This window comes from Bombina bombina, chromosome 8, assembly GCF_027579735.1.
Source record: "Bombina bombina isolate aBomBom1 chromosome 8, aBomBom1.pri, whole genome shotgun sequence".
Lineage (NCBI taxonomy): Eukaryota > Metazoa > Chordata > Amphibia > Anura > Bombinatoridae > Bombina > Bombina bombina.
Genome location: NC_069506.1, coordinates 229,142,327 through 229,281,035, shown reverse-complemented (window position 1 = coordinate 229,281,035; position 138,709 = coordinate 229,142,327). Strand labels below are relative to the sequence as shown.

Genomic DNA, 138,709 nt, shown 5'->3' with positions numbered 1-138,709 from the left:
TGGTAGCCGAATTCAGGTCAGATGCTCATCAGCATGTAGATACATGTAAGGAAAAGAATAAAATAAAAATATTTATGCACAAAGAAAGGTACTTTGTAAAGTCGAGGATATAGAATTATTAGCGTTTAAACATTAAACATTTCCCTCCTTCCAGTCTCTCAGTGGAGATTGTGGCCAATGGCAGTACGTATATTATTGTTTATCTACCTGGGAGCAATACTTATCTTACCTAAATTTTACATATTTAGATATAAGGTGAGGATAAGACAACAAATGGTTAAAGTAAGGAATCCCAGATAGCTTTTGCACTGGCTCAGTGATTAACCAATGAGGATGTAGCACAGGGTATTTATTTTTTAACAAAGGTGTTTTAAAATATCTATGATTAAGGCTACGGCCGAAACATGTAAGATTTTGACCGTGTGCTATGTTTGTGAGCTGCAACTTTAGCAGCCATATCGTTTTAAATTGTTAAATGAATTTGGACTTTTTAATGGAAGTTTTGTGCTGGCTGAATTTATAAATTGTTGCATATATATATATATATATATATATATATAGAGAGAGAGAGAGAGAGAGAGAGAGAGAGGGGGAGGAATATCTATTTGTAAATAGATAAAACATATTCTGCTATGTGAAGATGTGAACAATGGAATGTGAAATATTTACAGTAAATACACAGTTTAACATTTCATTAAATGTGAATATTGCATAAATATGATTTTACATGTTTTCATATATATGTATGTGTGTGTGTAACACATATAAATACATATGTACACATATATAGACATATACATATACATATTTAGACATTTATATGTATGCATCTCTATGTTAAAGCCCTTTGTCTGCCTTTTTTTTCTAACACCTGAGACCTCATATCTTTGAGCCTTTATAATTTTTGTGCGCAATATTTTTTTTTTAATATTTTTTAATAGATGGTGTTGTTATGAGTGTAACTGTACTATGTAATGTATTTTTGATGTGTTTTGTAAGACTTTTTTGTTTGTGAAACAGTAAACCAGAGCTCTGAGGACGCGGTAATCATTCAAGCATAAATCGCCGTTTTGCTCAAGCCATCACGTTTATTTTCAACTTGTAATATGAGTGATAAATCCCCTTCCCCTTGCACGTAACTGTTAACGTGCCATTGTAATCTGGCCCACTGTTGCAAACACTGATGGCACAGAGTGCTAAAGAGACGTGCGCAAACTGCTGAGCTCCTAAGAGCTTACCTAGGTTTGCTTTTCAGCAGGAACTTACAAAAGTGATACAGTGGATCAATAAAATGCAGTGAGACAGTTGCAGTGAATACAAGAAATGTGGAAGAGTACTTGGGTCAGGTAAAAAGCATGTGAGGGCCTTAAACTTTAGATTTTTTTTGTAACAAAAACAAATAAACAGTTGTCACTTTTTCTCATATCAATCTTATTTAATATGTATATATACATGGTGTTTACTCAGTTATTGAGCATAGAATGATACTTAAATAACCACACAAAACAGTTCTGGATTTTACCATTAGATGGCGGTATTTAGCAACATGTAAATCTGTGATGGAGTGTACATCATATGCTTTCATTTGCTTTTTGTAGGAGTAAGTTTGTGGAGTAAGGAATCATGGGTTAATATGGTTGCATATAGCATGATTACCTGTGCATGTATGAAACTGTGAACTTTTTATTGTACGACAGAAGCTTCACACTAACGTGGGAACATCCACTGCTCTCTCTTAAGGGCCAATGATACAAAGCTCTGCCATTGAGGGGCGAGATTACATATGCAGCACAAATTTCTGGAGTCGCCATTGACTTACTGCACTTTAGAAACTGCTGGCGCCAAAGAAAAAAAAATCAAATCTCCCGTAAAAGTCTAACCAGCCTACCAAAAATAAACCCGACACGTAAAAACCCCTATATCTGCAATCCCCCCACATTGCAACTAATAATAAAAGTATTAACCCCTAAACAGACAACCCCCCACAACACAATACGTCTAATTAAACTATTAACCCCTAATCCGCCATTCACCCACATCGCAATCTACCTAGTAAAAGTATTAACCCCTAAATTCGCCAACCCCAACATCACAAACTACCTAATAAATGTATTAACCCCTAATCCGCCATTAACCCACATCGCAATGTACCTATTAAAACTATTAACCCCTAATCCGCCATTAACCCACATCGCAACAAACCTTATAAATTTATAAACCCCTAATCCACCAAACCCACACAATGCAATAATCCTAATAAAACGATTACCCCTAATCCTCCAAACCCCCCACAACGCAAGTACCATAATTAACCTATTAACCCCTAATCCACCAAACGCCCACAACGCAAATAACTAATTTAATTAATAAGCACCCTAACCTAACACCCACTAAATTAACCCCAAATTACATGAAATAATAAAATACTAAATTACAATTAAAATAAAAATACTAATAGTACTTTGAAAAATAAACCTAAGATTAAATTAAAATAAATTAATCTAAAATTACCAAAAATAAAAGTCTAACATTACAGAAAATAATAATAAAAAATATCCAAAATAAAAAAATTAAACCTAATCCCTATGAAAATAAAAAAGCCCCCCCAAAATCAAAAAAACATAATCTAATGCTAAACTACCAGTAGCCCTTAAAAGGGCCCTTTGTAGGGCATTGCCCTAAATTAAACAGCTCTTTTACCTTAAAAAAAAGCTAAGCCCCACTCTAACAGTGAAACCCACCACCCAAAAAACCCTTCAAAATAAAAAAAACTAAGACAAAAAAATCCTAAACTACCCACTGCCCCTAAAGGGGCATTTGTATGGGCAGTGCCCTTAAAAGGGCATTCAGCTCATTTACTGCTCTTAAAATTCAGCTCTTTTAAGAGTGCCCAATAAATCCCTAACCAAAAAAAAAAAAAATCCTAACTCTAACCCCAAACAGGTACTCACTGTTCCTGAAGTCCAGCGGAGAAGGTCCTGATCCAGGTGTTTAAGTCTTCTTCCAAGCGGCCGACATCTTCTTCAAAACAGGGACCCCTTCCTTCTTCATCCAGGACCAAGCCGGCACAGAGATGAGCACAGAGCAAGACCGTGACCGCGGAGCCATGGAGCGTGGAGGATCCTCTTCGTACGATCGCCGCCGTACACTGAATAGTGAATTCAAGGTACGCCTTTAAATAAAAAAATTGATTCTTCAAATTCAAATCAGCCAATAGGATGAGAGCTACTGAAATACTATTGGCTGTTCAAATCATTTTATTTTTGGTAATTTTAGATTAATTTATTTTTCTTAGTACTGTTAGGATTTTTTATTTTAATTGTAATTTAGCATTTTATTATTTTATGTAATTTTGGGTTAATTTAGTGGGTGTTCGGTTAGGGGGCTTAGTAATTAAATTAGTTATTTGCGTTGTGGGGTTTGGCGGATTAGGGATTAATAGGTTCATTAGGGTATTTGCGTTGTGGGGGTTTGGCAGATTAGGGGTTAATACATTTATTAGGATTATTGCTTTGTGGGTTAATGGTGGATTAGGGGTTAATACATTTATTAGGTTTATTGCGATGTGGTTTAATGGCGGATTAGGGGATAATACATTTATTAGGTTTATTGCGATGTGGGTTAATGGCGGATTAGGGAATAATACATTTATAAGGTTTACTGCAATGTGGGTTAATGGCAGATTAGGGGTTAATATACTTTATTAGTTATTGCGGTGGGGGATTGCGGTTGACAGGTAGATAGATATTGCGCATGTGTCAGGTGTTTGTTAATATTTTCAGGCAGTTACGGTGTTCATATACTCAGCGCAAGACTTGCTGCGCCTGCCTATGTGTGGCGAGGTGAAAATGGAGTAAAATGTCTCCATTTTCGCTGCGTAAGTCCTTGCGTTAAACATGTGATACCGATTTGCGACGCGGTCCTATGTTAGTTTATGGGAGTAAAAATTGCAGGCAACGGGTGAAATATACGCACCGCATTTATATGCAGCGCAGTATATGTGATACCAAAACGGCGAAAAAACGGCGTCGCCGGCTTTTGCGGGCGACGCTGCATATGTAATCTTGCCCCATGGTGCGAAAAGCTCATTTTAGCTTGAGAACGGTGTAGCTAGCTTTATATGGTTCTGGGTGTGAAGGAGAGACACATTTCAATTTAACACTCAAGCATTTTGAGAGATTTCTCTCTGCGTCGGCGATCATCAGGCTCACAGTGAGTATGTTCTTGCCGGAAACAATATGGGCATGTAATTTTCCACACTGATCAAAAAATCACTGTGCAGTATGTATGTAACTAATCAAGGATCTAAAGTCTGTGGGGTACACTTCAGGCTCTCTGGGGGATGGTGCAAAAAAGACCACAATTTTCAGAGAAATGTTACAGGAAAAGCAGGCAAAGTAAATAATGAAATTCTATGACAAAAATGTTTTTTACTAAACATAATTATATTGTTATAGGTAATTACAATTTAAGATAAAGGGACATTAATTTACAAAAACAAAATACTGTTAGCGAGCTTTATCATTGCACTGTTGCTTGCAGAAAATACTGGGGCTGATCACAGTTTTGCTCTTGTTTCCGGTAGATACCGATTTGTGACCTTCAGTGGTTATTGTCAGTGTATTTTTTTTCAGTGGTCACAATCCTAAAATGATTTTGCTGTTAATATTCCTAAAGCACAAAACCCTTATCTCACAAAATAATTATCTGCTGATTTTGTAAACCAAAAACCAAATGCATAGGATTATTGACAAACAAAATGTTGCTTTAGAGATTACATCCCTTATAATAGTGGGTAGTGATGATAATAAATGATGTGTACAATTAAAGGGACATAAAACCCAAATTCTTTCTTTCATGATTCAGACAGAACATGTTATTTTAAACAACTTTCCAGTTTACTTCTATTACCTAATTTGTTTAGTTGTCTTGGTATCCCTTGAAGTAAAGGATACCTAGGTAGCCTCAGTAGCTGCCGATTGGTGGCTGCACATATAGGGGGCATATCTATCAAGCTCCGAATGGAGCTTGTGGGCCTGTGTTTCTGGCGAGTCTTCAGACTCGCCATTAACACCAGTTATGAAGCAGTGGTCTAAAGTCTGCTGCTCCATAACCCTGTCCGCCTGCGCCTGTTGATTGACACCCCCGAATCTGCAGGGGGCGGCGTTGCACCAGTAGCTCACAAGAGCTGCTGGTGCAATGCTGAATATGGAGCGCGTATTGCTCTCTGCATTCAGCGATGTCTGTCGGACCTGATCCGCACTGTCGGATCAGGTCCGACAGACATATGATAAATAGGCCTCATAGGCTTCATGTTATGGTTATTGTGTTAACTTCTCAATAGCGCATTGCTACTTTTTCAACAAAGAATACCAAGAGAATAGAGCAAATTAGATAAGAGAAGTAAATTGGAGAGTTTTTTTAAATTGTATCCTGTATCTGAATAAAGAAAATTTGGGGGTTTAATGTCCCTTTAAAAGGCCATGAAACCTAAAATGTTTTTTTCATTATTTAAATAAGGCAACAGTTTTGCAAGAATGGTTTTAAACACTAGATGACAGCAGTGCTTGTAAACTGTATAAAAGCATTCTTGCAAAACTGCTGCCCTGTGGCTCTTCAGAGACGTGCACATTCCTGAGCCTCTCTACTTGCTTCTCAGCAAAAGGATAGCAAAAGAACTAAGTAAATTTGAAAACTAAAGTAAATTGGGGAAAAAAAATTTGTAAGCTCCGTCTTAATTAGAAAAGTAAAATGTTCTAAAATATCATAGAGATATTTGCTTATGCATTTTTAAGGGATGTGAACAGGGTCATTATCGGTTTAGTGGCTGTCTCTGTTGCGTTATTTTTATATATTGGGCTAGTTTACGTGGGTGATATTAGACTTTTCAGCGTTTACAAGTTGAAAGCAAACACGTTCGGTTGAGCGCAGTAAAATGTATTGTGGCTTTAGTGCTCTCGTTAACTGTTATGTAAGACTAAAACGTGACATAAAACACATCACAAATACATTTAAAAGTACAGTTACACTCATATTAACACTGTCTGCTAAAAAATATTTAAAGAAAAATTTGCATTAAAAGTTATAAGGGCTCAAAGATTTGAGGTGTCAGAAGAAAAAAAGGCCAACAACACATAAATATACACCTAGATTACGAGTTTAGCGCCAAACAGGGGGCAAAAATAACGCCCAAAAAATTGTGTTTTTGCACTTTCCATAGTGCTGCCATTATGAGTTACTGAAAAGTCTCCTTGTGCTGTGCGTTAGGGTGCGATAAGCTCCATACCGCACAAAAGCCAAGGGCTGAGTTTACATGCTCGTGCACGCTTTCCCCCATAGACATCAATGGAGAAAAAGTGTTACAAAAAAACACCTGAAGTGTGGAATGGCGATCACTGTAACGCAACCCCATTGATGTCTATGGGGAAAAGAAAATTACATTTAAACCTAACACCAAACATAAACCCCTAGTCTAAACACCCCTAATCCGCCGCTCCCCGACACACTAAATACAGTTATTAGCCCCTAATCTTCCACTCCCCGACTTCACCACCACTACTAAAAGCTATTAACTCCTAATCTTCTGCTCCCCGACATCGCCGCCACTAAATAAAGTTGTTAACCCCTAATCCACTGCTCCCCAACATCGCCACCACTAAATACAGTTATTAACCCCTAATCCACCTCTCCCTGACATCGCTGACACCTAATTAAACCTATTAACTCCTAAACTGCCGGGGGCCCCACATCGCAAAACACTAAGGCCTAGATTTAGAGTTGGGCGGTAGCTGTCAAAACCAGCGTTAGAGGCTCCTAACGCTGGTTTTGGGCTACCGCCGGTATTTAGAGTCAGTCATTAAAGGGTCTAACGCTCACTTTCCAGCCGCGACTTTTCCATACCGCAGATCCCCTTACGTCATTTGCGTATCCTATCTTTTCAATGGGATCTTTCTAACGCCGGTATTTAGAGTCGTGTCTGAAGTGAGCGTTAGAAATCTAACGACAAAACTCCAGCCGCAGAAAAAAGTCAGTAGTTAAGAGCTTTCTGGGCTAACGCCAGTTTATAAAGCTCTTAACTACTGTGCTCTAAAGTACACTAACACCCATAAACTACCTATGTACCCCTAAACCGAGGCCCCCCCACATCGCCGCCACTCGATTAAATTTTTTTAACCCCTAATCTGCCGACCGCCACCTACGTTATACTTATGTACCCCTAATCTGCTGCCCCTAACACCGCCGACCCCTATATTATATTTATTAACCCCTAACCTGCCCCCCACAACGTCGCCGCCAGCTACCTACAATAATTAACCCCTAATCTGCCGCCCGCAAAGCGCCGCCACCTATGTTATCCTTATGTACCCCTAATCTGCTGCCCCTAACACCGCCGACCTCTATATTATATTTATTAACCCCTAATCTGCCCCCCTCAACGTCGCCTCCACCTGCCTACACTTATTAACCCCTAATCTGCCGAGCGGACCGCACCGCTACTATAATAAAGTTATTAACCCCTAATCCGCCTCACTCCCGCCTCAATAACCCTATAATAAATAGTATTAACCCCTAATCTGCCCTCCCTAACATCGCCGACACCTAACTTCAATTATTAACCCCTAATCTGCCGACCGAATCTCGCCGCTACTGTAATAAATGGATTAACCCCTAAAGCTAAGTCTAACCCTAACACTAACACCCCCCTAAGTTAAATATAATTTAAATCTAACTAAATAAATTAACTCTTATTAAATAAATTATTCCTATTTAAAGCTAAATACTTACCTCTAAAATAAACCCTAATATAGCTACAATATAAATTATAAATATATTATAGCTATTTTAGGATTTATATTTATTTTACAGGTAACTTTGTATTTATTTTAACCAGGTACAATAGCTATTAAATAGTTAAGAATTATTTAATAGCTAAAATAGTTAAAATAATTACAAAATTACCTGTAAAATAAATCCTAACCTAAGTTACAATTAAACCTAACACTACACTATCAATAAATAAATTAAATAAAATACCTCCAATTACCTACAATTAAACCTAACACTACACTATCAATACATTAATTAAATACAATACCTACAAATAACTACAATTAAATAAACTAACTAAAGTGCAAAAAATAAAAAAGAACTAAGTTACAAAAAATAATAAAACATTTACAAACATTAGAAAAATATTACAACAATTTTAAACTAATTACACCTACTCTAAACCCCCTAATAAAATAACAAAGACCCCCAAAATAAAAAAATGCCCTACCCTATTTTAAATTAAAAAAGTTCAAAGCTCTTTTACCTTACCAGCCCTTAAAAGGACCTTTTGTGGGGCATGCCCCAAAGAATTCAGCTCTTTTGCCTGTAAAAAAAAACACATACAATACCCCCCCCAACATTACAACCCACCACCCACATACCCCTAATCTAACCCAAACCCCCCTTAAATAAACCTAACACTAAGCCCCTGAAGATCTTCCTACCTTATCTTCACCTCGCCGGGTATCACACCGATCCGTCCTGGCTCCAAAATCTTCATCCAAGCCCAAGCGGGGGCTAGACATCCATCATCTGACGGCTGAAGAAGTCCAGAAGAGGGTCAAAAGTCTTCATCCTATCCGGGAAGAAGAGTAGGTCCGGACCGGCAACCATCTTCTTCCAAGCGGCATCTTCTATCTTCATCCAATGAGGACCGGCTCCATCTTGAAGACCTCCACCGCGGATCCATCTTCTTCTTCCGACGACTTCCCGACGAATGATGGTTCCTTTAAGGGACGTCATCCAAGATGGTGTCCCTCGAATTCCGATTGGCTGATAGGATTCTATCAGCCAATCGGAATTAAGGTAGGAAATTTCTGATTGGCTGATGGAATCAGCCAATCAGAATCAAGTTCAATCCGATTGGCTGATTCAATCAGCCAATCAGATTGAGCTCGCATTCTATTGGCTGTTCCGATCAGCCAATAGAATGCAAGCTCAATCTGATTGGAATTCGAGGGACGCCATCTTGGATGACGTCCCTTAAAGGAACCATCATTCGTCGGGAAGTCGTCGGAAGAAGAAGATGGGTCCGCGGTGGAGGTCTTCAAGATGGAGCCGGTCCTCATCGGATGAAGATAGAAGATGCCGCTTGGAAGAAGATGGTTGCCACTCCAGATCTACTCTTCTTCCCGGATAGGATGAAGACTTTGGACCCTCTTCTGGACTTCTTCAGCCGTCGGATGATGGATGTCTAGCCCCCGCTTGGGCTTGGATGAAGATTTTGGAGCCAGGACGGATCGGTGTGATACCCGGCGAGGTGAAGATAAGGTAGGAAGATCTTCAGGGGCTTAGTGTTAGGTTTATTTAAGGGGGTTTGGGTTAGATTAGGGGTATGTGGGTGGTGGGTTGTAATGTTGGGGGGGTATTGTATGTTTTTTTTTACAGGCAAAAGAGCTGAATTCTTTGGGGCATGCCCCACAAAAGGTCCTTTTAAGGGCTGGTAAGGTAAAAGAGCTTTGAACTTTTTTAATTTAGAATAGGGTAGGGCATTTTTTTATTTTGGGGGTCTTTGTTATTTTATTAGGGGGCTTAGAGTAGGTGTAATTAGTTTAAAATTGTTGTAATATTTTTCCAATGTTTGTAAATATTTTATTATTTTTTGTAACTTAGTTCTTTTTTATTTTTTGTACTTTAGTTAGTTTATTTAATTGTAGTTATTTGTAGGTATTGTATTTAATTAATGTATTAATAGTGTAGTGTTAGGTTTAATTGTAGATAATTGGAGGTATTTTATTTAATTTATTTATTGATAGTGTAGTGTTAGGTTTAATTGTAACTTAGGTTAGGATTTATTTTACAGGTAATTTTGTAATTATTTTAACTATTTTAGCTATTAAATAGTTCTTAACTATTTAATAGCTATTGTACCTGGTTAAAATAAATACAAAGTTACCTGTAAAATAAATATAAATCCTAAAATAGCTATAATATAATTATAATTTATATTGTAGCTATATTAGGGTTTATTTTACAGGTAAGTATTTAGCTTTAAATAGGAATAATTTATTTAATAAGAGTTAATTTATTTCGTTAGATTTAAATTATATTTAACTTAGCGGGGTGTTAGTGTTAGGGTTAGACTTAGCTTTAGGGGTTAATCCATTTATTACAGTAGCGGCGAGATTCGGTCGGCAGATTAGGGGTTAATAATTGAACTTAGGTGTCGGCGATGTTAGGGAGGGCAGATTAGGGGTTAATACTCTTTATTATAGGGTTATTGAGGTGGGAGTGAGGCGGATTAGGGGTTAATAACTTTATTATAGTAGCGGTGCGGTCCGCTCGGCAGATTAGGGGTTTATAAGTGTAGGCAGGTGGAGGCGACGTTGAGGGGGGCAGATTAGGGGTTAATAAATATAATATAGGGGTCGGCGGTGTTAGGGGCAGCAGATTAGGGGTACATAGCTATAATGTAGGTGGCGGTGGTGTACGGAGCGGCAGATTAGGGGTTAATAAGTGTAAGGTTAGGGGTGTTTAGACTCGGGGTACATGTTAGAGTGTTAGGTGCAGACGTAGGAAGTGTTTCCCCATAGAAAACAATGGGGCTGCGTTAGGAGCTGAACGCTGCTTTTTTGCAGGTTTTTTTTCAGCTCAAAATGCCCCATTGTTTTCTATGGGGATATCGTGCACGAGAACATTTTTTAAGCTGGCCGCGTCCGTAAGCACCGCTGGTATAGAGAGTTCCAGTGGCGTTAAATTATGCTCTACGCTCCCTTTTTGGAGCCTAACGCACTGAAAACCCAGCCATTCTGTGAACTCTAAATACCAGCGGTATTTAAAAGGTGCGGGGGGGAAAAAGCATGCGTAGCTAACGCACCCCTTTGGCCGCAGAACTCTAAATCTAGGCGTAAATTAAACTATTAACCCCTAAACCTAACACCCCCTAACTTTAAATTAAAATTACAATATAACTATCTTAAAATAAATAAGAACTTACCTGTGAAATAAAAGTACAACAAAGTTTAAACAATAAATGAACCTAACATTACTATTCTAATAAAATTAAAAAACTACCAATTAAAACATTTAAATTACAAATTTAAAAAAACCTAACACTACTAAAAAAATTAAAAAATCTAAAATTACAAAAAAAAATAAACACTAAATTACAAAAAATAAAAAACACTAAGATTACAAAAAATAATAAACGAAATTATCAAAACAATTGCACCTAATCTAATAGCCCTATAAAAATAAAATGGCCCCCCAAAATAAAAACACCCCCTAACCTACAATAAACTACCAATAGCCCTTAAAAGGGCCTTTTGTAGGGCATTGCCATAAGTTAAACAGCTCTTTTACCTGTAAAAAAAATACAAAGTCCCCCCCAACATTAAAACCCACCACCCAACCAACCGCCAAAATAAAAAACTTAACTCTAAAAAAAAACCCTAAGATACCCAATGCCCCTAAAGGGGCATTTGTATGGGCATTGCCCTTAAAAGGGTATATTCAGCTCTTTTTCACTGCCCTTAACCCTTTGAGTGCTAATGACGGCTCTGAGCCGTCACAGAGTTTCCCACTCTGGTGCTAATGACGGCTCAGTGCCGTCACTAGCACTCTCCCACCTTGAGGGAGATCTGGGGGGTCCCACCCGCTCCTACCCCGGCAATCGTGCCTGTAGAGTGACAGGCATCGCCAGGGCTTCCCGTTTTGCGTGGTGATGTCACACGCAATAACGTGATGATGTCACCACGCAACTTTATTTATACTTAACAATGTTAAGTATAGGAGCAGAGGGCATGCTGCTTAGAAGCCTGAATCTCAGGCATCTAAGCAGCTACAGACCCCCAAGACCCACCATTGGAAAGGTAATCGCCTTGGGGGTCTGAAAGAAAAAGTTAAAAAAAAAATTGTTCAAAAAATAAAAAATAAATTTAACAAAAATCTTAGCACCCAGGTGGGAAAGTGCTTAGCACTCAAAGGGTTAAAAGGGCATTCAACTCTTTTACAATTTGCCCAAAGCCCTAATCTGAAAAAAAAATAACACTAACCCCAGAATATCTACTCACGGTTCCTGAAGTCTGAACATCCATCTCCATCCAGGTGGCGAGAAGTCTTCATCCAGGCGGTGACATCTTCATCCATCACGGGGGCGTTTTCTATATTTATCCCGGTGGCGCAGAGCCATCCTGGATGGCTAGAATAGTAATGTTAGGTTTATTTTTATTTCACATGTAAGTTTTATTTATTTAAATATAGTTATATTGTAATATTAATTTAAAATTAGGTGGTGTTAGGTTTAGGGCTTAATAGTTTAATTTAGTGTTTTTTGCGATGTATGGGCTGGAGGTTTAGGTGTTAATAGGTTTATTTAGTTGTGGCGATGTGGGAGGCTGGAGGTTTAGGGGTTAATAGGTTTATTTAGTGGCGGCGATGTGGGAGGCCTGAGGTTTAGGGGTTAATAGGTTTATTTATTGGCGGCGATGTTGGAGGCCGGAGGTTTAGGGGTTAATAGGTTTATTTAGTGGCGGCGATGTGGGAGGCCAGAGGTTTAGGGGTTAATAGGTTTATTTAGTTGCAGCGATGTGGGAGGCTGGAGGTTTAGGGGTTAATAGGTTTATTTAGTGGCGGCGATGTGGGAGGCCGGAGGTTTAGAGGTTAATAACTTTATATAGTTTCAGCGATGTCAGGAGCGGAAGTTTAGGGGTTAATATATTTAAATAGTGTTGGCGATATGGGTGGGTGGCAAATTAGGGGTTAATAGGTAGTTTATGGGTTTTAGTGTACTTTGTAACATTTTAGTTATGAGTTTTGTGAAACATTTTTGTTACACAAAATTCATAACTACTGCTCTCAGATGGCGGTATGGATCGTGTCGGTATAGGCTGAAACGCAAGCATTTTAGCCTGAACACACAACCTGTAATACCGGTGCTATGAAAATTCCGCACTTGTCTTTTTTTTGAGTGCGGAATGGACGTTGCGTTACAGGCTAAAATGCTTGTGTTTACAGCTATACCGCCGCAACTCGTAATATGCATTCCTGGCCATTCCATGCGCAATGGCCAATTTTTCAGCATTATAGCTGTACCGCAAAACTTGTTATCTAGCCTATATATATATATATATATATATATATATATATATATATATATATATATATATATATATATATATACTGTATACATATATACAGCTATACAGTTGTATGCAAAAGTTTAGGCAACCCTGACCATTTGTATGATTTTCATTTATAAATAATTGGGTGTTTGGATCAGCAATTTCATTTTGATCTATCAAATAACTGAAGGACACAGTAATATTTCAGTAGTGAAATGAGGTTTATTGAATTAACAGAAAATTTGCAATATGCATCAAAACGAAATTAGACAGGTGCATAAATGTGGGCACCCTTGTCATTTTGTTGATTTGAATACCTGTAACTACCTAGCACTGATTAATTGGAACACACAATTGGTTTGGTGAACCCATTAAGCCTTGAACTTTATAGACAGGTGCATCCAATCATGAGAAAAGGTATTTAAGGTGGCCAATTGCAAGTTGTTGTTCTGTTTGACTCTCCTCTGAAGAGTGGCAACATGGGGGCCTCAAAACAACTCTCAAATTACCTGAAAACAAAGATTGTTCAACATTATGGTGTAGGGAAGGCTACAAAAACCTATAGCAGAGATTTAAAGTGAATGTCAATTTTGATGCTAAAGTGCCCGGTTTTTAAAAATTCGATTAAAAACAGAGGCACTTTAATTCATCAAAATTTACATTTCACTCCTATTGTGAAAAAAAAACTTACCTTTTAAACTTGACAGCAGCTCCAGCTTCCTCCGGTCGTTGCAAGCCATTTCCGACGTCAGAAATGATGGATAGGTCATCCTCCAATCACGGCTTCCCCCCGGGGGAATCAGTGTCTGATTCAACGCCTTGATTGGAGGAAGCCAGATTCCTAATTTTAGACCAAGGAAGAGGCTTTGCGATGGGTGGAGGAAGCTGGAGCGTCTGTCAAGTTTAAAAGTTTTTTTCACAACAGGAGTGAAATGTAAATTTTGATGAATTAAAGTGCCCCTGTTTTTAATCAAATTTTTAAAAACCAGGCACTTTAGCATCAAAATTGACATTCACTTTAAGCTGCCAGTATCCACTGTGAGGAACATAGCGAGGAAATGGAAGACCACAGGCATAGTTCTTGTTAAGGCCAGAAGTAAAATATCGGAGAGGCAAAGGATGGTGAGAACGGTCAAAAACAGCCCACAGACCACTCCAAAGACCTACAACATCATCTTGCTGCAGATGGTGTCACTGTGCATCGTTCAACAATTCAGCGTATGGGAGAGTGATGCTGAAGAAGCCTTTTCTACACACACGCCACAAACAGAGTCGCTTGAGGTATGCAAACGCACATTTGGACAAGCCAGCTTCATTTTGGAAGAAGGTGCTGTGGACAGATGAAACAAAAATTGAGTTACTTGGTCATAACAAGGAGCGTTATGCATAGGGGCAAAAGAACACAGCATTCCAAGACAAACACTTGCTACCCACAGTAAAATTTGGTGGATGTTCCATTATACTGTGGGGCTGTGAGGCCAGTGCCGGTACTGGGAATCTTGTTAAAGTTGAGGGTTGCATGGATTCCACTCAATATCAGCAGATACTTGAGAATAATGTTGAGGAATCAGTCACAAAGTTGAAGTTACGCCAGAGCTGGATATTTCAAAATGCCAATGACCCAAAACACTGCTCAAAATCTACTCTGGCATTTATGCACAGGAACAAGTACAATGTTCTGGAATGCCAGTCCCCAGACCTGAATATCATTGAAAATCTGTGGGGTGATTTGAAGCGGGCTGTCCATGCTTCGCAACCATCAAACCTAACTGAACTGGAGATGTTTTGCAAGGGGGAATGGTCCAACATACCTTCATCCAGAATCCAGACACTCATTACAGGCTATAGGAAGCGTCTAGAGGCTGTTATTTCTGCTAAAGGAGGCTCTACTAAATATTGATGCAATATTTCTGTTGGGGTGCCCAAATGTATGCACCTGTCTAATTTTGTTTTGATACATATTGCATATTTTGGGGTTCATTTATCAAGCTCCGAACGGAGCTTGTGGGCCCGTGTTTCTAAAGACCGCTGCTCCATAACCCTGTCCGCCTGCTCTGATGAGGCGGACAGGAATTGCCGGAAATCAAACCGATCGAGTACGATCGGGTTGATTGACACTTCCCTGTTGGCGGCCCATTGGCCGTGAGTCAGCAGGGGGTGGCGTTGCACCAGCAGCTCTTGTGACCTGATCCACACTGTCGGATCAGGTCTGCAAGACCTTTGATAAATAGGCCCCTTTCTGTTAATCCAATAATCCTCATTTCACTACTGAAATATTACTGTGTCCTTCAGTTATTTGATAGATCAAAATTAAATTGCTGATCCAAACACCCAATTATTTATAAATGAAAATCATGGAAATTGTCAGGGGTGCCTAAACTTTTGCATACGACCGTATATATGTGTTTACATTGGGGAACTTATTTTTATTATTTTTATTCACAATTAATATTTAATTAAATATGTTTAACTGTGTATGTAAGCCTAAGAGCACAGTCCAAGTGGTACAGCACAAAGATAAGTAGGTGGTGCAGGCTGTAGGGGTACCACACAAAACCCCTAAACTTGTAATATAGTCCAAAGAAGACAGCAGCACTCACCAATTTATGCAAGAGATTCCATCTTTATTGGGATGTTCAAAGAATAGAAGACAACGTTTCGGACCTCTAGTCCTTAGTCATGTCAATACATAAATGCAGGTAACACACCTTAATATAGGGATGGGGGTTAAGAAACCACACCTACTAATTAACTATTTAACTGTGAATACACAAACATTCTTACAGTGTAACCTGACTTGAAAGAGGATGCGCCATCTAGTGACAAGCATACAATAGTGCATATATATATTAAAAATATCTATTATACATTGTTGCAAAAATAACATTGCAGAATATTAGATACAGAAACGAATCTTATACAGTTTAAAGAAAAACAGATAGGTCATATTCTTTATTCATTCCAATAGGAGACATAGTTTCCAATTTGTTAATCCAAAATACCTCCTTCTGTTTTAAAAAAAGTTCTCTATTTCCTCCCCTTCTTGGTATACTAATGTGGTCAATGATTTGAAATCTAAGTTGACATATACTATGGCCTGCCTCAATAAAGTGTTCTGCTACTGGATTTTTTATTTTACTATTTCTGATGTCAGACCTATGTTCACATATTCTCTCACGGACCATCCTAGTGGTCTCTCCAATATAGCTCCACCCACATGGGCATTTAATCATGTAAATGGCAAAAGTAGTATTGCATGTAAATAAACCCCTGATGTTATATTTTTTACCAGTGCGTGGATGATAGAAGAATTTACCTTTTACCATACTGTTACAGCTTGCACAGCCTAAACATGGGTAGCACCCCATATTTTTTTCTGAGATGTAACTCTGTACTTTAGTTTTTGAAGTACCTATATCAGCCTTAATCAACCTATCTCTAAGATTCTTACTTCTCTTGTAGGCCGGCATAAAACCTGACTCAGTCACATGGGGATTACATTTGCTCAGTATGTGCCAGTGCCTCCTAAGAATAGAATTAATGTTGTTACTTAATGCATTACATTTTGTAACAAAAACAACACGATCCTGCTTTAACTTCATCTTAACTTTAGGTTTTGATGTCTCAAGCAAACTGTTGCGTGACACTGCTGCCACTTCTTCAATCTCTTTGTTAACTAATTCTGTGGGATAACCCCTCACTTTAAATTTATCACCCATCTGGTTCAATCTCTGTCTACCAGTTTGTCATCTGATACAATCCTCCTCACTCTCAGGAGTTGACTACGAGGTAATGACCTCTTAAGTGATTCAGGGTGAAAGCTATCAAAATGAAGCAGGCTATTTTTATCTGTAGACTTAGTATAAAGATCTGTTCCAAAACGATTGCCTAATTTGTAAACTTTAGTGTCCAGAAACTCAATACTTTCCTCACTGTGCTTTAATGAAAATGTAATGTGTGTAGTTGCACTGTTTAGTTGATTGACAAAATCCCATAGGGATCCAATGTCGCCCAACCACACACCAAATATATTGTCTATGTAGCGCCACCAAGTGGCGCCACATAGAATGAAGAGATCGTTCTCAAAGACAAATCTCTCCTCAAAGATGTTCATAAATATATTTGCGTATGTTGGGGCGACATTGGATCCCATGGCCGTACCCTGTCTTTGAATATAAAATTCATCTTGAAATAAAAAGTAGTTGCACCTAAGCACAATTTCAAGAAGTTCCAGAACAAAATCTATTTGACAGCTATTAAACGTACTGAATTGCTGCAAAACTATTTTTACTGCTCCTATGCCAGATGCATGTATTATGGAGGTGTATAGGCTTGATACATGATGAATGTGAGACCAACTCTTATGCTTAACAATACAGAATACTGCGAGAAATTTGAATATATCTTGAACAAATGTTCGTTTGACCTGATGTTCCTAACTGTGGATTGTCTACAAAAAGAGATTGATACACAGCAGTCTGAACTGTTAAAGCTGGAGACAGAGTTAAAGGCAAGCCTAAAGACAGATGACCTAAACAAATTGGTGGAGACGACAAATAAGGCTGTGACTGAACTTCGCTCCGTGCTGGAAGCACGCAAACGTAATAAGTTCCTTCACGATGAGGAGGACTATTCACTGGGGACAGTGTATCGCTGGAGATCAGAACAGACCGGAAATGACGTCAGAGGAACTTCCGGTTATCGGAGACGGTGGTACAACAGACGCCGCTATGGCGGAACACCTAATACGATCTGGGGTCCTCAACGGGGGATTCAGAGACAGACACAAGGTTTGACGTGGGGGCCGGAGACACAGGCGTAGCACCATGCAGAAGCAACCGGAACAGACGGGGAGCAAGGGTGAATCATTAGTTTTAAATTTATCGCAGATACAGATCACAGAAACTGAATCGTCACTATTACAACGTGGACTTTCCTTTTGCCCTTTTTCCAAATGTGATTTTTTTGAGCTAGAGAAAGATCTATTTAAATTTTTCAGATCACTTAAACTGAGATCTATGTTTTCTAATGATTGTTATATTGATAAACCTGATAATTGTGCAGTAAATTCGAGTGAGTTACATCTTAAAAATCTGGGTCTTAAGGTTAAAAGTAAATATATGCCATCAAATTATGATCATAGTATTGATATTTTCTCAAAATTGGTATTAGATGACGTTAAAAATCTACAGCATAAAGTACAAAAAAAGATAAAGACAAACAAACATGTAGATTTGTATGGTCATAATAGGTGTCATTTAGATAATGGGTCTATAAGAGCTCTAAAATCTTTACAAACAAATAAAAATGTCGTTTTGAAATCTGCAGACGAGGGCGGAGCAACAGTTCTTCTTGACAAAGATTATTATGTGAAAGAGATCAAGTCGCAATTATCTGATAACGAGGTTTACCAATATTTAACATATAATCCTATTTTTAACATTGAAAAGGAAATTAATAATAAGGATTTGTATGCCTTTAAAAATGGTATCATTGGTAAAAAGGAAATTATGTTCCTATCTCGTGAATATGCACAAACACCTGTATTATATACCTTACCTAAGGTTCATAAAAAATCTACAGGCCCCTCCGGGTCGTCCTATTATCTCTAGTATGAATTCTGTATGCTCTAATATTTCAATTTATCTTGATCATATTTTAAGACCTTTTGTAGAACTATCTAGCTCTTATATTAAAGATACAAGCATTTTTTCTGGTTAAACTGAATGATTTAAATATTGCCACTGAGAAAAGTATTCTATACACCCTAGATGTATCAAGCCTATACACCTCCATAATACATGCATTTGGCATAGGAGCAGTAAAAAATGTTTTGCAGCAATTCAGTACGTTTAATAGCTGTCAAATAGATTTTGTTCTGGAACTTCTTGAAATTGTGCTTAGGTGCAACTACTTTTTATTTCAAGATTAATTTTATATTCAAAGACAGGGTACGGCCATGGGATCCAATGTCGCCCCAACATACGCAAATATATTTATGAACATCTTTGAGGAGAGATTCGTCTTTGAGAACGATCTCTTCATTCTATGTGGCGCCACTTGGTGGCGCTACATAGACGATATATTTGGTGTGTGGTTGGGCGACATTGGATCCCTATGGGATTTTGTCAATCAACTAAACAGTGCAACTACACACATTACATTTTCATTAAAGCACAGTGAGGAAAATATTGAGTTTCTGGACACTAAAGTTTACAAATTAGGCAATCGTTTTGGAACAGATCTTTATACTAAGTCTACAGATAAAAATAGCCTGCTTCATTTTGATAGCTTTCACCCTGAATCACTTAAGAGGTCATTACCTTGTAGTCAACTCCTGAGAGTGAGGAGAATTGTATCAGATGACAATTCAAACTGGTTAGACAGAGATTGAACCAGATGGGTGATACATTTAAAGTGAGGGGTTATCCCACAGAATTAGTTAACAAAGAGATTGAAGAAGTGGCAGCAGTGTCACGCAACAGTTTGCTTGAGACATCAAAACCTAAAGTTAAGATGAAGTTAAAGCAGGATCGTGTTGTTTTTGTTACAAAATGTAATGCATTAAGTAACAACATTAATTCTATTCTTAGGAGGCACTGGCACATACTGAGCAAATGTAATCCCCATGTGACTGAATTTCAGTCAGGTTTTATGCCGGCCTACAAGAGAAGTAAGAATCTTAGAGATAGGTTGATTAAGGCTGATATAGGTACTTCAAAAACTAAAGTACAGAGTTACATCTCAGAAAAAAATATGGGGTGCTACCCATGTTTAGGCTGTGCAAGCTGTAACAGTATGGTAAAAGGTAAATTCTTCTATCATCCACGCACTGGTAAAAAATATAACATCAGGGGTTTATTTACATGCAATACTACTTTTGCCATTTACATGATTAAATGCCCATGTGGGCTGAGCTATATCGGAGAGATCACTAGGATGGTCCGTGAGAGAATATGTGAACATAGGTCTGACATCAGAAATAGTAAAATAAAAAATCCAGTAGCAGAACACTTTATTCAGGCAGGCCATAGTATATGTCAACTTAGATTTCAAATCATTGACCACATTAGTATACCAAGAAGGGGAGGAAATAGAGAACTTTTTTAAAACAGAAGGAGGTATTTTGGATTAACAAATTGGAAACTATGTCTCCTATTGGAATGAATAAAGAATATGACCTATCTGTTTTTCTTTAAACTGTATAAGATTCGTTTCTGTATCTAATATTCTGCAATGTTGTTATTTTTGCAACAATGTATAATAGATATTTTTAATATATATATGCACTATTGTATGCTTGTCACTAGATGGCGCAACCTCTTTCAAGTCAGGTTACACTGTAAGAATGTTTGTGTATTCACAGTTAAATAGTTAATTGGTAGGTGTGGTTTCTTAACCCCCATCCCTATATTAAGGTGTGCTACCTGCATTTATGTATTGACATGACTAAGGACTAGAGGTCCGAAACGTTGTCTTCTATTCTTTGAACATCCCAATAAAGATGGAATCTCTTGCATAAATTGGTGAGTGCTGCTGTTTTCTTTGGACTATATGTAAGCCTAAGAGCCCAGCTGTTTGTAGATCACCTTCTTAGGAGCTGAATACAACAGTGCAACTCTTGGCAGGGCCCTCTACCCACTTGATCCCTATAATTGTTTTGTTGTACTCCCCCTTTGTTTATAGCACTGAGGAATCTGTTGGCACTCTACAAATAACCGATAATAATAAAATAATAATAATAATAATATGTAGTGTAAATATTGTACATTCCAATGTTAGTCACATAGGGGAATATGTTAATTTTATATTCCTATATATATCTGTATATACCTATATCTGTATATAATCTTGCCCCCGCCGCTGCACGAATATTTGTGGCTTTAAAAAAAAAAGTTTATTTTGACAGACGGCTTACCGCCGAGCAGTCACGTGACCGGCTTTTCTCCGAGGTCATGTGACGTTTTATACCAGCCGCCTTCCTGTCTGTTGGGGCATACATGACTTCAGGGAGTCACGCACGTGTGCACGTGATCTCCCAGGCCAGGCGGCGGTTAGGTGAGTTTGTAACAGGGAGACAAGACTCACTGATCAGTGCGGTCATGGTGGAGACGACGGAGTGGAGCAGCCAGCGGGGCGTAAGGGAGTCAGCGGAGTGGACTGTGCAGTCTGGGACTCCGACCTCACGACTCAACTCAGGTAGGGGCAGGGCAGGGCACTGACATAGCCATCAGCAGGGCGCCACTGAAATATTGCTGAATGTTAGAGTCAGACTCAGTACTGTAAAGCTACCTGAAGCAAAGATTAGACACTTTTTTAATAATATAGTATTTTTTTCCACTGCAGATAGAATAGGTCTAGGCAGCGATTAGCTAGACCTATCCTATCTGTAGTAGAAAAAAATACTATGTATTAAAAATATGTATAATTGAGTGTGAAAACTTTTTGAATTGACATCCTTTCACAATTGCTTTTCAATAAATGGCCAATCTCCTCTCTCTCACTGCTTGCCTATTTTCCAATCTGGAATTGATAAGGTTGTTTGCCACTGTCATTTTGAGTTTTATGATTATGAAACAGGTTTAGGCATGGATGTGGATATAGACTCAAATCGCAGAACTTGAAAATCCACAATGCCAGAATAATTAAATTACTAGAAAAGGGGGCAAAATGTAATGTGTGGGACTGGGAAAGAAACAGGCACAGATATGTTTGAATGCTTCTCTTTGTTGTGCTATAAAATGAGCATTTCTTGAATTAGAAAGTATGCATTTTTTTCCCTTCATGAGAAGCCAGATCTTTTATTAGAGAAGTTGGCTTTCATGTTGCTTGAACTATATCATGGAAAAAGTCACATTACTCCCTGACCAAAAAAATGATATGGTCTAAATCCGGGGGGTGGGGGGGGGGATTCTGAGTGCCTAGGGCAGCACAAAACCTAAATACGCCACTGTATATATACATACATATAAATAGGTATAGATATATATTTTACAAAAAAAAACATCATATATGTATAGAAATATTTATTTAAGAATAAATAGAATATATTCTTCTATGTGAAGAGCATTGGAACGTTAAAAATATTCATAACTCATGACGTCTTTAGCACACTTGAATAAAGGGTGGTAGGTTTTTTTCAGTTTTTGCGCTCCATTGAAGTCCAAGGGGGAATACGTTAACATAGTCGCAATATTCTAAATTCCACTTTTTTCACGCGTCTGGTTTTCGCTCACATGCTAACTTTTTGCTTTCCACGCATAATACAACGACAACCCCTCCATTTAGCGAAGTTAACGCGCTAGCTGCAGATCTAAATTGTGTTCCACTCGTAATCTAGCTCACTGTGGGGATAATTGCAGTGGGTTTTGCCCATGAGCAAAACCAGGGTTACATTAGAACAGACTTTATGGTACTTAGTAATAGATCAAAAAGTGTTGTCTGGGGTTTACAAAGTTCTTTTAGCTGTGGAATTTAATATGTGAAAAATGACCCTGTAAATGTGTTGTTAAGTATCAAGAATTTGGATTGTGATCAGAAAACCTGGTCTGGCAAATGTTAAAGGAACACTGAAGTCAAAATCAAACATTTATGATTGAGATAAAGCATTTTAAACAACTTTCCAGTTCACTTCCATTATCATTATGTACACATTCTTTTTATACAAACACTTTCTGAGGCAACAGGTCCTACTGAGCATGTTCAAGAATACGTAGAATATGCATATGCAGTTCGTGATTGGCTGATGGCCGTCACATGATGATGACATTTTTTTGAATAACATCAACTACTTATTTGAAATTTTGCATTATTGTTTTATTTTAGATTGGTTAATTATGCAATTCTTCCTTTATTTAATGGTCCTTTAATTATAGGACCATTTTTCACAGAAAAAAATAATGAAAAAGTGCTGATGCTAAACAAGGAAAATGGGTTGATTGCATTTACACAGAAAAACAACTCTTTGGAATCTGTCTACAAATAAATAATTATCAATTGTTAGTTTGTGATCCACCCCTATGTGTTTAACAGTTGTAAAGCAGTTGCATTGCAAAGGATACCAAGAAGAAACTGAATGAAATCTGATAATAGAAGTCATTTAAAAAACCTCTTAAAATTGCATGTTCTGTCTGAACCATGGACGCTTCTTTTTGACTTCCAAATGACTTTAAATATCTCTTTAAGATACTGTGAGATAATATTACAAAAAAGGCAAATTGTAGTGTATTGTGTTAACCCTTTATTCTGTTTTGGACAATAAAATAATCTATTAAACGCATCAATATTTATCATTGACCAGCTGTAACTTAGTAGCTTCTCTTAAGGTAAAATGTTGTTGCAATATTAAAAGGAAACTTTCATTATAATCAAGTTATATAAAATGTCAAAATATCCATTTACTAAATATGGTTTGATCATTTTAAATTACAAAATGAAATCATTCTAGAAGCAACTTAGGAGTTGTAATAAATAGCTTGCTATCAAAGATTAATACTGGATTTTGAAGTAAAATACGGTGCTTCTCGAAGCTAATTATCTGTTATCCGTATGTGGGGGTGCTTTTTTGTGGGGTGCTGCTGTTGGCATGGTTACAGAGTGAGTCGGTGCAGCATGCTGTCCTTTTCCATCCTGGGATTTGAAAGGCAGGGTACAGACCTTCGCAGAACGACTTAGTGGCACATCCGCTCATTACAATGTCCTCTGACGTCTCACCTACAGGAAAAGGGAGAGTTAAGCAGAGGGGAAAACCCCATGCAAAACAGATCTCTGCCAGAGACTGTGAAAGCTGACAGACTTAAAGGGACATAATACTCACATGCTAAATCACTTGAAACTGATGCACTATAACTGTAAAAAGCTGACAGGAAAATATCACCTGAGCAACTCTAGGTAAAAAAGGAAGATATTTTACCTCACAATTTCCCCAGCTCAGCAGAGTAAGTTCTGTGTAAAAACTTATACTCAGCTGCTGCTCAGCTGCAGGTAAAACAAAATGAAGAAATGAACAGCAGCCAATCAGCATCAACAGTGCTGAGGTCATGAACTCTTTTACTGTGATCTCATGAGATTTGACTTAACTCTCATGAGATTTCATTGTAAACTTCCTTAAGCTGAATAGGGAAATAAGATGAGAGTGCACGTAAGCTCGCTCCTTCCGCTGTCCCGGGACAGACATACTGATTTGTTGCTTAGAAGTCCTTTACAATGGGATGTGGCTACTGAGAAACTTTTGAGGTAAAATATCTTTTTTACATAGAGATGTTCTTGTGATATTTTATAGTCAGCTTTTTACAGCTATACTGCATTACTTTCAAGTGTTTAAACATTTGGGTATTATGGCCCTTTAAAGAGACATGTTGTCCAAATGTTGACTCACTTCATAGTGATACAGTATATCTGTAAAACTGACTAGAAAATATCACATGAACATCTTTATGTAAAAAAGGAAGCTATTTTACCTTACCGTAACCACATATCATTGCAGAGAGAAGACAAGTATCCAATCAGGATGCTTGTCTGAGGTCTAGCAAGGAAGCGTGCATCTGGCATGTGCATGCAGGCACAGTCCCTTTATTTCCCTCTATCGTTTAGAGAAGTTTACTATGAAATCTTCTGAGATTTGTTTGAAATACTATGAGATCATAGTAAAGCAAACTGTGAAATCAGCAGTGATGATGCTGATTGGCTGTTTTTACCACCATGTAATAGCTATATTTCACATAGGACTTACTCTGGTGAGCTGAAGGAATTTTGAGATATAAAATATCTTCATTTTTTACATAGAGACATTCATGCAATATTCTTTAGTCATCTTTATACAATTATGCTGCATCATTTACAAGTGATTTGGCATTTGGGTATCATCTCCCATTAACACATAACTGCAAGAAACCACACAGATTACTAAAGTTACTAAAGTGATCACATTACTGCAGAGCTATGAGATTGAGAGAAGGATGATACAGATATACAGCTGTGCAAATACCAAATTAGCAGACAAAAATACAGATATGGAGATCCCTGACAGAATACAGAGTGATTCAGAGTTCTAATTAAGACATTAGTGTGACCCAATCACATGGTACTAGTAGTAGTGCAAACAGCTAAAGGGCTGACCACACTATAAGTATACGGTCAAGCAAGAAACATTGTGAGAATAGCTTTAACATCCTTAATGTTATTCTCACAGAGAAACCAAAGGACAAAATACACTGGAGCAGCATAAAACTAAACAAGCCTGCAGTTTTATCTCTTGGTTTATTTCCCTTTTCTGGAGATATCCTCTGACTGATGCTAAGTTATGTGCTTTACAGCCAGGGTTTTTGTATACCATAATCACATTTAAACAATTACTTACTCTAGATTTGTCAATCCTATGTATAATTTATGCTAGAGATCAATGTAATGCTACTATATATATATAAAACCAAATTCATTAAAATTATGGGGGAGATAAAAAACTGAAATTAAAATCCTCCATGTCTCAAAATTAAATCAATATAAATATTTGCATAGGAAATTATCACATCTAGGCAAGATTCCCTGCTTGCTTTTTCCCAGAAATACTTCATATACAATGTTACCAATGCACAAGAGAATTCTGGGTAAGATATGCAAATTAGATATGCAAATTCTAATTTTTTTTGCTTCAAGTACTGTTCTAACACAACGATCCTTTGTGGCAATAATCCTGTTAAAAGAATCGCTGTGTTGAAACAGTACTTGAAGCAAAAAAACTGAGAATTTGCATATCTAATTTACATATCTTACCCAGAATTCTCTTGTGCATTGGTAACATTGTATATGAAGTATTTCTGGGAAAAAGCAAGCGGGGAATCTTGCCTAGATGTGATAATTTCCTATGCAAATATATATATATATATATATATATATATATATATATATATATATATATATATATATATATATATATATATATATATATATACATACGGTAATGTAATACAGTAGTGACTCCCATTACTTCAGTGTAATGTAATTTTATCTCACATATCGCAGTGTAATGTAATGTTACCTCGCATACTACAGTGTAATGTAATGCTGCTTCACATACTGCAGTGTAATGTAATGTTACCTCACATACTACAGTGTAATGTAATGTTACCTCACATACTACAGTGTAATGTAATGCTGCTTCACATACTGCAGTGTAATGTAATGCTATTTCACATCCTGCAGTGTACTGTAATGCTGCCTCACATACTGCAGTGCAATGTAATGCTGCCTCACATACTGCAGTGTACTGTAATGCTGCCTCACATACTGCAGTGTACTGTAATGCTGCCTCACATACTGCAGTGTAATGCAATGCTGCCTCACATACTCCAGTGTAATGTAATGTTATGTCACATACTGCAGTGTAATGTAATGCTGCCTCACATACTGCAGTTTAATGTAATGTTACCGCACATACTGCAGTGTAATGTAATGCTGTTTAACATACAGGGAGTGCAGAATTATTAGGCAAATGAGTATTTTGACCACATCATCCTCTTTATGCATGTTGTCTTACTCCAAGCTGTATAGGCTCGAAAGCCTACTACCAATTAAGCATATTAGGTGATGTGCATCTCTGTAATGAGAAGGGGTGTGGTCTAATGACATCAACACCCTATATCAGGTGTGCATAATTATTAGGCAACTTCCTTTCCTTTGGCAAAATGGGTCAAAAGAAGGACTTGACAGGCTCAGAAAAGTCAAAAATAGTGAGATATCTTGCAGAGGGATGCAGCACTCTTAAAATTGCAAAGCTTCTGAAGCGTGATCATCGAACAATCAAGCGTTTCATTCAAAATAGTCAACAGGGTCGCAAGAAGCGTGTGGAAAAACCAAGGCGCAAAATAACTGCCCATGAACTGAGAAAAGTCAAGCGTGCAGCTGCCAAGATGCCACTTGCCACCAGTTTGGCCATATTTCAGAGCTGCAACATCACTGGAGTGCCCAAAAGCACAAGGTGTGCAATACTCAGAGACATGGCCAAGGTAAGAAAGGCTGAAAGACGACCACCACTGAACAAGACACACAAGCTGAAACGTCAAGACTGGGCCAAGAAATATCTCAAGACTGATTTTTCTAAGGTTTTATGGACTGATGAAATGAGATTGAGTCTTGATGGGCCAGATGGATGGGCCCGTGGCTGGATTGGTAAAGGGCAGAGAGCTCCAGTCCGACTCAGACGCCAGCAAGGTGGAGGTGGAGTACTGGTTTGGGCTGGTATCATCAAAGATGAGCTTGTGGGGCCTTTTCGGGTTGAGGATGGAGTCAAGCTCAACTCCCAGTCCTACTGCCAGTTTCTGGAAGACACCTTCTTCAAGCAGTGGTACAGGAAGAAGTCTGCATCCTTCAAGAAAAACATGATTTTCATGCAGGACAATGCTCCATCACACGCGTCCAAGTACTCCACAGCGTGGCTGGCAAGAAAGGGTATAAAAGAAGAAAATCTAATGACATGGCCTCCTTGTTCACCTGATCTGAACCCCATTGAGAACCTGTGGTCCATCATCAAATGTGAGATTTACAAGGAGGGAAAACAGTACACCTCTCTGAACAGTGTCTGGGAGGCTGTGGTTGCTGCTGCACGCAATGTTGATGGTGAACAGATCAAAACACTGACAGAATCCATGGATGGCAGGCTTTTGAGTGTCCTTGCAAAGAAAGGTGGCTATATTGGTCACTGATTTGTTTTTGTTTTGTTTTTGAATGTCAGAAATGTATATTTGTGAATGTTGAGATGTTATATTGGTTTCACTGGTAAAAATAAATAATTGAAATGGGTATATATTTGTTTTTTGTTAAGTTGCCTAATAATTATGCACAGTAATAGTTACCTGCACACACAGATATCCCCCTAAAATAGCTAAAACTAAAAACAACTTAAAAACTACTTCCAAAAATATTCAGCTTTGATATTAATGAGTTTTTTGGGTTCATTGAGAACATGGTTGTTGTTCAATAATAAAATTAATCCTCAAAAATACAACTTGCCTAATAATTCTGCACTCCCTGTATTGTAGTGTAATGTAATGCTGCCTCACATACTGCAGTGTAATGTAATGCTATCTCACATCCTGTAGTGTAATGTAATGTTACCTCACATACTGCAGTGTAATGTAATGCTGTTTAACATATTGTAGTGTAATGTAATGCTGCCTCACATACTGCAGTGTAATGTAATGCTGCCTCATATACTGCACTGTAATGTAATGGTGCCTCACATACTGCAGTGTAATGTAATGTTACCTCACATACTGCAGTGTAATGTAATGTTACCTCACATACTGCACTGTAATGTAATGGTGCCTCACATACTGCAGTGTAATGTAATGGTGCCTCACATACTGCAGTGTAATGTAATGTTACCTCACATACTGCAGTGTAATGTAATGTTACCTCACATACTGCACTGTAATGTAATGGTGCCTCACATACTGCAGTGTAATGTAATGGTGCCTCACATACTGCAATGTAATGTAATGGTGCCTCACATACTGCAGTGTAAAGTAATGTTACCTCACATACTGCAGTGTAAAGTAATGTTATCTCACATACTGCAGTGTAATGTAATGCTGCCTCACATACTTAATGCATACATACATAACGCATCATTTTCCCTAACGCAGCCATTACAAGTCTTGTCAGTATAGGTGCACCGCAAGCCTTTTAGCCTGTACCACAACAACAGTACTGCACTCGTAAAAATGACGTTTTTTCATGGTATTCTCATAGTGCTGGTATTACGAGTTTTGCTGTGAGGCTAAAAAGCGAGCGTTACAGCCTAAAATGACAAGATCTGTACCACCATCTAAAGTCAGTAGTTATGAGTTTTACGTTACAAAGCTCTAACATAAAACTCATAACTAATGAATTAAAAAGTAAACTAACACCCATAAACTACCTATTAACCCCTAAACCGAGGCCCTCCCGCATCGCAAACACTAAATAAATTTATTAACCCCTAATCTGGCGCTCCCGATATTGCCACCACTTTAAAAAAATATTAACCCCTATTCCGCCGCTCCCTGACATCCTCACCACTATAATAAACTTATTAACCCCTAAACCGCTGCCCTCCCGCATCGCAAACACTATTTGAATATTCATAAATAAAAAGAGAGAAACCTGGGAACGAACAATAGCATAATAGCTTGTTCTATGGCTAGTTACCACCCAAGAAGCAGCCTCTTTTTGCTCAACATGTGCCTTTCACAGAGAAGAACTTTCCTGAAGCATATCAGTTTGATCCTAAATTCACAGTGCAGTTCAGCCCCAAAATACCAGGCAATCCCTCTCTGAACGAGAGAAACAGCAAAACCTCAGACGTACGTTTCGGCCTATTGTGAGCCTCGTCAGTGAGGTGCAGCTATATCCCTCTAGGCACACTGAGCAACAAGTCCACGTCTGGATTCCTGCATCACACTTAGGGAGACTTCCCTAAGTGTCATAATTTGCATAAATAAAAAGAGAGAAGCACTCACCTGGGAACGAACAATAGCATACTAGCTTGTTCGATGGCTAGTTACCACCCAAGAAGCAGCGTCTTTTTGCTCAGCATGTGCCTTTCACAGAGAAGAACTTTCCTCAAGCAGAAGCATATCAGTCTGATCCTGACTTCACAGTACAGTCCAGCCACGAAATACCAGGCAATCTCTCTCTGAATGAGAGAAACAGCAAAAACCCCAGACGTACGTGAAGTCAGGATCAGATTGATATGCTTCAGGAAATTTCTTCTCTGTGAAAGGCACATGGTGAGCAAAAAGAGGCTGCTTTTTGGGTGGTAACTAGCCATAGAACAAGCTATTATGCTATTGTTCGTTCCCAGGTTGAGCACTTCTCTCTTTTTATTTATGCTAATTATGACACTTAGGGAAGTCTCCATAAGTGTGATGCGGGAATCCAGAATCCGTTGCTCAGTGTGCCTAGAGGGATATGGGTGCACCTCACTGATGAGGCCCACAATAAGCCCAAACGTATGTCTGGGGTTTTGCTGTTTCTCTCGTTCAGAGAGGGATTGCCTGGTATTTCGGGGCTGGACTGTACTGTTAAGTCAGGATCAGACTGATATGCTTCAGGAAAGTTCTTCTCTGTGAAAGACACATGTTGAGCAAAAAGAGGCTGCTTCTTGGGTGGTAACTAGCCATAGAACAAGCTATTATGCTATTGTTCACACCCAGGTTGAGCGCTTCTCTCTTTTTTATTCTAACAAACCCCTAATCTGCCGTCTGCCCACATCGCCCCCACTATACTAAAGTTATTAAGCCCTACACCGCCGCCCCTATACTAAACCTATTAACCCCTAAACCGAAAGCCCCCCACAACGAAATAAACTAAATTAAACTATTTACCCATGAACCTAACAACCCCCTAACTTTTTATTAAAATTACAATTTACCTAGCTTAAATTAAATTTAAACTTACCTGTCAAATTAAAAAAAAACAATTAAACTAACTACCAATTAAATTAAACTAAACTACACATTAAAAAAACACACTACTCTAAAAATTACAAAGTATCTGAATACAAAAAAAAACAAAAAAACTAAAGTTACAAAAAATAACAAACACTAAATTACATTCTATTGGCTGATGCATCATCCAATATAATTAGAGCTGCTTAAATCCTATTGGCTGATTTGAACTGCCAATAGGATTTTAGCAGCACTAATTCCTATTGGCTGATTCAAATTTTTCAGCCAATAGGAATGCAAGGGACGCCATCTTGGATCACGTCCCTTGCATTGAAGATTCAGTGTACGGCGGCGACCGTATGAAGAGGGTGCTCCGCGCCAGATGTCTTCAGGATGGACCCGCTCCGTGCCTCCGGGATCAAGATCAAGATAGAAGATGCCGCCTGGATGAAGATTGAAGAGGCCGTCTGGATAAAGACTTCTCACCGCTTGGATCAGGAATTCGCCGCCGGGATAAAGATTGAAGAGGCCGCCTGGATGAAGACTTCTCGCCACCTGGATCAGGACTTCAACTCCGGGATGAAGATCGTTCAAGCGGGACTTCAAAAACTGTAAGTGGATTGTCTTAGGGTTAGTGTTCGGCTTTTTTAAGGGTTTTTTGGGTGGGGTTTTTTTTTAGTTTAGGGTCTGGGCTAAATGCGCTTTTCAGGGCAATGGGTAGCTTAGGTTTTTTAGATAGTCTTTTTATTTTGTGAGTTTGGGGGGGTTTGTAATGTTAATGGGTATTTGTATTTTTTTATTTTTTTTTCAGAAAAAGAGCTGGTATCTTTAGGGGAACGCCCTACAAAAGGCCCTTTTAAGGGCCATTGGTATTTTATTCTAGATTATGTATTTTTTTTATGGGTATTCGAATAGGAATAATTTTATTTTTGATCATTTGTTTGTTATTTTGTGTAATGTATATTTTTATTTATTTTTTAGCAAAAGAACTGTTTAACTTAGGGCAATGCCCTACAAAAGGCCCTTTTAAGGCCCCCCCAAAAGGGCCCTTGGTATTTTATTCTAGATTAGTCTTTTTTATTTTGGGGTGTTTTTTTTATTTTTTTAAAGGGTATTAGAATAGGCATAATCTTTATTTTTTGGATAATTTCATTTTGTTTTTTTTGTAATAGTAGGTTTTTTTATTATTTGTGATTTTAGTGTTTATTTTTTGTAATGGTAGGTTTTATTGTAAGGTAGCTTAGGTTTTATTTCACAGGTAAGTTTGTATTTATTTTAACTAGGTAGTTAGTAAATAGTTAATAATTAATTACTAACTAGTCTACCTAGTTAAAATAAATACAAACTTACCTGTGAAATAAAAATAAAACCTAAGCTAGCTAGAATATAACTATTGGTTATACTGTAGCTAGCTTAGGCTTTATTTCACAGGTAAGTATGTATTATTTAGTTAATAATAGTAATTTTAATTTAGATATAATTTCATTATGTTAAAGTTAGGGGGTGTTAGGGTTACGTTAGGGTTAGGTTCAAGGGTTAATATAGTTTAATTTAGGTTGTTGCTATGTGGGGGCTGGCAGTTTAGGGGTTAATAGGTTTATTTAGCTAATAATTGTAAGTTTAATTTAGACCTATTTTAATTATGTTAAAGTTAGGGGGTGTTAGGGTTAAGGTTACGTTAGGGGTTTTTAGTTTAATTTAGGTTGTTGCGATGTGGGGTTTATTTAGAGGTAGTGATGTGGGGGGCCAGAGGTTTAGGAGTTAATAGGTTTATTTAGGTGGCGGCGATATTGGGAGCGGCGGAATAGGGGTTAATAACTTTAATATAGTTGCGGCGATGTTGGGTGTGCGGCGGATAAGGGGTTAATAACTTTAATATAGTGGCAACGATATCGGGAGCGGCAGAATAGGGGTTAATAACTGTAGGCAGGCGTCGGCGATGTCGGGGGCAGTAGATTAGGGGTGTTTAGATTCAGGGTTTATGTTAGGTTTAAACAGTCTTTGATTGTCCCCAATAGACATCAATGGGGCTGCGTTACGGAGCTTTTGTTTCCGCAATCGCAGGTGTTAGACTTTTTTTTTGCCAGCTCTCCTCATTGATGTCTATGGGGAAAGTGTGCACAAGCACGTCAAAACACTGCTTGTTTTGGGTGCGATATGGAGCTCAAAATCTCCATATCGACCGCACAAGCCAGGTTTTTTTAAATTTGTAATGGCAGCGGTATAGTTAGTTCTTTACTTTCCCTATAGCGCTCAAAACTCGTAATCTAAGTGATAATTTAGTGTAATGTTACCTCAAATACTGCAGTGTAATGTAATGTTACCTAACATACTGCAGTATAATGAAATGCTGCCTCACATACAGCAGTGTAATGTAAAGCTGCCTCACATACAGCAGTGTTATGTAATGCTGCCTCACATACAGTAGTGTAATGTAATACTGCCTCACATACTGCAGTGTAATGTAATGCTATCTCACATCTCTGCTCAACTCTCCCTTTTCCTCTAGGTGAGATGCCAAAGGAGATTGTGATGAGCGGATGTGCCACTAAGTCATTCTGCGAAGGTCTGTAACCTGAAATGCTGCCTCACATACAGCAGTATAATGTAATGCTGCCTCACATACAGCAGTATAATGTAATGCTGCCTCACAAACAGCAGTATAATGTAATGCTGCCTCACATCGTGCAGTGTAATGTAATGTTCCCTTACATACTGCAGTGTAATGTAATGCTGCCTCACATACTGCAGTGTAATATAATGCTGCATCACATACTGCAGTGTAATGTAATGCTGCCTCCCATATTGCAGTGTAATGCAATGCTGCCTCACATACTGCAGTGTAATGTAATGCTGCCTCACATACTGCAGTGTAATGTAATGGTGCCTCACGTACTGCAGTGTAATGTAATGGTGCCTCACATACAGTTGTGTATAATATGCTGCATCACATACTGCAATGTAATATAATGCTGCCTCACATACAGTAGCGTATAATAATGCTGCCTCACATATTATAGTGTAATGTAATGCTGCTTCACATACAGTAGTGTATAATATTGCTGCTTAACATACTGCAGTGTAATGTAATGCTGCCTCCCATACTGCAGTGTAATGTAATGCTGCCTCTCATACTGCAGAGTAATGTAATGCTGCCTCACATACTGCAGTGTAATGTAATGCTGCCTCTCATACTGCAGTGTAATGTAATGGTACCTCACATACTGCAGTGTAATGTAATGATGCCTCCCATACTGCAGTGTAATGTAATGCTGCCTCACATACTGCAGTGTAATGTAATGCTGCCTCGCATACAGTAGCGTATAATAATGCTGCCTCACATATTATAGTGTAATGCAATGCTGCCCCTCATACTGCAGTGTAATGTAATGCTGCCTCACATGCTGCAGTGTAATGTAATGCTGCCTCTCCTACTGCAGTGTAATTTAAGTCTGCCTCTCATACTGCAATGTAATGTAATGCTGCCTCACATACTACAGTTTAATAAAATACTGCATCTCATACTCCAATGTAATATAATGCTGCCTCTCATACTACAATACTGCATCTCATACTGCAGTGTAATATAATACTGCATCTCATACTCCAGTGTGATATAATGCTGCATCAAATACTGCAGTGTGATATAATGCTGCATCACATACTGCAGTGTGATATAATGCTGCATCATATACTGCAGTGTGATATAATGCTGCATCACATACTGCAGTGTAATATAATGCTGCATCACATGCTGCAGTGTGATATAATGCTGCATCACATACTGCAGTGTGATATAATGCTGCATCACATACTGCAGTGTAATATAATGCTGCATCACATACTGCAGTGTAATATAATGCTGCATCACATACTACAGTGTAATATAATACTGCATCTCATACTGCAATGTAATATAATGCTTCATCACATACTGCAGTGTAATATAATGCTGCATCACATACTGAAATGTAATATAATGCTGCATCACATACTACAGTGTAATAAAATACTGCATCTCATACTGCAGTGTAATATAATTCTGCATCTCATACTGCAGTGTAATATAATGCTGACTCTAATAATACAGTGTAATGTAATGTTGCCCTCATACTGCAGTGAAATACTTCTTCATACAGCACCGCAAAGTAATATTGTCTAAGATACTACAAAGTAATGTAGCAGTGCCAAAAGTTGCCTCCCATAATGTGTGGTAAAATACTGAAAAAGCCCAGCATACTGCAAAGATTGTAATGAATATACTGGGCATCTCTAGGGCCTAGATTTGGAGTTCGGCGGTAGCCGTCAAAACCAGCGTTAGAGGCTCCTAACGCTGGTTTTGGGCGCCCGCTGGTATTTGGAGTCAGTGATTAAAGGGTCTAACGCTCACTTTTCAGCCGCGACTTTTCCATACCGCAGATCCCCCTACGCCATTTGCGTAGCCTATATTTTCAATGGGATCTTTCTAACGCTGGTATTTAGAGTCGTTTCTGAAGTGAGCGTTAGAGCTCTAACGACAAAACTCCAGCCGCCTGAAAATAGCAGGAGTTAAGAGCTTTCTGGCTAACGCCGGTTTATAAAGCTCTTAACTACTGTACCCTAAAGTACACTAACACCCATAAACTACCTATGTACCCCTAAACCGAGGTCCCCCCACACCGCCGCCACTCGATGAAAATTTTTAACCCCTAATCTGCCGACCGCCACCTACGTTATACTTATGTACCCCTAATCTGCTGCCCCTAACCCCGCCGACCCCTGTATTACATTTATTAACCCCTAACCTGCCCCCCACAACGTCGCCGCCAGCTACTTAAAATAATTAACCCCTAATCTTCCGACCGCAAATCGCCGCCACCTACGTTATCCCTATGTACCCCTAATCTGCTGCCCTAACATCGCCGACCCCTATTTTATATTTATTAACCCCTAATCTGCCCCCCTCAACGTCGCCGACACCTGCCAACACTTATTAACCCCTAATCTGCCGAGCGGACCTGAGCGCTACTATAATAAATGTATTAACCCCTAATCCGCCTCACTAACCCTATCATAAATAGTATTAACCCCTAATCTGCCCTCCCTAACATCGCCGACACCTAACTTCAATTATTAACCCCTAATCTGCCGACCGGAGCTCACCGCTATTCTAATAAATGTATTAACCCCTAAAGCTAAGTCTAACCCTAACACTAACACCCCCCTAAGTTAAATATAATTTACATCTAACGAAATAAATTAACTCTTATTAAATAACTTATTTCTATTTAAAGCTAAATACTTACCTGTAAAATAAACCCTAATATAGTTACAATATAAATAATAATTATATTATAGCTATTTTAGGATTAATATTTATTTTACAGGCAACTTTGTAATTATTTTAACCAGGTACAATAGCTATTAAATAGTTAAGAACTATTTAATAGTTACCTAGTTAAAATAATAACAAATTTACCTGTAAAATAAATCCTAACCTAAGATATAATTAAACCTAACACTACCCTATCAATAAAATAATTAAATAAAATACCTACAATTACCTACAATTAACCTAACACTACACTATCAATAAATTAATTAAACACAATTCCTACAAATAACTACAATTAAATAAACTAGCTAAAGTACAAAAAATAAAAAAGAACTAAGTTACAAAAAATAAAAAAATATTTACAAACATAAGAAAAATATTACAACAATTTTAAACTAATTACACCTACTCTAAGCCCCCTAATAAAATAACAAAGCCCCCCAAAATAAAAAATTCCCTACCCTATTCTAAATTAAAAAAGTTACAAGCTCTTTTACCTTACCAGCCCTGAACAGGGCCCTTTGCGGGGCATGCCCCAAGAATTTCAGCTCTTTTGCCTGTAAAAAAAAACATACAATACCCCCCCCCCAACATTACAACCCACCACCCACATACCCCTAATCTAACCCAAACCCCCCTTAAATAAACCTAACACTAAGCCCCTGAAGATCTTCCTACCTTGTCTTCACCATCCAGGTATCACCGATCCGTCCTGGCTCCAAGATCTTCATTCAACCCAAGCGGGGGTTGGCGATCCATAATCCGGTCCAGAAGAGGCTCCAAAGTCTTCCTCCTATCCGGCAAGAAGAGGACATCCGGACCGGCAAACATCTTCTCCAAGCGGCATCTTCGATCTTCTTCCATCCGGAGCGAAGCGGCAGGATCCTGAAGACATCCAGCGCGGAACATCCATCCGGACCGACGACTGAACGACGAATGACTGTTCCTTTAAGGGACGTCATCCAAGTTTATTTAATTATTTTATTGATAGGGTAGTGTTAGGTTTAATTATATCTTAGGTTAGGATTTATTTTACAGGTAAATTTGTTATTATTTTAACTAGGTAACTATTAAATAGTTCTTAACTATTTAATAGTTATTGTACCTGGTTAAAATAATTACAAAGTTGCCTGTAAAATAAATATTAATCCTAAAATAGCTATAATATAATTATAATTTATATTGTAGCTATATTAGGATTTATTTTACAGGTAAGTAATTAGCTTTAAATAGGAATAAGTTATTTAATAAGAGTTAATTTATTTCGTTAGATGTAAATTATATTTAACTTAGGGGGGTGTTAGTGTTAGGGTTAGACTTAGCTTTAGGGGTTAATACATTTATTAGAATAGCGGTGAGCTCCGATCGGAAGATTAGGGGTTAATAATTGAAGGTAGGTGTCGGCGATGTTAGGGAGGGCAGATTAGGGGTTAATACTATTTATGATAGGGTTAGTGAGGCGGATTAGGGGTTAATAACTTTATTATAGTAGCGCTCAGGTCCGCTCGGCAGATTAGGGGTTAATAAGTGTAGGCAGGTGTCGGCGACGTTGTGGGGGGCAGATTAGGGGTTAATAAATATAATATAGGGGTCGGCGATGTTAGGGCAGCAGATTAGGGGTACATAGGGATAACGTAGGTGGCGGCGGTTTACGGAGCGGCAGATTAGGGGTTAAACAAAATATGCAGGGGTCAGCGATAGCGGGGGCGGCAGATTAGGGGTTAATAAGTGTAAGGTTAGGGGTGTTTAGACTCGGGGTACATATTAGGGTGTTAGGTGCAGACGAAGGAAGTGTTTCCCCATAGGAAACAATGGGGCTGCGTTAGGAGCTGAACGCTGCTTTTTTGCAGGTGTTAGGTTTTTTTTCAGCTCAAACAGTCCCATTGTTTCCTATGGGAGAATCGTGCACGAGCACGTTTTTGAGGCCGGCCGCGTCCGTAAGCAACTCTGGTATCGAGAGTTGCATTTGCGGTAAAAATGCTCTACGCTCCTTTTTTGGAGCCTAACGCAGCATTTGTTTGAACTCTCGATACCAGAGTTAATTTTATGGTGCGGCCAGAAAAAAGCCCGCGGAGCGTTAACAGCCCTTTTACCGCCGAACTCCAAATCTAGGCCTAGGAATGTATAATAACACATTTTACTCTCTTCACTGCAAAAACAAAAGACTCAGAAGACTCTAAACTCCTTTATGCACTGACACTCAGATTTTGGTCACTTTTAACAACTTCACTGCCATTCTCAATAACATGACATTCTATGGTAACTCTGCTCTCTCTGACAACTTGATGTTGGGCTCTGTAACCCCTCACCTACCTATCAAGTCGATACAGTATGTCATTGCTCCACGGCACTTCATTGTGCTGATGGTATTTGGGGATGAGCGGCTGTTACACTGCAAACCATTCTCTGCTCCAGGGTCTGTGACTGGGGAAAATGCAAAAAAACAGTGTAAGAAATGAGTATTTGTAATACTGGTGTGTGTATTTACTACAATGTGTACCTTACACTGTATGTTGCATTAGGTGTTACTCTGAATCGGTTAGACAGTGTTTGAAGCTAAGTATTTTTAAGGACTGTGTGTTTGTGTGTCATTTTGACCTTAGAAGTTACAGTGTGTTGTGCTATATTGTGAGTTAATGCATTACTGTATAATGCTGTTAGTGTTATAATGTTTTGTTACTTTGTGTGTGTTACTGAGCTGTGAATTGGTCATATTTGGCTATAAATTGTGTTGTTACCCGGTGTATTACTGTCCTATGAATAGGCATTGTTGATATAAATTGTGTTGTTTCACTGTGTGTGTTAATGGTCAGTGAATTGTCCATGTTACTATAAATTGTGTTGTTTCATCGTGTGTGTTACTGGCCTATGAACTGGCACATGTTATTATAGTTGTTGTTGTTACACCGTGTGTATTACTGGTCAGTGAATTGGCACATGTTGCTATAAATGTTGCTGCTACACTGTGTGTGATACTGATTTGTGAATTGAGCAGTGTTGCTATAAATTGTGTTGTTATACAGTGTGTGTTACTGGCTTGTGAATTGGCTGGTTTTGTTATAAATTGTTTTGTTACACTGAGTGTGTTACTGACCTGTGAATTGACCATTATTGCAGTGTGACACGTTACAGCACTGGTGATTGGATGCGTAAGATACAGGTTTTTGACCATTACTAAATGCAGCGAGCCCTGGACAGACAGTGGTATTACTGCAACTCTTTATCATGGATTGATGTGTGTCTGTGGGAGAAGGAACGAAAAAGGAGCCTCAGAATAGCTGTACATACTAGAACCATCGCCATCCCACCTTTTATATATATATATATATATATATATATATATATATATATATATATATATATATATATATATATATATATATATATATTATAGAATGTACAATCGGTATCCGCATCCCTCTGTACATACATACTGTCAGATTAATAGAATCAAAAAATTTCTAAAGTAGAACCCAAAATAAAATCTAATGGTGCTTAAGTGGGTTTGCCCCTCCTCCTTGCCTATTTTTCCTTAGTAATTACATCTTTTTAGATTATTAACAAGGATGTAATCCCACCTTCAGTTGGCTGTTATTAAATAATGGATTTACACTGATACATTGAACATGAATGTGTAATTGCATGATTCTCAAACACACACCCAGCATTTTGATATTGTAATCTGGGACTGGAAGGCTAGGGGTGGAGTAAACATGGTCTGGAGGATATGACTGGGCAGTAAACAGCAAAGATGGTGCAGTCAAAGTCTGTGGTTGAGGTCAGTAAAGATTGTGTACATGCTTAGGTTGTTCGTGGGCAGGGTAAGACAATCCATGTGTGTGATTGGCTCATCTAAAGGTTGAATTCAGGACAGTGTGTGTATGGCTGGGTTGTTCAGGGTTGAAGTTAGGTAATTCATGAGTGCGTGATTGACCAGTCTGTGGGTGAATTCAGGACAGTATGTGTACATGGCTGGTTTTTCAGAGGTGGTATCAAGCAATCATGTTTGTGGTTGGCCAGTCTGAGGGTGAAGACAAGGCATTTTATGTGCATGTCTGGCTTCTTCAGGGGTAGAATCATGTAATCCATGTGTGTGGTTAGCCAGTCTTAGGGTCCTGTCAGGGCTGTTTGTAGGCATTGCTGAGCCGTTTAGGGACAAAGTTGAGCAGTTCATTTGTTTGTTTTTTAGGGGTATGCTTGTTTGTTACTTTTCTCGGTGTTCTTAGATTATTATCAGATTTGCTTTATGACATAAGTAAAGTTAAGAAGTGATGAAAGGATAGCTATTCCATACTGTGCATAACATGTTCAAACTAGAAAGCCATAAATGGATGGCGTATAAGTAAAGCCCTGAGGACATTAAAGGCACATTTTACCCCAAAATGTTCTCCCCTTTAATTTGCTCCCAATGGTGCACTTTAACTGCTGGAGAGTAGCTCGTTTACACTTATTTCAGCATTTGAAATAGCTGATTAAGCTTGTGCAATCCCCACCTACACTGAAATTTGCTATACTGGAGTCTAGGCTATTGATAAGCCTAAGCAAACACGTCCAGCAGAAAAAATTACACTGCCAGTGGGGTGCAGCATAGTTGAGTAATACAATGTTATTTTTCCATCAATTTCTTGAAGTAATAAGCTTTGGTTTACAAATAGATATAAAATAAGGAACCATGTATGTGTACACAAAGTGATAACATAATGAGATCTGATATTACATGCAAGCTCAACACATTTCAGTAGGCTGTGGTTTAAAAGCACAAAACCAGCCAATTCATATACACCAATTTCTTATACATTTTATACTCTGCAGCTGGTATAACAGGTCATTGAAAATACATTAAAGGAAAAACTATTTTACAGTATACTGTCCCTTTAAGGGTTATACTGGAGAACACTTTGGGCTTCAAACCCAGTAGCACCATCAGCATTGTCCTGTTTGCTCATTATATTGTTTTATGGAATACACAAATTGTACACAGCCTCAACCACAGTGTTCCTCTCCTCTGTTGTCCCATATTTTTGCAAGCAGCCACTTACCCTCACTGAGTGCTGTGGTAATTGACACTTGAATGCAGTTTGTCTTGGATGAAGCACATCTCAGATTAGGAAGACTACCGTGTCCGCAAGCTGAAGGGGGGCCATTACATGCCAGACACTCTCTTACCCACGGATCAGAACCATCTTCTAAAACTGCAAAAGAAAACACATTTAAACAGACTTGTGTAGCATTCTCTCTACTCACCTGTAACTGAGTTTGTGTATAATTTAATATTTGTGTTTTAATATTTATATAATTATATGCTGCTTTTCATTGAATACTTGAAGATTAAAGGTTCAAAACTGAATTCCCCAGAAATTAACTAATGAATAAAAATGAAACAACATTGGATTGGGTGTTTATTGTTGGTTTTACTTGATTTTGCTGTAAATGCTATGATTTTACTGTAAAAATTGTTTATGTCCTGGTGGAACACTAACAAATACATGCAGCGGATGTGGACAATGTCTCTTTTTTCGACAGATCTTATAAAATTTGGTTACTCAAAATATAGTTTAGAGACAGTCAAGTAGATTACAAGTTATGCGTGCTATAGGGAATTCAAAAGTTGCGTTATTTAACCCTCTATAGCGCAGCCATTACAAATTTTGAAACAGCTGGCTTGTGTGTGCGATATGGTGGTTTTAACCTCCATACCACACAAAATACAAGCGCTGTTTTGACATGCTCGTGCACGTTTTCCCCATAGACATCAATGGGGAGAGCGGGTCAGAAAAAAACGTAACACCTGCGATAGCGGAATGAAAAGCTCCGTAACGCAGCCCCATTGATGTCTAACACCCTAACATACACCCCACGTCTAAACACCACTAATCTGCTGCCCCCGACATCGCCAACACGTACATAATGTTATTAACCCCTAATTTGCCACTCCCGATATCGCTGCCACCAAAATAAATATATTAACCCCTAATCTGCCGCACCCGATATCGCCGCCACTATACTAAAGTTATTAACCCCTATTCCCCGCACCCCAACTACGCCCACACTATAATAAATCTATTAACCCCTATTCCGCTGCTCCCCGACAATGCTGCAACTAAATAAAGCTATTAACCCCTAAACCTCTGGCCTCCCACATCACTTCCACTAAATAAACCTATTAACCCCTAAACCGCAAACCCCCCACATCGCAACAACCTAAATTAAACTATATTACCCTAAATCTAACCGTAACCCTAACACCCCTTAACTTTAACATAATTAAAATAGATCTAAATTAAAGTTACAATTATTAACTAAACAATACCATCATTTAAAACTAAATACAAACTTACCTGTAAAATAAAACCTAAGCTAGCTACAATATAACTAATAGTTATATTTTAGCTAGCTTAGGTTTTATTTTTATTTCACGGGTAAGTTTGTATTAATTTTAACTAGGTAGACTAGTTAGTAAATAGTTATTAACTATTTACTAACCACCTAGTTAAAATAAATACAAATTTACCTGTCAAATAAAACCTAAGCTGCCTTACACTAAAACCTAACATTACACAAAATAAAAAAACCTACCATTACAAAAAATAACAGTGTATCAAGAACAATACAGTAGAAAGTAGAGCTGATAAAATAACATTGATAACAAATTATCAAAATTAATAGCAATTATTCCTATTCTAATACCCTGTTAAAAAAAAAACACCCCAAAATAAAAAACCTAATCTATAATAAACTACCAATAGCCCTTAAAAGGGCCTTTGGTAGGGCATTAATCTAAGTTAAACAGCTATTTTACCCGAAAAAAAAATTACAAAGACCCACTAACATTACAAGCCCCCCCCCCCCCAAACCCACAAAATAAAAATAAAAAACTATCTAAAAAAACTAATCTACCCATTGCCCTGAAAAGGGCATTTGTATGGGCATTGCCCTTAAAAGGGCATTCAGCTCTTTTGCATTGCTCTGAACCCTAAACTAAAAATAAAACCCACCCAAAAGGTTTAAAAAAATCCTAACACTAACTCCCGAAGATCCACTTACAGTTGCTGAAGTCCCGCTTGAAGGATTTTCATCCAGGCGGCGTCTTCTATCTTCATCCCGGCGGCGCGAGCGGGTCCATCCGGAAGATATCCAGCCCGGAAAATCCTCTTCAGACGGTCGCCGTCGTATACTGAATCTTCAATGCAAGGTACGCAATTCAAAATGGCGTCCCTTGAATTCTATTGGCTGATTTGATTTTGGAAATTCAAATCAGCCAATAGGAGAGAACTACTGAAATCTTATTGGCTGTTCAAATCAGCCAATAGGATGAGAGCAACTGACATTCTAGTGGCTGATTTGAATAGCCAATAGAATTTCAGTAGCTCTCATCCTATTGGCTGATTTGAACAGCCAATAGGATTTCAGTAGCTCTCATCAAATAGGAATGCAATGGACGCCATTTTGAATCGCGTACCTTGCATTGAAGATTCAGTATACGGCAGCGACGGTATGAAGAGGATGCTCCGTGCCTAATGTCTTAAGGATGTACCGCTCCTCGCCGCTGGGATGAAGATAGAAGATGCCACCTGGATGAAGATGGAGCCGTCGGGATGAAGATCCTTCAAGGGCAATGCCCATACAAATGCCCTTTTCAGGGCAATGAGTAGATTAGGTTTTTGTTAGAGTTAGGTTTTTTTATTTTGGGGTGTTGATTGGGTGGTGGGTTTTACTGTTCGGGGGGTCTTTGTATTTTTTTTACAGGTAAAAGAGCTGTTTAACTTAGGGCAATGCCCTACATTTGTAGGCTAGGTTTTTTATTTTATTTTGGGTGGGCTTTTTTATTTTTATAGTGCTATTAGATTAGGTGTAATTCTTTTTTGTTTTTGATAATTTTGTTTGTTATTGTTCGTAATTTAGTGTTTGTTATTTTTTGTAATTTAGTATTTTTTATTTTTTGTAATTAGATGGTTTGTAATTTTTATAGTAGTGTTAGGATTTTTTTAATGTGTAATATAGTTTATTTAATTGGTAGTTAGTTTAATTTTAGTTTAATAGTTATATTAGTTTAATTGTTAGTTTAAACTTAGTGTTTTTAATTTGACAGGTAAGTTTTAATTTAATATAAGATAGGGAAATTGTAATTTTAATATAAAGTTAGGGGGGCGTTAGGTTTAGGGGTCACTAGTTTAAATTAGTTTATTGAGATGACGATGGCTTTCGGTTTAGGGGTTAATAGTTTAATTTAGTATATTTCATTGTGGGGGGCTTGCGGTTTAGTGGTTAATAGGTTTATTATAGTGGCGGCGTTGTAGGGCTTAATAACGTTAGTATAGTGGGGGCGATGTGGGCGGATTAAGGCTTAATTATATTTAAATAGTGTTTGCGATGCGGGAGGGAGGCGGTTTAGGAGTTAATAACTTTATTATTGTGGTGACGATGCCGGCGAGCGGCGGAATAGGGGTTAAAAATTTTTATTAGTGGTGGCGATATCGGGAGCAGCAGATTAGGGGTTAATAACTTTAATATAGTATTTGCGATGCAGGAGGGCTTCAGTTTAGGGGTTAATAGGTAGTTTATGGGTGTTAGTGTACTTTTTAACACTTTAGTTATGAGTTTTATGTAACAGTTTTGTTGCGTAAAACTCATAAATACTGCTCTCAGATGTCGGAATGGATCTTGTCATTATAGGGTGTAATGCAAGCTTTTTAGCCTCACCGCAAAACTTGTAATACCAGCGCTATGGAAAAAACATTTTTAAGAGTGCAGGACTGACGTTGCATTACAGGCTAAAAGACTTGCGGTACAGCTATACCGAGAAGACTCGTAATGGCTGCGGTGCTGTTTTAACGCTGAAATTACAATTTTTTCAGCGTTAAAACCCAAACGCAAAACTTGTAATCTAGGTGAGTTTTGCTTAATTTACTAATGTATTGTGGTTATAGTCATTAAGTTTAACGAAAGAGTAAACTGGCTTATGTAATACAATATTCTTGTAAATATGGTCATTGAATAAAGCTGGTCCTAAAAAAAAAAGAAAGAGAAGAAAAATTGTGCATGTCCCACACACCTCGGAGAGGATAGGTTTGTGCAGTGCTCTAAACAATCACTGTGTAGCATTTAAAGCTGGGTAAGGCAATATGCAGAATGCCTAAGTACAGAATCTGAGCTCTAGCATCTTTAGAGAGACTGGAACAAGCAAAAATATGTTTTTTACAGCAAAAGCAAGCAAAACAAATAACCCATGTATAGTGCAATGCTGTTTCATTTTCATGAAATAATTCATTTATAGTGAATTCCGTCTTTAGTTTAATGCTAATTTAATAGAGCTAAAAGTCAATCCCTGATAACTATTGTTGAATTCAGCATGCGATTTTCATTCTATTGTTGCTAAACAGAAAGCTAAACATGCTGTGGATTTACCAGTTGTGTGTAGAGATGTGCATTCGGGTTTCAGACAAATGCAAATTCATCAGCATTTTGCTGCTTTGTCAAGTCACTACATGAACAGATAAATAAATTATTGAACTAAGTTTATTCATTCTTCCTGTTTGGCCCCAAAAGAGGTACAGGAAAGGGGGAGGGGCTTGTTTGGTAATGATGTACAGAGGGTCTTACCATTCGTGTGTCCCTCATCCCCTGTCCAGTCCTGCCATAGAATTACTAATAACTGATGTTAGGGTCAGCCAGCCAGGCACTAAAAATTTGATTTTAGTAATACAGGCTTGTCCAATCAAGCCTTCACCTAGCATAGGGAGGTGGGAGACTAGAGGAGGCTCAGATATTTTTAATGACTTTGACAGGAACTATTGAAAAAGCAGTTGTATGACGTCTGTGTCATTGACTCAAATTCAATTAGAGAGTTGTATGTTCTTTTAACATTAAAATATATGTTCTATTAATTGTTAGAATCCTATAGTGTAAGCTTTTTTTGTTATAATTTGTCCATATTTGCTGTTAACATTGAAAATAATGATAACAAATCCGCATCCAAAATTAATCCAAGCTCATTGCACACATGGAGCGCAATTCGGCCGAATTGAACGTTTGGAAAAATCCTAAACAAATCTTTCAGACAAAATAAATGTTTTGGTCCGTGCACGTCTAGCTGTGTGTTTGTAGTGTAGTCATCTTCTGGTATTATAAGTACATATTTTAACATATATTTTGTGTGGAAAAAACCCCGGAAAAAAAAACATATTAATGCTGGCATTTTTACTTCTCAGAAAATACCTCAGTTTAAGTTTTTCTATTAAGGGACATACAAATGAAACATCTAAGGCTATTTAACCTCAGAATAATAGCAGGAATAAAGGTGTCATTTAATATTAAATCAAAATTGTACCTCCTTATGTGCCTTGGTAGGCAACACTTTTGAAAGGAAAAATGATGTATTAAAATGAAACTGTATTCCTGCTGTTATGCTAGTTCTGTTTTCTTCATGTACATGGGATGTCATTGGAGTATTGCTTTGTATTGGAGTAGTGCTTTGTATTGGAGTAGTGCTTTGTATTGGAGTATTGCTTTGTATTTGTATTGGAGTAGTGCTTTGTATTGGAGTATTGCTTTGTATTTGTATTGGAGTAGTGCTTTGTATTGGAGTAGTGCTTTGTATTGGAGTAGTGCTTTGTATTGGAGTAGTGCTTTATATTGGAGTAGTGCTTTGTATTGGAGTAGTGCTTTGTATTGGAGTATTGCTTTGTATTGGAGTAGTGCTTTGTATTGGAGTATTGCTTTGTATTTGTATTGGAGTAGTGCTTTGTATGGGTGCTATGGAAGACTAGTAATAGCAAGTGTGAAATTTAGGAATATGGTTCCTCTTACCTCCCCTTGCCCCTTTCATGAAGTGCATATTAGATCCTCACCTGGTGTCAAATGCTGATTACACAGATCTGTGTTACAGCATACCATGCTCTGGTTATACCGTATATGTTGCAGGGTTATGGTGAGAGTCTTGTTACAATAGTTATCCAAATCTTGAGTGCAGCCTTTAGCCAGGTAAGAATAACCGCTCAACAGGCCTAAAGGGCAGAAAAAAATACTGTTACTCTTCTTAATGAACAGCAAATTGTTATACTCCCTTTATGAAGTAATGACTAAATATGCTGCAAATCCTTACAGTCTGTGAAAACGTGCTTTTAACTATTGAGAAAAACTACAAAAGCTATGCCCTTTTCAACGTCTCAGTAATCACTTGTCCACAATACAGGATAATTTTATTGCCATTTGTTTATATTTATACATTTTTTATATTTTTAATTTTTTTTATAAATTTCTAAAAGGCATCTTGAAGTTTGCAGCAGTTGAAGCATATACTAGGAGTGCTAATTACTTCCAGCAGTTCACCATGTAGTCCGTCCCGTAGTTTTTCTTAAAATCAGAGTAAACATTTTACAGAATAATTATATATAGTCGCCCCCTTTTTAAATTCCAGCTCAAGCTACATGTTTTAAAGCTCAGCAGGGTGCAAGTTCCTGTTTGTTCTAACTACCAAGGGCTAGATTACAAGTGGAGCGCTATATATACATTGCTTTCATAAAAGCAATATTATCGCTCCATTTTGTAATACCAGCGCACGATAATGTGCGCTGGTATTACAAGTTCACAGCAAGGTGAATGCAACCTAATGTTTGCATCTCTGGGAAGCATTGCGCTCACAAGAGCGTGCTTCTATACACTCCTATGGGAGCCTCATTCTGATGCCGTCAGGGACGGCATCAGAACGAAGCATTGCGCTCACAAGAGCGTGCTTCTATACACTCCTATGGGAGTCTCATTCTGATGCCGTCAGGGACGACATCAGAATTTCAGCACCAGTTAAGGGGTAAGTCGCGCAGGAATGGCTCCCATATATATATATATATATACACTATTAACACATAAATATATATGTCTATAAGCATATGCATATATTTCCTGGGAACACACAGTTCCCATAGACTGCAATATAAAGGCACTTTTCAGTGCCGTTTTTTTCTAACACCCCACTCCCACCCCCAAAATTCTGCCTAGTGCAGTAAATTTATTAAAAAAATAAATATGCTGCCATATTTATTTTTTAATGAGCTACACTAGACAGTATTTTGGGGCTATTTGGGGCGCATTTATAAAATTAACCAGAGATCCGATCCAGCCACTTGTAATGACTAGTTAATTATTGCACTCCCGCAAATGGGCAAATTTTCCCGTATGGGGGAGCGCAATACTTTAGCGCTCCACTTGTAATCTAGCCCCAAGCCTTTTCTGTGTGTCTGAGGTTTGTGCATGTATTATAATAAACAGTAGCAAAATGAAACATATTGAGATTACAAATTGCTATCTATCATGCTGTGAAGTGGGATTTGCAGCAGGTCTGGCTACAGCACTACTGTACCTTATGAAAGGCAATCAGGAAGCAAGGCCAGAGATGGCTGCCCAGATTGCTTAAAGGGCCACAAAAAAATGTCATGCTCTAATTCGTTAGAGCATATCATTTTAAGACTATTGACCCTGCACTGCTTTATTTTTACCCCCCACAAAGGGGTTAGTAGAAGTACCACTCTATACCTGTAGAGCACTAGTCATGCAACTAGTGCTGCTGATTGGATCAGCAGGGTTTTCTGTTCAGGACCTACAGTGCTCTGTGGGTCCAGAGTGGCACTTCTACTGTGTGTTTAACCCCTTTGCAGGGGTTGAACACATAGTCGTGCAGGGTCAATAGTTTTGAAATCACATACTCTAACGAATTAGAGCATGTCCTTTTTTCGATTATTATGGCCCTTTAAAGGTATCAGACCCTGGCAAAGTTTCTGGATTGTCTCTAGTGTATCCCATAGGTGCAGCTCTTCACTTAGGCCCAGATATTCAAAGGTTCTCCAGCTTGGAGAGAAATTGTAGATTAGACTTCACAAAGGCTGAACTCATTGAACTTTAAAAAGAAAAAGGAACGGAACTCTCCAGCACGACGAGATCTATCTAATTTATTTTTAAGCTTTGTATTTACATTAAGCCACTAATCAGAAACCTCTTAATAAATTAATTTGTAATGTATAATTTATGTATATTATTATGAGGTTTTATGCCACAGGGTAAGAGCAAGAAGAACACAATTATCAAGTAATTGTAGGAAAGCATACGACTAAAAAAAGATTGTTCTTCGCTGTGTAGTGAGTAATATGATACTGCTTTAAAAAAGTGTCAGCAGAGATAGTATGTTACAGCTATATAATTTCATTCATACTTAATCTTTATTTGTTTACAAAGACATTCATTCATACAAACAACGTTGGCTAAGATTAAAAACACTTAAACCAGAAAGATTAGCCAATATGCGATTATCTTAAGCGAGTAAATAAAATGACTACTGCAAAAGACAGAAGAAGAAACAAATTATCTGCTAAACCCCTTCAATCCAGGGGCTACTTTAATATTACACTTGTAATCTGAAATGCTGAGAGTCAAATGATACTAATATTGGATATAAATGAAATCATTACTGTAAGTTAAGCTAATTAAAAGTAGGAGAGACAGAGCTTCCCCTGGTGATCCCTGATGCACGTTTCACAAGAACGCTTCCTCAGAGGGAGTGCGGACCGCCGCTGTGTCAAAGTATTTACACGTATGCAAATCCCACCCCCAATTTCAATTGGTGCTATGCTGAAGACTCCTCCATTTGGATTGGTGACAGATTGCTGTCATTCTATGTTACTGGCCAATCATATTAGTGGTTTGTATTACAAGACAACGTCAAAGTGATCAAAGTTTGTGAGCCTATCCTGGCTCAATGATGTATGTCAGTCTCAAATGATTGGGCGATCAATATTTACATGTCAAATACGAGTTGATACAATTTTCAGATGCTAGATGGTATTATTAAAGATACACATAAATGGATACATTATTCCAAATACTGCTTTTATTATGAGGCTATGTTTATAACCATTATGCAAGTTATCTGAATTGAATGGTACTGTGTCATCATTAGAATAGAAACAAGTTTGTCACATTACAAAAAAATTTAGATTTAGAAAAATGATTGCTATAAAGACAATTGTGTGTGTGATCTGCAGACAGCTTAGGATGTTAAGTCGCTGTTATCACAGCAGCCAGTCACCTCTTCATATAGAATCTGATCAATGTGATGCACATCATTACATATGCTGGTCGATCTTGTACTAATTTCATGGGTTGAATACTGATAAATGGGCCATATATATGATCAAGTTATATTAATTAATCTATAATAACTAAATTAAAATGAAAAATAATAAAAATAAAATTAAAAGACAAGTGATAAAAAGGTCCATATAAGAAATAATGGTTATAATAATGTGCATAAATGCTAATATTATTATATGTAAGAGGGAATAGGAATGAGGTGTCATGTAAAAATGACACCAAGTAGTGAGTGAATATTGAGTGAAAATAAAAGAAAGATGTGAAAACATGGGGTAATATGAGTGTGTGAGAGTAAGTACACATATAAGGTGAAAAAATAATGTGAAATGCTGAATTATCACTGTTTATTCTAAATTTGATGTCACAAATAAGTTATTAACCTTTTAAAGCCGTTATGCCGTTCCATTCCGTCATAATTAGACTGGGCTTTAAAGCCGTTATGACGGAATGGAACGTCATAACTAACGGCTGTCCTGAAGCCTTCTGTGCTTCAGGGATTTAATCGCGGTCTGGAGGGCGTTCCTAGGATTGTAGGGACGCCCCCCAGATGCGATCCAATAATTGAAATCTCGCGATCGTATGCACGATCGCGTAGTTTCAATTTGTCTACATCGGAACAGTTGTTTCGATGTAGGCACTTTAACCCTGTCACGAAAGGGTTAAAATAAAAGAGTAGGGATTATAAATAAACAAAAAAGTTATTATAGACATTCATACCATGTGGTTTTACAGAATTCAGTAAATAAATCCATTTGCACTCCATTTTCAGCAGTGATTTTTCCACATTGCCCCCTCTAATGCCAAGGGAGGCCTTTTTGATGACTGTGGATTTTAGGCATATTATACTACTATTGTGATGTTGCTGAAAGTGTTTGACAACAGATGTCAGTTTTTTGCCATTTAGTTCATGTCTATTGGCATTTTTTTTTTGTGTTTAAATAATTTTTATTAGAATAGGGTTCACTAGGTTACAACAAATCAAAATGTAAATTCTTGACATATTAGACAAATAAGCAATAATACAGTATTATCAGAATAAGCATTGTCAAACAACAGTAAACCAGTGGCCCAGCTTTTTTGTGGGTGGCGAGGGGGGGGGGGGAGGTAGGATAAATGAGGGATAAACAAAAAAGGGAAGTATAAAGACTGTTAGGAGAGGAATGGAGAGAAAGGGGAGACATTCTGAATTCAATGAGTTGAGTTAGTACTGCACAGCTCGGTGATTTGCTCAAGGTGGCTTATGGGGATCGGAATGTGCGCTCAAGGGAGCCAGGGGTCTGGGGTAGGGGAGGGGAGAAAATCAGGTCATACACTGACAGGTTTGTACATGTAGAGTTGATAGCTTAAAGTGATGGTTTTATGTTCTTAACTAACAGCCAATAGTTGGTATGTTTGCTTTTTTAATGTTTAATTTTTAGTACTTAGTTTTTAAACCCAGTAAACGATTCAGAGTGTTCTTCTATTGGTTCCTAAACTGCTTTAAGGGGTACTATGAGGTCTTTGCTCCCAGATAAATTGTACATTAGTTATCATCTCTTGTTTACCTAGGTAGCAGTAGTGCATTTTTTCTAGCAGTATCACATGATTAACCTCAGCTATCCATTGGGCTATTGTGGGAGTTTCTGTTGATTTCCATAGCCTGGGGATTAATCTCTTGGCACATGTCAGCATTTTTAAGAAAAGCTTTTTTCTATAGGCGCAATGGAGTTTTGGAGTATGGTTAAGGAGAATGATGTGAGGGTTTAGTGTGATTTCTATGTTTAGCGTTTCGCTCATCAGTTTAGCCACTTGTTGCCAAAATATGGTTAGACTCGAGCAGGACCACCAGACATGTGCCATGGTGCCCGTCTCGCCACACCTTCTCCAACAGCTAGAAGAGGCCGTCGGGTAGATAACCCGCAGGCGGTGTGGGGTCAGATACCAGCGGGCCATGATTTTATAATTTAGTTCTGATAACAAGAGGGAGGTTGAGGAGGCGTGTGTGTTACGGAAACAACGTTTTAAATCTTCATCGTCTAGGTCATACGGTATTTCCTCAGACCACCTATCTAGGTAGGAAGGGCGTGTCTCAGGAAATTTATTCCTAAGGATTTTATATGCTATGGACAGGTGTGCTCTCGTGATAACAGGATTGGTACATAGTTGCTCAAATGCGGTTAGTGGTCTAAGGATATCTCTCTTGTATGGGTTGTTATGTATAGCGTGCCTAATTTGCAGGTATGCATACCAGCTATGAAAGGGGGGCCCTAGTTCTTCTTCTAGTACAGTTCTGTCTTTTATGCCCATTGGGCCTACAAAAAGGTATAGAGGAAGGTTCTGCAAGTGTCTTACTGGGTTAGTGTGAGTAAATCTACTGTGTTGTAGAAACAAATGATTGTGAAGTAGTGGGGTAAGTGGAGAAATTACAGTCGATACACCTTTGGTATGCAATATGACATAATCCCACACTTCGAGTGTAGCTCTAATGTATTCATTACGCTGTGTCAAATGTGGTCTAGTGGCTTTAGGGAGCCAGGGTAAATCTCTCATGTGTCTGGTCTGTGTTAAGTGTCCCTCTATCTGTACCCATAATTTTGCTGGAAGTGCGTGATTCCAAGAAATGATCCTTGCTAAATGTGCTGCTCTGATGTAGTTGGTGATATTAGGAACATTGAGACCCCCGTCCTCTTTGCTAAGGTATAATGTGTTCTGTGCCACTCTTGGGCGTTTGTACGACCAGATGAATGAATTAATTAGCTTTTGTTGTGTCTTGAGGTATGAGTTTGGGAGAGCCAGTGGAAGTGTTTGGAAGATATATAGGTATTTAGGAATGATCATCATTTTAACTGTGTTAATTCTTCCAAACCAGGACAAATGTCCCTGTGAGTGCCACTTTTCCAGTAAGCTCTTGGTGCGCGATTGGAGTGCGAGGAAATTGTCTGTAAAAAGCTTGTCAGTATCATATGATATAGCTAATCCTAAGTATTGAAGTTTATCAGTTATGCTAAACCTTCCTATGTGCGCTAAATTTTCAACTTCTTGTGATGCTAAGTTGATCGGCATAAGGCCAGACTTATCCATATTAATAGAAAAGTTAGAGACTTGTTTATAGTTCTCCAACGTATCGAGAAGTGCTGGAAGTGTGGTCGACGGTGATTTTAAAGTGAAAATCACATCGTCCGCGAACAAGAGGCATTTCTGGTCTATGTCGCCTAATTTTATGCCTTGGATATGTGGGTTATTCCTCACTTGTATTGCTAAAATCTCTACTGTTAATGCAAATAGCAAGGGTAGAGTGGGCACCCTTGCCTTGTGCCATTCGATATAGGGAACGATTGGGAGGTGACATCATTAATCTTAACTCTAGCGCTTGGGTTATGATATAGGGCCTGTATTCTCTTAATGCAGTGATTTTTAACCTTTTTTTTGCCGTGGCACACTTTTTTACATTAAAAAATCCTGTGGCACACCACCAACCCAAAATTTAAAAAAAATCACACATTGTAGCCTAATACAGCATATATATATACACATACACACAAACACACACATACTGTATGTATTGTGCTGTTATGCCATGCCTCCTACAAACTACCCCTGCACTGGGAGTAAAAGACAAGCAAAGTTTAAAAAATATGTCACACTGTTGTCAGTCTGCCGTGGCACACCTGAGGATCTCTCACGGCACACTAGTGTGCCATGGCACACTGGTTGAAAAACACTGTCTTAATGAACGTTTCGGAGAAGCCAAACTTCGACAGGGTGGCCCACATGAATTGCCAGTCCACCCTGTCGAAAGCTTTCTCCGCGTCAGTGGATAGTAGGAACATCGGAGTATGGTTGTCACGGGCAAATTGCAAAGTATGGAGCAGTCTTATAGAGTTATCTTTGGCCTCCCGTCCTCTAATGAAGCCCACCTGGTCCGGATGAACTATTTTAGGCAGAACTGTATTTATGCGGTTCGCTAGGATTTTGGCGTATAGTTTCACATCTATATTAATGAGTGATATTGGCCTATAGTTGCCTACAATATCTGTAGCTTTATTTGGTTTCGGGATCACAGTTATTAATGCCTCTAATAAAGTGCTAGGGAAAACTTTACCTCGGTCTATGTCTGAGAAGAGTGAACAGAGATGAGGGCTTACTTGCTCTTGGAGGAGTTGGTATAGTTTTGCGGTAATGCCATCCGGACAAGGGGACTTCCCACCAGGTAGTGATTTAATTACCAGGACAACTTCTTTTAATGTAATAGGGGAATCTAATATTTGCCTGTCGTCTTCTGTAAGGGCGGGCGTAGGAATGTCCGCTAAGAAGGAGTTCAGCTTGTGTTGTGCATCCAGCGCTGGGTCTTTTGTTATATTGTATAGGTTTGTGTAGTAGGAAATAAACTGGTTTGTGATCTCCTCAATTTTAGATGTGTGTTTATCTGATGCTACTTTAAGAGATTTAATAAAAGTAGAGTATTTCTGCTTTTTAAGTGACCTGGCTAGCATTCGACCTGCCTTGTTGCTGTCCGCAAAGAATCTAGATTTAGTTGTGAGGGCTCTCATATGCGCTCTTTGTGTTAGAAATTTGTTTAGGTTTTCTCTTGCTTCATTTAAGTCAGCGAGCTTAGCGGTGGACTTTGGATCAGCTTTATGCAAAGTTTCTTGCACGGTCAATGCAGAGGTTAACTCAGAGAATTGAGTCGTATATAATTTTTTCTGCTTGGCGTTGTGTTTTATTAGGATGCCACGTATGTAGCATTTATATGCCTCCCAGTTGTTCGCGGACGACGTGTCCTCTGGTTTGTTCAGGGAGAAGAACTCCTCTGATGACGCTCTGAGCTCATCTACTACCTCCTGGCTAGTAAGCAAGGAGTCATTAAGTTTCCAATTTAATGTGTTGCGAGTCCTACCTGTCCATTGGAATGTTGTAGTAACCATACTATGGTCGGACCAAGTTGTGTGGGTTATTTTGGAGTGTATCATGTTCGAAAGGAGAGCTTGACTGCTCAGGATGTAATCTAATCGAGAGTATGAGTGTTGCGGGTGGGAAAAAAAGGTATAGTCCCTCTTAGTTGGGTGTGCTATTTTCCAGGTATCAAAGAGGTTTATGGATTGTAGGGCCATATAATTATTCCTTAGGGTGTTTTTACGTAAGTATGATCTTCCTGTTGAGGTGTCTAATGCAAGTTGCATGGGGAAGTTGAAGTCTCCTCCAAGTATAATCGGGCCTTTAGCATTGTCTATAAGAATGTTAATTACTGATTTATAAAAGTGAATGGTAGGTTTGTTTGGGGCGTATATGTTGGCAAAAGTTGCCGGGGTTCCGTAGCAAAGTCCAACTAGGACAAGTATCCTGCCTTCCTTATCTACGTACCTCTGCAAGAGTTCAAAGGGAGTATTGCGTCTAAATGAGATGCACACTCCATTTTTTCTATTTGGACCTGAGTTACAATAGTGCTGGTCAAAGTATCTCTTGGATAAGGTGGGTTCTTTGTGTCTAGTGAAATGGGTTTCCTGGGTCATTACTACGTCTATTTTCCTCTTGTAGAAGTCATGGAAGGCTATGGAGCGTTTCTCAGCCGAGAGGAACCCCTTAACATTTTGAGTTGCAATTTGGAGTGTGCCCGCTCTGTTGTTAAGCTTTTGGGCCATAGTGTGGTAAAAACGATGTACTATGATACTGAAAAAGAGCTAATCTAGTCTAGTCAGTGTACTGGCTTGAGTTAGAGCAATGAAGGTGCAGTGTATAGGAGTGTGGGTATTGGTAAAAGGGTGTAAGGGGGGAGACAGCTGTGGGAGAGTTAGGGATTGAAATAAAAATAAAAATGAGGGGAATCTATGGGGTGGAAATGCTGGGGTAGAATCTGCAGTTCAGAGTCCGCAATCTGAGCTCCAAAGTGCAGGGACTAACAATTAAGGTCTGTGGTTGTAAGTTCTAAGTTGGGGGCTTTTTTACAGACCGGGTGTCTAGGTGCTTTTGTTAAAGTTCGGTAATGCGGCTATTGTTTAATGGGAAGTATTTAGCTTAACGTGGAGCTAGCTAGTGCAGTACTTTAATCATGGCCCTCGGTCGCTTTTTGGGTACTATAGGGGAATGGGACGTCATAGTGACGTACTTTGCTCCGTAGGGCAAAGATAACAATTTTAAGATGTTTGGTTATATATCAAGATTTGGTATATTTCTTCGTTACCAGGAGCTTATGTGTTGTATGGAGCTGTCCCGTTTTATACATAGAAGATTATAATAACAGATATAACAGTTAGGTGATTATAGCAAACAATGGCAACAATAATACAACAGAGTTAGATAACAACGTCTCCTTAGTGAAAACTTTTGTTTTTTTTCCCTTTTTTTTTAAAAAAAAAACTAGAGTTCTATAAGTAGAAACACATGTATTAATTCAACATAAGAAAACCAACATTCATTTCAGATCACATTATTAAATAATACGTTTATACAATGTGAGGTGTCTAGATGTTAAGGCAGATTAGTTGGGTCTAAGACCAGTTTGAGATCTAAGTAACTATGGTGGAAATCTATATGAGCTAGGCTAAGAGGTCGCCCTTCTAACAGCTGTATATATACTCAGCCTAGGAACACTATATATACATAAAAGTCTCTTATTGGGCAGTTCAGCCTTTTATGTTATATGAGCAGCATGACTAGGGGCACAAATGGGTAATCAAAAGTACTTATCCAATTGAGTCTGTGTCCATTGTGTCAACCTCCGCCTGTAGTAGTTGTCTTCTTTTGTTCTGTTTATTTAGCAGGTCAGGGTTTGGACGCCTTTGTGATTTAGGGCTACCCTGGATTTTCTGGTTCTCTTTTTGTGATTGGGAGTCTGCAGTAGGGGGCTGTGGAATGTTCATCATGTTGCAGAATCTGTTTATTTCTGATATAGAGGTACACTCTATCTTCTTGCCATTTTTCATTGATATTACTGACGTGGGGAAACCCCATCTGTAGGGGATACGTAGTGATCTTAAATGGGATGTTAGAAACTGAAAGTCTCTTCGTTTTTGTAATGTTCTCACCGATAGGTCTTGGTAAACCTGGATTTTGTGGCCCTGGAAACTTATAGCTTGTCGTTTTCTGGTGTCTTAGAAAATGGAGTTCATTCAGCAGAGGGGGCTGTTACTAGTGGTGTTCCTCAGGGGTCAGTTCTGGGGCCTGTTTTGTTTAACATATTTATCTGCGATATCAGCAAAGGGCTACAGGGGAAAGTATGTCTCTTTACAGATGATACAAAAATTTGCAACAGAGTGGATGTTCCAGGGGGGGTAGGCAAAATGAGAAGTGATATACAACAATTGGAGGATTGGACAAATGACTGGGGTCTAAAGTTTAACACAGCAAAGTGTAAAATAATGCATTTAGGGAAGAAAAATCCAAATGTTAATTACAGACTCAATGACACTTTACTGACTGTTACAGACGAGGAACAGGACTTGGGAATTATTATTTCAGATGATTTAAAACTTAGTAAACAATGTAGTAATGCAGCGAGTAAGGCTAGCAGAATGCTTGGATGTATTGGTAGAGGTATTTGCAGCAGAAATAGTAAGGTTCTTATGCCACTTTATAGATCATTAGTTAGGCCTCATCTTGAGTATTGTGTGCAGTTCTGGAGGCCATATCTTCAGAAGGATATTAACAAACTTTAATCTGTGCAAAGGAGGGCTACCAAAATGGTACATGGTCTAAAAAATAAAACTTACCAGGATAGGCTCAATGACCTAAATATGTATAGCTTAGAGGAGAGAAGGGAAAGAGGTGATATGATAGCAACTTTCAAGTACATTAAAGGGTTTAGTAAAACTGAGGCTGTGGGTATTTTACATAAAATGGAAAATTCAAGAACAAGGGGTCATAAGCTCAAGCTAAAGGGTAGTAGATTCAGAAGTAATTTGAGGAAGCACTTCTTTACAGAAAGAGTGATTGATTTATGGAATAAACTTCCTCAAGAGGTAGTAGCAACAAACACTGTGGGGGACTTTAAAAATGCATGGGACAAGCATAGGGCTATCCTACGAACTAGATAAGTTTATACTGTTAGGTAAGGTCGGGCAGACTTGCTGGGCCTATGGCTCTTATCTGCCGTCAATATCTATGTTTCTATGTTTCTATGTTTCTATGTTGTAGAGCTCTTCCTTTTGTCTGTAGTTCTGAAAATGTACTACAATGTCTCTAGGCGGGGAGTCATCTGGGGGTTTTGGACGGAGAGCACGATGTGCTCGATCAAGTGGAATAATGGAATCTTCTGAGGTCTCCTCTCCCAGTATTTCTGCAAACAGGGCCTGTAGATAATCCTGGAGTTCGTTGTTTAGAACTGACTCTGGGACCCCCCTAAAGCGCAAATTACCTCTTCTTGAACGATTTTCCAAATCGTCAATTTTGTCTTCTAATTCATTTATGTGTTGGGATTGATGTGTTTGATTTGCTGCAATTTTTGCTATTTTTTGCGCCATCACATATTCGTGCTCCTCTAATGAGTCGACTCTGTGGCCAAGGTCATTCATTTCCTTTTTCAAGTCAGCGCATTCGTCTCTGATGCACGACTTTACTTGCTCGATCAGGGCCACTATAGCCTTGTAAGTAATAGGGGGGTCATTCTCTAGTTCTTGCTCTGTGGGTGGTAAGCAGATAGGGGCAACCAAGGTGTCAATGTGGTCGCTATTGGTGGGAGCTTGTGGTGCGTTCACTGTTGTTTTTTGTACTGTCTGATCCATTTGTTTAAAGAACTCATGTACCGCTCCCTGAGTGACCTGCGGAGGTTTAAGAGCCTTATCCTGCCTGGTGTTTTTCCTCTGTGACATATTGTCTTGCTGTTGTTTTGGAAAAGTCCTCACTAAGCGGCCAGAGACCTCTGTACCCTCCGGGGAATTTACCCTCACAGGGTGATCACGGAGAAGGAGAGTTGGGTATGATCCGTCACCACGACGTGTGACAGGAAAAGGAGTAGGGGTACAGGGTATAGATAGATACGTGACCAACTCTAATAAGGCCTAGAAGACTGCAAGAATCTGTTTTAGAAACGTTCTGTAAGTTAGGTAGAGATTTTGTGAGAAGAGGTGTTTCTTGCTTATTGCGTGGCTTAAAGCTAGCAGATTCCAGACACTGTAGTGTTTCACAAGATGTTTCGTTCGGTGTCGGTATCAAGTATATCTCCTTATGAAGCTTTAGTAGTGTGTTAACATTGTCCCAGTATATCTATTGCGCCATTTCACTTCAATCAGTCACTTTCAGTTAGCCCAGAAAAAGTTTCTGCTATGCGGGTCTAACAACTCCTCTAGCTTGATAAAATGTCTCTACCAGTAAGGCAATGTGGTGTTCTTTGTTTCACAGTGGGCCCATGTGTTCAAGTGAACAGAGTGGCATTACTTATCTCCATATACTTTATATACGTTGCATACTTTACATACGTTACCGCGACCGGTAGTCTCCGTATATCAGCGGTGTGTCGTAGCTGTCTCCTTGGGAGACTGTGAGTCTGCTGCCTGTTGCCGATAGTGACCCCGTCTAGGGAACTAGAAGCTTGTGAGTTCAGCTCGGAATCATCCGCAGGCATGCACAGTAGTTCAGCTTACGTCCCACGCGGCAAGTGTCATGCTCTCCGTGTTAGGCCGCAGTTCCTTCTGGTTGTGCCGGGATTCAGTGTTTTACTCGGCTGTTTGAAGGGTCACGTTGTAATGTCGGCTGGGGGTTCCGACTAGATTCTCCGCTGTGTTCTCACCAAATAAAGCATTTTGTGCCGCTTTTAGTGTCAAAGGCACCCAGTCTGTACACGGAGCCTCAGTACAGTGCGGCCATCTTAGTCGGCCGTTCGCTCCGCCCTCGTCTATTGGCATTTTTTATGTTGTTAGCATGCTCAAGAATGCAGACTCTTACTTCACGTGTTGTCATACCGACATAGGTCATTTTGCAAGAACAGTATAAATGTGAAAAAGGGTAAAGTGAGATTGTAAAGTATAGTCCTTGCATGTTTTGTCAGTGATATTTTTGATTTTCAATGCATATTTACAGGCAGAGCCTGTTCCATAGGGTTACATGCCTGGGTCAGTGTCCTTTTGTACTAAGTGACTGGTGACAAATTTATCTTTTAGACTTGTAGGTCTCCTGTATCCTACAGAGATTCTATCTCCTATAGTCCAATTTAATGTTTCATCATTCTGTAATATTTTCCAATGATCATTAATGATCGTGATCACTTGTGTCATTTGGGGATTATAGGTAGTTATTAATCTCGTGTATGCATCATTAGATGTTTTGTCTTTGGGGACTAATAATTGTTCTATTGTAATGTGTAGTGCTTTGTATTTAGCTCTTTTAACAGATGTTTGCTATATCCACTTGTGATCAGTCTCTGCATTAAATCTTTACATTCTGCCAAATATGTTTCTTCGCTAGAGCAGTTACGTCTGAGGTGCAAAAATTCCCCATATGGGATAGTCTTTAAAATGCAAGGTGGATGTGCACTAGAATTATGTAACATTGTATTGGTGGGTGTTTCCTTTCGTTAAATTGTTGTATTGATAAATCCATTTGGATTTTTGTATATTGTTAAGTCCAGAGAGGAGATCTTTTTTTTCATAAATGATCATTGGAAAATATTACAGAATGATCAAACATTAAATCGGACTATAGAAGATAAAATCTCTGTAGGATACAGGAGACCTACAAGTCTAAAAGATAAATTAGTCACTAGTCATTTTGTACAAACGTCAAGAAAAAAAGGACACTGACCCAGGCATGTACCCCTGTGGAACATGCTCTGCCTGTAAATATGCACTGAAAATAAAAAATATCACTGACAAAACAGGCAAGGACTATATAGAACTATAGGAGTAGTGTATTCATTATACTGTTCTTGCAAAATGACCTATGTCGGTATGACAACACGTGAAGTAAGAGTCTGCATTCTTGAGCATGCTAACAACATAAAAAATGCCAATAGAGATGAACTAAATGGCAACAAACTGACATCTGTTGTCAAACACTTTCAGCAACATCACAATAGTAGTATAATATGCCTAAAATTCACAGTCCTCAAAAAGGCCTTCCTTGGCATTAGAGGGGGCAATGTGGAAAAATCACTGCTGAAAATGGAGTGCAAATGGATTTATTTACTGAATTCTGTAAAACCACATGGTATGAATGACTTTAATAACTTTTTTGTTTATTTATAATTCTTCCTCTTTTATTTTTAATAACTTCTTATTTGTGACATAAAATTTAGAATAAACAGTGATAATTCAGCATTTCACATTATTTGTTCACCTTATATGTGTACTCTCACACACTCATATTACCCCATGTTTTCGCATCTTTCTTTTATTTTCACTCAATATTCACTCACTACTTGGTGTCATTTTTACATGACACCTCATTCCTATTCCCTCTTACATATAATAATATTAGCATTTATGCACATTATTATAACCATTATTTCTTATATGGACCTTTTTATCACTTGTCTTTTAATTTTATTTTTATTATTTTTATTATTTTGTATTTAATTATAGATTCATTAATATAACTTGATCATATATATGGCCCATTTATCAGTATTCAACCCATGAAATTAGTACACGATCGACCAGCATATGTAATGATGTGTATCACATTGATCAGATTCTATATGAAGAGGTGACTGGCTGCTGTGATAACAGCGACTTATCATCCTATGCTGTCTGCAGATCACACACACAATTGTCTTTATGGCAATCATTTTTCTAAATCTAAATTTTTTGTATTGTGAGAAACTTGTGTCTATTCTAATGATGACACAGTACCATTCAATTCAGATAACTTGCATAATGGTTATAAACATAGCCTCATAATAAATGCAGTATTTGCAATAATGTATCCATTTATGTGTAGCTTTAATAATACCATCTAGCATCTGAAAATTGTATCAACTCGTATTTGACATGTAAATATTGATCGCCTAATCATTTGAGACTGACATACGTCACTGAGCCAGGATAGGTTCACAAACTGTGACCACTTTGACGTCTCATAATACAAAACACTAATATGATTGGCCAGTAACATAGAATGACAGTAATCTGTCACCAATCCAAACGGAAGAGTCTTCAGCATAGCAACAATCGAAATTGGGGGAGGGATTTGCATATGGGTAAATACTTTGACACAGCGGCGGTCCGCACTCCCTCTGAGGAAGCGTTCTTGTGAAATGTGTGTCAGGGGTCACCAGGGGAAGCTCTCTCTCTCCTACTTTTAATTAGCTTACCGTAATGATTTAACTTATATCCAATATCATTTGACTCTCAGCAGTTCAGATTGCAAGTGGATTAAAGGGGTTTAGCAGATAATTTTTTCTTCTTCTGTCTGTTGCATTAGTCATTTTATTTACTCGCTTAAGATAATCGCATATTGGCTAAGTGTTTAATCTTAGCCAACGTTGTTTGTATGAATGAATGTCTTTGTAAACAAATAAAGATTATGTATGAATGTAATTATATAGCTGTAACATACTATCTTTGCTGACACTTTGTTAAAGCAATATCATATTACTCACTACACAGAGAAAAACAATCGTTTTTTAGTTGTATGCCTTACTACAATTACTTGATAGTAAAATAAAAATGACATGCTCTAATTTATTAAAGCATGTAGCTAACAACTCTGCAAGTCAAAGTGTTTAATTTCTTCAAAATGGTTAAACACATAGTTTAAGTATCACACAGGAGCTGTAGAAAACTGCTGGTCCCAAGCAGAAACTGCCACTGACCAAATCAGCAGTGGTAATCACATGACCTGGCTGTGCAATTGCTACTGGTGATTTGGTCAGCAGCGGCTTCTATAATGGGATATCTAAATATGATTTCTAGGTTCTGTTATATTTTACAAAAGCAAAAAGAATCTAAAATTAAATAGACATTTATGTGAGATAAAATGGTAGGTTGAAAAAAAGCCACCTAACTTGGCTTAGTAACTCAGAAGTTTTACAAGCTTTTTTTTATGTAATGAATATTGTGAAGTACGTAAAATATAACTTGTAATGTTTGATCAAAGGAAGCTTCTTAAAAAAGCATCCTCCCATTTCCCTTTTAAAAATAATTTATATGAGGGTGTATCAGGTATTAAGACAAAAGCTGGTATTAACCTACAGGATATTTATTATTATTCTCTTTCTAGAGATGAACATAATATACAAGGAACAGAATATTTGGCTGGTAATACACAATTATATTGGTTGAGCTTGGTAAAGATGTTTTTTTTTTTTTAAAGCTTTTTAATAGTTTAAGGTTTTTATATAAAATGTTTAGTGATGTCTACTCAAACAACCTTGCAATATAATGGCATTATTTATTTTGCCCCCCTTATAATTTAGCTTTGAAAATTGAGCCATTTCTAATTCTCAGAACTTGGAATGCACCCTGCTGGCTCAGCAAGACTAACCCTGCTCCATATATGTAATTAATTGACTTTTCCAGATAACAACTGCAAAACAATATACTTTATACTAACTTTATGCCAGTGGCTAGCCTTGTTGTCTGTGGACTAAAGCCCAGATTGGCTCCTCCAAATAAGGCAAATGGTGGGTGGAGTTTGACTATTGAAAAACACCTGCAGTAAAAATTATATTTGGTATTTATCTTTATAATTTGCTGAATCCTTAAACAGCCATATCAGTTGAAACATTACATGCTCTAATGCTCAAATTTAAAGGAATAGTCTAATTTAAATTAAACTTTCATGATTCAGATAGAGCATGCAATTTTAATCAACTTTCTAATTTACTCCTATTACCAATTTTTCTTCGTTTTCTTGGTATCTTTATTTGAATGTGAGCTTAGGAGCCGGACCATTTTTGGTTCAGCACCTGGGTAGCACTTGCTGATTGGTGGCTACATTTAGACACCAATCAAAAAGTGCTACCCAGGGGATGAACCAAAAATGGTCCGGCTCCTAAATTTACATTCTTGCTTTTTCAAAGAAAGACACCAAGAAAACGCAAATAAATTGATAATAGGAGTAAATTAGAAAGTTGCTTAAAATTGCATGCTCTATCTGAATCATGAAAGTTTAATTTTGACTAGACTGTTCCTTTAAGACTATCATCCCTGCACTGCTGTGGGTTTAACTTTTGCAAAGGGTCTCTAAACACAGTAGAAGAGGCACTAGGGACCTACAAAGTACTGCTGGTGCTGAGCGGAAACTGCAGCTTATCCAATCAGCAGCGCTAGTTGAACATGTGAGTCATGCGACTAGCGCTGCTGATTGGATCAGAGGCGGGTTTCTGTTTCGGACCAGTCCATTTGCCAAGGTTAAACACACAGTAGTGTAGACTTGATAGTCTTAAATTTAACTAATTTGAGATTGAGTCATTTTGTTACTTTTATGGCCCTTTAATGTATGCAAGGGTTTGTTTTTTGAAGCATATGCACTCACCGTCATACGTGACAATAGAGGAGTTGCAGTACATCTGATTACTTTCACAGACTTTAGGCACTTGTTTCTCATTGGCAAGATCTGGGGAACCATAGTAATCGTAGCATTGCAGGCTGGCAGCTGAAAAAAGGAAGAGTCATTTGTCAAGGGCATTGCTTGTCCCTGGATCTGGAAACTCAATACTTAATGTTCTATATCAAACAAATTCTTAAGGTACATGCAATAATTTGGGCCAGATTAAGAATAAAGCGCTATCAGTTACGCGTGAGTGATAAGGGGTTTATCGCGGGGGTGTTTGCATGCTTCTGTTTTTTTGCTTGTATTAAAAGTTGAAAATAAATGCGATAGCTTGAGCAAGATTGAAGTTAACACGCATCAGGTTAGCGCTACTTTAGAGCTCTGGTTAACTGTTTCGCGAAACAAAAAAGTCTCACAAAACACATAATTACATTACAAAGTACAGTTACACCCATTCTAAACACTATCTACTAAAAATTATTAAGTAACATATTACACAAAAATGATAAGGGCTCAAAGATATAAGTTCTCAGTTGTTAGAAGAAAAAAAAGGCAGGCAAAGGGCTTTAACATAGAGATACATACATATTACATGTCTAAAGATGTAAATGTATATATATATATATATATATATATATATATACACACAGTATCACACAAACGTGAGTACACCCCTCAAATTTCTGTAAATATTTTATTATATCTTTTCATGTGAAAACACTGAAGAAATGACACTTTGCTACAATGTAAAGTAGTGAGGGTACAGCCTGTATAACAGTGTAAATTTGCTGACCCCTCAAAATAGCTCAACACACAGCCATTAATGTCTAAACCGTTGGCAACAAAAGTGAGTACACCCCTAAGTGGAAATGTCCAAATTGGGCACAATAAGCCATTTTCCCTCCCCGGTGTCATGCGACTCATTAGTGTTACAAGGTCTCATGTGTGAATGGGGAGTAGGTGTGTTAAATTTGGTGTTATCGCTCTCATACTCTCTCATACTGGTCACTGGAAGTTCAACATGGCACCTCATGGCAAAGAACTCTCTGAGGATCTGAAAAAAATAATTGTTGCTCTAAATAATGATGGCCTAGGCTATAAGAAGATTGCCAAGACCCTGAAATTGAGCCGCAGCATGGTGGGCAAGACCATACAGCGGTTTCACAGGACAGGTTCCACACAGAACAGGCCTCTCAGCGTCATATCCAGAGGTTGTCTTTGGGAAATATACGTATGAGTGCTGCCAGCATTGCTGCAGAGGTTAAAGGGGTGGGGGGTCAGCCTGTCAGCGTTCAGACCATACGCCACTCACTGCATCAAATTGGTCTGCATGGCTGTCGTCCCAGAAGGAAGCCTCTTCTAAAGATGATGCACAAGAAAGCCTGCAAACAGTTTGCTGAAGACAAGCAGAATGCAGACTAAGGACATGGATAACTGGAACCATGTCCTGTGGTCTGATGAGACCAAGATAAACTTATTTGGTTCAGATGGTGTCAAGCGTGTGGCGGTCCCCAGGTGAGGAGTAGAAAGACAAGTGTGTCTTGCCTATAGTCAAGCATGGTGGTGGGAGTGTCATGGTCTGGGCCTGCATGAGTGCTGCTGGCACTGGGGAGCTACAGTTTATTGAGGGAACCATGAATGCCAACATGTACTGTGACATACTGAAGCAGAGCATGATCCCCTCCCTTCGGAGACTGTGCCATAGGGCAGTTTTCCAACATGATAACAACCCCAAATACACCTCCAAGACGACCACTGCTTTGTTAAAGAAGCTGAGGGTAAAGGTGATGAACTGGCCAAGCATGTCTCCAGACCTTAACCCTATTGAGCATCTGTGGGGCATCCTCAAATGGAAGGCGGGGGAGTGCAAGGTCTCTAACGCCCAGCAGCTCTGTGATGTCGTCATGGAGGAGTGGAAGAGGACTCCAGTGGCAACCTGTGAAGCTCTGGTGAACTCCATGCCCAAGAGGGTTAAGGCAGTGCTGGAAAATAATGGTGGCCACACAAAATATTGACACTTTGGGCCCAATTTAGACATTTCCACTTAGGGGTGTACTCACTTTTGTTGCCAGCGGTTTAGACATTAATGGCTGTGTGTTGAGTTATTTTGAGGGGACAGCAAATTTACACTGTTATACAGGCTGTATACTCACTACTTTACATTGTAGCAAAGTGTAATTTCTTCAGTGTTGTCACATGAAAAGATATAATAAAATATTTATAAAAATATGAGAGGTGTACTCACTTTTGTTGGATACTGTGTATATATATATATATATATATATATATATATATATATATATATATATATATAATATTAGGTTTGATTCGCACTCCTTCACTTATTTTCCACTGACTCATTAGAGTGATCGATTTATGAGTTAATATCAGATCAGCACTGTGCTCGGGGGGAGAAAAGTTTATTGAATAGTAGATCAAGAAAGAAAATTGTGGGGAACCTAATCCTCACTATAGATCCCTTCATCCGGCACCAGAGTATAGGGTTAAATTATTAAACAACTAGCGGTTCCTATAAGGGTCTACTATCCCTTTAATTTCCTCATCACTATATTTCCAGAAATATACTTGCTCCCCTATCATTACATTACCTATATTTAAATTGCAGAGGATATTAACAATAAAATCACATATCACATAAAATCACAGAAAACAATGATTCTTATGCTCATATGGTTTATTCACTGCCAGCTTCAAGAAAATAAACATTTACAAAATAACGAACGTGGGCCCACTCTTGTGCACATAGTACTATGTCTTTATAGCAGACTTCTATGATTAAAGTTCAATTGTTAACTTCCAATATTTATTCAAAGGATTGTGTTTTCTCAATTGATATAAATCACAAGTTTCTTTCTTCAGCCATATAAACAGTCCTTGAACATGCTAGGGCTTAAATTGTTCGTGGTGCAAAAGTAAGACTTATCACTCTAGGAGTTTAAATGTTATACTGTTCATCATTTGTGTGCATGTGAGTAGTATACAAAATTTCTCTTTAAATCGTTGCTCTTTCTGTGACGCCTCAAGGAATTAGGGCTTGTATAGTTAAATTTCCGCACACCTTGCTAGGCTGTCTGTGTTCAATGTATTGCAACATAAGTAACAATTATCAAAGGCGTTACCTTTATTGTAGATCTCCAATGTATCTTTCTTTCATGTAATTAGCAAGAGTCCATGAGCTAGTGACGTATGGGATATACATTCCTACCAGGAGGGGCAAAGTTTCCCAAACCTCAAAATGCCTACAAATACACCCCTCACCACACCCACAAATCAGTTTTACAAACTTTGCCTCCTATGGAGGTGGTGAAGTAAGTTTGTGCTAGATTCTACGTTGATATGCGCTCCACAGCAGGTTGGAGCACGGTTTTCCTCTCAGCGTGCAGTGAATGTCAGAGGGATGTGAGGAGAGTATTGCCTATTTGAATGCAATGATCTCCTTCTACGGGGTCTATTTCATAGGTTCTCTGTTATCGGTCGTAGAGATTCATCTCTTACCTCCCTTTTCAGATCGACGATATACTCTTATATATACCATTACCTCTGCTGATTTTCGTTTCAGTACTGGTTTGGCTTTCTACAAACATGTAGATGAGTGTCCTGGGGTAAGTAAGTCTTATTTTCTGTGACACTCTAAGCTATGGTTGGGCACTTTTTTATAAAGTTCTAAATATATGTATTCAAACATTTATTTGCCTTGACTCAGGATGTTCAACATTCCTTATTATCAGACAGTCAGTTTCATATTTGGGATAATGCATTTGAATAAAACAATTTTTTTCTTACCTTAAAATTTAACTTTTCCCTGTGGGCTGTTAGGCTCGCGGGGGCTGAAAATGCTTCATTTTATTGCGTCATTCTTGGCGCTGACTTTTTTGGCGCAAATGTTTTTTTCTGTTTCCGGCGTCATACGTGTCGCAAAAAATGTTGGCGTTCTGGATGTGGCGTCATTTTTGGCGCCAAAAGCATTTAGGCGCCAAATAATGTGGGCGTCTTATTTGCCGCTAAAAAAATATGGGCGTCACTTTTGTCTCCACATTATTTAAGTCTCATTTTTTATTGCTTCTGGTTGCTAGAAGCTTGTTCACTGGCATTTTTTCCCATTCCTGAAACTGTCATTTAAGGAATTGCAGATAATATTTCCTTTAGTAAAGTTACATTACCTGTTGCTGTTCCATCAACATCTAATACTCAGAGTGTTCCTGATAACATAAGAGATTTTGTTTCTAAATCCATTAAGAAGGCTATGTCTGTTATTCCTCCTTCTAGTAAACATAAAAAGTCTTTTAAAACTTCTAATTTTTCAGATGAATTTTTAAATGAACATCATCATTCTGATTCTGATAATGCCTCTTCTGGTTCAGAGGATTCTGTCTCAGAGGTTGATGCTGATAAATCTTCATATTTATTTAAAATGGAATTTATTCGTTCTTTACTTAAAGAAGTCCTAATTGCATTAGAAATTGAGGATTCTGGTCCTCTTGATACTAAATCTAAACGTTTAGATAAGGTTTTTAAATCTCCTGTAGTTATTCCAGAAGTTTTTCCTGTTCCTGGTGCTATTTCTGAAGTAATTTCCAGGGAATGGAATCATTTGGGTAATTCATTTACTCCTTCTAAACGTTTTAAGCAATTATATCCTGTGCCATCTGACAGATTAGAATTTTGGGACAAAATCCCTAAGGTTGATGGGGCTGTCTCTACTCTTGCTAAGCGTACTACCATTCCTACGGCAGATGGTACTTCCTTTAAGGATCCTTTAGATAGGAAAATTGAATCCTTTCTAAGAAAAGCTTACTTGTGTTCAGGTAATCTTCTTAGACCTGCTATATCTTTGGCGGATGTTGCTGTAGCTTCAACTTTTTGGTTGGAAGCTTTAGCGCAACAAGTAACAGATCATAATTCTCATAGCATTATTATTCTTCTTCAACATGCTAATAATTTTATTTGTGATGCCATCTTTGATATCATTAGAGTTGATGTCAGGTATATGTCTCTAGCTATTTTAGCTAGAAGAGCTTATGGCTTAAAACTTGGAATGCTGATATGTCTTCTAAGTCTACTCTGCTTTCCCTTTCTTTCCAGGGTAATAAATTATTTGGTTCTCAGTTGGATTCTATTATCTCAACTGTTACTGGAGGGAAAGGAACTTTTTTGCCACAGGATAAAAAATCTAAAGGTAAATTTAGATCTAATAATCGTTTTCGTTCCTTTCGTCACAACAAGGAACAAAAGCCTGATTCTTCATCCTCAGGAGCGGTATCAGTTTGGAAACCATCTCCAGTCTGGAATAAATCCAAGCCTTTTAGAAAATCAAAGCCAGCTCCTAAGTCCACATGAAGGTGCGGCCCTCATTCCAGCTCAGCTGGTAGGGGGCAGATTACGTTTTTTTCAAAGGAATTTGGATCAATTCCGTTCACAATCTTTGGATTCAGAATATTGTTTCAGAAGGGTACAGAATTGGCTTCAAGATAAGGCCTCCTGCAAAGAGATTTTTTCTTTCCCGTGTCCCAGTAAATCCAGCGAAGGCTCAAGCATTTCTGAAATGTGTTTCAAATCTAGAGTTGGCTGGAGTAATTATGCCAGTTCCAGTTCTGGAACAGGGGCTGGGGTTTTATTCAAATCTCTTCATTGTACCAAAGAAGGAGAATTCCTTCAGACCAGTTCTGGATCTAAAAATATTGAATCGTTATGTAAGGATACCAACATTCAAAATGGTAACTGTAAGGACTATCCTGCCTTTTGTTCAGCAAGGGCATTATATGTCTACAATAGATTTACAGGATGCATATCTGCATATTCCGATTCATCCAGATCACTATCAGTTTCTGAGATTCTCGTTCCTAGACAAGCATTACCAGTTTGTGGCTCTGCCGTTTGGCCTAGCAACAGCTCCAAGAATTTTTACAAAGGTTCTCGGTGCCCTTCTGTCTGTAATCAGAGAACAGGGTATTGTGGTATTTCCTTATTTGGACGATATCTTGGTACTTGCTCAGTCTTCACATTTAGCAGAATCTCATACGAATCGACTTGTGTTGTTTCTTCAAGATCATGGTTGGAGGATCAATTTACTAAAAAGTTCATTGATTCCTCAGACAAGGGTTACCTTTTTGGGTTTCCAGATAGATTCAGTGTCCATGACTCTATCTTTGACAGACAAGAGATGTCTAAAATTGATATCAGCTTGTCGAAACCTTCAGTCACAATCATCCCCTTCGGTAGCCTTATGCATGGAAATTCTAGGTCTTATGACTGCTGCATCGGACGCGATCCCCTTTGCTCGTTTTCACATGCGACCTCTTCAGCTCTGTATGCTGAACCAGTGGTGCAGGGATTACACAAAGATATCTCAATTAATATCTTTAAAACCGATTGTACGACACTCTCTGATATGGTGGATAGATCACCATCGTTTAGTTCAGGGGGCTTCTTTTGTTCTTCTGACCTGGACTGTAATCTGAACAGATGCAAGTCTTACAGGTTGGGGAGCTGTGTGGGGGTTTCTGACGGCACAAGGGGTTTGGGAATCTCAGGAGGTGAGATTACCAATCAATATTTTGGATTTCCGTGCAATTTTCAGAGCTCTTCAGTCTTGGCCTCTTCTAAAGAGAGAATCGTTCATTTGTTTTCAGACAGACAATGTCACATCTGTGGCATACATCAATCATCAAGGAGGGACTCACAGCCCTCTGGCTATGAAAGAAGTATCTCGAATTCTGGTTTGGGCGGAATCCAGCTCCTGTCTAGTTTCTGCGGTTCATATCCCAGGTATAGACAATTGGGAAGCGGATTATCTCAGTCGCCAAACGTTGCATCCGGGCGAATGGTCTCTTCACCCAGAGGTATTTCTTCAGATTGTCCAAATGTGGGGACTTCCAGAAATAGATCTGATGGCCTCTCATCTAAACAAGAAACTCCCCAGGTATCTGTCCAGATCCAGGGATCCTCAAGCAGAAGCAGTGGATGCATTGTCACTTCCTTGGAAGTATCATCCTGCTTATATCTTTCCGCCTCTAGTTCTTCTTCCAAGAGTGATCTCCAAGATTCTGAAGGAATGCTCGTTTGTTCTGCTGGTAGCTCCAGCATGGCCTCACAGGTTTTGGTATGCGGATCTTGTCCGGATGGCCTCTTGCCAACCGTGGACTCTTCCGTTAAGACCAGACCTTCTGTCGCAAGGTCCTTTTTTCCATCAGGATCTCAAATCCTTAAATTTAAAGGTATGGAGATTGAACGCTTGATTCTTAGTCAAAGAGGTTTCTCTGACTCTGTGATTAATACTATGTTACAGGCTCGTAAATCTGTATCTAGGGAGATATATTATAGAGTCTGGAAGACTTATATTTCTTGGTGTCTTTCTCATCATTTTTCCTGGCATTCGTTTAGAATTCCGAGAATTTTACAGTTTCTTCAGGATGGTTTGGAGAAAGGTTTGTCTGCAAGTTCCTTGAAAGGACAAATCTCTGCTCTTTCTGTTCTTTTTCACAGAAAGATTGCTAATCTTCCTAATATTCATTATTTTGTACAAGCTTTGGTTCGTATAAAACCTGTCATTAAGTCAATTTCTCCTCCTTGGAGTTTGAATTTGGTTCTGGGGTCTCTTCAAGCTCCTCCGTTTGAACCTATGCATTCATTGGTCATTAAATTACTTTCTTGGAAAGTTTTGTTCCTTTTGGCCATCTCTTCTGCCAGAAGAGTTTCTGAATTATCTGCTCTTTCTTGTGAGTCTCCTTTTCTGATTTTTCATCAGGATAAGGCGGTGTTGCGAACTTCTTTTGAATTTTTACCTAAGGTTGTGAATTCCAACAACATTAGTAGAGAAATTGTGGTTCCTTCATTATGTCCTAATCCTAAGAATTCTAAGGAGAAATCATTGCATTCTTTGGATGTAGTTAGAGCTTTGAAATATTATGTTGAAGCTACTAAGAATTTCCGAAAGACTTCTAGTCTATTTGTTATCTTTTCCGGTTCTAGGAAAGGTCAGAAGGCCTCTGCCATTTCTTTGGCATCTTGGTTGAAATCTTTAAATCATCATGCTTATGTCGAGTCGGGTAAAACTCCGCCTCAAAGGATTACAGCTCATTCTACTAGGTCAGTTTCTACTTCCTGGGCGTTTAGGAATGAAGCTTCGGTTGATCAGATTTGCAAAGCAGCAACTTGGTCTTCTTTGCATACTTTTTCTAAATTCTACCATTTTGATGTGTTTTCTTCTTCTGAAGCTGTTTTTGGTAGAAAAGTACTTCAGGCAGCTGTTTCAGTTTGAATCTTCTGCTTATGTTTTCAGTTTTTTTCATTATAAAATTTAAACTTTATTTTGGGTGTGGATTATTTTTCAGCGGAATTGGCTGTCTTTATTTTATCCCTCCCTCTCTAGTGACTCTTGCGTGGAAAGATCCACATCTTGGGTAGTCATTATCCCATACGTCACTAGCTCATGGACTCTTGCTAATTACATGAAAGAAAACATAATTTATGTAAGAACTTACCTGATAAATTAATTTCTTTCATATTACCAAGAGTCCATGAGGCCCATCCTTTTTGTGGTGGTTATGATTTTTTTGTATAAAGCACAATTATTCCAATTCCTTATTTTTTTATGCTTTTGCACTTTTTTCTTATCACCCCACTTCTTGGCTATTCGTTAAACTGATTTGTGGGTGTGGTGAGGGGTGTATTTGTAGGCATTTTGAGGTTTGGGAAACTTTGCCCCTTTTGGTAGGAATGTATATCCCATACGTCACTAGCTCATGGACTCTTGCTAATATGAAAGAAATGAATTTATCAGGTAAGTTCTTACATAAATTATGTTTTTCCTCCCCTTTGAGGAATACTCACATGCACTTTCCAGTTGTCACTCTTTTTCAACCCACAACGAGTGTGTCAAGCTTTGCACCGTTTTTTTCTGAGAGCTAAATCAAACTGAGGGCAGCAGCTGAGCCCTCAATGTCACGCTAACCATCGGAAAGAAAATAACGGTGCAAAGTATATTTCTGGAAATATAGTGATGAGGAAATTAAAGGGATAGTAGACCCTTATAGGAACCGCTAGTTGTTTAATAATTTAACCCTATACTCTGGTGCCGGATAAAGGGATCTATAGTGAGGATTAGGTTCCCCATAATTTTCTTTCTTGATCTACTATATATATATATATATATATATATATATATATATATATATATATATATATATATATATATATATATATGTATGTTTATATGTGTGAACATATGTATTTATATGTGTATTTACAGACATATATACACATACAAATACATAAATACATATGTATACCTAAGTAGATGAAAACATGTTTGTGCAATATTCATATTTAATAAAGTGTTATAGTGTGTAGTTACTGTAAATATGTCACATTCCAATGTTCTGCATATGTTCTAAGTATTTACAAATAGATATTCATATATATATATATATATATATATATATATATATATATATATATATATATATATCTGTATATATCTATACCTATATATAATCATGTATTTGTATGTATATACAATATATATATATATATATATATATATATATATACACAGTATATATATATAGGAATAGATATATATGATACCAAAATACCATCAGATATATGTAGAAATATGTATTTAGGAATAAATAGAACATATTCTGCTATGTGAATAACATTGGAATGTGAAATATTCATATTTTTATGTCGAGTTAGCGCACTTGAGAATATGCAATCGGGTTTACGTGCGAGTAGGGTGTTAGGTAATTTTCCACTTTTTTTGCTCCATTGACTTCCTTGGGGGATACAATAATGTTGTTGAAATACACTAACTTTAGCTTTTTGCGTGTATCCGGTTAGCATGTAAGCAAAAATTTTTACTTTTAATGCGAGCGCTACCTGACGCTCGTAAAAAGCTTAATTCTAGCAGAGTTAAAGGGACATTCAAGTCAAAATTTAAATGCACATAGATGAATTCAATCTTTGTATAGAAACATATTTGCAATATAAATGTATCGGAAAAAATGCTTCTAGGAAAAGTTATCACTGTTATAGTGTGAAAATGTTTCTCTGCACGTGCATGTCCATGTTGATTAAAAAGTGGCACTCGTAATCTTGCCCTTTATTTTTAGACAAATTTCCTTCTTTTAAATACACATAATTGTAGTTGCACTCCGGGAACATCCTCATTCTGCTCCAGATGGGGAAATAGCTGTTGATACATAAGAATGACTTCTTGTCATTTGGTCACCAGTTGTACTCTCATCTAGAGTGGCACAGGCACACATCATTGACTATGTATTTAACCTCCTTGCAGGGTTAGAAATAAAGAATATATATATATATATATATATATATATATATATATATATATATATATATATATATATATATATATATATATATATAATTATCTAACAAAATAGCACATTATAGTAAAGTCAAAATTAAATTTTCATGATTCAGATAAAGCATGTAATTTAAATAATCATTTCAATTCCCATCTATTAAGAAAATTAGCTATATTCTCTTTTTTGAAGAGTATACCTAGGTAAGTGCAGAAATGCACTACAGTGAGCTTGTTGGTGATCGATGGCTGCACATATACCTTATATATGCCTAATGTCAATATCTGCATTGGCTCACCACTTGAGTTCTGCTAGCTCCCAGTAAAGTATTACTGCTACTGAGCCTACTCTTCAACAAAGAATACCAAGACAATGAAACAAATTTGATAAAAGAAGTAAATTGGAAAATTTTGACTTTACAGTTCCTTATCATGGTATGACAGGATATGCGTGTAGCCTTTATATGCTAGCTTTACAGTACATTTTGTCATTCTCCTCTAACGATTTATTTTAAGTACTAAGAACTAGAAGAGGCTAATGTAGAAAGATTATACATATATATATATATATATATATATATATTTATATGTTTATATATATATAAATGTTTATAAGTGTGTACATATGTAATACATATGTATTTATGCATTTGTATTTGTATACAGTAGATGCATTCACTGACATATATATATATATATATATATATATATATATATATATATATATATATATATATATATATATATATATATATATATATATATATATATATATATATACACACACACACACACATAGAAACACATAAAAACCTATGTATACATATATAGACATATATATAAGTGCATTGGAACCCTATGCAGTCAAGTAGCTAAAAATATGAAAAATCATATTTGTGCAATATTCATATTTAATAGAGTGTTTAACTGTTTATGTACTGTAAATATTTCCCATTCCAATGTTCCTCACATAGGGGAATATGTGCTAAGTTTTTTTTAAATAGATATTCCTGTATATACCTTAACTTCTATATAATCACACATATATATATATATATACACATACATACTGTATATATAAATATATATATATATATACCTGTATATATATATATATATATATATATATATATATATATATATATATATATATATACACAGTATATATATATGTATAGATATATATTTTACGAAAAAAAATCATCATATATAGATATATAGACATATTTATTGAAGAATAAATAGAATATATTCTTCTATGTAAAGAACATTGAAATTTAAATATTCATGAATCATGACGGTTTTAGCGCTTTTGAATAAACGCAGTCGGTTTAGCGAGTGAGTATGGGTGTTAGATTTGTTTGCAGTTTTTGTGCTCCATTTAAGCCTATGGGAGAATATGTTAATGTGGTTGCGATATTCAAAGTTCAACTTTTTGTGCATATCAGGTTTTTGCTCTCGTTTTACTTTTTAATTCTTTTTCAAACCTTTTTATAAAATTTTAAAAAATGGGCTATAGAATGCTAAATAATTTAGCTCTTTAAATTAAAAAAAGTGGAGTATGAACAATAAACTAACTTTACTGTTTGTTTTCTATCAGCTTCATGTGATCAGAGCATGGTTGATACTAAGTGAATAACACCTTTTTAAACGAAGTCTGCTAAGTGGAGAATATTTCACTTTCCCAGCCTTGAACCATGATTAGACACTGTCAGCCACTATACCTGCCTACTGTACAGACTAGTGACTGTCACTCACTGTATATACCTACTGTACAGACTAGTGACTGTCACTCACTATATATACCTACTGTACAGACTAGTGACTGTCACTCACTGTATATACCTACTGTACAGACTAGTGACTGTCACTCACTATATATACCTACTGTACAGACTAGTGACTGTCACTCACTGTATATACCTACTGTACAGACTAGTGACTGTCACTCACTATATATACCTACTGTACAGACTAGTGACTGTCACTCACTGTATATACCTACTGTACAGACTAGTGACTGTCACTCACTATTTATACCTACTGCACAGACTAGTGACTGTCACTCACTATATATACCTACTGCACAGACTAGTGACTGTCATTCACTATATACACCTACTGTACAGACTAGTGACTGTCACTCACTATATATACCTACTGCACAGTCTAGTGACTGCCATTCACTATATACACCTACTGTACAGACTAGTGACTGTCAGCCACTATACCTGCCTACTGTACAGACTAGTGACTGTCACTCACTGTATATACCTACTGTACAGACTAGTGACTGTCACTCACTGTATATACCTACTGTACAGACTAGTGACTGTCACTCACTATTTATACCTACTGCACAGACTAGTGACTGTCACTCACTATATATACCTACTGCACAGACTAGTGACTGTCACTCACTGTATATACCTACTGCACAGACTAGTGACTGTCACTCACTATATATACCTACTGTACAGACTAGTGACTGTCACTGTATATACCTACTGCACAGACTAGTGACTGCCATTCACTATATACACCTACTGTACAGACTAGTGACTGTCAGCCACTATACCTGCCTACTGTACAGACTAGTGACTGTCACTCACTGTATATACCTACTGTACAGACTAGTGACTGTCACTCACTGTATATACCTACTGTACAGACTAGTGACTGTCACTCACTATTTATACCTACTGCACAGACTAGTGACTGTCACTCACTATATATACCTACTGCACAGACTAGTGACTGTCACTCACTGTATATACCTACTGCACAGACTAGTGACTGTCACTCACTATATATACCTACTGTACAGACTAGTGACTGTCAGCCACTATACCTGCCTACTGTACAGACTAGTGACTGTCACTCACTGTATATACCTACTGCACAGACTAGTGACTGTCACTCACTGTATATACCTACTGTACAGACTAGTGACTGTCACTCACTATTTATACCTACTGCACAGACTAGTGACTGTCACTCACTATATATACCTACTGCACAGACTAGTGACTGTCACTCACTATATATACCTACTGCACAGACTAGTGACTGTCACTCACTATATATACCTACTGCACAGACTAGTGACTGTCACTCACTATATATACCTACTGTACAGACTAGTGACTGTCACTCACTATATATACCTACTGCACAGACTAGTGACTGTCACTCACTATATACACCTACTGCACAGACTAGTGACTGTCACTCACTATATATACCTAATGCCCAGACTAGTGACTGTCACTCACTATATATACCTACTGCACAGACTAGTGAAGGTCACTCACTATATACACCTACTGCACAGACTAGTGACTGTCACTCACTATATATACCTACTGCCCAGACTAGTGACTGTCACTCACTATATATACCTACTGCACAGACTAGTGACTGTCACTCACTACATATACCTACTGCACAGACTAGTGACTGTCACTATATACACCTACTATACAGACTAGTGACTGTCACTCACTATATATACCTACTGCACAGACTAGTGACTGTCACTATATATACCTACTGCACAGTCTAGTGACTGTCACTCACTATATATACCTACTGCACAGACTAGTGACTGTCACTCACTATATATACCTACTGCACAGACTAGTGACTGTCACTCACTATATATACCTACTGCACAGACTAGTGACTGTCACTCACTATATACACCTACTGCACAGACTAGTGACTGTCACTCACTATATATACCTACTGTACAGACTAGTGACTGTCACTATATATACATACTGCACAGACTAGTGACTGTCACTCACTATATACACCTACTGCACAGTCTAGTGACTGTCACTCACTATATATACCTACTGCACAGACTAGTGACTGTCACTCACTATATATACCTACTGCACAGACTAGTGACTGTCACTCACTATATATACCTACTGCACAGACTAGTGACTGTCACTCACTATATACACCTACTGCACAGTCTAGTGACTGTCACTCACTATATATACCTACTGCACAGACTAGTGACTGTCACTCACTATATACACCTACTGCACAGACTAGTGACTGTCACTCACTATATATACCTACTGCACAGACTAGTACCTGTCACTCACTATATACACCTACTGCACAGACTAGTGACTGTCACTCACTATATATACCTACTGTACAGACTAGTGACTGTCACTATATATACCTACTGCACAGACTAGTGACTGTCACTCACTATATACACCTACTGTACAGACTAGTGACTGTCACTATATATACCTACTGCACAGACTAGTGACTGTCACTATATATACCTACTGCACAGACTAGTGACTGTCACTCACTATATACACCTACTGCACAGACTAGTGACTGTCACTCACTATATATACCTACTGCACAGTCTAGTGACTGTCACTCACTATATACACCTACTGCACAGACTAGTGACTGTCACTCACTATATACACCTACTGCACAGACTAGTGACTGTCACTCACTATATATACCTACTGCACAGTCTATTGACTGTCACTCACTATATACACCTACTGCACAGACTAGTGACTGTCACTCACTATATATACCTACTGCACAGACTAGTGACTGTCACTCACTATATACACCTACTGCACAGACTAGTGACTGTCACTATATATACCTACTGCACAGACTAGTGACTGTCACTCACTATATATACCTACTGCACAGTCTAGTGACTGTCACTCATTATATACACCTACTGCACAGACTAGTGACTGTCACTCACTATATACACCTACTGCACAGACTAGTGACTGTCACTCACTATATATACCTACTGCACAGTCTATTGACTGTCACTCACTATATACACCTACTGCACAGACTAGTGAGTGTCACTCACTATATACACCTACTGCAAAGACTAGTGACTGTCACTCACTATATATACCTACTGCACAGTCTAGTGACTGTCACTCACTATATATACCTACTGTACAGACTAAAGACTGTCACTCACTATATATACCTACTGTACAGACTAGTGACTGTCACTCACTATATATTCCTACTGCACAGACTAGTGACTGTCACTCACTATATATACCTACTGCACAGACTAGTGACTGACACTCACTATATACACCTACTGCACAGACTAGTGACTGTCACTCACTATATATACCTACTGCACAGTCTAGTGACTGCCATTCACTATATACACCTACTGTACAGACTAGTGACTGTCACTCACTATATATACCTACTGCACAGACTAGTGACTGTCACTCACTATATATACCTACTGCACAGACTAGTGACTGTCACTCACTATATACACCTACTGCACAGACTAGTGACTGTCACTCACTATATATACCTACTGCACAGACTAGTGACTGTCACTATATATACCTACTGCACAGACTAGTGACTGTCACTCACTATATACACCTACTGCACAGACTAGTGACTGTCACTCACTATATATACCTACTGTACAGACTAGTGACTGTCACTCACTATATATACCTACTGCACAGACTAGTGACTGTCACTCACTGTATATACCTACTGTACAGACTAGTGACTGTCACTCACTATATACACCTACTGTACAGACTAGTGACTGTCACTAACTATATACACCTACTGTACAGACTAGTGACTGTCACTCACTATATATACCTACTGCACAGACTAGTTACTGTCACTATATTTACCTACTGCACAGACTAGTGACTGTCACTCAATATATACACCTACTGCACAGACTAGTGACTGTCACTCACTATATATACCTACTGCACAGACTAGTGACTGTCACTCACTATATACACCTACTGCACACTGGACTTCTGTCACCCGCTGAGCCTGCAACCTACCAGACTAGGCTGTGTCCACTACACCTGCTGGCATCCCCAGTCTATAGGCTTCAACTCATTGCTGCACCTGCGTAACTCCCACAATAGGCACTGTCACCCCTATAGGCTACCACACTAGGCAGTGTCACCCCTATTGGCTACCACTCACCACTACACCTGCGTAACTCCCACACTAGGCACTGTAACCAGGGCCGTCTTTAACACAGGGGAAAAGGGGCAGCTGCCCAGGGCCCAGTCTTTGTTGTGGGGCCCAGACTGCTGATGTCAGTTCTAACACACACAGTCCTAATACTGTCACAGTCAAAAGTTCTCTGCTTACATTTATTTGTGAGAAACTGTGCCAGACCGTGCCGGTGTCATGCCAAGCTAGTGCCATGTACTGTTTTAGGTGTGCACTGTGCAGCACCGAATGCCAAGCCCTAACTCGGCATCTAGTCAATCCCACTGCATCAGAAAAGGTCCTGCCGGGGTTACCACTGTTACCAGGTAACTGCTGTGGTGGTGGGGATTGTTCAGGGTACTGCTGACTGTAGGCGCATGCAGCAGAAAGCTGGATCGGAAGGCATGTGAGGATTTGAACATCTGTGCAGCTGCAGACACTGCTCTCTTCAGTCTTGAGGCTGTGTGACTTGTCTCACACTGTATCCATGCAGCCTTGAACAGACAGCATCCATTCTGCTTGTCCCCTTAGCCCTGCTCTTTCTGCTGTGGGCCTCAGATCAACTAACTGAAGTTTTTTAATGTAACAGTGCTTTGTAGAAAGGTGTCAGTGGGAAGAATAAGCGCACACATGCCCCTCCCCCATGCAGCATCGTCTAGTGCAGGGTGAGAGAGAAGTGAAATGTGCTTCTGTGGCTGATGTATAGTGTCATGCTGATACTTCACACATTAAGGTAAGGTTTATTTTTATAGATTTTTTTTTCTCTGTCTCAGATTTTACAGTTTCCCATAGTAGTTCTGCTGCTCCAGTCAGTAAACGTATATTTGTCTGCACCTCCATGCTTCCTCCTCAGTCTTTATCTTGCTTTGCTCCTGTTGGCTGCCCTAAATCTCTTTAACCAGCCCTAAATCTCTTTAACCAGCTAACCTCACACCAGAATCACATTTAAAAGCATCAGATTGATTGATTCGATGATCCATAGCTGATCTTGTTTTCCCCAAATGTCAGGATTCCCCCTTACAGGTCAGACACACCTCAGTATACTGCACAGTGCAGTGTGTGCTCTGTAGTGTGTGTTTGTTTGTACATGTATATGCTCTGTAGTGTGTGTGTACATGTATATGTGTATGCTCTGGAGAGTGTGTGTGTGTACATGTAAATGTGTATGCTCTGGAGAGTGTGTGTTTGTGTGTACATGTATATGTGTATGCTCTGGAGAGTGTGTGTTTGTGTGTACATGTATATGTGTATGCTCTGGAGAGTGTGTGTTTGTGTGTACATGTATATGTGTATGCTCTGGAGAGTGTGTGTTTGTGTGTACATGTATATGTGTATGCTCTGGAGAGTGTGTGTGTGTACATGTAAATGTGTATGCTCTGGAGAGTGTGTGTTTGTGTGTACATGTATATGTGTATGCTCTGGAGAGTGTGTGTGTGTACATGTATATGTGTATGCTCTGGAGAGTGTGTGTTTGTGTGTACATGTATATGTGTATGCTCTGGAGAGTGTGTGTTTGTGTGTACATGTATATGTGTATGCTCTGGAGAGTGTGTGTTTATGTGTACTTGTGTATGTTTATGCCCTGGAGAGTGTGTGTTTGTGTGTACATGTATATGTGTATGCTCTGGAGAGTGTGTGCTTGTGTTTACATGTGTATGTGTATGCTCTGGAGAGTGTGTGTGTGTACATGTATATGTGTATGCTCTGGAGAGTGTATGTTTGTGTGTACATGTGTATGCTCTGGAGAGTATGTGTTTGTGTGTACATGTATATGTGTATGCTCTGGAGAGTATGTGTTTGTGTGTACATGTGAATGTGTATGCTCTGGAGAGTGTGTGTTTGTGTGTACATGTATATGTGTATGCTCTGGAGAGTGTGTGTTTGTGTGTACATGTATATGTGTATGGTCCGGAGAGTGTGCGTTTGTGTGTACATGTATATGTGTATTCTCTGGAGAGTGTTTGTGTGTACATGTATATGTGTTTGCGCTGTATTGTGTGTTTGTGTGTACATGTATATGTGTTTGCGCTGTATTGTGTGTTTGTGTGTACATGTATATGTGTATGCTCTGGAGAGTGTGTGTTTACATGTATATGTGTATGCTCTGGAGAGTGTGTGTTTATATGGGTTAGGGGAGTTTGTTATGTTAGGCATTCCCTTGGTATTCATGAAAGTGGTAATTTTGCTGTACAGTGGCTGTCTAAACAATAAATATGTAGTAACTATCCCAAAACTGGTGAGATGCTTTTAGGGGGCCCAAAATAAATTCTTGCACCGGGGCCCTGTAGACATTAGGTCCACCACTGATTTTTACTATGTGATGCTGTGCATTGCATTCAATATTTATGTACTTACATTTTTATTTTTTTTAAAAACCAACATTTAATTAATTAGTAAATATATTAAATGAATCCACAGTGGAGTAATTTATATATTTATTTGCTTATTAGTACTGCTTAGGTCCAGTTTCACATATTGCAATTTATTTCATATTTTTTTACAATGATTAGCCCAACAGTGGATGATCCACTGCTGGGCTAATCATTTTAAAAAATATATAAAATAAATTGATTTAGCTGTTTTTTGGGATGTTGGGGTGGAGAATGAAATTTCATGGGTGGGGGGGGGGGGGGGGGCAAGAAAATGTTTGCCCAGGGTCCAGTCAATATTAAAGACGGCCCTGACTGTCACCCCTATAGGCTACCACACTAGGCACTGTCACCCCTATTGGCTACCACACTAGGCACTGTCACCCCTATTGGCTACCACACTAGGCACTGTCACCCCTATTGGCTACCACTCACTATTGCACCTGCGTAACTCCCACACTAGGCACTGTCTCCCCTATAGACTACCACTCACTGCTGCACCTGTGTAACTCCCACACTTATCACGGTCACCCACTGAACCTAATGACCTCACTGACTCTAAATACCTAAAGACAATTTGTTACTTTATTGTAAATTTCAATTAAAAAAGTACTTGTTTCAGAATGTTCTTTACCTATCTGGTCATTGTGAGCAGTTACCTGTGCACAGGATGGTGCTGTAGAGTACCCACTGGAGAGGCAGTTTCATATTTGTGCTCAGGATCTCTTCCCTCGGTTAGACTGTGGATGACTGCAGTGCTCAAGTCTCTGCACCAGAAAAGGTTTGCAGCATAAATAGCAGGTCCCCAGTGACAGATAAAACAGGTCTTGCCGCTCTACACGAGAGTACCAAGGTGGAGCCAACAAGGAAGACTGGGCGATGGTGGGTACAGACTGATACCTGCGTGTCTAGACAAATACTTCTCAGAGATATGGTTAACTCTTTCAGGCTTGGATTATACTGTATACCTTACATTATAGTAGGTTCATTCGAACATGCGGTTAATGGGATATTAAAGTAATTCTCTATATATGCAAAGCATATATCATCAATTACTGGCTGCATTGTAATTATACAAAGCATATATGTTAAAAAGCATTTAAAACAATTGTTTTGGTAGTAAAATGTGCATTGTTTTGCAGTCCAGGGACACACCCCTTGAAACGCCTTTGCTGTATGTTCAACTCATCTCATTTACTGTGACAAACTAGGGGCAGATTAAAATGAGCTCATACAGAGATCAAGCAGTCACTGTGTAGGATGTTGCTGTATCATAGTTCTGAAGTCTGTGGAATCCATTCAATGGTGGTTTAATGGGGTGCAGGAAGTAGCTATATACCCCTATTCATTAATATAGCTCTACTAAACCTCACATTTGCAAACTGCCCTGAATTTGCAAAGCAGTGACTTTTTATATGCCCAGTGCTCTACAAAGAGCAAGGAGAGTAGTAATGGATGAAAAATGAGAGGATTACAAAAGGATACGAATACAAAGAAAATATTTAATCCTGTGGTCAATTTTTATGCACCCCAACTTTTTGCGGCCTTGAACTTCACCCATATCAACATCAGACTCATTTGGAGCAATGACAAATCACTAGTTTTCAAAAATAATTTGCAGGAAAAAATGGACAAATAAAATAAAATATTTTTTTACAATGTATAATTAATTAGCACCAAGATTACAAGTTTTGCGCTATACCAGGTGCGTAAATAATGCAAAAAAAAAAATAGCGTTATTGCACTTTCCATAGCGCAAGTTACAAAAAAACCTTCTCATGTTGTGCAATATGGTGTGATAAGCTCCATACAGCACAAAACCCAAGGCCTGACTTTACGTGCCCGTGCACACTTTCCCCCATAGACATCAAAGGGAAAAAAGTGTCACTTGCGATCGTGGAATGGCGATCGCCGTAACACAACCCCATTGATGTCTATGGGGAAAAGAAAGTTATGTTAAAACCTAACACCCTAATATATACCCCTAGTCTAAATACGCCTAATCTGCTGCCCCCAACATCGCCGACACTAATTAAAGTTATTAATCCCTAAACCCCCCCACATCACTACTACTATAATAAACCTATTAACCCCTAAACCGTCGGCCCCCCACATCGCTACTAATAAACTAAACCTATTAACCCCTAAACTGCTAGCCACCCCACATCACAAAACCCTAAATTAAACTATTAACCCCTAAACCTAACACCCCCCTAACTTTAAATTTAATTTAAAATATAACTATCTTAAAATAAATATAAACATACCTGTGAAATAAAAAAAAACTAAGATTAAACTATAAATAAACCTAACATAACTATTTTAATAAAATAAAATAAACTACAAATAAAAATAAATAAATTACAAGATTAAAAAAAAACCTACGAAAAAAATAAAAAACCTAACACTACAAAAAAAATTAAAATAATAATTTAATATTACCAAAAAAAAACGCTAAAAATACGGAAAATAAAAAAACACTAAGTCTACAAAAAAATAATAAACGAAATTATCCAAAATTATAAAAAAGCCCTTTAAAAACAAAAGTCACCCCAAAATAAAGACACCCCCTAACCTAACAATAAACTACCAATAGCCCTTAAAAGGGCCTTTAGTAGGGCATTGCCCTAAGTTTACAGCTCTATTACCTTAAAAAATTACAAAGTCCCCCCCCCCCCCGAAAAATAAACCCCCTCACTCAACCAAACCCCCAAAATAAAAACACCTAACTCTAAAAAATCCTAAACTACCCATTGCCCCTAATGGGGCATTTGCATGGGCATTGCCCTTAAAAGAGCATTCAGCTCTTTTACAGCCCATTAAAATAAAAAAAGCCCTATTCTATAAAAAAAAAACCAAAAAAACAAAACAAAAAACCTAAGTCTAACCCCCAAATAGGTACTCACCATTCCTGAAGTCCAACAGAGAAGGTCTTCTTCCAGGCAGCGACATCTTCATCCAGCACAAGGACCTCTTCTATCTTCATCCAGGAAGAAGGTGGAGCGGAGGTAACCGCGGACCAGGACCGTTGACCGCAGAGCCATCCAGCGTGGAAGATCCTCTTTGTGCAATTGATGCTGCACACTGAAGCTTGAATGCAAGGTACCCGTTTTATATTTGGAGGGTACCTTGCATTCCTATTGGCTGAAAAATTCATTTTTTTTTTACTTTTAGGGGGTAATTTTTTAAGGTAAAAGAGTTGTTTAACTTAGGGAAATGCCCTACAAAAGGCCCTTTTTAGGGCTATTGGTAGTTAATTGTTAGGTTAGGGAGTGTTTTTATTTTGGGGTGGCTTATTTATTTATTTTTTCGTAGTGTTAGGTTTTTTTAATCTTGTAATTTAGGTTTTTTTATTTGTAGTTTATTTTCTTAAAATATAGTTATGTTATGTTTATTTATAGTTTAATCTTAGTTTTTTTATTATTTCACAGGTACGTTTTTATTTATTTTAGGATAGTTATATTGTAAATTAAATTTAAAGTTAGGGGGTGTTAGGTTTAATTTTGTGATTTGCAATGTGGGGGGCTGGCGGTTTAGGGGTTAATAGTAGCAATGTGAGGGTCCGGCAGTTTAGGGGTTAATAGGTTTAATTATTAGTGATGTGGTGGACCGGCATTTTAGGGGTTAATAGGTTTAGTTTATTAGTATCGATGTGGGGGGCAGGCACTTTAGGGGTTAATACCTTTATATAGTGTTGGCGGCATTTAAGGGGTTAATAGGTTTAGTTTATTAGTATCGATGTGGGGGGCCGGCAGTTTAGGGGGGGTTAATACCTTTATATAGTGTTGGCGATGTGGGGGCGACGTTTTAGGAGTTAATAGGTTTTGTTTATTAGTAGTGATGTGGGGGGGCCGGCGGTTTAGGGGTTAATAGCTTTATATAGTGTTGGCGATGTGGGGGCGGTGGATTAGGGGTTAATAGGTTTATTATAGTATTTGCGATGCGGGGGATGGCGGTTTAGGGGTTAATAGGTAGTTTATGGGTGTTAGGGTACTTTGTAACATTTTAGTTATGAGTTTTGTTAAACATTTTTGTTTCGCAAAATCCATAACTATTGGTCTAAGATTGCGGAATGGATCACAGCCGGACTGCACAACCTGTAATACGGTGTAATGGAAATACCGCACTCAAAAGTAATTTTTTTGAGTGCAGAATGGAGAGTTGCGTTACAAGCTAAAATGCTTGTGGTATAGCTGTACCGGCGCGACTTGTAATACGGGAGACCTGCCATTCTGCGTGCAATGGACAATTTTTCAGCAGTATAGCCGTTCCACACTGTACCGCAAAACTTGTAATCTTGGTGTAAGATTGTTATGGAGATTACATTTTAAGTTGAATGTCTTTATCTAGCTGTGAATGGATAAGCAATTAGATGCACTCAACAAGCTAAAACAAGAAAAAGAGATTTTAAAGAGATTTGAAGAAGTATAAACATATTAATTTCAACAGGTATGAGGGACACTAACAGATTACATTATATACATGCGTACGAGTAACAGGTTATTAGCTTGTATGTCATAGAAATATTTTGTTACCTTACAAAGAAGCAATTGTTAAGAGTTTATAAACTGTCTAGTTGATCCAAGACAAACACTTGCTGCAATAAATAATCTTTAAGGAACATTTTAGTACAAAAACAGCATACTCTTATTTGTTTGTGTAATTCTGGCGCCACTGTCTCTGCAAGCGTATGTTTTTAACCCTGCAAAGAAGTCAAACGTATAGTTAAAGGGACATTGTACACTAGTATTTATTTGCATAAATGTTTGTAGATGATCCATATATATATACTGTATGTGTGTGTGTGTGTGTGTTCTGTAACAATGTAAAGGTTTGATTATTTTTAAATAACATTGTGCTGATTTTCAGACTCCTAACCAAGCCCCAAGGTTTTAGATGTATACTGATGTCTACAGATTCCTGCATGCTCCTGTTTGTCTAATGGGTATTTTCATATGTAGGGAAGGGGGGGGGTCTGATTTCCCAGCTCCTTCCACTGGGTGTCGAAGCCTAACCTCATCAACAGTGCTGAACTGGAAGCATCTAAGGAAGTTTTTAAAGGCTTTATACTGGATTTTTATATCAGTATCTGTGCATATTCATATAGAAGTGTCTATAACATGCAGTTATATGAAAATTGGTATATAGTGACCCTTTAAACTCCCATTGAGGACCCTTAAAGAACTGCTGGTCGCGAGTAGGTTCTGCTGATGAGCCAATCCCCAGCTGTGCTTGTTCATGACCAGCATTTGTCTGTGGCTTCTGAGCAGGACTTTAACTATTTGTTTAACCCCCTTGCAAAGTCAGTAGTGCTAAAATGACATTATCTAACGATTTAAGGTATGTCAATTATACACTACAGTGACCCAGTTACCCTACAATCAGTGGCAATACTTTGGACCAATCAGGATTAGCAGAGGGAAATTATATCACCCCTCAGACGATATACATTTAACATCAGAGTTAAAGCACACACAAAAAAAAAAAATCAACATCCAGTACGTATATAAAAACAGTTAGTCACTGGATTCTAGTAAACTGTTTTATATATATAATGTTTACTTGTGGCTGTGAGTCAGCTTTTCAATACGTCTGACGCTCAGGAAAACTAATAATTGGTTAAAAACACAAAAGTCAATTGTTTTTTTTTTAATTTCAAGTCTAAAATGAAAATCAACTCAATAAATTCACAATATTTGTTGCAAAGTATATGGTGAGTTTTTCAAATGTACATAAGCTCAGAAATGAAGGTGTCAGATTTTCTCAAAACAAAAATGAATACCAATGTATGATAATACAAAATGAAAGAGATGATGTCTCACTCTGTAACATTTTAATAGTAAAGCAAAATTACACACTATAACTCTGCGTAGTAAAAAAGTTATTTTTAGGTGTTTGCACTTTAGACATTTGTTAGGCTGCGTGTCTTAAAAAGCATATTTCACCCCAATACCAAAAATCTACATTAAATTGACATCATTGTGCAATAAATACTCTAATATGTTAGTGCATTTTATTATTGCGGTTTCTTGCATATTATTCTGCATAATAAACATATTAGAATCTAGCTGGACCCATCTGGTGAGCCAACGATAAGAGGCAAATGTATGCAGCCACCAATCACAAGCTAGCTCCCAGTAGTGCATTGCTCCCCCTTAACCTACCTAGGTATGCTTTTCAACAAAGGAAACCAAGTGAGTACATTAGATAATAGATTTAAATTGAAAAGTCTCTTTAATTTGCATGCTCTGTTTTTTTACTCTTCAAAACGTTGATTGCCAAAAAGCAAAGTGCCAGATTGAACAACAGTAGTCTTAAATTGTGCCAAGTAGTGATTGCAGGTGGACAGGTTCTCTGCCTGAGAACATTTTGCCTGCATCATGGTAAATTTTCCTCTTACACATGCTAGTATGAGTATAGGTATAATGGTGAAAAGAAAAAGAGATCATCCTGCCTCCAGGTTTGTGTGTTTTATATACATCCCCACTGTTTGATGCATTATGCAGAAACACTGCATACAGACGGGCACACACTGCACTGTAGATAAAGATGGGCATAGATTACTGTGCATACAAAGTGGCATGGATAACTCTCTGGCTTAAAACTTAAGTAGCGAATATGAACATTTGGTATGTTACGTCATGCAGAAATAAACCACTATAGCTATCTATATATACAGGGAGTGCAGAATTATTAGGCAAGTTGTATTTTTGAGGATTAATTTTATTATTGAACAACAACCATGTTCTCAATGAACCCAAAAAACTCATTAATATCAAAGCTGAATAGTTTTGGAAGTAGTTTTTAGTTTGTTTTTAGTTATAGCTATTTTAGGGGGATATCTGTGTGTGCAGGTGACTATTACTGTGCATAATTATTAGGCAACTTAACAAAAAACAAATATATACCCATTTCAATTATTTATTTTTACCAGTGAAACCAATATAACATCTCAACATTCACAAATATACATTTCTGACATTCAAAAACAAAACAAAAACAAATCAGTGACCAATATAGCCACCTTTCTTTGCAAGGACACTCAAAAGCCTGCCATCCATGGATTCTGTCAGTGTTTTGATCTGTTCACCATCAACATTGCGTGCAGCAGCAACCACAGCCTCCCAGACATGTACTGTTTTCCCTCCTTGTAAATCTCACATTTGATGATGGACCACAGGTTCTCAATGGGGTTCAGATCAGGTGAACAAGGAGGCCATGTCATTAGATTTTCTTCTTTTATACCCTTTCTTGCCAGCCACGCTGTGGAGTACTTGGACGCATGTGATGGAGCATTGTCCTGCATGAAAATTATGTTTTTCTTGAAGTATGCAGACTTCTTCCTGTACCACTGCTTGAAGAAGGTGTCTTCCAGAAACTGGCAGTAGGACTGGGAGTTGAGCTTGACTCCATCCTCAACCCGAAAAGGCCCCACAAGCTCATCTTTGATATCAGCCCAAACCAGTACTCCACCTCCACCTTGCTGGCGTCTGAGTCGGACTGGAGCTCTCTGCCCTTTACCAATCCAGCCACGGGCCCATCCATCTGGCCCATCAAGACTCACTCTCATTTCATCAGTCCATAAAACCTTAGAAAAATCAGTCTTGAGATATTTCTTGTCCCAGTCTTGACATTCAGCTTGTGTGTCTTGTTCAGTGGTGGTCGTCTTTCAGCCTTTCTTACCTTGGCCATGTCTCTGAGTATTGCACACCTTGTGCTTTTGGGCACTCCAGTGATGTTGCAGCTCTGAAATATGGCCAAACTGGTGGCAAGTGGCATCTTGGCAGCTGCACGCTTGACTTTTCTCAGTTCATGGGCAGTTATTTTGCGCCTTGGTTTTTCCACACGCTTCTTGCAACCCTGTTGACTATTTTGAATGAAACGCTTGATTGTTCGATGATCACGCTTCAGAAGCTTTGCAAATTTAAGAGTGCTGCATCCCTCTGCAAGATATCTCACTATTTTTGACTTTTCTGAGCCTGTCAAGTCCTTCTTATGACCCATTTTGCCAAAGGAAAGGAAGTTGCCTAATAATTATGCACACCTGATATAGGGTGTTGATGTCATTAGACCACACCCCTTCTCATTACAGAGATGCACATCACCTAATATGCTTAATTGGTAGTAGGCTTTCAAGCCTATACAGCTTGGAGTAAGACAACATGCATAAAGAGGATGATGTGGTCAAAATACCTAATAATTCTGCACTCCCTGTAGTTATAATAAATCAGATTAACAGTAAAAAAATAGATGTGATAAAGGAAATCTATTTTCCATAACTTTAACTTCCTTCCTACTTATTGCACAATTGTGCATAAGCATGGGTTGCATGTCAGGTTGCCAGGAGTCCGGTATCTGACTGTACTGTCCGGTTTTTCAACCCGCTGCCCGGTAAAAATTAAATGTCCGTTTTTTTAAGCAGACAACTGCTTTTAAAATTTCCCCTGAGCTTCATCCAGTGGAGTATACAACCCCCCCATGCTTTCTTCACTCCACAAGACTGTGCGCCACCTCCCCTTTAGAGACCTGTTAAACTCCACAGGTTCTGCAGGGGTGGGGCATAATCGTAAGATGCAGAGAAGAGAACGAATTGAAGCATCTGCTTATTAAACATACTTTCTCACAGACAGAAGAGCTGTAACTGCCCTCTCCCTTATCGGCCCTGCTTGTGTAAGATGTGAGCCATAAAATAATTTTGTGCAGTCATTTTTCTTAAGTCTGGTCAATCAAACTGTTTAACCCCTTGACTGCTAGATGGCTGTCTGAAGCAGATGTGCAACCATCTTGGGCAGTTCAGGGGCTTAAACAGTGTGTTTTCTACACTTTTTAAATTTAGTTTATTGTGAAATAAAATTGCAAATGTCCTGTTTAGCCTTATATAGGAATGCTTAGTACAGGGTGGCCAGGCTAGTGGTTTGATATGATAATCAGTAATTTTACCTTGGGGGGGTGTCATTTCATTCTTGGACCAAGGCAGCACAATGGCTTGAGCTGGACCTGTGTATAAATAAAAACCTTTGTGCATAGACTGACCAATAACAATAATGATCAGCTGAGTTACATTTTTTAATATTGAATACCGAACCCAGGAATTTCCCTGTTTTTTATGATTCAGTATTTTGTTTTTTCTGTCAACTTTTATTTTTAATTATAAGATTGTATTTATTTTTTTGAGATACAATGTGAGGACATGACATGAGCTAAATGTCTTTCCTGCTAGGCCAAGCGCATTCTTGCAAACTGTCCAAATTTCCCTTGAACAGTTGAGGTTTTTATAGGTGTACATTGTGTCTGTCTCTCATCCTATATAATAAAAGGACAGGTATGTTTGTCAGATGCAGTCATGCGCAGTAGAGACTGCAGAGGACAAACATACCTGGCCTTGAGCAGTAGAGTAGTGCGAACTGTGGAAGCTGCCTTGTGGGGGCGTGGCCGGGCGTGCCATGATGGGGGCGTGGCCGGACATGCCATGACGGGGCGTGGCCGGGCGTGCAGTGATGGGGACGTGGCCAGACGTGCCGTGATGGGGCGTGATGAGGGGGCGTGGCCTCACGGAAGCGAGCGGAAGGGGCGTGGCTGGCGGGAGAGAGGTGGGAGAGACCAAAACAGAGGAGGGAAAGAGAGAAAGCAAGCAGAAGAGGGGCGAAGAGCAAAAGAGGGGGAGAGAGAGTGCAAAAGAGGGGGAAGAGAGAGAGCACAAAAGAGAGGGGGGAGAGAGAGCGCAATAGAGGGGGAGAGAGAGCTCAAAAGAGAGGGGGGAGAGAGAGCGCAAAAGAAAGGGGGGAGAGAGAGTTTAAAAGAGAGGGAGAGAGAGAGAGCTCAAAAGAGAGGGGGGAGAGTTTAAAAGAGAGGGGGGAGAGAGCACAATAGAGGGAGAGAGAGAGCACAAAAGAGAGGGGGAGAGAGCACAAAAGAGAGGGGGGAGAGGGCAAGAGAGGGGGGAGAGGGCAAGAGAGGGGGGAGAGAGGGCAAGAGAGGGGGAGAGAGAGTGCACAAAAGAGGGGGAGAGAGAGAGCACAAAAGAAGGGGAGAGAGCACAAAAGAGGGGGGGAGAGAGAGCACAAAAGAGAGGGGGGAGAGAGGGCGCAAAAGAGAGGGGGAAGAGAGAGAGCTCAAAAGAGAGGGGGGAGAGAGAGAGTGCAAAAGAGGGGGGAGAGAGCGCGCAAAAGAGAGAGGTGGGAGAGACCAAAACAGAGGAAGGAAAGAGAGAAAGCGAGCAGAAGAGGGCGGAAGAGCAAAAGAGGGGGAGAGAGAGCGCAAAAGAGGGGGAGAGAGAGCTCAAAAGAGAGGGGGAGAGAGCGCAAAAGAGAGGGGGGAGAGAGCAAAATAGAGGGGGAGAGAGAGGGTGAAGAGAGAGAACTCAAAAGAGAGGGGGAAGAGAGAGAGCTCATAAGAGAGGGGGGAGAGAGAGAGTTTAAAAGAGAGGGGGGAGAGAGAGAGTGCAAAAGAGGGGGGAGAGAGAGCGCAAAAGAGAAGGGGGAGAGAGAGCACAAAAGAGAGGGGGAGAGAGAGCACAAAAGAGAGGGGGAGAGAGAGCACAAAAGAGAGGGGGAGAGAGCGCAAAATAGGGGGAGACAGAGTGCACAAAAGAGGGGGGGAGAGAAAGAGAGCACAAAAGAGGGGGAGAGAGAGCACAAAAGAGAGGGGGGAGAGAGAGTGCAAAAGAGAGGGGGAGAGAGCGCAAAAGATAGGGGGGAGAGAGAGAGTTCAAAAGAGAGGGGGAGAGAGAGTTTAAAAGAGAGGGGGAGAGAGAGCATGCAAAAGAGAGGGGGGAGAGAGAGAGCACAAAAGAGAAGGGGGAGAGAGAGTGCAAGAGGGAAAGAGAGTGCAAAAGAGGGAGAGAGAGAGCGCCAAAGTGGGAGAGAGCGCAAAAGAGGGAGAGAGAGCGCAAAAGAGGGAGAGAGAGCGCAAAAGAGGGAGAGAGAGAGAGAGAGAGAGTGCAAAAGAGGGGAAGAGAGCGCAAAAGAGAGGGGAAGAGAGCGCAAAAGAGAGGGGGAGAGAGCACAAAAGGGGGAGAGAGCGCAAAAGAGAGGGGGAGAGGGCGCAAAAGAGAGGGGGAGAGAGAGAAAAAGAGAGGGGGAGAGAGAGCAAAAGACAGGGGGAAAGAGAGCAAAAGAGAGAGGGAAAGAGAGCAAAAGAGAGGGGGGAGAGAGAGAGTGCAAAAGAGGGGATAGAGAAAGCAAAAGAGGGGGGAGAGAGAGCAAAAGAGGGGGGAGAGAGAGCAAAAGAGGTGGAGAGAGCAAAAGAGGGCGAGAGAGAGAGAGCAAAAGAGGGGGGAGAGAGCAGATGAGGGGGGAAGAGAGAGAGCGAGCAAAAGAGGGGGGAGAGAGAGAGCAAAAGAGGGGGGAGAGAGAGCACAAGAGGGGAGAGAGCAAAAAAGGGGAGAGAGCAAAAGAGGGGGGAGAGAGAGTGCAAAATAAGGGGGAGAGAGAGAACTCAAAAGAGAGGGGGGGAGAGAGAGAGAGAGCGCAAAAGAGAGGGGGGAGAGAGAGGGAGCAAGGGTTGGAAGTACAGTACCTACAAAATTGGCCCGTATACACGGGCTTTAGGACTAGTTGTTAATATTTGTCCATATGTGTGGGCTTGGCATGCAGGTGGGTATCAAACATGAGGTCTTAATTGGAGTTATGTATAAATCTTCTTATTTTGGCATACAAGTCTACTATTCTTTACATTAGAACAACAGAATAATAAAATATCTCATTTGGCATCTCAGAATCTCAGCCTGTACAGGCTTGATCTCTGGGGTACCTTATGCTTAGACTTCCAGGAGCACTTACCGGACCTTGAGAATTTCCCGTTTTTAAGAAACTCACCTTAGGCATTAAGGTATACAAATAAGGAAAAAAAACATGCGATTTTGAAATTTCTTGCATTAAAAAATGTTTTTATTATCAAAATGTTCATATTTGCTACTGAAGTTTTAAGCCAGAGAGATATCCGTGGCACTTTGTATGCACAGTAATCTATGCCCATCTTTATCTACAGTGCAGTTTGTGCCCGTCTGTATGCAGTGTTAGATGCATCGAAATGAAACATTGTACTCAAGTTTCTAGTTTCTTAGGGTGTCAGCAAATGAGTAATAGAGGCAACGCCTTTATCTTTTTTTCAGGTAAAAACCAAGGAAACAGAGACAGGAAGGGATATCCAATCATGATACCAATACTATTACACAATTAAGTAAAAACTGTTGCAATAAATCAGAGAATCTTTTTTTTTTTTGCATGAAAAGTTGAGATAAACCTGGGTATATCAATATTAAAACTAACAGGAAATGTATGTATTTGTGTTAGCAAAGCAGTGTAGCGCTTTATCAAACACAGCACTGTGTATATAGGTAACATACATGGTAGTGTTTAACACCTCAGCCGTGTTAGCCCCCCCCCCCAAATTAAAATTTTAAAACAAACTTTATTCAGTTGGTTACATCTTTGTTAGATCAGGTTTGATCAGTTGTTGTTTTTGTTAGATCTAGCATACAAGGAGCAGTATTAACAATTATTTGGAGGGGGGGGGGGGCTAACCTGTAATTAGTCCCCCAAAAAATTGTACAAAATGTTATTTAAAATGATAGATATTTATTAGATCAGGTATGATCAGCTATTTGTTTTGTTAGATCTAACATAATTACAGAGATATTAGGAATTAAATTTCAGTCAAAAAATCATTCAGGCTATTAGATATTTGTTAGATCGGGTTTGATCAAGTGTTTATAACGTTAGATCTAACAAGCTGAAGATGGTATTAATAATTATTTAGAGGGGGGCTAACCTGTCATCATCCCCCCCTTAACAAAAATTGGATGAAAATGTATTTAATTTGATAGATATTTGTTAGATACGATATGATCAGCAATTTGTTTTCTTGTATCTAACATAACTACAGAGATATAGGTATTAAATTAGGGTGGGGGCTGGCCCCCCAAATTAAAACTTCAGTCAAAAAAACATTCAGGCTATTAGATATTTGTTAGATCAGCTTTAATCAAGTGTTTATAACATTAGATCTAACAAGCTGTAGCTGGTATTAACAATTATTTGGAGGGGAAGCTACCCTGTCATCAGCCCCCCCCCTTATCAAATAATTGGACAAAAATGTATTTAATTTGATTGAGATTTGTTAGACCAGGTATGAGCAGCTATTTGTTTTGTTAAAATTGCAAATGTCCTGTTTAGTCTTATATAGGAATGCTTAGTACGGGGTGGCCAGGCTAGTGGTTTGATATAATAGTCAGTAATTTTACCTCGGGGGGGGGGGTGTCATTTCATTCTCGGACACAGGCAGCACAATGACTAAAACTGGCCCTGTGTATAAATTAAAACCTTTGTGCTTAGACTGAACGATAACAATAATGATTGGCTGAGTTACATCTGATCTCTGGTTAATTTTATAAGCGCTAATTGCTTGTGCGAGCTTGTGGTAGCAATAACCAACCACTTGTAATGGCTGGCTAATTATCGCATGCTGAAGCTCCCATGATATGATTATTAATACCACCTTTTGCAAGTTAGATCTAACACTTTAAACACTTAAACTAAACTGATCTAACAAATATAGATCAGCCCTCCCCCCAATTTAGTATATAATATATCTGTAATTATGTTAGATATAACAAATCAACTGACTGATACTACCTGTTTTAACAAATAACTATTAAATTAAATAACTTTTCATCCAATTTTTGTTAAGGGGGGGGTAATGATGGGTTAACCCCCCTCTAAATAATTATTAATACCAGACCCCCCTCTAAATAATTATTAATACCAGCTTTAGCTTGTTAGATCTAACGTAATAAACACTTGATCAAACCTGATCTAACAAATATCTAATAGCCTGAATATTTTTTTTACTGAAATTTTGATTTGGGGGGGGGGCAGCCCCCCTTAATTTAATACCTAGTATCTCTAAAATTGTGTTAGATCTAACAAAACAAATAGCTGATCATACCTGATCTAACAAATATCTTTCAAATTAAATACAATTTTGTCCAATTTTGTGATAAGGGGGGGAAGATGACAGGTTAGCCCCCCTCCAAAATACATTTTTTATACCGCTCCTAGTATGCTAGATCTAACGAAAAACAACAACTGATCAAACCTGATCTAACCAACTGAATGAAGTTTGTTTTAAAATTTTAATTTGGTGGGACTAACCCGGCTGAGGTGTTTTTAACAGTGTGATAAAGGGTAGATCAGAATGTTATAATACAAAGCAGTCTGTGTATATGAAACATACACAGCAATATGTATCTTCTGTGGCAGTATTATACAAAACAGTATATGAGCACGAACCATATAAGACTAGTAACATCATATGGAGAACCATACATACTAGTAAAATACAGAGCAGTGGGTAAAGGGTTCATACACGTCAGTATGTGTATATTGAGCATGCAGAGCAATGTGTAGTGATGTTATACACAATAGTATCTGTATATGGAACATGCAAAGCAGAGTGTAATGGTATTATACAGAGTATGTGTATACAGAACATGCAGAGCAGTGTGTAATGGTCAAAAATAAAAAGAGAGAAGCGCTCAACCTGGGAATGAACAATAGCATTATAGCTTGTTCTATTTATTATTATTATTGGTTATTTGTAGAGCGCCAACAGATTCCGCAGCGCTATAAACAAAGGGGAGTACAACAAAACAATTATAGGGATCAAATGGGTAGAGGGCCCTACCAAGAGTTGCACTGTTGTAGTCAGCTCTTAAGAAGGTGATCTACAAACAGCTACACTTAGGCTTACATGCTGAGGGGGTTCAGGGGATAGCAATGGAGGAGTGGAACTGGTATAAAGTAAGGTTAGCATAGGTTGTATGCATCCCTGAACAGTAGAGTCTTTAGGGAGCACTTGAAGCTTTCAAAACTAGGGGAGAGTCTTGTGGGGCGAGGCAGAGCGTTCCACAAGATGGGAGCCAGTCTGGAGAAGTCCAGTAAAAGGGAGTGTGATGAGGTAACCAGAGAGGAGGAGAGGAGGAGGTCATGAGCAGAGCGAAGGGGACAGGAGGGAGAGTATCTGGAGACAAGGTCAGAGATATAGGAGGGGGGGCAGTGCAGTTGAGGGCTTTATATGTCAGAGTGAGAATTTTGTGTTTGATCCTAGAGGCAAGAGGAAGCCAGTGAAGGGATTGGCAGAGAGGAGCAGCAGATGACGAGCAATGTGTAAGGAAGATGAGTCTGGCAGAGGCATTCATTATGGATTGCAAAGGAGCTAGGCGGCAGCTGGGGAGAACAGAGAGGACGGAGTTGCAGTAATCGAGGCAGGAAAGAATGAGAGAGTGGATTCAAATCTTAGTTGTGTCTTGTGTAAGGAAGTGTCTAATTTTAGAGATATTTTTAAGGTGGAAGCGGCAGGCTTTAGCCAAGGACTGAATGTGAGGAGTGAAAGAAAGATCTGAGTCAAATGTTACCCCAAGACATCGGGCATGCGGGGTAGGGGTAATGATGGCGTTGTCAACAGTTATAGAGAGATTGGGGGTGGAGATTTTTGAAGAAGGGGGAAAATGAGGAGCTCAGTTTTGGAGAGATTTAGCTTGAGGTAGTGAGAGGACATCCTGGAAGAGATGTGAGAAAGACAGTTAGTGACACGGGTTAGCAAGGAAGGACATAGGTCTGGTGCAGAGAAGTAGATTTGGGTGTCGTCGGCATACAAATGATATTGGAAACCGTGGGACTTTATTAGGGAACCTAGTAATGACATGTAGATTGAGAAGAGAAGGGGACCGAGGACAGAGTGTTGCGGTACTCCGACAGAAAGTCGTGGCGGGGCAGAGGAGGCCTCAGAGAAGGCTACACTAAAGGTACGGTTTGACAGGTAGGAAGAGAGCCACGAAAGGGCTGTGGCTAGTTACCACCCAAGAAGCAGCCTCTTTTTGCTCAAAATGTGCCTTTCACAGAGAAGAACTTTCCGGAAGCATATCGGTCTGATCCTGACTTGATAGTACAGTCCAGCGCTGAAATACCAGGCAATCCCTCTCTGAACGAGAGAAACAGCAAAACCCCAGATGTACGTTTCGGCCTAGTGTGGGTCTTGTCAGTGAGGTGCAGCCATATCCCTCTAGGCACACTGAGCAACGGGTCCACGTCTGGATTCCCGCATCACACTTAGGGAGACTTCCCCTAAGTGTCATAATTTGCATAAATAAAAAGAGAGAAGCGCTCAACCTGGGAATGAACAATAACATAATAGCTTGTTCTATGGCTAGTTACAACCCAAGAAGCAGCCTCTTTTTGCTCAACATGTGCCTTTCACAGAGAAGAACTTTCCTGAAGCATATCAGTCTGATCCTGTCTTGACAGTACAGTCCAGCGCCGAAATACCAGGCAATCCCTCTCTGAACGAGAGAAACAGCAAAACCCCAGACGTACGTTTCGGCTTAGTGTGGGCCTCGTCAGTGAGGTGCAGCCATATCCCTCTAGGCACACTGAGCAACGGGTCCACGTCTGGATTCCCACATCACACTTAGGGAGACTTCCCCAAGTGTCATATTTTGCATAAATAAAAATAGAGAAGTGCTCAACCTGGGAACGAACAATAGCATAATAGCTTGTTCTATGGCTAGTTACCACCCAAGAAGCAGCCTCTTTTTGCTCAACATGTGCCTTTCACAGAGAAGAACTTTCCTGAAGCATATCAGTCTGATCGTGACTTGACAGTACAGTCCAACCCCGAAATACCAGGCAATCCCTCTCTGAATGAGAGAAACAGCAAAACCCCAGATGTACGTTTTGGCCTAGTGTGGGTCTCATCAGTGAGGTGCAGCCATATCCCTCTAGACACACTGAGCAACGGGTCCACGTCTGGATTCCCGCATCACACTTAGGGAGACTTCCCCTAAGTGTCATAATTTGCATAAATAAAAAGAGAGAAGCGCTCAACCTTTATGCAATGTGTAATGTTGTTATACAGAGCAGTGTGTGTATATGGAACATGCAGAGCAGAGTGTAATGGTGTTATACAGAGCAGTATGTGTATACGGAACATGCAGAGCAGTGTGTAATGGTATTATACAGAGCAGTGTGTGTATATGGAACATGCAGTGCAGAGGGTAATGGTGTTATACAGAGCAGTATGGGTATATGGAACATACAGAGAAGCTTTATTCTTGAAAGCCCAAGAAGCAGAGACAGCCCTAGTGGAAAGAGCTGCAATTCTCTCAAGAGGCTGCTGTCCAGCAGTCTCATAACCAAACGAATTATACTTCTCAACCAAAGGGAAAGAGAAGTAGCTGTAACTTTCTGACCTTTACGATTCCCAGAGAAACAAACAAACAAACAGAATACTGACGAAAATCCTTAGTCGCCAGTAGATAGAAATTAATAGCACGCACAACATCCAAGTTGTGCCACCAACGTTCCTTATGATAAGAGGGATTAGGACATAGAGAAGGAACAACAATTTCCTGAATAATATTCCTATCCGAAACAACTTAGGAAGAAAACCTAACAGTACAAAGAACCCCCTTATCGGCAAGAAAGATAAGGCGAATCACACTGCCAAGCTGAGAGTTCTGAGACTCTCTGAGCAGAAGAGATAGCCTTCCAAGATAACACTTAATATCTATGAAATGTAAAGGCTCAAACAGAGCCTTCCGCAAAACTTTAAGAACAAGGTTAAGGCTCCAAGGGGGAGCAACCGACTTAAAGACAGGCCTGATTCTGACCAGGCCTGACAAAAAGATTGCACATCTAGCACGTCTGCCAGACGCTTTTGTGGCAAAATAGACAATGCAGAAATCGGACCCTTCAGGGTACTAACTGACAAACCCTTCTCCAGACATCCTGGAGACAGGACAAAATTCTAGGAATCCTGACTCCACTCCAAGAGAAGCCATTGGATTCACACCAATAAAGATAAGTACGCCATATTCTATGGCAAATCCTTCTAGAAACTGGCATGCAAGCCTGAGTCATAGTCTCAATGACTGACCCACACTTAAACAAAACCAAGTGTTCAATCTCCAAGCAGGAAGCATCAGAGAAACGAGATTTAGATGAAGGAAGTGACTCAGAAGGTCCTTTCTCAGGGACATTCACCAAAGTAGAGAGATGACATTACCAGTAGGTCTGCATACCAGATCCTGCGAGGCCACGCAGAGGCTATTAGAATCCCTGACGCTCTCTCCTGTTGAAAACGAGCAATGACTCGTGGAAGGAGAGCAAACAGAGGAAATAGGTATGCCAGACTGAATTCCAAGAAAAAACACCATAACATCTATCATGAACCGTACCATGGAAACTTGGCGTTCTGCCGAAAGGCCCTTAGAGGCCAACTCCGGACACCCCATTTGAGGGTTTACCTAGAGAACACCTCCGGAAGGAGAACCCACTCCCCGGGATGAAATATCTGTCTGTTCAGATGTCCGATTCCCAATTGTCCACCTCTGGAAAGTGGATGACAGGCTGCAATTGTGAGCTTCCACCCACTGAACAATCCAAGTCACCTCCTATATGGCTAAGGAACCCCTATTTCCTCCTTGTTGGTTGATATAAACCATTGAGATGATATTGTCTGACTGGAACCAAGCTAAGGACGACTGAAGCCAAGAGGCCCAAACATCCGAGCATTGCAAATCGCTCTCTACTCCAAGATGTTAAAGAGGAGAGCAGACACTTCCAAGTCCATAATCTTAAACAAGACCCAGACAGCTTACCAGCCCAGCAGGTTAGCATCCAGAGTCACATCACCCAGGAATATCTCCAGAAGCACGTGCCCTGAGATAGATACTCCTGAAAAAAATACTACGGGAGAGAGCCTCTTATCGACTGATCTAGATCTGTCCTTTGAGACAGATCTGAATGTTCTCCATTTTATGGAAAATAGCAAAAGGAATGATGTCCATGGTAACCATTAGACCAATTCCCTCCTATATCGAATCACTGAAAAGTGAAGGAAAATCAGCTGTAGCTAGATCCGAACTCCCAACCTACTGGTTGTAAAATGGCTAAGCTATCTACCGGACAACTAGAACTTGCTGTTGGCTAGACAGTAGACTGCAGAGAGAGGAAAAGGAATAAATCCTTAAATATCTGACCTCTGTTAGAAATCTTATCCTAGATACAGAGTCTATAAAAGTCCCCAAATAAACCACCCATGAAGATGGAACAAGGGAACACTTCTCCAGATTAATTTCCCATCCATGGGAAAGTAGATTGGACAAAATCTCTTGAAAGAGAGATTGTTCGAATGAAGGATAACACCTGAACCATATATTGTCCAGAAAATCAACCTTGTACTACCCCAGGACCTAAAAGTCTTTCTCGGCTGACGAAACTCATAAGCTAGAGAAGATCCCGAATCATGGGAACAATAAACACACATCCCTCAGGTCTATGTTCTTATGAACAGACCCTCTAGAACCAAAAGAGAATGGATATTACTTTGAAGGTCAGCACCAGAGAAACAAGGTAAATACCTAGAGACTGACCCTGCAGAAAGAGGAAAAAGGAAAACTTTCCTTTAGTCTCACTCTCTTGACGAGTGATAGAAAAACTCTTTTCACCCACAAAGTCAGAGGATAATACTGTCAGACCAGGTCCAAACAAGGACTCATCCTTGAAAAGGAAATGCCCGAAGTGTGGATTTGGAGGAAACATAAATATAGAATCTGCCACTGCAGAACTATAAAGCCTAGGCTGTACCACTAAGCCACATGTAGGCTTCTCAGCTGAACAGCCGCAATGCCCAGCGGGCTAGTACAGCAAGTCTAAAAAGACAAGGCATTGCTCTAAATGAACAATGAAACCTCAAACTTCTTATCCATGGTACTGAAACAGAACAGCTACCCTCCATAGGGATCAAAGTTCTCTGAGCCACAGTAGAAAAACCTCTTCTACTTAGGGCACTGTGCATTTCAAAGGAGTCAGTTCCTTTTAAGGAAGGTAGACAGGGAGAAAAGTATCCCTAGCTTCTCCTATTCCTGTGAAAAAAATCCAAAGCATGTCTAGGAACACTTCCTCATAGGATGTTGCCCAAGTAGCCGAAACCACCTGAACAATACACAAGGTGTCCAAGCATACATCTGAAGGAGGTAACTTCAGTATCAGATGAAGGAATTATACTGTCCAAACTGAGATTTCACCCTCAGAAACTACCGGCGAATCCTCCACACCAGACAAGGCGAGAGAGCAACCTGTGCAGCAGAATGTGGAGCAGAAACCTTACTATCTGAATCTTCAAATATCCTCTTGTGTTTCCCTGTAAGAAAGGAAAAACAGATACTGCTACAGATACCGCAGAAGATACCTGAGCTGCAAAATCTGTGGGCAAAAAGACTCTTCCAGGAGATTGAGAGGAACCACAGAGCACTGCATGTGACACCATAGAGGCTTGCGACTTTAAAGGAGAAAGCTGTGACATTGTCTGAACATCATCATCCTGGGAGACATGAGGGTCAGAGGGCAACACATATCTGTGCATCCAATAGCTTTGGCTAAAAAAGCAGCACAAAATAGACAAATTATACACTTCACAATTTGTCCTGAAAACATATGGCTCAAACAAAAAGAAAACTTTCATTTTTTTTTTTAAATTAAAAGAATCGTACTAAACATGAGAAAAAGAATGTTCTGAAAAACAATTTGTTCCTCAAGAGCCAACAATAAGGTATTCCTAGGAACAGACCCCTGTTCCATACCAGAACATATGCCCCAAAACACACATCATTGTGTAAAAAAAGGACTAAAATGCTTATTTATAAAAACCTTACTTACTTTATATACTATGCACTCTGCTATCCAATACTGCATCTACAGAAATTTATTATCAAGTAAATCTATCAGGACAGCCTCTCTATATAGGCTGAACCATATTAAAAACATAATAATGCGGGGGCGTGTCCGAACCATGATCTTGAATGGTCGCACTTTCCTGTGCTCCTGTGGATCACTTAATAATCCGCTGATTATATGAGAGAATCTACAGTGAAACAGCAACAATCAACTTATACTCATCCACTCTGTCTAGCAGAACCTTGTTTTGCTGTTTTGCTGTATTATTGAAGCAGGAGCTCAGCATCGGACGTTAGAGGCCTAGAGCGGCGGCTCTCATATAGGCAACATCACCCCCCTCAGATATTTGAGGGTATTCGTCTACACTGGACACTATAATACCTCTGTGCTGCCATCACTATAATTGCTGCACACGCGAAGAGTGTCATTAAGTTCCAGGCAGACAGTGTTCACGGAACACGCAGAACTACTAAGAAACTACACAGTAAAATGGCCGCCACAGAAAATGGAGAAACGACAACATACTTTAATTTGCATTATTTAAAACTCGAACAACTCTTGGAGTCAATGATTGAAAGAGCCCCTTATGACTTTTTGATACATAAGATCGGCACAATAGATAACCTGCAGGCGCCCGATGAGAAAACCCCTACTGCCGGCACCCGAGAGGAAATCAGAGCAACAGGGAAGATGGCGCTAACAGATATTGCATCACAGGGAGCCGTATTGCCTGCTTCTGCTGTCAAGCAGAGACGGGCGCCACACGCACCTAAGGACTTCCCCTCAAGACCCCCATCAGCACCACGCCATCAAGACCGACCCCAAAAAATCCGGTTAACGGGAGGCAATAAATTGAAGACGCAAGCACTGAAAAAGCCTACCGGAACACAGCCACAAGCTGCTCAGAGAGATCATCCCTCAGCAACGGGCCTGGCCCCGAAGAGGCCCAGGAGGGTTCCCTGGAAAGAGCTAAGTGATCACCCGACAAGCACATCTGACAGAAGCCCTCTGACAAACATTTGTCATGAGGCAGGCGGTATGTGGCCCACAAAGTATACAAGCCTGCCCTACACAGTTACAACTATGGACCTTGGGGGATTCACGTTTGATCCTGGCAGGCTCCCTGGGGTCGTTATACTGATCCCACATATACGAAGCTCCCTGGCACCAACGGACATGGGAGGTTGAGTAATTTCAATCTCAGTTACTTTTACTATACACCCTGAATGATCGCTGCTGGGGAATGACATTTATCAGACATTTATTAGTTTATTATAAAATATAGTTTGTTTGAAGTTTAAGTTTTCACTAAGGCAGTTGCGTTAATAGTTTTTTTTGCGTTTGAATGTGACAATGTGTTCTGCAGCACAAGTACAGTGTAGCATGTATTTGCCTCCTGCTCCCATTTTTAATAATTGATTACCCTCGGGTGGCTTATGGCCGGAGCTGCTGAGGAAAATAACAAGACAGGTTCTTTAAGAGACTGGGACTGGTCGGCAAAGACAGACTGTATAAATTGGTGCACAAAGCCTCATAATATATGATGTTATAACTAGAATGTCACTTAGCTGAGTTAGCCATATCACTGAAGAAAGTCCACTGTAATATGCCTGCTTTCAGTGCACAAGCAGCAAATTCACTACACAATAGCATGAGGTGGTACATGGGTAGAATTATCATATCACTAATTGATGTTCCAGTGTAGATCTTTGTGTTACTTGTTATATGAAAGGCCAATATTCAGAGTCATTACAGCTCATGATAACCAATGATTATAACATAGATTGTTTCTTATATCAAGTGTTTATATCCGAATTATGTTGGATGTTGTTTAATCTATAATTATGCTGTGTGTTATATGAAAAGCCAATTCTCAGAGTCATAACAGTTTATGATAACCAACGATTATTACATAGACTGTTTCTTACATCAAGTGTTTATATCCCAATGATGTTGGGTGTTGTACGATCTTTAATTATGTTGTGACACATTAATATCCTACAATAAAGCTCTTTAAAAACTCAAAAAAAAACAAACAAAAAAAAAACCATAATAATGCACTTTGTTATAGAACCGGAAGAATACTAACAAAGGGGGGAGACAGAGGGATTATGCCTCTATACTTCTTTGAAATTAACATCCCACAGCAGAAAAGGAATGCCGTCCCGATCTCTGGCCAGAGAACGAGATGCAGACGTAGCAATCCCTTAAAATGGCGCCTCTCTTCACTAAGAAGAAGGAGGCGGAGCCAAACATCGTAGGAGATGAGACAAGCTACATTGCACTTACCGACAAATATAAAGTTTGAAAAACTTTAAATTAAGTATCCCCAAGGTCTATCTACCGACACCAAAGGAGAATAACATACTGCAGTAAGAAATACAGTGATCACAGTACCGCTCCGCGGTTTATAAATAGCAGAAAAAAAGGTGTATCAGCCCCATAGGAATGGCGCCTAAAAAACAAAGTGCGCTCTCCTAAATAACTCCGTTCAAGTTCTCATATAGCAAGCCTTAAGTTACCTTATACCATAAGGCCTTTGCAGAGTCACGCTTATTACCCAGGCTGTTTAACCCTGGTAACACACAGGCGCAATTCATAAACAGAGCCCTTGCTAAGACTTTAGTGTAATAAGTCAGAACCCTGATAGAAAAAACTAAGCCCAATTGAGGATTAACTCCTTCCTGTCCTGAAGGAGATTAGACCCATCTCCATATCACATGTTAAATAGTGCCTGCTCTCTGCCATAAAACCTTCCCCATAAAGGATTTTGTGTCCCAAAGTAACTGCAGGTTCTTAACCTCTTCAGAGCCAGCCTTCTAGTCCTAGAAGATAAAAGGCACTTACCTGCTCATCCAGCTGTTCGGCAGGACAGCTCACCCGGCATGAGAGGAAGCTACTCCTCACAGAGACCTGTGAATAAAAGAAAGATCAGAGTAAACCTACTCAGGCTTTCTATATCAGGGCAGCAACATGTTAGGAAAATGCAGCAAAGTCCACTTCACAAGTTCCTAACTGCTTAAAAGCCACCACTGCCCTACAGAAGAGACTAACGTGGAGTACGGCTAGACCCAATCTTGAGAGGAAAGATCAGAGCAATCCTACTCTGACTTTCAAAATAACAAAATCTTGATTGAAGTGAAATAAACCCATTTTCTTCAGACACCAAAAACTTCACCTCCTCCTTGCACCGCAGGCAAAGAGAATGACAGGGGGTTGTGGGATGGGAAGTGATATTTAACAGCTTTGCTGTGGTGCTCTTTGCCTCCTCCTGCTGGCCAGGAGTGATATTCCCAACAGTAATTGATGATGTTGCCATGGACTCACAATATCTTAGGAAAGAAAATGAATTCCAAAGTTTATCAAGATATTCTACAGGATAATATCAGGGTGGCTATGCGCCAGCTGAAGCTCAATAGAAGATGGGTGATGCAACAGGATAATGATCCTAAACATTGAAGTAAATCCACTACAGAATGACTTCAATAAAAGAAAATCTGGCATTTGGAGTGGCCCAGTCAGAGCCCAGACCTTAACCCTATAGAGATGCTGTGGAATGACCTCAAGAGAGCTGTTCTTACCAGACATCCTAAGAATATGGAGGAAGTTACGCTACAGACGAAACGCGTTTGACCATGTTGCCTGTTTTAACCAGTGTACTCTTTCATGTGCATCTATGGACGAATAAAGCCTTTTAATCATCTTCTTTGTCATGCTGCCTTTGTGAAGTTGAGTGCGTTGGTTTGCTGGACATCCTAAGAATATGGCTGAGCTGAAGCAGTTCTGTAAGGAAGAGTGGTCCAAAATTCCTCCTTAACGCTGAGCAGGTCTAATTCGTATCTACCGGAAACGCTTGGTTGAGGTTATTGCTGCCAAAGGAGGATCAGCTAGCTATAAAATCCAAGCGTTCACTTACTTTCACCACAGCACCGTGAATGTTTTAATGGGAAGTGTTCAATAAAGACATGAAAGATTACAATTATTTTGTTGAGCTTGTGACTTTGATGAAATTGTATGACCAATTCATGCAGAAAACAAACTAATACCAAAGGGTTCACATACTTTTTATTTCCACTTTATGTGTGTGTGTGTGTATATATATATATATATATATATATATATATATATATATATATATATATATACATATATACACACACACACCAATTGGGCAGAAGAGGTAGCTTTCTATACAGCTTACTAGCCACTAAAGGGTTAATAACGCAGCAATACAAAAATATTTATCTATGCCATTTTAGAGGTAAAGCTTCTTAGACATAACGGTACTGCAAATTCAGACATCTCCCAACCATAGAAAGTGTATATGGTGGAATATGGGTTAATAGTTAAGTTGATTGTGGTGGGTATATTGCCGCATAGAGGTTTATAGTTAGCAACATGGGGTTAATAGTTGATTGTGGTGAGTATGTGGCGGCATTGGGGTTAATAATTAGCAACTTGTGGTGGGTATGTGGTGGCATATGGGTAAAAGTTAGCGACATAGGGGTTAATATGTGATTGCAGTGGGTATATGGTGGAATAGGGGTTAATAGAGAAAGGGGTTAATAGTTGATTACGGTAGGTATATGGCAACATGGGGTTTATAGTTAGCAACATAGGGGTTAATAGTCGATTGCGATGGGTATATGGCGGCATAGGGGTTTATAATAAGCGACACAGAGGTTAATAGCTAATTGCGGTGGGTATATGGCGGCATAGGGGTTTACAGTTAGCGACATAGGGGTTAATAGTTGATTGCGGTGGGTATATGGTGACATATGGGTTAATAGTTGTTTGCAGTAGTTATATGGCGGCATAGGGGTTTATAGTTAGCAACATAGGGATTAATAGTTAGTTGCTAGCGGTGTGTATAGGACGGCATAGGGGTTTATAGTTAGCTGATTGCGGTGAGTATGTGGCAGCATAGGGGTTAATAGTTGATTGAGGTTGGTTCATGGTGACATAGAGGTTTATAGTTAGCGACATAGGGGCTAATAGTTGATTGTGGTGGGTATATGGCGGCATAGGGGTTTATAGTTAGTGACATAGGGGTTAATAGATGATTGTGGTGAGTATTTGGCGGCATAGGGGTATACAGTTAGCGACATAGGGGTTAATAGTTGATTTTGGTGGGTATATGGCAGCATAGGGGTTTATAGTTAGTGACATAGGGGTTAATAGATGATTGTGATGAGTATTTGGCGGCATAGGGGTTTATAGTTAGCTACATAAGGGTTAATAGTTAGTTGATTGTGGTGGGTATATGCCGTCATAGGGGTTTATAGTTAGCAACATGGGAGTTAAAAGCTGAATACGGTGGGTATATGGCAGCATAGGGGTTAATAGTTGATTGCAGTGGGTATATGGTGGCATAGGGGATTAGTTAGCGACATAAGGGTTAATAGGTTAGTTGATTGTCGATTTAGAGGTTAATAGCAACTTGCGGTGGGTATGTGGCAGTTTAGATGTTTATTAGTGTTAGTTTGCAATCGTGGGGTACTTCGGTTTAGGGGTATCAGGATTAGCGGTTAGGCAACATCAGTTTTATTCTAGGGATCCTTTACTATACATTGCCAATACGGTTGGTGATGCTGGGTGTTGTATAATTTAGCATCGCCAACCAATGGTGTGTATAGTAAACGCCTCTCGGCAATGCCGCTATGTTGGGGCTTGGGATATTCCGACAAGCTTGCTTGAAATAGCAGAGGATTCCTTCGAATATTTTGCTGTCTCATAGCACTTTCGGTCATCGGGGCCTAGGTGAGCTGTTGGGGGCAAATGCATTTTTATATTATTTAGTCCAACTGAAATTTTCATATTTTTGTATAGGAATGTATATATGGACATGCAAAGCAACGTGCAATGGTATTATACAGAACAGTGAGTGCATATCAACATGAAGAGCAGCGTGTAATGGTATTTATTATACAAAGCAGAATATGTATACTGAGAATGAAGAGCAGCATGTAAAGGTACATGAACAAATCATCAAAAAGAAGAGACTGTGTTCAGAATCAAATAATCCCCTGGTGCTTAAAAACGTATATCAAAGCACCCAGTCGTGGGGAGGTTCTCGGTCCATTAAATGTGTATTTGTAAAGAACCAAAAAAAGTCAATATAAAAAGTCACTGGGGTAGGAACAGAGTCCGTTGTGCCTTATGGACAAGGTATGAAATGAAATGAAAGTAAAGTTCCACAGTTTCCAGGTGTCTCAAAAGCCTAATAGTCACGGGTGGCAGTGTTAAATCACAGTATTGCGTCTTCGATCAATTCTTACCCTCCAATCCGATGGTGGGGTGCCTGGGAACACTCCTGTACTTCTCCTCGAGTGGGCGACGAACCCTTTCGGGGGGGTGCAGTCTGTGTTTCCCTTCTCGGCGTATCAGTGGATCCGACGCAAGGACGTTTCCTCAGTACCTGACCCGTGACGTTGCAAGGCTAGACCAAGTGGTGTTTCCTGGAGGGGGGAAGCAATCCGTAAAGGCAAGTAATAACGGCTCTGTAACCCGGAGGTGGCTTGTGCTGGTATATGGTGCTTAAAGCGGTAAACCCAGCCGCTTGGAAACATAAAGTCAAGAAAAAGAAATAGCACCAATAAGTCGTAGCATCTGTTATGGTAAGAAATTTTTTTATTGTACAATCCAATGTTAGAGTACAAACAGGGTCACAGTGGAGAACGCCTGACGCGTTTCGCGCATGCGTAGATGCGCTTCTTCGGAGGCTAATTCAAATCTAAATGTGACAGCTTTTTAAACAGGTTTTCTACCAATCATTTGCAAGTTTAAATGTGAGCCAATGGTATGGCTGTCCAGTGCAATTATACAAACATCTCTTGGTTTAATAGTAACTGTTAATGTATATTCTCTTGTCCCAAAGAGATATGATTGCTCTGGAGTGTCAGACCTTAAAGATACTAAGGCTCATATCGGATTTGTTATGTATATTTATGCACAATCTCTGTATTTTTAGTAAGAATATTTATAATATATTATTAAACTCCTTCAGTAACAAGCATTAAAATTCTGGGCATAGATCACTTGTTAGCTAAAACCATGAAGAGAAAAGGATAGATGTGTGTATAGATACATATAGATACCTGTATAAATTAACATCTATATCACTTCTATTACTAATGCTTTCTTCACGCTATCTTAGCTTTAATCCCAGTCTCTGTCTGTTTACTTTTTTAATTTTTAATTTTATTTATTTATTGTTTCTTCCAACTTATTCCTTATAATATTTTCACAGACTATTTCTGCCTAATTTTTCCCTACTTTATCTCTCTTTACCATATGCATATTTTATTTATTTATTCATATTCATCTACTCCCCAACCATCTATAGATTAGTCCTTCCTACCATCCTTGTCAGCCTAACTACTTAGACCTGTTAATTCTGAGTAATGTCTAAGTGCTACTATTTGTCAATACCCCAATACATAGGGAATAAGGGAGTATCTATTGGCCAGATCTTATTAAGGCCTAATTACATAGAAGGACTACATAAAATATTTTCATTGTAACATTTTATTTGAGAATAGGGAACATATGTCTATTCAGATGTTTGAATGTCATTTGATCTCATTTATCTTTGGTTTATTATATTTATATTTATATTTTTTAACGGTGTGTAATGTATATGAATCATACTGTAAATGTTTTATTTAATTTCTCATTTTTTAGTTTATATTTAGCAGCAACTTGTCATTATATAGGCATAGCTCAAGAAGCATTAGTAATAGAAGTGATATAGATGTTAATTTATACAGGTATCTATATGTATCTATACACACATCTATCCTTTTCTCTTCATGGTTTTAGCTAACAAGTGATCTATGCCCAGAATTTTAATGCTTGTTACTGAAGGAGTTTAATAATATATTATAAATATTCTTACTAAAAATACAGAGATTGTGCATAAATATACATAACAAATCCGATATGAGCCTTAGTATCTTTAAGGTCTGACACTCCAGAGCAATCATATCTCTTTGGGACAAGAGAATATACATTAACAGTTACTATTAAACCAAGAGATGTTTGTATAATTGCACTGGACAGCCATACCATTGGCTCACATTTAAACTTGCAAATGATTGGTAGAAAACCTGTTTAAAAAGCTGTCACATTTAGATTTGAATTAGCCTCCGAAGAAGCGCATCTACGCATGCGCGAAACGCGTCAGGCGTTCTCCACTGTGACCCTGTTTGTACTCTAGCATTGGATTGTACAATAAAAAAATTTCTTACCATAACAGATGCTACGACTTATTGGTGCTATTTCTTTTTCTTGACTTTATGTAAAGGTACATGTGCAGAGCAAAATGTGTATATGGAACATGTAAAGCAGCATTAAATGGTATTATACAGAGCAGTCAAAGTTCAGAGAAATGTGCTCAATCAGATGCCTTACAAAGACTAAATTTGGTATAAGTTACAAAAAAGAAAAAATCAATCCTTAGATTGAAGGTTGTGTACAACTATATAGCACTCACAATCCTTAGAGGGGGTGGCTGTCTGTTAGAACAATACTAATAGGACTTTCATTTCAGGAGTGATGTGCACTGAATACTGAAAATATAACCTTTATTAGGAAATTCATTAAAAATATCCACATACAAACAAACATATATTAAAAACACAGGGAGATTGGTTATGATTTTTAACGCACTGGATACGTTTTGGTGCGGATAATGTTTTATGAGATTAAATCTTCAACCTAGGATGTATAGATCCATAGTTGAGATGAATATCTCCTTATAATTGTGTTAGGACGGTAGTGTCGAAAGTATTGTGGTTTATTATGGGTGTGGAATGAAAATAAGGGTTCCACTAAGGTATAGTGTGATTTACACGTTGCTTACAATGGGGAAAACACCCAATTTGCACAGAGTGCTTGTGACTAAATGAGAGAGAAATTGCTACCACTTATTGTATAGTTCGATCCTGTATTGGATACTAGGTTTATCGTTTTGGCTAATATTGTAGCTAATTGTAACAGTTTACTAACATTAGAAATTCTTCTATATGGATACTTATTAAATATATAATAATAATAATCTATAGTGTGCTGCATTCTATATGAATATAGGTGAACATATCTCAAGATGAATCCTTGTCTTCTGTGTCCTGACTGCAGGGGACTCCTACAGATACATTAGTCTTACATTAGATGCTGGGTGTTGTCTAATTTAGCATCGCCAACCAATAGTGTGTATAGTAAACGCCTTTCAGCGATGCCGCTATGTTGGGGGCTTGGGACATTCCGACAAGCTTGCTTGAAATAGCAGAGGATCCCTTAGAATATTTAGCTGTCTCATAGCACTTTCGATCATCGGGGCCTAGGTGAGCTGTTGGGGGCAAATGCATTTTTATATTATTTAGTCCAACTGAAATTTTCATATTTTTGCACTGTGTATAGGAATGTATATATGGACATGCAAAGCAACGTGCAATGGTATTATACAGAGTAGTGTGTACATATCAACATGAAGAGCAGCGTGTAATGGTATTTATTATACAAAGCAAAATATGTATACTGAGAATGAAGAGCAGCATGTAAAGGTACATGTGCACAGAAAAATGTGTATATGGAACATGTAAAGCAGCAATAAATGGTATTATACAGAGCAGTCAAAGCTTAGAGAAATGTGCTCAATCAGATGCCTTACAAAGACTAAACTCGGTATAAGTTACCTCCATCGCACTCTGGGCCATATAAGCGCCACACAAATCCACAGTGCTCAACCCCTTAGTGAGTCAAAAAACTTATTGACATAATAAATACCTCCACTCTCGTGGGACACCCCAGGAGTTACACTCCAACCATCACTGCAGTCTTATCCAAGATAAAAGGATGTAGCGGCTCCCAGACCGCAGCCCTGCTGTATTTTCACGGACTACCTCGTCTTCACCACTTTCTGTGTTATCCCTTCAGCTGTCGGCGGTACGTGGGTGATGACGTCATCAGGGGGAGTCTCTTTCCTGTGTTAGCGCCTGTCCACGGAATGTAGCAGAAGCCAGACTAAGCTGGTAAGAATAAAGGGAGTAAATTAGATTGTCTTGCTTCCATAAAACACTAGAACTTTATTGATTCATCTTAAAATCCAAAAAGATCAATATTTAACTTTCCAATATCTAACTGTGCAGGAATGTGCTTAAGTTTGTTTATTTGCACACCACATAGAATTCAGAGAGGGCGTAATTTTTTCAACCAATCAGCATGATGTATTACTGTTTTAAATAGTGTGAAAGATGTTACCAGTTAGGCTACGATTACAGCTGTTAGCCGAAAAACGCGTAAGCCAAAAGGTATTACACTGTATCTGTTTATATGACCTGCTATGCTGTGTCCTCCTTTTGGATTTTAAGATGAATCAATAAAGTTCTACTGTTTTATGGAAGTAAGACAATCTCCTTTACTCCCATTATACAGAGCATAACATGTATAAAAACTTAAATTATGCTTACCTGATAATTTTCTTTTCTTCAGATGGAGAGTCCACAGCTGCATTCATTACTTTTGGAAAATAAGAACCTGGCCACCAGGAGGAGGCAAAGACACCCCAGCCAAAGGCTTAAATACTCCTCCCACTTTCCTCATTCCCCAGTCAAACAAGGAACAGTAGAAGAAATACCAGGGTGAAAGGTGCCAGAAGAATAAACATAAGAGACGCCCCACAGAAAATATGGGTGGGGAGCTGTGGACTCTTTCCATCTGAAGAAAAGAAAATTATCTGGTAACCATAATTTAAGTTTTTCTTTATAAATGGAAAGAGTCCACAGCTGCATTCATTACTTTTGGGAAAACAATACCCAAGCTATAGAGGACACTGAATGCAAAAACAGGAGGGTACAATAGGTGGCCCATTCTGAGGGCACGAGGCATGAAAAAAAAACACAACCCTACCAAACCCTGCTGCTTCGGAGCTGGGCAAAAATTTTTTGAAGGAAAAGGCCCCAAGGACACTGACCCACAGATAGTCCGAAAGCCTAATTAGAGACCGCAAAGCAGACTCACTGATCCAACACTCCTCCAGGAGAACAGTCGCCCAGCAGTTAGACCCCACACAACCCCTACTAGTACAGTACCAAAATCCCCAAAAGGGAGAGGACAAGGGTGAGCGAAAGGGATACCCAAAAGGCATGGCAAAATCCATAAAGGAAAACCCCCTTGAAAGAAGGCCAAGTCCACAGAGACCCGAATGGATCTGGAGAACAAGGAGAGTCGACACCCAACCCACAAGGAGCAACCGGCATCATCAAGGAGAAGAAACATCTCCCAAACATCGTGCGACAGCACCAAAGAAGACAGCTGAAGACAAGGTCCTCAAAACGTCAGTCCAGTAACACGCTACCATCCGTATGCTATCCGTAAGGAAAAAGCGGCCAAACAAAATAGCAGATTGCCCAACCTCCAAGACAGAGGACGCAATCCAGGCTGCCATGCCTACTCACAGATCCCAAAGGGGAAAAGGCACAGAACCACAAAAGAGACCGGAGGATGGACAACAGATCTCAGATCCTACACCTAGCTGGACCAGCCCAAGCAGCGGCAGATCTGAGAGCATGGGAACCACAAGGAACCCCAAGACTGGCCCCCAAAAGGGCGGAAGAATAGACACAGCCACTTCAACCTAGAGACAATCGAGCAGGCAGTAGACCCAAAGAGATCTAGCAAAGCCATCAAACTAAGTCTTAATGCGGAGCCAGTAGCTCCAGATGGAAAGGAACAACTCAAAGAGCAGACCAATCCCCGAACCAGATAAAACATCTGTTCCAACCTCCCGAACACAGGAGAGGCCCCCCAAAAAAGGAACTAGACCTCCGTAAGGAGGACAGCGAGCCCCCTGAAGAGGAGAGCATCCAGAAACACCTGCCCATAAGACAAGAAGTCGTAGGAAGAACCGAGAGAACACAAGGCCACGTCACTGATGAACACGGAAACACCCCTTAAAACACCATTGTGCTAGCACACATACCAGGCGCAATAGCTGAGCTACCGCAAACCTTCCGTTTGCGAGGCAGGAACCCCACCATCAGGTCACATTAGTCGGCTGTCCCAAGGGAACCGTATCATCCGACACAAGACAAGCCCCAAGGAGCCCCAGCTCTCAGTAAATCTGGCCAAGTTGCAAAACCGAACAGCCAGAACAAGGGCTAAGCCCAAGTACCCCGGAAACTGGAATCCCCCGGATCCTAGGATCATAAGGTCCGGTAACATCCCACAGCGGGATTCACAAAGAGAAAACGCAGAGTAAAACACTCGTCAACCGGAAGATCAGGACAGAAAGCCCGGGCCACACGAATGTTTGGATTAAACAATCCTCCAGGAACATAAATCCCTTGTCTGATATAAAAAAACAGACCTCCCAGGGAACAATCCAGAATAACCCGGATAACAAGAGTAAGAAGCCCTTGCAAGTCCCGACCCAGAGGTAAGAGACCACCCCTTGCAGGAGCCCAACACTCCAAAGAGCTAAGGCCTAAAAGGACACTAGAGCTAACAGGCATCCAAGCAACATTAATATGAGTGTGCTTGAAAGTGCGGCTAATCTCCCTTAAGGGACACAAGACACAGCTCATTTTATCAACCTCGAAAGGAGGAAAGGCTGAGTAAACCTCGCTGGGGATCGAACTAGCGGTTTGCTGCAGCACAGAGTAGCTACAGAGCCTCAGTATGCAGAGCTAGCTGTCCAACTAACCACGAGCTCCAAACACAAGGGAAACTGTGAGGACAAGTCACCTGAACAGAGCAACAGCAACCTCCACATCACCTCAGATTCGAAGTCAGAGGACAGTAAAACATGGATTCGGATGCCACCCGGATGGCAATACCTGAACCATATGAGTGGAAAACCACTAGGACCTCTTCTATCCCAAGAAGGAGATGCAGAGCATTCCCAACACTGAAGAAGGGCCCATAACCGGAGCCCAAAAAGACCTCACAGTCTAATGTCCCGAAAAAGGAACAACCAACTCCCAAAGGGAATCCAAGTCCCCCAAAGGTGACCCAATCCACAAGGAGAAACGGATCAACTCCAAGAAGGTCTCAATGAAGAAGAGAACCACTAAAAGGAACAGGTCCAAAAAGGACAAATTCCCAGGGCCTCGTAAGGCAACACTGCCCCGACCAGCGGAAAGAGGCGCTAAACCCTCTAACCTTCCCACCGCGTCGAAAGGAATACTCTAGGTTCCGAAGGTATCGGAAGCAACAGAGAGTAACGCAGCAAAATTCACTGGCCCAGTCACCAGAGAGACGGCTATTTAAAGAAACAATCCCGAGAGCCGCACGGGCCCGGAAGTCGTCTTGAGAATGCTTAGCTGAAACTTGTAAAACAAATAACAAGAAAACTAAATAATATAGAGAGCACTCGGCACCACAACCTGACCAGCAAGGTATAAAAGGCGACCGGTGTCTGAATAAGCCGCGAGACAGAAGATCTGAACCCAAGCAGGACCAGCCTGAAACCAAGGTCATAACTGGCTAAATCCGCCTTAAGAGAGAGAGAGGAAGCAAAAACAGACAAACATGGGACTAACTTGTCCCCAACATCTTCCGTAGAAGCAAACAGCGAGTATCAATTCCAGAGAAGTTCCCGCAGGAAACATAGTATAAAAAATAAAAATAAAATTCATCCTAACCGGATAAAATAAAATAACAGAGAACCTGAGGGTTAATGCCCAAGAAGAACAGAAAGATCCGCAGGACCAGCCTAACAGAAACCCTGTTCCTCCAACAAAACTGGGAAGGATCTTGAAAACAAGATTTAAGGGAGATTACGTCATCCCCCCATGTCTAACGAGGTGAGCCAGTCGAAGGAGAAGACTGATGAGTCCCATAGCCAAGAAGGATAGGGTCCCCAAACAGCTCAAAAACGTGTCTGAGTAAAACACGAAGGCTAGCCAGTCTGTTACGAAAGGCACAACACTCAGGAACAGTTACACCCGCAGGAAACTGCACATGTCCTCCTGTGGCCGAGAGACCTGGGGCAATCGGACACGAGCACAATCGCAAATAAACATCTGGACTTTGTAGACGAGCAAGCGCCAAAAGTATGTAAAAGCAAAAACGTGCGATGTATCGAGTCCACGGATTCATCCATACTTGTGGGATATTCTCCTTCCTAACAGAAAGTGGCAAAGAGAGCAACCACAGCAGAGCTGTCTATATAGCTCCTCCCTTAGCTCCACCCCCCAGTCATTCGACCGAAGGCTAGGAAGAAAGAGGAGAAACTATACGGTGCAGAGGTGACTGAAGTTTTTTAAATAAAAGTATACTACCTGTCTTAAAGAGACAGGGAGGGCCGTGGACTCGATACATCGCAAGAGAAAGAAATTTATCAGGTAAGCATAAATTCTGTTTTCTCTTGCAAAATGTATCGAATCCACGGATTCATCCATACTTGTGGGATACCAATACCAAAGCTTTAGGACACGGATGAAGGGAGGGACAAGACAGGTACCTTAAACGGAAGCCACCACTGCTTGTAGAACCTTTCTCCCAAAAATAGCCTCCGAAGAAGCAAAAATATCGAATTTGTAAAATTTGGAAAAAGTATGAAGCGAAGACCAAGTCGCCGCCTTACAAATCTGTTCAACAGAAGCCTCATTTTTAAAAGCCCATGTGGAAGCCACTGCTCTAGTAGAATGAGCAGTAATCCTTTCAGGAGGCTGCTGGCCAGCAGTCTCATAAGCCAAACGGATGATGCTTCTCAGCCAAAAAGAAAGAGAGGTAGCCGTAGCCTTTTGACCTTTCCGCTTACCAGAATAACAACTAACAAGGAAGATGTTTGACGGAAATCTTTAGATGCTTGTAAGTAGAACTTTAAAGCAAGAACCACATCAAGATTGTGCAACAGACGTTCCTTCTTTGAAGAAGGATTAGGACACAGCGAAGGAACAACAATTTCCTCATTGATATTCCTATTAGAAACAACCTTAGGAAGGAATCTAGGTTTGGTATGCAAAACCACCTTATCTGCATGGAAAACAAGATAAGGTGAGTCACACTGCAAAGCAGAAAACTCAGAAACTCTTCGAGCCAAAGAGATAGCTACTAAAAACAGAACTTTCCAAGATAGAAGCTTAATATCTATGGAATGCATAGGTTCAAACGGAAACCATTGAAGAACTTTAAGAACTAAGTTTAGGCTCCATGGCGGAGCAACGGGTTTAAATACAGGCTTGATTCTGACTAAAGCCTGACTAAACGCCTGAACGTCTGGGACATCTGCCAGACGCTTGTGTAAAAGACAATAGAATAGACAAAGCAGAAATCTGTCCTTTTAAGGAGCTAGCTGATAAACCCTTCTGCAATCCTTCTTGGAGAAAAGACAATATCCTAGGAATCCTAATCTTACTCCATGAGTAACCCTTGGATTCACACCAATAAAGATATTTTCGCCATATCTTATGATAAATTTTCCTGGTGACAGGCTTTCTAGCCTGAATCAGGGTATCAATGACCGACTCAGAGAAACCACGCTTTGATAAAATCAGGCATTCAATCTCCAAGCAGTCAGACGCAGAGAAAGTAGATTTGGATGCTTGAATGGACCTTGGATTAGAAGGTCCTGCCTCATCGGCAGAGTCCACGGTGGAACAGATGACATGTCCACCAGGTCTGCATACCAAGTCCTGCGTGGCCACGCAGGTGCTATCAAAATCACTGAAGCTCTCTCCTGCTTGATTCTGGCAACCAGACGTAGAAGGAGAGGAAACGGTGGAAATACATAGGCCAGGTTGAAGGACCAGGGCACTGCTAGAGCATCTATCAGTACTGCCTGGGGATCCCGGGACCTGGACCCGTAACAAGGAAGTTTGGCGTTCTGACGGGACGCCATCAGATCCAATTCTGGTGTGCCCCATAGCTGAGTCAGCTGGGCAAATACTTCCGGATGGAGCTCCCACTCCCCCGGATGAAAAGTCTGGCGACTTAGAAAATCCGCCTCCCAGTTCTCTACCCCTGGGATATGGATTGCTGAAAGATGGCAAGAATGAGTCTCTGCCCATCGGATTATTTTGGTTACCTCCATCATCGCTAGAGAACTCCGTGTTCCTCCTTGATGATTGATATAAGCTACAGTCGTGATGTTGTCCGACTGAAATCTGATGAATTTGGCCGCAGCTAGCTGAGGCCACGCCTGAAGCGCATTGAATATCGCTCTCAGTTCTAGAATGTTTATCGGGAGGAGAGTTTCCTCCCGAGACCATAAGCCCTGTGCTTTCAGGGAGTTCCAGACTGCACCCCAGCCCAGCAGGCTGGCATCTGTCGTTACTATGAGCCACTCTGGCCTGCGGAAACACATTCCCTGAGACAGGTGGTCCTGAGACAACCACCAGAGAAGAGAATCTCTGGTCTCCTGATCCAGATGTATTTGAGGAGATAAATATGCATAATCCCCATTCCACTGATCGAGCATGCATAGTTGCAGTGGTCTGAGGTGTAGGCGGGCAAAAGGAACTATGTCCATTGCTGCTACCATAAGTCCGATTACCTCCATACACTGAGCCACTGATGGCCGAGGAATGGAATGAAGAGCTCGGCAGGTGGTTAAATGTTTTGATTTTCTGACCTCCGTCAGAAATATTTTCATTTCTACCGAGTCTATCAGAGTCCCTAGAAAGGAAACTCTTGTGAGAGGGAAGAGAGAACTCTATTTTATGTTCACCTTCCACCCATGAGATCTCAGAAAAGCCAACACGATGTCCGTGTGAGACTTGGTTAGCTGGAAAGTCGACACTTGAATTAAGATGTCGTCTAGATAAGGCGCCACTGCTATGCCCCGCGGTCTTAGAACCACCAAAAGGGACCCTAGCACCTTTGTGAAAATTCTGGGAGCCGTGGCCAACCCGAAGGGAAGGGCCACAAACTGGTAATGCTTATCCAGAAAGGCGAATCTGAGGAATTGATGATGATCTCTGTGAATAGGGATGTGCAGATACGCATCCTTTAAGTCCACAGTAGTCATATATTGAGCCTCCTGGATCAGAGGTAGAATAGTCCGAATAGTCTCCATCTTGAATGATGGAATTTGTTTAGAATTTTGAGATCCAAGATTGGTCTGAAAGTACCCTCTTTTTTGGGAACCACAAACAGGTTTGAGTAAAACCCTAGCCCTTGTTCCGCTTTTGGAACTGGGTGGATCACTCCCATGGTATGTAGGTCTTCTACACAGCGTAAGAACGCCTCTCTCTTTGTCTGGTTTGCAGACAATTGAGAAATGTGAAATCTCTCCCTGGGGGGGGGGGAGTCTTTGAAGTCCAGAAGATATCCCTGGGACACAATTTCTAAAGCCCAGGAATCGTGAACATCTCTTGCCCAAGCCTGAGCGAAGAGAGAGAGAGTCTGCCCCCTACCAGATCCGGTCCCGGATCGGGGGCTACCCCTTCATGCTGTCTTGGAGGCAGCTGCAGGCTTCTTGGCCTGTTTACCCTTGTTCCAAGCCTGGTTAGGTCTCCAGACTGACTTGGATTGGGCAAAATTCCCCTCTTGCTTTGCAGCAGGGGAAGCTGAAGCGGGACCACCCTTGAAGTTCCGAAAGGAACGAAAATTATTTTGTTTGGTCCTCATTTTTTTTTTTCAAAAGCTTTATTGATGTGAATAATCAAGGTACAATCATAAAGCAAAGAAAGATATGGTTACAATCCGTTGCTATACACAATCACAATTTGAATGAACGTAACCGAGATAAATTTCACATCTGTATTTTTAGATTCCGTCCATCGAATCCGAGGGCGGAACCTATAACAAAAAATTTCAATTTTATATATATTGACTTAATGTTACGTTGTGAACCAATAGTTGAACAATAAGTTATCTATGGAGTTTTGCAGGAAGAGATGAGAAAAAGAAAGGAAGACGGGAAGAGAAGGGGGAGAGAGAGTGGAGGGGGAAAAAAAAAAACACAGAAAGAGAATGATCTCCCAGGAACTAGATTGTTTTGTGCCACAAGGCCATCATTTCATATTTCTCTAGGTTGTGCATTTTCAAGTAATGATATCTCTCCAGGAGGAGAGTATTGTCAATTTGTGCGCGCCATTCCTCAACGGAAGGGGTGACTTGCGTTTTCCATTTTCTAGGAATCAACATCTTAGCCCCGGTGATCATGATCAGCATAAGTGCAAGATGCGCGTCACTTTGGGTTTTGGGGAGGGACAGAAATAAAAGTATCTCTGGGAGAGTTCGGGACTGTAATGTTGAGGGGTTCCGGACATCTCTGCGGTAGTTTTCTGCCAGATTTTGGCAGTGCCACCAAATGTGAAGAAATGACCCGTCTCCCCCGCAGCCCCTCCAGCAGGAGGGGCTGAGGGGTAGGAAAAAATTCTGTGCAGCCTCAGCGGAGTGAGGTACCATCTGCCTAGAAGTTTAATATGAGACTCCTGGACATGGGCAGATACTGAGGATTTCTTAATCAGAGCCCAGGCCCTCATCCACGCCGCATGATCAAAGTCAGATCCAAACTCTTTATGCCATTGGCTTGTGTATGAAGGAAGTGCATCCGCCTCAGGGATGAGCAGGATTCTATAAATCAGCGAAATCAGGTGTTTTGGGGCTCGGGCCTAAGAGCAGAGAATCTCAAAAGGAGTTTGATTTCTCCCCAGGTCCTGCTTATGCTTGTGGGACTTTGTGAAATGGAGAAGCTGGTTATAGTGGAGCCAAGAACTGAAGATGTCTGGGTGCATTTCCCCCAGCCTATCTCGGGGCACCACGTTCCCGTTCTCAACTATGCCTTGTATTGACCCCTCCCTGATACTGTATGGTTTAGCCCTGCGGTAGCCTAATTTATGAAAGGGGAGGTCAGGGTTTTCAATAATCGGAAGGAGGGGCAAGTACCTTGTGGATACATGAGTTGTGGTAGCCAAAATACCATCCCACACCCTGAGAGTCTCTACAAGTAGATGGTAATCTCGTAAATTATTCGGTCTCTTTGAAGGGACGACCCAGGCCAATATGCCCATGTTATCTAGCCTAAGAATTCTCCTGTCTAGGTGTACCCATGCTTTCTGTTCTGCGTTGTGCGACCACTCAACTATCCTTTGTAAGAAGACTGCGTTTTTATATGTTTTTAAGTCAGGGAGACCCAAGCCACCTTTATCCCTAGGTAAGTACATGGTTCGCCTGGGGAGGCGAGGCTTAATTTTAGCCCATACATACTGTTCGATCAGTCTTTGGAGCTGATCCAAGTAACCAGCCGGGAGGGCAATGGGGACCGTTTGAAAAATATATAAGATCCTAGGGAGGATATTCATTTTAATAACCCCTACCCTTCCCAACCAGGAAAGAGGTCTGCTACCCCAGGAGGACAAGTCAGCTGCGATATTATGTTTGAGGGTCCCATAGTTATGCTTGAAAAGGTCTGAGGGGTCGGAAGTAAGGAATATTCCCAGGTACCTTAGTTTTTCTTTAGCAATTTTAATGTTGTATTTTGTATGCAATGACTGTATGATTTCAGGGCGTGTGTTAACGTTTAAAAGCTCCGATTTACTAAGGTTAAAGAGAAAATTAGATACTCCACTAAATGCTTCCAGTTCTTTAAGAAGTTCAGGGAGAGATGTTTCAACATTTGTGATGGTATAAAGGACATCGTCGCCATATAGTGCCTGTTTATACTCGGTATGGTCGATTTGCATCCCTTTAATGTTGTGGTTCTGTCTGATTTTTTGGGCTAGTGCCTCTATTGAAAGAGCAAATAATAGCGGGGACAAGGGGCAGCCCTGCCTAGTGCCGTTCCTGATGGTAAAAGATTTGGATAATGTCCCGTTCACTCTAATCCTGGCATTCGGGCTCGAATAAAGGGCGAAAACCGTATTTAGATAAGCGTCTCCCAACACCCATCTCCGCCATAAACCTGGCGCAGAAAAAGCCAATCGACCCTGTCGAAGGCCTTCTCCGCGTCAGTTGAAAACAGCACCAACGGAGTGCTGGAAGTTCTGGCATAGGAAATTAGTTGTAAGACCTTGGTGGTGTTGTCCCCGGCCTCTCTGCCAGGGACAAAGCCCACCTGATCGTTGGAAACTAGTTCTGGGAGGTATTTGTTAAGGCGACTTGCCATTATTTTGGCCAAAAGTTTCATGTCCGCGTTGATTAAAGAGATGGGTCTAAAGTTCTCAGGGGCCTCTGGTATCTTACCCGGGCTTAGGAATGACGTTATGTGGGCTGTCCAGTAGGATCCCTGATAACTCTCGGGTTATCCCTGAGGCTGTTGAACAGTTGAAGGAGGGGGCTTGAAATTTCGTCTATAAATTTTTTGTAATAGGGCATGGTGAAGCCGTCTGGGCCCGGACTTTTTCCCGATGGGGAATCTTTAATGGCTTGGGATAGTTCCTCTTTAGTGATTGGGGAGTTTAAGTAATCTGAGGCCTCTTTGGTTAAATTTGGCAAGCCGGGGTCACGAAGGTATGAGTCAATTTCGGCAACCCTCCTATGCTGAGGGGTCATGCTCTCCATTGTCTCCAGCTCTGCCCCTATGTTATATAAAGAGAAGTAGTATTTATGAAACGCAGAAGCGATCTGCTTACTACTATACACACGATGTCCGTCTTTAGTTTTGATCGAGTGAATGTAGGACTGCAATTGCCGTCTTTTGAGGGTCCTAGCCAGAATTTTCCCAGGTTTGTTCCCTCCTTCGTAGTAGAACCGCCTCAAGGATAATGCTTTCTTTTGGCGCATTTCCTTTAGGTGTTTATTCAGGTCATTTTTTGTGGAAAGTAGTTTATTTTTAACGTCCAAGTTCAGTGGGTCAGATTTATGAGAGGTTTCTAGGCTTTTTAGTTTGGAAAGTAAATAGGTATATTTTACTTTGTAGCGTTTATTAAATATTGCTTTATGTTTGATAAGGACCCCTCGGATTACGCTTTTATGAGCTTCCCATAGTGTCATGACAGGAGTAAGTTGGGGTGTATTAATTGTGAAGTATTCTTTTAATGTTTTACGTATGTCTTCTAAGATTAAGGGGTCGTCTAATATAGAATCATCCAGTTTCCATGTGTAATTAGTGACTGGAATGTCAGGCCACTGGACCAGGCAGGAGACTGGCGCATGATCTGACCCAAGTAATGTGTCCTATGTCACAACTTTGTGTGATTGAGAGGCCGTTGGCGTCTGTGTAGATGTAATCTATCCTCGAGTAACTGTTATGGGGAATTGAGTAAAAGGAGTAGTCTCTCGAGGTTGGGTGTAAGGTTCTCCAGGTATCATGCAGTGCCGCTTCCCTGAGAGTAGTGTTAGCCTGTTGTATTGTTGAATATGGGGTGCAAGTTACACCTTTCGAGGAATCCACGGAGGGATTAGCAACCAGGTTAAAGTCCCCTGCCAAGAAAGTTATCCCCTTAGAGTGCTCCAACAGGAGGTCTGTAACCTTTTTAACAAAATGCCCCTGGGAAAAGCTAGGAGAGTAAATCGACGCTAGTGTGATGTAGTGTCCGTAAAGTGTTCCTATCACAATTATGAACCTGCCCTCAGGGTCCTTCTCGACCTGGGTCGTGTGGAAGGGGACTGATTTGTGGAAAATGATACCCACCCCTCCTTTTTTGCTCGTCCCCGAGGCAAACACGGCCCTTGGGTACTGTGGATGGAACCATTTAGGCTCCTTACCTTTCCGGAAATGGGTCTCTTGCACTAAGATTATCTGACTCTATAGCTTAGCTAACTCTTTAAAGGCGATAGAGCGGTTGCCAGGACAGTTTAGTCCTTTAGCGTTTATTGTGGTAATAGTGATGCCGTGATCTTGGAACCTGCTAATCTTGGGCTGCATAATTACAGTCCCTGAGAGAAAAAAAAAAAAAAAAAGAGGAGGGGGAAAGTAAGTGGAGATAGGGAGGGGAAGTAGGTAGAGGTTCAATAGGTGTTAGTGGGGGAAGAAGAAGTTAGAGGGGAGAGATTAAAGGGGGTATAGGAGGGGTAACCAATTGTACAGAGCAATCTGAATGTCCTTTTAATCCCTGGATACTTAGCTTTCTTGCTCTATACGGTAAAAAAGGCTATAGCTTAACAAATAGTTTAGCAATATGTGAAAACAGAAAAATAACACACAAAACAGACAACAGAGAAGAAATAAAAACTCTGTAGTTCAACAATTACAAACCTGTAACAGCAGTAAAAGGGGAAAAGCCCCATAACTGGCGTCAATTATAAAAAACTTTAATACCTCAATTACTTCATTGGGTTTGATGAGTTACGGCAATAAGAATAGTGTGAAAGCTATTGGCTTGGACTATGTCGTGGGCGAAGCCGTTTATATGCTGTGTATTCTGTCGTGGAACAGGCTGTGTCTAAACAGGTCTTGGAGTTAGTCGTGATGGTGTAGGACAGGTAAAGTAAGGTGGCGACTTGTGACTAATTGTTCGCAAGCAGCTATTAGGAATATTCGGAAGGGGGCACCCTGTTTAAGTGGTCTATATGTAGGTCAGCTCTCTCTGCAAATAAGTCGCAGAGAAAATAAGTATTTGTCCATGCATTGTACGTTTGAAAAAGAGTATTTACAGTGTGCCTCGTCCGTTGGTGGTTTGTTGTCCTCCTATTAGGTGAACGGTGCTGCATTCCCTGACTTATAGTGGAAGGGTAATTTATAGAGTATTAAGTTGTCCCTTTCTACATGTTTATCAGGTACGTGAGCCTTATTGCATGAGTAAGGCTATGTCTATTGCGTATTCCCTCGCAGATAATGTACAAACACTAACAGGCAAACATGTAACTCTAAAATTAAGCACTCATAGGAAAATAAAGTAACAAATAATATAACAAAGTCACATTAGGTTCTATAAACCCACACGGTTTTCCCTCTTTTTCTCACATGTGAGTGACAGTCCAATAGAGGTGCCATTAGTCAGTTCAGAAGAGTTAGGGGACCATGGCATAGACCCACAGGACAAGTGTGAGCAATACATTCTATAGTGTTATCAAGAACAGACTTGGAGTACAGTACAGGTGGCCCTCATTTTACAACGGTTCAATTTACACCGTTTCAGAATAACAACCTTTTTTCCAGTCATGTGACTGCTATTGAAAAGCATTGAGAAGCAGTGCATTTATTAAAATAACCAGTAGGTGGAGCTGTCCGCTTGTGTTGCAGCAAAGCCAAGCAAGCTGAAATTAATCAGTTTAACCAGACCTGAGCTATCGAGCAGATTTCAAAGGAACAAGATCTTCCTGTCTATAAATCAGTCCAGATTGGAATGCATAGAAAGAACTGTTTGCAGAAACATGCAAGTGAAGTCTGTGTTGTGTGATTATTTTATTAGGTTTATAATGCTATTTAGCAAATGTTTTTGTTCATTTAACTTAGTTTAATGATATATTCTGTGTTGTGTGATTATTTTATTAGGTTTATAAGGCTGTTCAGCATTTAAAGTCTTCATTTCAAAGCTATAAAAATAATGTATTAGGTGTTACTTATGACAATTTTGAGAGGGGCCTGAAACCTATCTCCCTCACTTCCCATTGACTTACATTATAAACTGGGTTTCAATTTACAAAGGTTTCAATTTACAACCATTCCTTCTGGAACCTAACCCCGGCGTAAACTGAGGGCTACCTGTACTTTACCCAGAAGATTCTTGTCCTCAGCTGTTATCCGAATGAAGATTGGGAGGAAGGCGTTTCAGCTTCTTCATTAGTGCTCTGTAGTGTAGGAGGTCGCAGAGACAGGTTTTCCAAGTATTCTTTTTCGTCTGTGCCTGGCCTGAAAATAACAGTCTTATTGTTGTTGGTGGCTATAATAGAAACTGGGAATCCCCAGCGATACTGGATCTTGTGGGCTCTTAGTGTTGATGTTATGTGGCTCAATTCCCTTCTCTTTTGAAGGGTGACTGGCGAGAGATCCGTGAAGATCTGTATTTCTCCTCCAGCGTGAGTTATAGGATGTCTACGCCTTGCTTCTTGGATAATTCCCTCTTTGTCCTTAAAGCTAAGGAATTTAACTATTATGTCTCTCGGTGGGGCCTTACCAGAAGGCTTGGGCCTAAGCGCCCTATGTGCTCTCTCAAGCGGCACATCTGGGGCAGAGGGGTTTCCCTTGATGATTCGGAAGAGGGCTTGCAAGTAACCTTCTATCCCCTGCTGGTGAACTGTTTCAGAAACGCAGCGGATTCGCAGATTTTTTCTGCGGCCTCTGTTATTGAGGTCCTCGATCTTGTCGTTTAAAAATTGTAAATTGTCTGTGTGGTGTTGCAGCACAGTGAAGTTCTGTTTTATGGTGGCAGATGCAGTGTGAAAATTAGACTCAACCTTGAGTATTCTCGAGTCTAGCGCTGATATATCTTTTCTTAGGTCGCCAAATAAAGTTTTCATCTCCTGCATAACCCCTCTGATGTCCTCTTTGGAGCACAAATGAACAATGTCCTCTTTAGTGAGATATTGTGATTTAGGAGTTTCAGCGTGAGGAGAGGTGGTCTGTGATAGAGCCATGTCTTCTCTAGGTAAAGATTTGTCTGAGTCTATTGGTTTTAAATATTGGGAAAGTGGTTTTGTAGATATTGACCTGTCAGTCCTGCTCTGTCTCTTATTAGGCATTACCTTCACTTTTATCGTTATTGTCCCTTTTCTTTGGTGTGCTGTTTATTTGCAAGTTGCAAATTGTGTTTCCAGGGTATGTGTGACCAGTGACAAGTGATCAGGCACCGGTTGTGCTTTTATTTAAAGGGACAGTCTACACCAGAATTTTTATTGTTCTAAAAGATAGATAATCCTTTTATTACCCAGTCCCCAGTTTTGCATAACCAACACAGTTATATAAATATACTTTTAACCTCTGTGATTATCTTGTATCTAAGCCTCTGAAAACTGCCCCTTTTTTCAGTTCTTTTGACAGACTTGCAGTCTAGCCAATCAGTGATGGCTCCCAGATAACTTCACGTGCACAAGCACAGTGTTATCTATATGAAATACGTGAACTAACACCCTCTAGTGGTGAAAAACCTGTTAAAATGCATTCTGAAAAGAGGTGGCCTTCAAGGTCTAAGAAATTAGCATATGAACCTCCTAGGTTAAGCTTTCAACTAAGAATACCAAGAGAACAAAGCAAAATTGGTGATAAAAGTAAATTGGAAAATTGTTTAAAATTACATGCTCTATCTGAATCATGAAAGTTTATTTTGGCCTAGACTGTCCCTTTAAGTAAGTTGCTCACAGAACGCTGACTCTTGCTATTCAAATCACTGGGACTTATGAGCGCCTCCTCCCCCCTGATTGCCCCCGGTATCCGGCCTACCCGAAACCTCACCTTTGGAAATTGCGGGCCCTCTGCGAGCAACTCCCCGCTCTCAGTGGGTGCGATCACTTGCCTCTCTGTGTGGTTCTCGCGGGCTCCAGGCGATCTTGCTGGCCCCAACACTCTCCGGGATCTAGAGAGCTGTAACGGCTGTGCGCGAGAGGCCCCTCCTAGTACTTGCGGCAAAGATGATGTCGGCGCGCTCAGCGCGGATGTGGACCTAAACTGTCTGCCGCTTGATAGGTTAGGTGCTGTTCTTCTGTGCTCGTACTCACGGAGAGAGCCAAGGCATCTGTTGTTTAGCACCCGAGCACAGGGAGGATGTCCCAGGAGGTCCCCTCCCCACAGTAAGTCTCAGACACAGGTCCGGTGCTTCTCGGTCTCAAGCAGGCCTCTAGGGATTCCAGGCCCAGCGCGCCAGCGGGTAGATCATTGCAGGGTAGCAGGTGCACCAGAGGGCATCAGGTCTGTGCCAGGGCTGTTACCACTGTCCACTCAATAGTAGTTAGTCCAGTTTAATGCCATAAAAAGCTAGTATGCCAGTTTTGGAAGCAAGAGCCCTCCTAGTGTGTGGCCATCTTCCAGCGCGGCCAGACTCCGCCCCTGTTTGGTCCTCATTTTATTTGTTTTATCCTGAGGAAGGGCATGGCCTTTCCCTCCAGTGATGTCTGAAATAATCTCTTTCAGTTCAGGCCCGAATAGGGTCTTTCCTTTGAAAGGGATGTTCAAAAGTTTAGACTATGATGACACATCAGCCGACCAGGACTTAAGCCATAACGCCCTGCGCGCTAAAATGGCAAAACCTGAATTCTTTGCCGCTAATTTAGCCAATTGAAAAGCAGCATCTGTAATGAAAGAATTAGCCAGCTTAAAGGCTTTAATTCTATCCATAATATCCTCTAATGGAGTCTCCACCTGAAGAGCCTCTTCTAGAGCCTCGAACCAGAAAGCAGCTGCAGTAGTTACAGGAACAATGCACGCAATAGGTTGGAGAAGAAAACCGTGATGAACAAAATTTTTCTTTAGGAGACCCTCTAATTTTTTATCCATAGGATATTTGAAAGCACAACTGTCTTCGATAGGTATAGTTGTACGCTTGGCGAGAGTAGAGATAGCTCCCTCCACCTTAGGAAGCGTCTGCCACGAGTCCCGCATGGTGTCAGATATGGGAAACATTTTCTTAAAAACAGGAGGGGGAGCGAACGGTATACCTGGTCTATACCACTCCTTAGTAACAATATTTGCAATCCTCTTAGGGACTGGAAAAACATCCGTGTAAACAGGAACCTCTAAGTATGTGTCCATTATACACAATTTCTCTGGGACCACTATAGGGTCACAATCATCCAGAGTCGCTAATACCTCCCTGAGCAACAAGCGGAGGTGTTCAAGCTTAAATTTAAAGGCCGTCATATCAGAATCTGTCTGAGGGAGCGTCTTCCCTGAATCAGAAATCTCTCCCTCAAGATAGCAAATCCCTTAGCCCTATTTCAGAACATTGTGAGGGTATATCGGATACGGCTACTAAAGCGTCAGAAGGCTCAGCATTTGTTTTTAACCCAGAGCTGTCACGCTTTCCTTGTAACCCAGGCAGTTTAGATAAAACCTCTGTGAGGGTTGTATTCATAACTGTGGCCATGTCTTGTAAAGTAAACGAAGTCGACGCACTAGAGGTACTTGGTGTCACTTGTGAGGGCATTACTGGTTCTGACACTTGGGGAGAGCTAGATGGCATAACCTCATTTCTTTCTGCCTGAGAATCATCTATTGCTATATTTTTAAGTGCTATAATATGCTCTTTAAAATTTATAGACATATCAGTGCAAGTGGGACACATTCTAAGAGGGGGGTTCCACAATGGCTTCTAAACACATTGAACAAGGAGTTTCCTTGAAGTCAGACATGTTAAACAGGCTAATAATGAAACAAGCAAGCTTGGAAAACACTTTATTCAAAGTAAATAATACTTAGAAAAAAAACGGTACTGTGCCTTTAAGAGAAAAAAAGATGCACAAACTCTGCAAAACAGTGTAAAAAAGCAGTAAACTTTTCGAAATTTTTAAAGTGTAATCATAAATCCTTAGTAATATTGCACCACCAGACAAATAAACGATTAACCCCTTAATGTAAAAACCGGATTGACAAAACGTCTAAAACTGGTATAAAAACGTTCAGCACCTTGCCACAGCTCTGCTGTGGCGCCTACCTGCCATTAGGTATAAATTTGTGGGGAAAAAGCTTCCTTTAGACCCTCAAGTACAGCAGGACCCTCTGGAGAAGCAGCTAGATGTCTTGTTGTAAAAGAAACTGCGCAACTGAGGCACGAAAATAGGCCCCGCCCACCTCACTCGATGTTAGTGGGGCCTAAAAGGAACACACCAAAGTGTTTCTAAACAAGCCATGTGGGTTAATAACCCTTAAATAAGCCATAATGACCCTTCAAAGTCCCTTAAAAACGTTAATCTTTTAATAAAAAAGCGTTAATAAAAAAGATTTTTTTCTATAAGTGTCACCAGTAACAACTGAGCCTCTGTGGGAACAGCAGTGGATCTTAGTTACAAAGTGCTAAGATCATCATCCTCCTTGCAGAAATCTTCATCCCTTTTCTGCCAGAGAGTGAATAGTACACACCGGTACCATTTAAAATAACAAACTTTTGCTTGAGAAAATAAAAACTAAAATTTTTGTCACCACACTCACTTTACCCTTCCTAGTACTTAGAGTAGGCAAAGAGAATGACTGGGGGGTGGAGCTAAGGGAGGAGCTATATAGACAGCTCTGCTGTGGGTGCTCTCTTTGCCACTTCCTGTTAGGAAGGAGAATATCCCACAAATATGGATGAATCCGTGGACTCGATACATCTTGCAAGAGAAATGGTCTGGCTCTAAAGCTTACAGTACTGCTTTTTCAAATCAAGATAGCATGAGAACAAAGAAAATTGATAATAGGAGTAAATTAGAAAGGTGCTTAAAATCTCATGCTCTATCTGAATCATGAAAGAAAAAAAAACATAATTTATGTAAGAACTTACCTGATAAATTCATTTCTTTCATATTAGCAAGAGTCCATGAGCTAGTGACGTATGGGATATACATTCCTACCAGGAGGGGCAAAGTTTCCCAAACCTCAAAATGCCTATAAATACACCCCTCACCACACCCACAATTCAGTTTAACGAATAGCCAAGAAGTGGGGTGATAAAAAAGTGCGAAAGCATATAAAATAAGGAATTGGAATAATTGTGCTTTATACAAAAATCATAACCACCACAAAAAAAAGGGCGGGCCTCATGGACTCTTGCTAATATGAAAGAAATGAATTTATCAGGTAAGTTCTTACATAAATTATGTTTTCTTTCATGTAATTAGCAAGAGTCCATGAGCTAGTGACGTATGGGATAATGATTACCCAAGATGTGGATCTTTCCACGCAAGAGTCACTAGAGAGGGAGGGATAAAATAAAGACAGCCAATTCCTGCTGAAAATAATCCACACCCAAAATAAAGTTTAAAGAAAAACATAAGCAGAAGATTCAAACTGAAACCACTGCCTGAAGTACTTTTCTACCAAAAACTGCTTCAGAAGAAGAAAATACATCAAAATGGTAGAATTTAGTAAAAGTATGCAAAGAGGACCAAGTTGCTGCTTTGCAAATCTGATCAATCGAAGCTTCATTCCTAAACGGCCAGGAAGTAGAAACTGACCTAGTAGAATGAGCTGTAATCCTTTGAGGCGGAGTTTTACCCGACTCAACATAGGCAAGATGAATTAAAGATTTCAACCAAGATGCCAAAGAAATGGCAGTAAGCTTTCTGCCTTTTCTAGAACCAGAAAAGATAACAAATAAACTAGAAGTCTTTCGGAAAGACTAGTAGCTTCAACATAATATTTCAAAGCTCTAACAACATCCAAAGAATGCAACGATTTCTCCTTAGAATTCTTAGGATTAGGGACATAATGAAGGAACCACAATTTCTCTACTAATGTTGTTGGAATTCACAACTTTAGGTAAAAATTCAAGAAGAAGTTCGCAACACCCGCCTTATCCTGATGAAAAATCAGAAAGGAGACTCACAAGAAAGAGCAGATAATTCAGAAACTCTTCTGGCAGAAGAGATTGCCAAAAGGAACAAAACTTTCCAAGAAGTAATTTAATGTCCAATGAATGCATAGGTTCAAACGGAGGAGCTTGAAGAGCCCCCAGAACCAAATTCAAACTCCAAGGTGGAGAAATTGACTTAATGACAGGTTTTATACGAACCAAAGCTTGTACAAAACAATGAATATCAGGAAGATTAGCAATCTTTCTGTGAAAAAGAACAGAAAGAGCAGAGATTTGTCCTTTCAAAGAACTTGCGGATAAACCTTTATCTAAACCATCCTGAAGAAACTGTAAAATTCTCGGTATTCTAAAAGAATGCCAAGAAAAATGATGAGAAAGACACCAAGAAATATAAGTCCTCCAGACTCTATAATATATCTCTCTGGATACAGATTTACGAGCCTGTAACATAGTATTAATCACAGAGTCAGAGAAACCTCTTTGACCAAGAATCAAGCGTTCAATCTCCATACCTTTAAATTTAAGGATTTGAGATCCTGATGGAAAAAAGGACCTTGCGACAGAAGGTCTGTCGTAGCGGAAGAGTCCACGGATGGCAAGAGGCCATCCGGACAAGATCCGCATACCAAAACCTGTGAGGCCATGCCGGAGCTACCAGCAGAACAAACGAGCATTCCTTCAGAATCTTGGAGATTACTCTTGGAAGAAGAACTAGAGGCGGAAAGATATAAGCAGGATGATACTTCCAAGGAAGTGATAATGCATCCACTGCTTCCGCCTGAGGATCCCGGGATCTGGACAGATACCTGGGAAGTTTCTTGTTTAGATGAGACGCCATCAGATCTATTTCTGGAAGCTCCCACATTTGAACAATCTGAAGAAATACCTCTGGGTGAAGAGACCATTCGCCCGGATGCAACGTTTGGCGACTGAGATAATCCGCTTCCCAATTGTCTATACCTGGGATATGAACCGCAGAGATTAGACAGGAGCTGGATTCCGCCCAAACCAGAATTCGAGATACTTCTTTCATAGCCAGAGGACTGTGAGTCCCTCCTTGATGATTGATGTATGCCACAGTTGTGACATTGTCTGTCTGAAAACAAATGAACGATTCTCTCTTCAGAAGAGGCCAAAACTGAAGAGCTCTGAAAATTGCACGGAGTTCCAAAATATTGATTGGTAATCTCACCTCCTGAGATTCCCAAACTCCTTGTGCCGTCAGAGATCCCCACACAGCTCCCCAACCTGTGAGACTTGCATCTGTTGAAATTACAGTCCAGGTCGGAAGCACAAAAGAAGCCCGCTGAATTAAACGATGGTGATCTGTCCACCACGTTAGAGAGTGTCGTACAATCGGTTTTAAAGATATTAATTGAGATATCTTTGTGTAATCCTTGCACCATTGATTCAGCATACAGAGCTGAAGAGGTTGCATGTGAAAACGAGCAAAGGGGATCGCGTCCGATGCAGCAGTCATAAGACCTAGAATTTCCATGCATAAGGCTACCGAAGGGAATGATTGTGACTGAAGGTTTCGACAAGCTGAAATCAATTTTAGACGTCTCTTGTCTGTTAAAGACAGAGTCATAGACACTGAATCTATCTGAAAACCCAGAAAGGTTACCCTTGTCTGAGGAATCAATGAACTTTTTGGTGAATTGATCCTCCAACCATGATCTTGAAGAAACAACACAAGTCGATTTGTATGAGATTCTGCTAAATGTAAAGACTGAGCAAGTACCAAGATATCGTCCAAATAAGGAAATACCACAATACCCTGTTCTCTGATTACAGACAGAAGGGCACCGAGAACCTTTGTAAAAATTCTTGGAGCTGTAGCTAGGCCAAACGGCAGAGCCACAAACTGGTAATGCTTGTCCAGAAAAGAGAATCTCAAGAACTGATAATGATCTGGATGAATCGGAATATGCAGATATGCATCCTGTAAATCTATTGTGGACATATAATGCCCTTGCTGAACAAAAGGCAAGATAGTCCTTACAGTTACCATTTTGAACGTTGGTATCCTTACATATCGATTCAATATTTTTAGATCCAGAACTGGTCTGAAGGAATTCTCCTTCTTTGGTACAATGAAGAGATTTGAATAAAACCCGATCCCCTGTTCCAGAACTGGAACTGGCATAATTACTCCAGCCAACTCTAGATCTGAAACACAATTCAGAAATGCTTGAGCTTTCACTGGATTTACTGGGACACGGGAAAGAAAAAATCTCTTTGCAGGAGGTCTCATCTTGAAACCAATTCTGTACCCTTCTGAAACAATGTTCTGAATCCAAAGATTGTGAACAGATTTGATCCAAATTTCTTTGAAAAAATGTAACCTGCCCCCTACCAGCTGAGCTGGAATGAGGGCCGCACCTTCATGTGGACTTAGAAGCAGGCTTTGCCTTTCTAGAAGGCTTGGATTTATTCCAGACTGGAGATGGTTTCCAGACTGAAACTGCTCCTGAGGATGAAGGATCAGGCTTTTGTTCTTTGTTGAAACGAAAGGAACGAAAACGATTATTAGCCCTGTTTTTACCCTTGGATTTTTTATCCTGTGGTAAAAAAGTTCCTTTCCCACCAGTAACAGTTGAGATAATAGAATCCAACTGAGAACCAAATAATTTGTTACCCTGGAAAGAAATGGAAAGTAGAGTTGATTTAGAAGCCATATCAGCATTCCAAGTTTTAAGCCATAAAGCTCTTCTAGCTAAAATAGCTAGAGACATAAACCTGACATCAACTCTGATAATATCAAAAATGGCATCACAGATAAAATTATTAGCATGCTGAAGAAGAATAATAATATTATGAGAATCATGATCTGTTACTTGTTGCGCTAAAGTCTCCAACCAAAAAGTTGAAGCTGCAGCAACATCGGCCAATGATATAGCAGGTCTAAGAAGATTACCTGAACACAGATAAGCTTTTCTTAGAAAAGATTAAATTTTCCTATCTAAAGGATCCTTAAACGAAGTACCATCTGACGTAGGAATAGTAGTACGTTTAGCAAGGGTAGAAATAGCCCCATCAACTTTAGGGATTTTGTCCCAAAATTCTAATCTGTCAGACGGCACAGGATATAATTGCTTAAAACGTTTAGAAGGAGTAAATGAATTACCCAATTTATCCCATTCTCTGGAAATTACTTCAGAAATAGCATTAGGAACAGGAAAAACTTCTGGAATAACCACAGGAGATTTAAATACCTTATCTAAACGTTTAGAATTAGTATCAAGAGGACCAGAATCCTCTATTTCTAAAGCAATTAGTACTTCTTTAAGTAAAGAACGAATAAATTCCATTTTAAATAAATATGAAGATTTATCAGCATCAATCTCTGAGACAGAATCCTCTGAACCAGAAGAGTCATCAGAATCAGAATGATGATGTTCATTTAAAAATTCATCTGTAGAGAGAGAAGTTTTAAAAGATTTTTTATGTTTACTAGAAGGAGAAATAACAGACATAGCCTTCTTGATGGATTCAGAAACAAAATCTCTTATGTTATCAGGAACATTCTGCACCTTAGATGTTGAAGGAACTGCAACAGGCAATGGTACATTACTAAAGGAAATATTATCTGCATTAACAAGTTTGTCATGACAATTAGTACAAACAACAGCCGGAGGAATAGCTACCAAAAGTTTACAGCAGATACACTTAGCTTTGGTAGTTCCAGCACTAGACAGCGATTTTCCTGAAGTATCTTCTGACTCAGATGCAACGTGAGACATCTTGCAATATGTAAGAGAAAAAACAACATATAAAGCAAAATTGATCAAATTCCTTAAATGACAGTTTCAGGAATGGGAAAAAATGCCAATAAACAAGCTTCTAGTAACCAGAAGCAAAGAAAAAATGAGACTGAAATAATGTGGAGATAAAAGCGACGCCCATATTTTTTTAGCGCCAAATAAGACGCCCACATTATTTGGCGCCTAAATGCTTTTTGGCGCAAAAAATGACGCCACATCCGGAACGCCGACATTTTTGGCGCAAAAGGACGTCAAAAAAATGACGCAACTTCCGGCGACACGTATGACGCCGGAAATAGAAAAGATTTTTTGCGCCAAAAAAGTCCGCGCCAAGAATGACGCAATAAAATGAAGCATTTTCAGCCCCCGCGAGCCTAACAGCCCACAGGGAAAAAGAGTCAAATTTTTAAGGTAAGAAAAAATGATTGATTCAAATGCATTATCCCAAATATGAAACTGACTGTCTGAAAATAAGGAATGTTGAACATCCTGAGTCAAGGCAAATAAATGTTTGAATACATATATTTAGAACTTTATAAATAAAGTGCCCAACCATAGCTTAGAGTGTCACAGAAAATAAGATTTACTTACCCCAGGACACTCATCTACATGTTTGTAGAAAGCCAAACCAGTACTGAAACGAAAATCAGCAGAGGCAATGGTATATAAACAAGAGTATATCGTCGATCTGAAAAGGGAGGTAAGAGATGAATCTCTACGACCGATAACAGAGAACCTATGAAATAGACCCCGTAGAAGGAGATCACTGCATTCAAATAGGTAATACTCTCCTCACATCCCTCTGACATTCACTGCACGCTGAGAAGAAAACCGGGCTCCAACTTGTTGCGGAGCGCATATCAACGTAGAATCTAGCACAAACTTACTTCACCACCTCCATAGGAGGCAAAGTTTGTAAAAAACTGAATTGTGGGTGTGGTGAGGGGTGTATTTATAGGCATTTTGAGGTTTGGGAAACTTTGCCCCTCCTGGTAGGAATGTATATCCCATACGTCACTAGCTCATGGACTCTTGCTAATTACATGAAAGAAATTGGGTTTAGTATCCCTTTAAACGGCACCTGACAACCACAATGGCTGGGGCACTCACCACCTCCTATGACCAGACACCAGCGGACTAGAATTCTCCGTCGCCACACAGTCAGGAATGCGGAAATGGGAGACCAGAACGTAGACACACCCGGTCACAAGGTGAACCATACAGTCCAAAAAAGCGCGCCCAACCATAAGGTGACGTCACTTCGAAAGGCTGTTATGTTCCAAAAAGCCATGAGCCCAGTTAACACTACACATAAGCAGATTGAATCACATAACAAACATGATTGAAAAAAACACTGTTCAATAATCCCCCTCAGGCGATATTAACCCTTGATTCCAATATACTAAAGAAGTCCCACTGAGACCCTGTATTTTTCATGTGAGTTTGCAGAAATAAATGAATTACAGTACAATCAACAGTGGAATAGGAACACGGCCCTTCAAGTGTGATGGATAGTAGCCTCACCTCCGCCATGGACTTGAGAGAAGGAAGCAGGCAGCAAAGCGAAGTTTGACAACGCCGATTGCTTGTGGAGTTGTTAAAATGAGTCGGGATGGTTTCGCAGAAAGACTCTTCCTGCATTTCCGGACTCTAACTTTCATTCAAGCCCTCACTGAGAGACTGAGGGGATTACTTAAAACTCCCTTCCATCCATAAGAGACGAAAATAAACTTCTGACACTTCTCTGCCAACCTCCTGAGATGAAAGGCAAAGAATGACTGGGGGATGAGGGAAGT

The 138,709-nt window shown here is 39.7% G+C and overlaps 1 protein-coding gene across 1 annotated transcript; it reads right to left on the bottom strand.

Moving 5' to 3' along the window:
• Positions 1-23,335: 23,335 nt before the first annotated feature.
• On the bottom strand, positions 23,336-84,068 carry LOC128638137 (urokinase plasminogen activator surface receptor-like). The gene is made up of 7 exons (XM_053690000.1): positions 83,798-84,068; positions 64,377-64,496; positions 46,700-46,855; positions 40,892-41,044; positions 38,947-39,093; positions 38,166-38,276; positions 23,336-23,825 (listed from the first exon to the last, which is right to left on the bottom strand). Exons 1-7 carry the CDS (start codon positions 83,844-83,846, stop codon positions 23,653-23,655), a joined length of 909 nt encoding a protein of 302 aa, XP_053545975.1. The 5' UTR covers positions 83,847-84,068; the 3' UTR covers positions 23,336-23,652.
• Positions 84,069-138,709: the final 54,641 nt, after the last annotated feature.

Excerpts from the sequence above, each read along its gene's own strand:
- LOC128638137 (XM_053690000.1), bottom strand. The coding sequence starts at position 83,846 with ATGAAACTGCCTCTCCAGTGGGTACTCTACAGCACCATCCTGTGCACA. Across the intron at positions 64,497-83,797 it reads CAGCACCATCCTGTGCACAG|CTGCCAGCCTGCAATGCTAC; the intron begins GTAACTGCTCAC and ends TCCTTTTTTCAG. Across the intron at positions 41,045-46,699 it reads TAATCAGCATTTGACACCAG|TTTTAGAAGATGGTTCTGAT; the intron begins GTGAGGATCTAA and ends TTTCTTTTGCAG.